Source organism: Chelmon rostratus, chromosome 23 (genome assembly GCF_017976325.1).
Source record: "Chelmon rostratus isolate fCheRos1 chromosome 23, fCheRos1.pri, whole genome shotgun sequence".
NCBI lineage: Eukaryota > Metazoa > Chordata > Actinopteri > Chaetodontiformes > Chaetodontidae > Chelmon > Chelmon rostratus.
The window spans coordinates 6,172,074-6,288,137 of record NC_055680.1 but is presented as its reverse complement, the minus strand read 5'-3'; the positions used below and the strand labels follow the sequence as shown (position 1 = coordinate 6,288,137).

The window sequence follows — 116,064 nt, the reverse complement described above, 5'->3', positions numbered from 1 at the left end:
TGGAGACAGCAAGTTATTGAAGGGCACTCGCTGGAGATATTGGTCCTGTACAATATATTTTGCCTGGCAGTTGGTGTTAAATCCAATCTCATATATCACTATCAGCAGCCTGTGTCACCATTTGGACCAGAATGTCTTTTGTTAGAAAGATGTGATATATCGAAATATATCAAAATGCATACATTCACTTGACCTTTGGGGTTTTAAGTAGGCAGGAAGGTTTTTAGAGTCATCCATGTCAATACAATATACCATGGCAATATATCCAGTGTTGGAAAGGTTACTTTTGAAATGTACAGATTAGTTACAGATTACTAGGAGCCCTGTTAAAAATATAATAAGCACTCATCAAAGTAATGTAACTTCTTAAATTTGATCACTTTTTTTTATTACTTTTCTAACACCTGTTTTAAACTGGACAATAAAGCTGACCTGCAGATGTGTCCTGGGGTTCGAGCATTCGACGCGGCCATCTGCCTTGGCGTGGTTGGCTGGTCGGAGGCATAGTAGTCTCGGGGCGCCTAGAGCAATGCGCATTAAAATGATGGAAATTCAAACAAGGGAACCAAAAACAGCCCAAATTTATACTAATACTATTTATACTTAAGGAATGGAGCCTTTCTAGATATAGAGACAGGTCCTTGTAAGCCATCCATTTGTCCCAATGGCTTATAATATGCCATGAGAGGGCATTCCTGCATGGGGACAGGATGCAAAGCAATGAATGTGATGTTTTAAATATAAACCTCTGACCAAAAAGAATATGTTCAGATAAAACTTCTTTTTAATCACCTACATTTTGATTGATAGTACTGTAGTGGATTATAATAACATAGATTTTGTAATTTAATTACTCTGTGACATGTGAATAGTTACTTTTGGGATATTTCAGTTTCAAAGTCAAAGACATGGGTACAGCGACAGACCAAGCATTACAGTTCCTAGAGTTACGTGGCTCGCATGGCTAAAAATGTTGTCCAGAACCCTAAATATAGTCTGCAGATTTTTATCTTGGTTTTGTGAATTATGTCTGGCTTGTGCAATCTAATTTCCATAAACCCGTGACTAAGCATGACCACTGTGCACACACACAGACACATGCACAGAGAGTGGCTGGTCAACATATCCTTATTTGCATTATTTGCATGCCAGTGCTGGCATAAAAGAAATCTTGAACTCTTTGATTACTGAGACACAGCTTGGACCACGGCAGATTCCTCTCACCCTGTCGTGCAGACATACAGTAGGAGGAGTGAGACGTGGGCTCCAAATCTCTCTCGTCATGCAGGATGAACTCCTTTTTCTTAAAAGGGACGCACAGATCAATAACATACTCTCTAATCTCGTACAGTATTTAAAGAACATATGATTTATTTGCTCTACCCACACTCTGTATCTATATTTTAAGCTCTCAGACAAACTTTCAGTCCTCTCCTCTCCTTCCTCTCCTGCTAATCAGTCAGCAGATGTTTGGGAGGCACAAACGCCACTTTCTTCCTCCTCCCTCCTGTCCTGCTGTCACTCCTTCTCTCCATTTTTAATTACCTCTGAACTTCTTCTTTCTATCCCTGGTCGCAAAAAAGCTTAAAATGAAGGAGCTGTTGTCATGTGAGCAGACACCCAGCTGGATTTATCCCTCCCTCCTTCACTCCACAAACCTGCTCTCCCTCCTGGTGAAACCGCTGATCCATATTCATGTGCTGATTATTGAACCATGTCTTTTATTAATGGGCGTGATGTTAGTGTGTTCACAGTCGTTGCATTTTATCCATGCAAGCACCTTCCCTTTCCGTGGTCCTAACAAGCAGCCAAGGACACATTTACCCGTTCTCTGTATACCTACTCCTTACTCCACCCCCACTCCTTGCCCTCTCCGTCTACCTCTTCCTTCAGTCTCAACCCCCTTCTCTTTACCTCCTTCATCTCATCACAGCCCTCTCTTCTCTGTTTGCTTAAGGAAAGGGCTCGCAGGAACAAAAGAGAAGAGGGGGAATGACAGAGACACTGATGATATAACCAAAGAATGCAATGAAAATACAATGAATGCTTACATAAAGCCAACATTCGTTTCATATCACTGTCTCCACATTCATCACTCCACAGTGTATCTTGTGAATGAAAGATTAGAGGACAACTGGGGTCAGCCAACCCTCATCAAGGCTAGTGCAGCCAAGAATTCATGTGGATTTCATATTTTCGTTTTTGTCGCAAAAGCAGCTTATCATTCATTCCCTTAGTAGGAAGTGCAAGGTTTTTTGGTGAATGTTATTGCGTAAGGCACCCTTGAGCATTGTGTGCCTTGCAGTATTGTGTATCTCGTGGTACTGTGTGACCCAAAGGAGAGCATGAACAGAGATGCTGGGGATTGAACCCAGGACCTCATACATGCGAGCTACATCCACAGGATTAAATTCTAACGTTACCAATAATTAACTTTTTGAGCAGCTGAAATCGACTCCTTTGGTTCTTAAAAGACATTGAATTAAGGATTATCTTATTGAGTAACTCAACATTTATGTAATGACATTACAATTTAGTAGGATTGCTGCTTTGCATGAGACCAAGGTACACAAGAAGCGGAGATGGTGGGTACTGATTCCAGGAACTCATACATGAAAAGCATGCACTCTACCACTGAGCTACATCCCCTCTGCCATTTTGAGTTGGATATAAAATTTCACTTTTATTTGAATAAGCATGAAGGGTGCAGCATCATTACCCTTTTTTTTCTATCTATTAGTTCCTGTAGTAATCAGTGGAATTGCACAAAACATGCAGAAGGTGTACAGTGGCACAAGCCCTTTGCATATATAATAATAAAACAATAATACAAACAAAACAATGACCCACACATAACAAAACTGCTTCAACATGTGGTCAAAAACTCCACAGCGGTCCTTGAACTTTCTGGCAGGTTAATGTCTGTGTCTTATAAAAAATAACATGCTCAACATTACATCTTTCAACTCAAGGTTTCAAAGCCTTTTCATATTTTAATTAGTAGTAATTTACATCTTTCATTTGTGTAACTGCGGGTCCTGACAGAACATGTCGCAGAGCTTCTTCTGTTTGGTCCCAACACAAAAGCTATGAATACATTTTAATGAGCATGTATGTTACAGTAAATAGGGCAAGGCACAGTCTCATGCAAACAGCATGAAAGAGTCCACTTACACTGTGTATAGTTTGTCTGTGTCAGTCAAAATAATGATATTCATGTTTATATTAAACAAGACAAACACTTAATTAATTTATGTTCACGAAATGACTGCGGGTATAAATAATATGTACAGTACTGGACAGCATTCTAACATATCAGCTTCAACATGTCAAACTGAGGATTATTATTACTGCAGACAGCCATACACATGCACAGAGAATCATTTAATCAGTGATCTATAGTGCAGTATAATCTGTGTAATCAACCACTGAATCAGCTGAATGTAATAATCAGTGTCTTCCATATAATGATAATCTCTTACCCTTTCAACACTGGCTGCTGTGTAATTATTCCAATGCGATGTTACACAGTTGGCTGCGATGTAATTTCTTCTCTAAATGAGTGTGCAAGGCTTAAAAGGCACTCGTTTTTCTTCTTATTATAACTGCTGATTTAAAACGGTGCACAGTTTTAAACTATGTATTTGAATGGAAAGGTTTGCGCTCATTGATATGGTCTATATATGTATTGATACAGATGCATTTCTTTGGAATAAATCAAGTCAGCTCCAAAAACACATGAAGTGAAGCTCAATTTTGGAATGGCAGTTGTCATATTTTAGGGGAAAAGACGAAAAAAAAAAATCTTGAGGCCTCGTCTCTGTCTCGTGCCACAAATCGACCAAAAAGGTGGCGAGGAGCTGGCTGTATTTTACAGTGGTGCTTTGAGCTTACAAACATGCTCACAGTGACAATGCCAACACTCTGGTGCCAAACAGGCGTAGAGTTCACCATGTTAACCAGTTTAGCTTGTTAGCATGCTAACATTCGCTTATGAGCACTCAATGCAAAGTACGCCTACAGCTGAGGCTAATGGGAGAGTCATTATGCATAGGCACGCTGCTAGCATGTCTAAAAACTCAGGTTCATCTTTATGATGGACGCGACTGCAGGGTGGGCCCACTAAAATGTTTTCAGTTCTGGGTAGAAAATTGCTCTTGGTATCAGACTCAGCACTGAAGCTGGGCAGTTTTACAGCTCTGACTCTAGTACAGCCAATGCTTTCTTCTCCCTCAGACAATAAATGCTTTCACACTGAAAGACCTTGAACATTTTCAGCAAACTCTCGCCTCTGAAATGGGAATATTCCACATCTGCTCAGGCCCACATTGCGGCACGGTGATAAAGCAAACAGAGGCAACTCCAGCCGGAGTCAAAAGCTAGTGTGTACTGTGAAGGGTTTAAATCTCTCTGCTATCAGCCACCCACAGCAGTTTATCTTCCAGCTCTGGGGACTGCGCTAACAAGCATGTTTCTGCAATAAAAAAATCTACCGTGAAATCTACCACAGCGGCGCAACTCGACTGTCATTCCTCCCTGAAATGTACATCCATTCTTACTATAAAACCTGCAGACCCTCAGCTGCTGCCATTGATGCCCACTGCCCAGTGCATCCACCCACCTCACCCCTTTTCAGTTACCAATCCCTCTTTTTTCCAGCAGGATGAGGGTCAAAACATGTTGTCAAGAACAGCTTACCACGCAGCAGACCTGTCTTATCCTTTCAGAGGTCAGATCTTATCATCCAAAAACAACGACCTCAATCGCCTCACATGCTTGAAACCCATGAGTAGAGAGCTTATCACCCACCACCCTTTATTCACCCAGACTAACACACATGCACGCACACACACACTAGGTAGTGGTTATTATTATATATAATTATCATGATTAGTTACTTGTAGTGACATAAAGACTGACATTAGATGGAATAGTGTTATAAATAGGAGATGCAGTAGAAAGAGTAGAAATACAAGGAGAATATTAAGTGCCGAATAGGCAGTTTGTCATTGTCTGCCAGAGTAACCAGAACATTTTCTGATCTGCCAGCACTGTGGTCAGAGTTTGATTAGGCTTGCACAACTGAAACTACTACAAAATCATGGTTCGGGTTAAAACAAGACAAGACTCACACAGGAGTCTGCAGCTCACAGCGGTCCTTGAGCTCAAAGCTAATATCGGTATTAGCCGGTTCAATGTGTATGCTAACATTTGCGAATTGGCACCACGTATAATCTGACTAACAGACAGACAGATGGACATTGCATGCTGTAACCATTTTTATTAACATTTTTTTTCCATTGTGGACAAACTAAATGTCTCCAGTATACTGTGAAACAAATGTTAGAAGCTGCCATACATTTCAAATGATGTCTGCACTGAAGCACCTGTGGATCAGATGATGCATTAAGCAGCTGTAAAACTCAACTTAAACATAAGCTGGTGGTTAAATTTGCTTCCTCTTCCTCTGCACCCCCACATTATCAGTCCTGTTTTTCAGATTTATACGCTGCGGATCACGGAGTGTTGTTTTTTTTTTTTACACTAGTCATGTATTAATGTCACAGTGAGCCGGGGAGCTTCACTTTGTACCAAGCACTTGTTTCTTCAATTAGATCTCAGCGGGGTGGAGGGGTACAATGTCATACTTGCCCCAGGCTCTCTCCTACTCTCTCTGCTTCTCCACGCAGCAAGAGTGGGTTAACAGGATTAAGGGGACATTTGCATTGGGTTGGGTGGAACGCTGGGTACGTTGGCAGTGACTCCATCATGGTATGTAGTGGGATAACGTTCAGAGAGCTCAATGTGTAGCGTATTTAGGTCAGATTTGAGAATTGCATACATTAACACACACACAAATACACCCAGAGGATCTTAACAACTTAAGACCAGGAGGAAGAAAGTCTTGATAGATAGATAGATAGATAGATAGATAGATAGATAGATAGATAGATAGATAGATAGATAGATAGATAGATAGAGAAAAAGACTGACACTGCTTAAAAGAGAGCTAGAGAGGCAGTGTTGGGGGGGTGTGCATCTTGATGTTGTATGTTGATCTAAGACACCGAGGCTGTATCATAAGGGAGTTGATGTTAGCATAATCTACTTAATCTGATTGAGGGCACCGTCGTCTTCGCAGGCTCAATAATTGATAGCACCATCTGCTGTGGAATCAATCTACCAGAATGTCACATAAGGAATTAGGTTAGAGCAACACTGGGTAATTACATTTTACCTTTCTTTGCCATAAGAGTGGATCATTGTCTTTAGCGCTTTTCTTTCGTTGTAGGAGGAACGTGCATGTCGTACTTTGGGTTTGCGAGCGTGTCTGCTGCCCTGTGGGAAAACCGTGATTCATCAATGTAATGTGCACACACGTGAAAGTGAGACATGTGACCAAATGAACTCAGCGCATCAACATACGTTAGGTCATTGGTTCCTGACCTTTTCTGTCAGACATGTCCCCACAGCCCTGTCAGATGAACTCAACCTCACTTCATTTGAACTGATTCTAAACTTACCTACATATTATTTAATTACTCATGATATAGAAGTGAATGCATTATTTCATTCGTCTTTTTATCCACCACCTTGTTTCCATTACATTCAGCTATGTATTTCAGCTGTTATGCTATTCTAATCATTTTAAACACGTGTACGCTACTTTCAGCTAACAATTTATGCATTGCTTTTAGCTATCATGCTAACTGTTCATCCATTACTCACAGCTAACTGTTTTTCTTTGTGTCTCTGCTCACTTGCTTACATACTGTGTTGTAGCTGACTCAACATGTGGATTTGCTTTTTAAAAAATAAGGCTACTTGACCTCCCCCCTGGGGTACGAGGACCACTGGTTGGCAATCAATGCGTTAGATGATTAGATTTAGCTGTATTCAAGTGACCAGCCATTACTGAATAGCAGTGTGTGTCTTACACACTCTTGGTTGCTCTTTGAGGAATGAGGCAAATAATTATATCTCAGCTCGCACTAAAGACATAGAGGCTAATTATATCTAAAAAAGGTCCCTTTAATTAGACAGGGTTGTTTAATAGGATATGTTGTATCTATGCGTGAATCTGTGTGCATTTGTGTGTGTGCGTTTGTTGTCTAGTTTGCGCTTGTGTATGTGTGTGTGACATGTAAATAATTGATTGGCTAGCATTGTTTGAACATCTTTAATTCACATCACAGGGATGGATAGCGCACACATTTCCCCCCATGACTGCACGGAAGACGTGCCTGTGAACATGTGCTAATGTTTGACTGATTGAGACACTTATTAACACCAAAAACATGCACAATGATACAAAACGGCTTTGTTTGCTCTTCCAAGCGTTGTGTTGCAACACCTCAGCAGGTGCACAGAGAACGGGAGAAGCCTCTCAACACGTATCTATGTATCTTGGAAGCATCAGTCATGTTGAGTTCATGTCACGTTGGAAAAGTGAACGAACAGGCTGACAGATTAGTTCGACTTCAGAATGCTGGGAGCATTTTTACCCATGACTGTAAAGACACTAGAGGGCACATATGAGGGATTTTTGGGTTGCTCCCAGTTATGCTACATCCAATACATGTGACATACCTGATACAGCCAGGAGGGATTTGTGGGAGGTAAAGGCAAAATGAAGTAAACAATCTCTGTGTTTCTGAGATTAGCCTTTTCTGTATGGAGGCAAAAAATAGAACATGATATCACAATGTTACTGGTCTTACTGCAGAAACCTTGTCTCTTTTTCTTCATGAATGAATGAAGAAAAAATGAGTTTGGGGACAGCTAAGCCTAATGAAGGCCATTGCAACCAAAAAAAAAAGTGTATTTGTCTGTTTAGGCTCTTTCGAATAGATTCACCTTGGGGGGAGTGCACGGCTGTCACTTTGGTGAATGCTTCTCCCTAAAGAACCCTTGAACAGTGCATGCAGAAATAGTCTTGTAATATGGTGTGACCTAAAGGAGAGTTGCCCACTCTGATAGGATTCCTGCTTTGCTCCTCAGTAGATAAGAGGACAATGTGGAATCAAAAGTGGCATATTCTCCAAGTCACCTTGGAGAGAGTGAAAAAAGAATAGATAGATAGATATACTTTATTTATCTCAAGCTGAGAAATTGCAGTGCAGCAGCAGCATTACACACAGTGAAATAAGTGAAAAAATGTGAAATAGGACTATAAAGAACAAACTATACATAATAAAAGATCAAAATAGCAAGCAGTAAAAACTGTATATATAATAATAAAATAGCAAAAATAGCAAACAGTAGCAATAAAACTTCCTTGAGTATGTAGATATTACATATGATGTCATATCATAATAGAGAAGAAATGGAGATGCTGGGGATTGAACCCAGGACCTCATACATGCAAAGCACACACTCTACCACTGAGCTACATATATCATGTCATATTGTGTTTAACATAACCGCACATAACCTTAACAAAATAGTAACTTTAACCCCAAATGTGACATTTCCCTGAACCTGACCAAGTACATAAAGATAAACATAACCAACATCCATATTCATAAGAGCATATATAAGTGTATATGTGAAAATATGAGAGAATAAAGATGGAGGACAGCTAAGCCTGTTGAAGGCTACTACACCAAAAGTTGAAGGAATAACCTTGAACTCTACATTTCTGTTTGCAAGAACAGTTGCTCCCCTTACGACTTCTTAGACATTTCCTTTTGCAGCACCTTGCATGTCATGTCTGTTGTAGTATGCAGAGACCCAAGCTGTAAGAAACAGCTTTTCTCTGTTCCTGCAGTGATCTGTGGAATAGCAGTAAACAAGGTGGAAAGTGTAAGTTTAGCTTATTATTCAGCTTGTGAAATCTTGTATCATTCACTTTGACCTTATAGTAGCAGGTTAATATTTATGCGCATCTTGAGTAAACTGGACAAAAATACTTTCACATTTCACATTTGCGGATAATTTGGGTGGAATGAAGCTAATCAAATGCTTTAACTTGGGCATTGATCCAAATCTCTGGGCTCACCTGGCCTAAACACAACAGTTCAGACCCACCGCTTGAATCCCTTCCATCTCCGCCCTCAATAAAACAGCAGAATCCATTGTTGGAGGATTAGAGGAAAAGGTTTTGGGCTGTTTGTTCCATTTCCTCCTCAGCAGAGGTGAGGGATGGGGGGTAAATCAGTTGGCAACCAGCCAGCTGCGATACAAACCATGTAGTGGTGGGGATTGACCCCACGCTCGCCTTGAAATCTGTTCTAGTCAGACATCCTGGGTGAAATGCTCCCATTCTGCACAGGATTTCTACTGTATGATTTTGGGTGGAGCCTTAGATTGACTGCGATACGTTCAGATTGAGGGAGCGAGGGGGAATGTGCACACAGATGCAGCAGGAGAGGTGCGATGGGAAACAGGGATGTGGGAGCGAGAGAGGTTTGAGAGTGCAGAGAGAGTGAGAGAGACAGGGTGCACTTTATCTGGGCTTTAATTAGGGAACTGAAAGCTGTTAACTACATGAGTGTGTTTGTGTGAGTGCATGTGGCCCCTCTGCTCCTCGGGGCAGCAGTACCTCGCCTTTTGTGATCCCCCCCTCTCCCTCCCTCACACACACACACACACACACACACACACACACACACACACACACTTACTCAGCCTTTTACTGATTAAGTGGGTGAACAGAATTAAATTCCATGACTGCATGCATTACTTACCCAGCACACAGATCGGTCACACGTTTGTTAGATTTAATTCCAGGACTTTAACGACAAACAGTATTTTCACCTTATTGAACAAAGTCACTGCTCCCCGTCTGCCCTGATGTCCAAGGACAATTTCAATGTCACGCGTGGCTGTGTGTGTGTGTGTGTGTGTGTGTGTGTGTGTGTGTGTGTTGCCTGGCCTAAAGCTGATCAGCGATTCTGAACCATATAATTACATTTGCTGGAGGTGGTGGCTCATCTGTCTCTCTCCATTTCTTTCCTCCGTCTGGTTTTTCTTTTCCGTCATCTTCTTCACCCATAACAATCCCTCCAGCTCAACCAGTGGTCCCCAACCATTAGTCACACACACACACACACTTAAGCAGACGCACATGTACACACAGACACATACAAAACCTTTTTTGTCTAACCCAGTGTCTGGTCTCGGCCGACACACATGCTCAAAATTTGCGAACGAAATTAAATAACGTGTGCACACGTGCGTGCAAGCGTGCACGCACATACTTTGCAACCAAAAAGACACATTTACAGACTTATGACAATGCACAGACAAGCGTGCATGCTGCCACACACACATATTAACCAAAGAAGTGCAGGGTCACGGATTGCAGCTTCCTTACATCAGGGACTGAATATTAATGTGCGGTGACAGATAAGCAGCCATGGCAATCCCTTTAAGGCCACACTCCTCTCTGGTTGGTGCTTCTGGTTAATTTATGACAATCTGTAGGCCCAATTTATGCAAATTAGGTGTTTCAATTTGAACCAGTGTGTGTGCAGTGGTTTGAAGGCTTCAATCAATGTGTGTCTGTGCAACCCGACTTGTCTTTGTGTCGTCTTATCACGCCGCCTCATTTACTGATATCTGGTTGAAATCCCCAATTTTTTCTGTGTGTTATGTTGTACCTTTCTGAGCACTTGCTTAACCTGTCCAAAAGGGGGCAGACGTTGAGTTCAGCTCAAAGAAGTTTGCTAAATTTCTCCCAAAGACAGTCATATTTTCTGAACCAAAGTGTCAACGCCCCCCTCATTTGCTTCATTGCAGAGGCACTGCAGTCAGTCTAAACAGTAGCCGACCCAGACGTGGACCTGCACCTCCTCACTGACACTGATAAATATGCTCGCCACCTAGCTGTCATGGGTGAAGGCACAGTGGGGCTTTCTGAAGCGCCGTCATCTCCAACGGCCGCTGCAACCGCCGCTGATGAAGACATTCATTGTGATTCTGAGTGATGTTTAGTCGTTCAAAAGTCATTGGCCGCGTAAAGATGAGACATGCACAGTGTGAGCTTAATCAGGCTCGATTAGAGACGGCGCCGCTCACTTCTTTGCGCCATTTGGCTCTTCTTTATCAACACTCCCTCACCTCTGACCCCTGTCCTCCTCCTCCTTCCCCCTCCTCGTCTACCAAATCCTTTAATCCAGGCTCCTCTGTGACCCCTCGCTTTTGTTTGGGAGTCGGGGTACATGTCTGCACCCCCGCCCTGTGAAATCGGCCAGTCAGCACTGCCAGCCGTCCTGCTCTCCTCCTTGGTGAAAGAGAGAGGGGGCGGCAGGCAGAGTGCTTTCAGTATTGCAGTTATGGCTGCTCCACAATTAATATTCAAATTACAACACAGGCTTGAGCAATTTTTAAACTAAAGAGGGTGTAGTTGATTGTTTTTCACATAACTGTGTGTCACCACCACCTTAAATCAGACTCATTTATATTACAGAAGCACTGAAGAAGTAAATGTCAAGACAAATTAACAGCACGTGGCGGAAAACAACCTCTCTGTGGATCATTGGCGTGGTTAAGGCCTGCAGACCATTGACCTCACATCTACTGTTTAATCATCTTTACTTTAGACGCTCCGCCCCCCCCCCGCCATGATGTCAGATGAGTGACAGGTGGATTAAGGAAACCAGACCACAGGAGCAGAGTCAAAGCAGCAGAGAGAACATTCTGTTCGCTACGCTATAACTGGATATTTTGAATGGGTAACAAATTAATAATGTTGTTAGAACCACGACAGCCTCCAGGACTTGTCTTTCATAATCTAGACTCTGTAGGGAAAAAAAGACCTTTTTAAGCCTCCCCTCACATGGAGTCTTCCAACATTTCAGCAATATTCACAGGAGGGGTCATTCAGTTCACTCTGGGGAAACCTTGCATAAAGTATTTGATCAGACTCAGTGGCTGATCCTACCAGAATGAAGGGGATAGATGAGGTAGCTCATTATATATTATAGCTTTTCCAATACTGGATTTTAAAGACACTCAAGAATATCTTCTTAGTTTCAAAATCTGATGAAATATCAGCCAATAGACATTTTTAACGCAGGGTCATAATACAAACCACACGTTTTAATGAGGATCTTTGTGTGTGTGTGTTTTTTTTTTTAATACATAAATTACCAAAAGCACTCAGGGGGGCATTCTAGTTAATACATAGTATGTCTGCAAAAGGCTTGGCAGATATGTCCTCCTGTAATATATATCAGCTCCATTACATGTTTCACTATTCCTCTGATTCATCAGAATAATATATCCACTACCCTAATTTGTCAACAACCTGCTACTCTGAGTAGGCTGATCTCTGTTTGATCAGAATATGTTGCGTGCCTCCTCCGGGCTTGAGGACGATTGTAATAACAGGTTTCACTTAAACTGCTCCAGGCTTTTATCTCGCTGTAAGACAGCGCAGACACTTCCGCGATAGAATAATTGTGTAGCGGTTATAAAACTAGAATTACTCCCTGACCCCTCTGCCTCTGGTCCCCACGCGTCTGCAAACAACTAATCTATAATTCAAAAGAATTTCCTTTCCTCGAAGTTCGACGTTAGTCACTCGTGGAGTTTCCTAAGGAAATAGGCCTGCACCTGTCATCCGCGACGTCATCCTCTTACCTGTTGTATCCCCTCGCGCTGCCTTTTCCGGGAGGGCGGGGCGCGAGGCGCTTGGCTTCGGCTCTGCCTGCGCTCGAGCGTTAGAGCAGCACATCCTCGAGCCGGTCACTAGCCTCCATATCACCGTGCACCCGTGCCAGCGCTCGAGCCCCGGCGACATAGCGCGCGCTCGCAATTTTGCTTGTCTTCACGGACCTAAACGAGATTTTCTTGCTTTAATTTTCACAGATAATTAAACTGAAGACGAGAGGAGTTTTTTTTGCAGCAGCAGCAGCAGCGGGACAGGCTCAGCGACACCGGGGCACAGAGCGGGGATAAAAGCCTATTATAACCCAGGACACCGGACATTATTTCGGCACGAGAGGACGGTACTTTGGATTACTTTGACATACAGTTTGTGACTGGAATGCACCACAAACATAACTACAATATTTTATCTTCTGGTTCTCAGCATGTCGCTTCCCTTCAGTGGATAATACAAGCCTGACATTACGCTGAGCGGATGCGTGCACTTTCATTGCGCTTTGTGCAGATTACAGCGACGGGAAAAAGCAGTAACCTGTAGCAGAATAAAAGAGTAGAAATATTTAAGGAAGCATTCATTTAATTTAGAAACAACCCCCAACTTATTTATCGTTGTCTTGGACCGAGATCTGCGCCTTTTTCAACTCAGAGAAAACCTGTGACGCCCGGATCTGGATCAGGATGCGTCGCAGCTGAAACCACGAGTCCGGGACTTTGGTGTTGAAATCAGATCGGACGGACCTCGACCTCCCTCCGGGACCAGGGCAGGAATCGAATCATGATGATTCCTGGCGGTGCGACGATGATCCTGTTCCCGGTGTTATGCCTGCTTACGGGAGCCTCCTGGGCAGCGACCCTGGGCGGACTGGGAGGTGAGTGCAACCGGCAAGGCGGAGGAAAACCAAAACTCATGAGGGCGATAATGGTGGTGATCAAACCTGAAGTGATGTTTTCCTTTTTGGGGAACTCTCTTCACTTTGATTGGTTCCACCGTGGATTTGTCACTGTGTTTAATGTCTTTTTGTGAATAAAAAGGTGGTTCAGGTGCCTTCATCATCCACGGCATTCTGGCTGATGATGACGATGACAGCTATCAAAACAATAACATGCACGAGGCTGCAGCAACATCTGCAACTTAAGCACATGTTGCAATGTTCTCTCATTTAATTTAACCACATGCGCAGCCGAAAGAGTATCCCCTAACTGTTCTGTGAACAGCTTTGGCACAAAACACGATTTAAACCAAAGTTAAACCTGCAGTTGTGTCCGCGCCGTCAACCTCAGATCTGCGCTGCTGTTTTACGCACTCGGGGCGCGGTGCCAAGGGGCTGCCTTGTGCCTTTATTGTGGCTTGATAAATGGTGGTGCTGGCGAAGCAAGCAGGTGCCAGACTTGTTCTGCTGAACGCCAACAACAAGTGCACAGGCTGGGCAGAAACACCGGGCTGCTGGTCCATCCAGGCACGTAGCAGCCTCCAAACTTAAAGGGACAGTCCAGTCAAATGCGCCTCCCGCTGGGCGGATTGATGCATGTGAGGAGTTTGTCTTTTCATTTGCCCTCATCCAGAGGAGGCAGAGATCAGGATCAGTGGCTCTGTAAGCTGGCAGTGATTCAGCATATTGCTCAGGGACACTTAAGCAGAGTGGGTGCACGGGCTCGAAAAGGTTCGGACTGTGGCTCTCCAAAACAACCTCAAAATAGCCCTTAGTTTTCCTGAAAAGTAGTTGTGTGCATCGCATTCACAGCCGTATTGAGAAATGTTAAGTGGGAGAATACTGAACGGTGAAAGAGACCCAGACACAGATTGGGGTGGCTATAAGAGTGAATAGAAGACAAGCCCAGCTCTCGAACAAGCTCCCCCTTTGTGCTGTGGCTGTCGGGGTCAGCGGCGCAGGCTCGCCAGCCTTCCTGTTTTCTGAAAACTGACTGACAGTTAAAATGGAAAACATGAAATGAGAGGAGACATCCATCACAACAAAATAATAAGAAGCGCATGGGCAACAGTCATACATAGCTATTTCGTGATCCTTTGGCGATTGGATTTCAGTGTGCGTGAGTGTGTCTGTATCTCTTATTTGTCCATGTTTTGAATGTATTCCCTGTGTGTGCGGGGTAATAACTATCTGTGCTTGCTGTCATCTTACCCTGCTGTTTATTCTCCCTCTATGTTTTGCTTCTTTTATTCCCCTTTCAATATTTTGTACCAGCTTATTTGCTCTTGGTCCTTTCTTTCCCTCTCGACCATGTGATGGTGTTTACACCCAGATGCATCGAGGAGGAAAAGATTTAGAGGTTGCGTCACTGCGTGTCCATTGACCATTAGCCTGTACTCCAGTCACCTGACTGCATTAATGGGCTTTGCTCCACCGCTGCACTCTGCAGCAGATCTTGTGTTTTAACCCCTTGTGTGTTTCCAGTCTCTGTCCAACTCTTATCTTAAATTTTTACTTCAGACAGCCGCTGCTTTTTGTTGGTTCAGGCTCATTTGCTGAATGAATGCAGTGTCTGTAAGTTAGCTCCCAGTCTCTCTGTGTCATTATGCAACTGTGGCCTGTGGCACGCTGGCCCCACAACAAATACAGTTGGAGCGAGTGCCAACAAGCAGAGGGATGAGAGGGACAGAAACAGAGGGATGTATCAGTGCATCAATATTCTGCATTTCCTGCTGCATCACTGGGTTTCTGTTGCTGCAGTTAAATCAGATGCATCAAAGGTTGCCTGCTAAGCGCAAACAAGTCTTATCTTGGATGAAGTTGCAACGTTTCACAGTTGCCATCCTCACCAGGGTGTGTGTCCATGTGCATGCATGGTTCAGTGTTTGCATGTGTGTTATGATAACTGAAGAGAGACGCTTATGTAAGACAGTGGAGTTGTTATGAGCAACTGGTCAGGTGATGCGTGTGTTTGTGTGTATTAAGCTCGGCTTGCATGTACAGAAATATCCAAGTGACAACATGCACAGCTGAGTGTTGAAGGCAATGCACACTGCCTTCAGATGCAGTCCTGCTAAAAACACATGAAAGCATGTAGACACTCTCCGACATTTATGGCCACCAGAGGAGGAATCCTGATGAGTCTGCTGACCCTGTCTTTACAGAGTTAAGTGCCACCAACAGGCCTTGTTAAACACTTCATCTTATGACAGTGGTAGCTCCAGGCTGAGATGTACTTTTAAGTTTCCCGAAGATAAACACTTTTGATTAAGGTAACAACACTGCCTTCCTCTGGCACTATCCTCAGGGCAAAACTTAAGTTAAAAATTTGCCCCGCCATTTTCCAGCCATCACCAAATTCTGTTTTCTGGTGTGTGTGACAATTATACGCTGGTTTTGTTCAAAGATACCTTTTTTTTTTAAAGTTAGTTTGGTCCATATGAGTCATGTGTTTTGCATCACAAAGTTGTTATTTCTCACTGCCTCATTGCTATTATGAGACATCTCTGTCAGTCATGCTTGTAAGATGTAATATTAAATGGAAGGGTGGCTAATTAGGCTGTTGTGGAATTGTTCCAACTCTCTGGTTAAGTGTTTGGGGAAAAGTCGTAAAACTGCTCAGCTGAAAGCACCCACTGCATAATGGAGTTACCATGAGAGTGTGGCATCTTCGTTTTCACAAGCCTATTTAGTTCATCATAATTGTGTTTTTTCAAACTATTTATTATTTGGCTCAGCGATGACAAAATACGGTAATTAAGTTCACATTTTAGAAATGCTAGTAAAGAAATCCTTAATGTTGAGTTTAAAATACACAAGGGCTCTTATGTAATTGCTTTAATGTCCATAGAAACTAAGATTAAATGGCGGTGTATTTGAATACTGAATAAAGCCCACTTGGCTTTACATTCTGTCTGTGTGTGTGTCTGTTGTGAGTGCGATCAGAGCGCTCCTCAGCCAGCTCCAGTCGGTTTCCCTGCTCTGGCAGCCGTTTTAATGCCCCTCACATGAAACTCATTAGGGTGCCGGCACACGGGGAGGGCCTGGCTCCCAGCGGTGCACTGACTGCATGGATCAGGGTCCATTTACAGTGAGGGACAGAGGAGCTATGTCTAATTTGATTAGGTCGGTTAGCCGGAAACTATGCAGGTATATGCTGTAAGCATTATGATGCACATAAGGCCACCCAGCGTCCACCTACTGCACCACCTGCTTGGCTCAGATCAGTTTGCCTGCCTGCTCACCAAAACTATACTTTCCCTTTGTTTGGAGTCAACAGGAGCTTAACAGAATCCCTATTCAAACATTTATCACTCCAGTAGCTTTCAGTGATAGAAGATTTCTTACTCTATTGTAGTTTTCTGTTTTAGTGCCAGCATTTTCACTTGGCTAGCGGTGAACTATGTGTGTGTGTGTGTGTGTGTGTGGGTGGATGGATGGGAGTCCCTCATAACAAAGCCTAATCAAAGCAGGCTGGAAAATACAGTGTGCGCCTGGATTTCACTGTGAGCTGTTGTGTGGTGGGTGGGGCTGGAGGCTCTGTGGTCTCGCCTGGGCTGCGCGTCTGCTTGAATTCTGCTTGCCAGGTAGAACTGTTGATTCACACTAAATGACACCTGGAGGCAAACGAGGAAGCATCACACTGTGATGCTAAACGATGAGTGTGAAAAGTGCAGCTGCTGCCAATGTTTTTCGGCTTTCAAGTTGAAATGAATTCTACAGTTTGGTTGAATTGCTGGAATGGTTCTGCTTTCTGTCCTGAGGTGTAACAGGGAAGTGCAGTGAAGGGCTTTGTGTGTTAAATATTCATCTGACCGCTCCATCACTATTTCAAAAAGTTAGGACATGCATCAGAGTCAAATATTCAGAAAGGAATGGATTTCAGATGAAGTGTTGATCAGGATTCCTGTCAACAAGTAGCTCAGATAGTACGCCTGAAGCATCTCGTCTTGTGATCAGTTCTGCAAGCAGATGACGGCCTAAACAATCGCCTCATTGTTTATGTCATAAAACTCTATTAATCTTTCATGCTGTTACTGGAGGAGTCGCCCACCTCCACCATAGCTTGGTTGATCATGGTGTTAATGGAGTAATTATGTGTTTGTTCCATTCTGAAAGTATAGTTCTTATTACCTTGTGTAACAAGGCAGCTGGTGTCTCGTGTTTATTTAAAATTTCACACAGTCATGGTCTCGGAACCGACTTTTTTTCCATGATGCACACGACAAACAATGTCGTCTTTGTGCACTGAAGACGTGGTGATACGGGGCTGTTACGCTGTTTGCTCAAAGATATGTTGTTAGGAGGGATCAGGCTCATGATATTTCCATATCACAGAAACGCCTTGGGATTAGACCAGGAAGAGTGCAGCCGCTAAACTGTCTGAACCGGGCTTTGCCTGCGAGGATACATGTGGACTACAGCAGATTATGTGTTTGGGTTGAGGATGCATTGTTGTCTCCCACCAGGGAATATGAAGTGGTTTTCCGAAGACAAGAGAGCAGACTTTTTCTCATCCCTGCATTGCATTCCCTCTGTCTGTGTCCTCGCCGGTCTTTTCCAGCCCCCATCCTCTCGTTCTTCTCAGCGTGGTTGATGGGGCCTGGTGGAGTTGAGTGGCACCATGGGAGTGGAGGAAGGCATCAGAAAGGCTCTTAGCACTCCTATCAGTTTTGTCTGATAAGCCCCAGCTCTTTGCCAACCATAGCTGGATTGCATAACGGAAAGCTGCAGCGTTTTAAAACCTGCCTTCCTATCTATATCTCCCCTTGGCTTTGTCAGAAATACCTGAAGTGGTTTAAAAGTTTCCACCATAGCTTGTCTGGCTAGTCGCTGACTCAAAGCTTAGCAGCTGCATCTCTATTTTAGATGCAGCTGCAGTTTTCTTTCATTCTTATCTTTTATGGTATCCTCCAATTCCTCCCTTTTGTCTTTTTCTACGCTAAGCTCAGAGAAACAAATGCTAAGCTAATGCTAAAGCTAAAAACAGTGCTTTCTTACTCTGGGTTAGTATTTGTGACATATTTAGCCAAAAATGAGTTAAACATGAAGGAAACTGAAAAAAGGATGTGAGGACTAAATCCTCTGTAATCAGCCACCTACAGAAAATATTCTCTCACGCCTCACATTCGTCAGCAAAGTTCATAAGTTTCTCATATGCTTTTTCTCATAATGCGCTCTCTATGAAGCCCAGACGTTGTCCCCGACCGTCAGAATTACATTAGCGGCGTACACGTACATAGTTGTCCGTGCGCTCTCCCACGTTGTTTGTGAACGCTCGGCCCACACAGGCACTCCTGTGACTGGAGCCTGTCAGAGTGAAAGGTCAGGCCGAGTCAGATGCCAAAGGCCACACACACACACTCACACACACAGTCGACGCAAGCAGATTCCCTTTGTCGCATTCCCGGGAGGATTTCATAATTGGGATTCATGGTGGCTCTCTTCTAATTCTGCACCTCTTGCTCGGGTACAATCGCCCCCACCTCCTAAGACCGCTGTGAAGGGTTTAAACACAAGGCACGTGAAGGTCAACGACACGGTGGGCTGATATTGCAGGTGGGTTGGTGGGATCCTCCTTCATCCTACATCCATTCATCCCTCCTTCCCGCCTTGTACTCACTGCCTCGTTCACAAAACTGAAATGTGCTGTGTCATGACGTTAAGCGCAGCCTTTTTTAAGGCTGTTTCTGGAGTTATAAGTCTTTAGTAGAGTGTGTGTGTGTGAGTGTGTCTAGCATTGAGTGTGTAGTGTGTAGAGCTTTAGAAGAAATGATTATAGTGCACAGCTCAGGCATATATCATCAGCTCATTGGGATTCTCTCCTGCTTTCTGGCCCTATCTCCTTCCCCTCTAGCCCCCCGTCGTGTGAAAATCCCATCAGATAGAAAGTAAGTTGAAACCAATTATAATGCACAGAGAACAGCTTTCAGCATTTAGACACAGAGGATACACTTAAGTTGAAGATTTTTTTTCATTTTTTGCCCCTTGTTCTATTTAATTTCAAGCTAAAGTGATTTTTTTGTATTTTAATCAAACCTGGACAATCCCAGAGGCATTTTGAATTAAAAAGCTCTACTCCGTGTGATGAAATCTGGAGTGAGCCTCCTGTCTGAGGGGCCCTGCGGTTCAGTGTTGCTGCCTGTTGTCTGGGACCATCGTCAATCATATCAATTGATCCTATTATTCACCAACTCATGGTGAAGCGAAGGAGAACGAGAGGGGGCAGAAATAAGACGCCGACTCGTTAACGGTCCTCTAACATGCTTGAATTTTGATGTTGGGATGTAATGAAACAAGAAAAAAGGGTTGAAAAGGCTAAAGTGTGTGAAATTAAAAGGAGAAGAAAAAGTGAAAAAAAAAATTAAAACAAATCTTTGGAAAAGAGACAGAGACTAATAACTGTTGATGAGAGTAGAAATGATCCATCTCGCTCAGGACAAACCCAACCGGACAGACAGGAGGTGATGGGCGTCGCAGGTTTAAGACAAGGTCAGAGGTCACAAAGGGTCACCTTGTTCACACTGAGGCACTGACAGCATCCACTTAACCTGTTAGCTTTTTCAAGGTCACACACACATGCAGTCACAAAGAGGAGCTCCTCAGAGAGTTGGTGGCTGTTTATCCAGACTGATTGGAAGTCTCGAATCAACAAAAGCAATCAATGGATCGATCTGTCTGTCTGTCTGCTGAATTTCTGTGCATCGGGATGCGTGTGTGTGTCTTCAGGTCAGTCAGTGCGTCCTTTAATTGAATGACTGGAATGTGAAGGCACGCTCCATCCATGTACCTCTCTTTGGGTCTATGTAATAGGTAGAACTATTATGGATTTAACTAATAAGTGATTAATAATGGAAGGAGTTGTGATTGTAAGGTGATTTGTATACATTTGTAAGGCTAATGTTTCAAGTGTGTGTGCTGCTCCTGACACAGGACCTATGTCAGGAAAAGGGAGGAGTGTGGCGGGGGGCACACACACACACACACAGCGCCTTTTCCCTCTCTCCTCCCGTGAGTAGAATGCTTGACTTCCTTTGGCTCTTTCCTCCCAGACACACACACACACAGCTCTGCACACACTTCATCTCGCCACACTTCTTTTTGATCATTGATCTCACAGCAGCCACAATCAAATAGAGCGCTGCATGAACAGTCTGTTGTCGTCTCAGTGTTTGTGTCAGAGGCTGTTTAAAAGCCAGACACCATGTTTTGTGGTGAAACCCCTCGCACTAGCGCTGCACTGGCAGTGGCGAGCAGTCAGCTTATTCCAGATTTGTGCCTGTTGGCGTTTTTTTACCCTCGGTGACAGTTGGAAGCTGGAAGAAGCCACCGTGTGCAGACTGCTGAGTTTGAGTGCAGAGGGGATGTCTTGTAAATTCCAGTTTTACTACTTTCCTACAGCAACGATATTTCTGCTTGTGTGCAAAGTCAACAGGTATTTCACCAGTGAAGGTATACAGTGATGTGACTGGAGCAAAGCCCTGCAGAGTATTAACCACAATTTACACAAGTGTTGAAAACAGAAAATTCTGTGATACTGATGAACTTGCACTTAAATTCAGCAATTACATTCTGCTTTCATTACCATGGAGGTGCCATGGCCAATGGCATAGTAAGCAATAAATATACTGAAACATATTTTGCACATTCAGCTACAGCAAAATACTTTCTTAAAAACTCAAAATGTATTGTTGTAAAATTCTTGTAAATGCTTGAATGACAGGCTTAAATGAGCACTGCAAGAGCTGTGATTGGTCGGCGTGGGCTGCTTGTGTGGCCTGCTTTCTCCGTCAGGTCTCTAATGCCGGTGGAGATTGTTGATAGTGGATACAGCATTAAGGAAGTTGAAGAAAGGCTCATCTGCCGCTTTCTCACTAACAACAAACAGCTACTGCACTTTGCAAACACGCCGATTGCACGGCAGTCATCTCAAAATAGAAGCTACCTGACTGCATCTCTTCCTGTGCGTATGTGCGCAGCCCACCGTCACTTGATATCACAACTTGAATGCAATAACGTAAACAGATTTACTGTGGGGAGTATTATTACAGCAGGATCAGGCCTGATCACGTATGATACATCCATCTGGTGTTGTGGTGGTGTCAAGCATGGAGTGAGCTTAACTCTGACACACTTAGGTGCATGAAATTGCTTTGCACCACCTCATGGTGGTCTAAAGATGGGCTTACCAGCTGGGCAGAATGAGCAATTACCCATGGGGATCTCCTGAGATCCCAAAAGCTCCAGGCTTTGTGTGTTCATGTTTTGGAATATGCACCTTTAAACCACAATATCAACTGATGTGATAAAGGGATTAAGGTGGGTTCTGCTTCATTATCTCATCTGGGTCTCTTGTCTTCAGGAGGATCCTTGTGTCAAAATCTAGCTTTATTTCAATAATATGTTCCATTTTCCTAAATTCATTTGTGTTTAATCAGATTGCCGGCAGTTTAGTGTGGCCATGATTTCATTTAAAGGTCAGAATAATGTTCTATACATGTGTGAAGCACCACATTTAGTATTGTTTATACTTTCTGTGACAATTAGGATACAGTGCCTCCTCCGCCCTCCATATCTTTATAGCTGTCTTATTAGGCAGGTGATAACAGAGTAAATATACGCGACTCGCAGATAATCACACACACTCAGCTCCTCTGAAATTTCACCCATCAGCTGAACTGAACCATCAGGCTGAACTGGCTTACAGTTGTAAACATGAACCACGTCAGTTCAACCGGTTTCCAGAGAAAACACAAGCACGCCATAGATGGTATTTCATGAATTTACAGTTCATTGAAGCTGGGAGAGCGAATGTGTGTGCGTGCGTGTGTGTGTATTCATGCACACAAGCACACACACACACACACACCACAGGGTGTTTGGTGTGTCGTGCAGAGCAAGTTACCGCTCCTGCTATGATCAAGGTAACACACATGGCCATAAAATCAGCACTGCAACTGCAGTCTGGAACACACAAGCATGCACACACACGCACACACACACACACACACACATACATGTATCTGTTATTTTGTGAGGACCACGTTGTTTGAGTTCTTTGTGAGGGCCACCACTTCTACTGTAGCTAGAATGATGCAAAAAACAGACCTGTCACTGGGTGGGAGTAGAGAGTCAGAATGTCACTTCAAATTGCAGAAAACTCAAAGTAAAAAAAATATTTTTCTTGCATAATTGTGAGGACCGGCCCCTGTTGCTAGGTAGATTTGATGACATAAGCTTTTTTTTTTTCTCTGAGCGAGAAACGTTAAAAGCAAATAGCAGACACTATATTGCTAGCATTTTGCAGACTCAACTCAGCAATGTACAGTGCTGTTAAACTGAGCATTTGGTGTTAATTTCTTTAGATTAAAATCAGTATTAAATTATTCCTCATCATTACAAAATTATCCTACTATATTACATATATACACAAAGTATATTCTAATATAAATATTTCAGTACATTTATCAAAAATAATAAATTGTTCAATGAAGATTGCATAATTAGTTTAATATAGGTGACATCTGGAATGCAATTTCCGATTATTTTTATTATTGATAAATCTGCACAATATATATTTTTAATTGATTTGGTTTTGTCTATTAAGAGTTGGAAAGTAGTGAAAATGCGCTGTGTAATTTCCCACAGTCCACTGTAATGTCTTCAATGTCTTGTTTTGTCTTGCCAAGACTCCAAAACCAAGAGATTTTTTTCAAAGCAGTAGCTGACTAATCAATTCATTAATTGTAGCAGCTTTGACATTCATGCTTTAAAGTTACTGTCCTAACTGTACTCAAGTGCAGCTTTCAGGCTTTTTCAGTTATGCATATCATTATCAATAGTGCATATCAATATCATATCATCAGTACTGATCTACTCTAACACTGAAAATAAATTACATATTACTTTGACACCTAATACCATTGTTTGATATAGCTATTTCAAAAAGCTGAATAGTTATATCCACTCTGGTAAGAACCCATCTTCTCCAGCCTCTTGACTCCATTTATTGTAAATTAATAAAGATTTTCCTATATTTTCAAATCCATGTAAGTATTTAGTGTAATATTGTAAAACTTAATGAAAGATTTAACACGAGATGATAGCAGAATTGCTTTATTTTAATGGAACATTACTGAACCACAACCACAATTCAGCAACTGTGTAGTGTATCAGCTCCAGCTTAGTATGAAAAAAAAACTACTGAAAAGCTGGGCAAACACTTTTGAACAGTATCTCAATACAAATCAAGCAGCTGTTAACTCTGTCAGTCCCAGTTTATCCTGAAAAAAATATTGGAAAGCTGAGTAGAGGACTTCCTTGAACACTTTTAAAGTGTTTAAACAGTATCTTAATACAAATCCAGTTGTGTGTGTGTGTGTCAACTGTCAGTCCCAGTTTATCCTGACAAAAACTACTGGAAAGTTGGGTAAAGAACATCCTTAAGATTTTACAGTGTTTTAATACAGATCCAGTTACTATTAACTGACAGTTCGTGCTTATTCTGAAAAAAAAAAAAAATACAAGAAAGCTGGGCAAATGCCCTCCATGAAGTTTTGAAAAAAAAAAAAATAAAAAATACTGGGAAGCTTGATAAACGACTGGACACCGAACAGTTTTAAACAGTATCCTCATACAGATCCAGCTGCTTAATAACATGAAAAAAAACTACCGTTCCATTTTTTGGGATGTGATGGAATTGTAGACTTGATTCTTAACATCTCTCCAGTCGCGATGGCAGAGTATCGGTTCTGCATCAAGAGCCTTGAGACAAAGTTCCTTACCAGGAACTCTGTTCAGAGTGCTGTACTGTCCTAGCTGTCGCCATACTGCTGCCTTTTCTTCAGAACCCCAAGGCCTGCGATGGCATTTCTTTTGGGACAGAAATTGTGGATCCATACCTGAAACAGAAATTAGAAACTGTACTGGCATCCTCACTGTTGAAAATCATGCAGTCCTGCATATGGGACTGATGGCTTTGTTTTTCTACTCTGAATTTATGCTCATGGACATTTTGAAGACAAACTATCACAGAACTGCTCAGAAACTACTGAAATATTTTGGTGACAGTATTATCATTATTATTAAAATGGATTATGCCGTTTTTATACCTGCAGTACCTTGGGAAGGACAGGAGATAAACTATGCAGTCGTTCTCTCTGGTTAATACTTGGTTACTGTCTTTCATGTGAGCAGCATTGGAGCAAAATATCCATCAGTTCATGGAGGTTACCTCTTTTCTCAGTCCTTTTCAGCTTGTCTGATGGTCTTGGAGTTGAGGTCTTCTGAGTCAGAATGTGTTGTTCTTCTGCAAGAAAAGAACATATCACCTATGCATTAACTCGAGTTCATCCCACGCAATTATTAATTAATCTTAAATTATGTTCATACCATCTGAATCTTGAACTGGCTCAGTAATCTTCCTTGACTTCTTTCCTTTGGGGAATGCTTCAAGAGAAGACAAACAGCAAGATAACATTATTATTGCAGTGTGAAATTACATAGTCTAAGTTACTATTAACTTAGAGTATTAAAAATATATAACACAGAAGGACACATCAGTGGAAGGAAACAAACATAAGTTGACAGAATTTACCTGTTTTCTCAGTCCTCTGAGTCAGAATGTCTGGTTCTCCTTTAAGAAAAGATCAATAAGCATTAATTGCAATTCATTCTGTCATCTCACTGACACATACACTATTATACCATATCACAGTGTTCCACTGAATCTAATGTTCATACCATCTGAATCTTGAACTGGCTTTGAAATCCTCCTTGACCTCCTTGCTTTGGAGGATGCTTCAAGAGAAGAACACTGCAAGCTAATAGTATCACTGTGGTGTGGATTTATACCTGTTTTGTCAGTCCTATACAGCTTGCGTGATGGTCTTGGAGTTGGGGTCTTTTGAGCCAGAATGTCTGGTTCTTCTGCAAGAGAAGGACAAGAGGCATTAACTTCAGTTCATCCTACTGGCAGGTACACTAATATACCATATCACAAAACCACTGCAATTAAATAAGTTCATACCATCTGAATCTTGAACAGGCTCAGAAATCCTCCTTGTCCTCTTTTCTTTGGAAGATGCTTCAAGAGAAGACAAAAGGCAAAAGAACATTTAAGTTACAAGCAGAGATGGACGGGCCCTCACAGCCTTCACATGTTACCATGGGCGTTTGCTGCTTGGGCCCTAATGATCATTGCAGTGTGAAAATTACACAGTCTAATTTACTTTTAAGGTAATTTAGAGTGTATTAAGAATATATAACATGATTGGACTGGATTGTTACTACCAATGAGTGGGAGGAAAAAAAATAAGCTGACAGAAGAAGAGTTTACCTGTTTTCTCAGTCCTATACAGCTTGCGTGATGGTCTTGGAGTTGGGGTCTTTTCAGTCAGAATGTCTGGTTCTTCTGCAAGAAAAGGAAAAGAGGCATTAAATGCAGTTCATCGTACTGGCTAGATACTACTACTATATACATTCATACAAAATGACGAAAAGGCTACACAACTATTTTGTTATTTTCTATCATTTAGAGACAACAACCATTGAATAAAAAAACAAAAATAAAAAATCTGTACAATAATTAATCAATTGCAACCAAACTAACTTCATACCATCTGAGTCTTGAGCCTCACTTCCACTGACTTGTGACTCCTGCCCAGCCCCAACTTTTGAAGATGAAGGCCATGTTTGGATAAAACACACAGACACATAACATTCTGTCAAAAAACAAACAAAAAAAAACACATAATTTAACTGGAATACTTTCATACTCACTCTCTAAGCCTAAATCAATCTCATCAAGAGATTTGCCTTTGTAGACCTCAGTTCCAAGTTCTATGGCCATGAGCAGCTTGCTAATCTTTGCAAGCTGAAGTGTGTTCTCTGTTAGCCGGTAATATTCACGATGAACACGAATATCATGTCCCATGAATTTAGCAAGTTGGTCTAACTCATTTTCTTTCAAGTTCATTATCTGACTCATTGTAGCCACATGTTTCCTCAGGTGGGTTGATGTGAGTGTTTCAGGCATCCTTGCACCACATGCAGCTGCATATTTCCTCAGACAGTCTGAACCTCGAAGATGGGATGCTGAATTCTGTCTAGCAAAGACATACGTATTACTGTCCAAAATGTCATTGTCCTCACTCCTTTGCTTAATGAGAAAATCAAGTGATTTGGTCATCTCTCTGGTTAGAAGCACTGGCACTTTCTTACTCCTCTTCCCTCTGACCACCAACCTGGTAAACTCATGACTCAAATCTTGCTCCAGTTTTGAGAGGCCCTTCATGATATCTTCATTAGGGTCATCTGCGGCTCTGTTCATGTAGGTTGACAGAGTTATTTTTCCTGCCTCACCTTGCCGTCTTCGGTTGAAAAGAATGATTTGTGAAAGAAGGCACTCACTGAGAGTCCTGTATGCTTTAGCATTTGGCCCATCCAAGAGTTCCTGTTTTGCTGCCTCCTCTGTGGCCTTCAGGACTTTATTAAGTTTCATTACGTCCTCTGTGACAGGGAGCATTTCTTTTTTGTTCCACCTGTCCTCTTCTAAGTTCGTCCATGCACGGCGTGACATAAAGAGGTCCCACTCTGCAGATATCAAGCCTAAGAAGCTCCTTACTCTGGCTGCAGCTGCTTCATCTTCAGCTTTTACATGCTGTCCTATCACAATGTCACACACCGCCTTAAGTGAGTGTCCTAACTTTAAAGCAAGAGATGGTGTGTCGTATCTGTACTTAGACTTGGTGAATCCAGATGCTTTTTTTGCTGCCTCTACAGCTAACTGAAAATTAGGTGGCACCAAGACATCTTGTAACAGCTTCACTCTACTATCAATGGACTTGGCAGCAAGTACAAATCTTCCCAACTCCCTCATCTTTTGTCTGACATGACCATCTTTTGATTGATCACTCCCGTGTTTCTCAAGGAGTCTGTCACCAAATTCACAAATGAGTGGATCATTTTTAACCTCCTGAGACACCTTATCAATTATCATTCTATTAACAATGTTTGAGCACCTTTGTGATGCCTGCCCTCTGTACGGAACAAGAGATGAAGCAGAAGCCTGAACTCTATGCCTTTTCTTGGACTGAACTTCTGGCACACCCATTGTTTTGCGACATAGTTTTTCATGTCGCCATAGTTTAGTTTTTATGAAAAATGCAAAACATATGTTGCATGGTAAGTATTCCTCTGGATCTGTATGTTCTGATGGCTGTCTGTATGTTACTATTTCACCTTGTCCCTTTTGCAATACCTCAATGTTATGATAATAATTGCCTTTCCTGCGGAGTCCCTCTAACATCTGACAACGTTTTTTGGAGGTTGGTGGAAGGCATATTGCTAGGGCCACTTCTTTTTCATCACTGTGTTTCCGCTTTAAATGCCGCGCCATTTTACTCTGTGGTTTTTTGCAGTATACACAGTAATGTCTCTTGTCCCGCTTACGTTTTCCTCCCTTGATGCAAAATTTCACAGTGATTTGTGACCTCTCCTCCTCCTCCTCCTCCTCCTCCTCATTGTCGGCGCTGTAATCTGTGTCTTGGTCATCTGCGTCTTTGTCATTGTCATCTGTGCTGCTGATTTTTTCATATAAGTTAGTTAATTCTTGTGCTGTAGTTGTATCAGCTTCTCTGAGTTTTTTGCGGTTTTTCTTGAGAGTCAACTTCATGTTAACATCGTGGCAACTGGAATTGTCTGAAGAATCTGACTCTGATGGCACGTAGTCAATTTCCAGATCATGGCTGGATTCAGATAAAGAACCATGTGTGACACAGTCCATCTGAAAGAAGTAGATCAAAAAAACTGATGAAAAGCTGACTAAACAGCAGCATCATCTACCAAAACATCTAATATCTATTATCCATAAAAGAAATTACACTTTCTCAATGCTAAATCAGTGGGCAAAGATATCCAAATATTATTATGACTAATTTCCGTTAGAACTGGGATTTGTGCTATAGTAAATGTGCTGGCGAAACAAATATGCTACTTAAGTATTTCAGTACTGAGTCAAAAATGATTTTTATCAACTTCCATGTATCAACTTCTCAGAGTCTTTTTGTAAATATCAGGGACTGACTGAAAACCATGTGAATAGATTACTAAAATATCATAACCACTAAATAACAGGCAACTCTTCAGTCACTCTGTACTGTCTCATTTCCCTATAGATGAGAATGGGACACAACCATAAATAATGCTTACATGGTGCTTTGATCACTATAACAACATGCAATGAGCGGTTATAACTATGGTTGGATGATATGTTAAGATATATGGAATGGAATGGAATGTATGTCGTTATTCTCATAAATAAAACAAACAAAAACTTGAAATATCTCAAAAAAAGGAAATATCCATATTTTCCTTATTAAACAGAAAAATACAACTACACACCATCTGAATTCAAGTGTCTCTGTTTCTCTGAACTAACACAGAATTGACTGTCTTATTATCTCATCATAAAACACACTTCATTCAAAGGAAACAGAGACAAAATAAAACTGACTCAAACCATCTTGGTTAGTCTGTCCCACTAATCAGCAACTGTGGTTAAATGTAAACTGACCCTAAATTTGCAAAGACAGAACAAAAAAGACAGAACTGTATATTTACTTATACTATATTTTTGCATTTAATTTAGACCATTAAATTGTGGAAATATATAAAAAAGAAACATCCCAGGGCAAAGCACCACAAAGCCCAATTGAAGCTTTGAATACTTGCTATTCATCATTGTGGGAACTCCTGAGCTCAAAAACAGGCATTTCAGACTGAGACAAGTTCACTAGTCAGACAGCAGCATTCACTTGCCACTGGCAAAGGACAAGTGCTCATGTTGCATCCTGGACAAACTGACTCAGAGCAAATTTTGTGAATAAATACTAAATGAAAGACTACATGGATAGATGTGTGCAGTAAATACAGTGAATACTTTTATCCAATGCCAGCAGATTATTTTGCTATGCTAGCCCACAACACAATGAGAAACGAGTCATAATGAATACATACCTCCTTCTCCTCTTCTTCCTCCGTCTTTTGTCCTTTCATCATCTGTCAAGTAAAATGGTAAAAAAATATGCAAATTTTACAGACCATCAACCAATCACATACAACTATAGCACAGGTACATTCAGTGTCCACTTTATCGGGTCTTTAAGAAGCTTACAAAGTTTTGGTGACTGTGTCAAACATGTAAATTCAATGACATTGAAGCCACAACAAGCCAAAGGTGGTGTTGCACTGGACTAAATTATACTAAACAGGATTTGCCTTACTATTATAAAGCTTGGGTGCAGCACCCAATCCATTTTTAAAAAATGATGCTGAAATCAAAGTAGAATACATGGAGGGGCATTTATACATAGCACTAAGGATTGAAACAGGATTTTCTTCATTACAATCAGTAATAACAGGGAAGAATAAGACAAATAAGTAGCTTGTGATCCTACGATTATGTAGATTAAGGTGGTAGTAATTACATGTAGCTAGATATAAATATAACAAGTGAGAAACATATCACTTAAGTTTGGGTCAGGTGAGATAAGGTGGCTGCTGATTTGTATTCAGATATATCAGCGTGGTTTCTCTTGAAAACGCACACTTTAAATCACATGCTATGTACCCATTAGTTCGCAGTAACATGAAAAAGGAAAAACCCTGTCAGATATGGCTTACATTTAGTTGCTATAAGTCCATTCAACTTCCCAGGAAAACAGCAGAGACTCAGACAAAACACTGTCCTTTAACTCTGGCCTTGTTAGCTACATTGGCATTATGGTGTTACAGCTGTACAGCCGCTGGACTCACACTGTTACACACACCAATATTAAACGCTTCAGAAAATATTAACAACCAAGAATAAAGCTAAGATATGCATCCTTACAGAAACACTTGATGCTGAGGTTTATTCACATACTGAAATCTCTGTGGACTGACGATAAATTTGTCTTTTTTCAAAGCATCCAAATATTGATGTCAGACACATTTAAACCTTCAAAACTTCTTTAACTGCCTCACACATCAGAAATACTTTTAATTCTGTTAAATAGCATCACTTCAACAATAAATGAGACTTCTCTGTGATGTTGAGTTTCATTCACCTTATTTTGTTTTGTTCTTAAAAAAAGTCATTTAAAATTGCTGTCTGAGACTGACACACGTTACTGAATTTCACTCCCTTACAAACTACGTTAGCCTGCACTCCGTCCATTACGTTAAAGTTAGCTAACATTAGCTTAAAAGTTTCACTCGAGCTGAAAAATGCAACGGACAGATAGAAAACACTTCGAGTTTGACAGAATATGAAATAGGTCTTACCTTGATTAGCTGTAAGTTTTTGTCGTGGTCTCTTTGGTTTTTCTCTATTATTTCCTCTTCATATCGCTTTGCACAGTGTTCGTGATGCTGTCTAAGCCTCTGTAGCCTCTCTACCTGTCGTTGTCGGAGCATGTTTCTGGTGACGCATTCACTTCCACAAGGAGAATCAGAACTTTGACACTTCATGTTGTAGGGAAGTTTTACAAAACTTGTAAATGCTATTCGTGAAATTCAAAACTCTTCAGTAACCCAGAAAGAATTTCTGTTTAACTCTTGGTCATGAAATACTTACCCAACATTAGAAACTTGAACAGTCCGCCGTTTTAGCATAAACAAGGTCAGTAAGGAGTAAAACTGCAAATTCCATATCCGTTAAATGCAGCATTGGCTGCAAGTGTAAAGTGCTTGATTGCTGTCACCCCTCCCCCACACTGAGTGTTGCCTGAACTGACCTGTCTGTGAACTTGTGAAGAGCGGCACAGGACTCAGCAATATGGCATGAACTCAGTTTGAGCAATTTACCCTTACAACTCTACACTGTTTTAAGTGTTAAACACAGTAATGAATCAATAATTATAACAAAAATATACTACATTGCATTTGATGCATATACATTTGTATCTCACTTAAGATTAATTTCTAATTAAGGATTTTAATTTAACCACTGTGGTTTTATTACTTGTACTGATAAATGTGATTCATGCTTTATTTTCAACATTCAAGCCTTTAATCAGGCCTTGTGTCCAAGTTGAGAAGTGGAGAATATTGTTTGGTCCTCTGCTGCCTTCAGCTCAGCCTTAATTAATGGCCCATCAAGGGGAGGGGCACTCCACCCCCTCTGTACCTGTACTGCTGCTGCTGCCTGTTAACTTACTCTTCCTTCAGAGGATAATACTTCTGCTGCTGCTTCAGCTCAACTTCACCCCTAGAATACATATACATGAACTTTCATGTATATTAAATTAGTGGCATATTGGTATTATTAGAGTATCTGAAATATTAATAAAATCTCTGACAACAAATCCTTTTTGTTAATTTACTGGTTTTTATCCCCATGACATATGCTTCTTTAACATGTTAACAGAACATACAGGCCCAAACTGTTCTAGCTCAGAATTCCACACTGCAATAACAGCATTACATTGACAGGTTGGTGACAATCCTGTATAAATGCTTAAAAGTCTGTGTAAACTTTGTCCTGACAGCTTCCATCTGCCATCAATTCCTGAACAATTGATCAAATTAGTTTCAAGTGTACATACACTCTTGTGATGGACATACCAAGATAAACCTTTGAATCTGTAGCTCCTACTCCACTTAACAGGTGCTGTGGAGCATGCTGAAAGAGGTAGATTTACTGAGTTGTCTAGATAAATTTGCTGAGTAAAACTTGGTATAGCTTTCATGTCATGAATTTGGAGGGTCCTGAATATACAATGTAAAGGAATGCAAGTAAACATAGTTCTTGGAACCTGCAACTGAACTAGTGGAAAAGAAAAAGAAAGTTTGAAGTTTTGAAGCTCTATACACCTTTCACTCTACAGATGTGGCCATGATGGAAAACAGCACAGGATAACTGCACCAGTATTACAGTCAGATACATGCAAAAATTGATTATAGAAGGCAGGGAGGTCATGAACACAGATCAAAAAGCAGGCTAGAAAAGGCTGGGGAGTCTGTGGGAAGGATGTCAGTGAGCAGAAGACTGATTGTGATGGGCTAGGGAGGAAAAAATAGGGTCTGGAATTACTAGAGATTAAGATGGCATAGTGACTGGAATGACCATGAGAAAAGGAGTAAGAAGCAGATAAATTACTCAGGAATGTTAATGAATGATTATGAAATGCACTCTAGTGAAGTAGCCTTGAAATCAATGCCACCTTTGTGAAAAATCTGCTTCCTGTTTCCTAATACTGTGAGACAAGTTTTATTTAACTTTGTTTACTTTATCTATGTACAGTTAAAAGTGGTGTTGAAATTCAGTACATTTTACAGATGTGTGTACTGTGAGCACAGTAATACATTAATGATTATAATCCACTGATAAATGATAAAATCACACTGCATTGTTCTACATCATTTAAGTTTATTTTGATGCTTATACATTTGTATGTCACTTAAGTTTCATTTTTAATGAAGGACTTTAACTATTGCGAACTATTTATATTGATAAATGTGATCCATGCTTGTTTTCAACATTCTAGCCTTTAATCAGGCACTCCATGCCCCCTGCACCTGTACTGCTGCTGCTGCTTGTTAACTTGGTCTTCCTTTGCCTTTCAGAGAATCCTTCTGCTGCTGCTTCAGATCAGCTTTATCCCTCGAATACATTGACATATAGATTCATGTATGTCAAGTTGTTAATGACTAACATCTTACTGTTGTACTAACCTGGCAAGACAGAATCAGGTCATATGAACATTTATTAGTATCTGTCCCCATCAAATATGCTTCCATGATCCAAACACAGAATGGCCCAAGTTGTCCTGGCTCGGTATAATACAATACAGTAACAGCAGTTTCATATGGTGACAACCCCTAAATAAATTCTAAAAAGTGTGTGTAAAAGTGCACATCCATCATTCAATTCTAAAGGTTTTTATCTGCACTGTTCACATACACACCCAAGTCTATAAACATAGAGCCCAGGTTGAAATAGCAAAGTAAATGATAAAATGTCACTTAAGCCAGCAGTAAAATAATTAATTCCCTGTCTGACTCAGTTTGAAGAAGAAGTAGTTCAATTAAATTTCATCATCAAATGAATACTGGTACATGTCCTAGCATTAGCTGGCCTGGCCTCCTAGTTTGTGTTTGTTTGTGTTGTTTATATACACCTTTCGCTACACAGCTGTTACCATGATGGATAATTGCTGCAGTGACATTACTGGTGATGCATGCAATCAGACGCATACAAAAATGGGCTATGGAAGGCAGGGAGATCTCAAACAGGAAAGAGGTCATGCACACAGACAGGTCAATCAAAAAGGGAACTAGAGAATGTTTTGGAATCTCTAGGGAGCAGATTAGTTGGCACAAACTGATTAGGCGATGGGTTATGGTGGGAAAATCTCCATAGCTGGTAGGCAGGTGAGAAATAGGGTCTGAAATAACAAGAGAGATTAGTAAAGCATGATAACTGGAATGAGCATGACACATGAAGTAAGAAGAAGATAAATTTGATGAAACAATGACACTGAACAACAATTGGACACTATCACATCCAAATGATATTTTGCAAATATTCAAAGTAATACTAATAATATAGACTGTATGGAAGGCCTCTTTGAGAAAGCTGTCAGCAGGTTGTTTTATCAGGTGACATTTGTAGTTTTCCTTAACTTACAAGTTTGCTCAACTTGGTTATAGACATAATAATGACACATTCATTTTATTTGTTAAATATTACATATTATATAAGTTTTTATTTAAATTAAAACCCCTTTATAATAAAATACAATCTAATACAATAACCTTGAAATAAATACCATCTTTCCGAAAGGTTATTGTGTCCTGATACTGTGTGAGACAAGTTTGATTTAGCATTGTAGTATTTGTGTGGCTACTCTGATGGAGGGGAGAAAGTTATTTTATAACATAAGTTTAGTTCCCTGGCAGATAAAGACTGCCTGACAGCTAGGTTAACAAGTGAAAATATTCTCAAAAAAGTGTACACTCAGACCAACATTGATTTTTTGTTTCTAGATGAGCCTTTTTTTAGTGTGTCCTTACTACATTTTAGTTGCTGAGCCCATTCACAGCAGTACATAGATTAGCTTCTAAACTGGTACACCGCCTCTCCAAACTGGGGACAGGCAGACTACCATCTACTGCAGGTAATACACTAACTACATATAGTACCTCATACAACCCCAATTCAAACAAACCCACTTCAAAAAACCTGGACTGTATAAATATGGTTAAAAAGAGCATATGAATGGTAAAAATGCATAAAAAGAGTCATAGTTTATGGTCAAAAATACCTTGGAAAGAATCAACTGTTTAAAAAGAGCGCTAATCTGTACAGTTCATAGGTCAAAGTTAAGAGTTCATGCAAATGAGCATAGTTGATGTGATGAACATGAGCAAGCATGTGTTGTCTGCTTAACAGCCTAACCTGCTAACAGCATAATGTGTCAATCTTTGTTTCTCTTTATTTTAATTGGAATGTTCTGAAGCCTACAGCCAATTGAAAACCATTCTCAGGTAGAGGGGGTGGGGCTTAGTGTGAGATGCAAGGTCCCCTGTTGTGGAGAAAGGCAGAAGCGAATTATCATCATCGAGTGAGCCTTGGATATTGTACGACAGCAATTAAGTCTATAACTCTGTGGCTGACAACTAGTTATCCTCTGGTTTTGGGCTATTGTGATCTACAGGAGGTAAATATGAGTTGTTATAGATAGATAGATAGATAGATAGATAGATATTTTATTTATCTCCAAAGAGAAATTTGCAATTTGTTGTAATGTTTTCTGTGCAGTAACTATATGTTATGGTGTAAAAAACTAGCTCTGTTGCTAATCGCGAGTAGCTGTTAGTGGTTATTGGCTAAGACAAGCTATCACTAGTTCGCCATGAAATAGTGGACTTAGCTGATTTAATGTGATTCAGGAGACGGACATTTGTGACTGTATGAGAGGAGCGGGCATACTCCTGTGGACCACTGTGGAGAACTGTTTCCCTCCTGCTGGTGTGCTGTTGTTGACAGTCGCTATTCCCTGGATTTGTGAGTAATGACAAACTTGCACATTCCTTTTGTTTTCATTGCTTGTGGAAACAAGTAAAGCGGCTATTACAGTTTTTGGGCCACGACTCAGGCCTGCAACAGTTGTCTCACTTTTGGTTTAGGTTGTGGAGTGAGAGTGTGTATGAGTGAGTAGGCCCACATTATATTTTGAGTGATTACAAGTTTAAAGGTGTTATGTTCTTGTGATATTATAGGTAAAAGTTAGCTTTAAGAGACTTGAAAGCAATAAGAAGAGTGACAATTGACTGTTTTGTGTTTACTTCTTTTGGGTATTATTTTTATTCCCATTTACGTTCATGAGTGATGTGAAGCATTATTGTTTTGCGAATTTGGACTGAAAGAACTAACTAAATTTGGTCTTATTGCATTTAAAGTATACTTGCTGTGTCATATTTCTTCATAGTACTTCATATTTCGTTGGTAAAAGAAACACTAATAGAAGGCGTATACATTTACTATACTTCCTAAATCATATCGGAGGCACCGCCAGTTATTTGTCAATTTAAAAAAAGAACATTAAGGTTGTAAGATTGCTGGTAATAGCACCACTAGATTTTAAACAGAACCCAGGCCCCGCCCAGAGTACTACTACACCTAGCAGAATCATCTAATATTATATAGCCACATGGGACGGCCATGGGAAGGCCTTTTACGTAAAAATAAAGAGCTCACTTTAAAAACTCTAATAACCCACTGTTATCATTTCCTGGCCTGGAACTGTAATTCATGTATGTCAGCCTAATCAGGAAAATGTACCTAAAAACATCTGAAAATAGTGAGGACTGCTGTTAAAATTACCTGCAAGAGTCCAAAGTGACATCCATTTAACAGTCCAAAATCATTTAAGTTATTAAATGAAAACAAGCACATCCTCACACTTCTGAAGCTGAATACATATATATACATATATATACATATATATATACATATATATATATGTAGTAGTAGTAGTAGTAGTATTTGTAGTACTTGCAGTAGCAATGGAGAAAGCATCAAGACTTCCAATAGTGGTACTATTAAATTTGTTTTTTTAATTTTATTTTTTTATTTCTTCTTTATCATTCTAATTTCATATTTCAGTGCACTTTATAATAAAATAAAATAGTTAGATTTGTCAAAATGCTTTATTTGCTGTTTTTCTTATTTAAATGTATTGCCTGCCTAAGGTTTTCATTTTGTTCCTGTGTAGCCCCACAGTCATGTTCTCACATGACCCAAAATGGCCAATCACAAAATTCCCCATCCTTAGCCAATCAGAAAATTAGATTGGTTCTTCAACCCCTAAATCAAAATTTGACTGCACTAAACGAGTGTGTCCACTAGGGGAGCCCAAGAGCACTGGCGAACACACACTTTTCTGAGTTTACTGAGTCAATGAGGACTTTTTCTGAAACTTACACAGATCATTCATTATGACCAAAGGGGTTCATCCAAGCATTTTCTTTGTGTGGACCAGCCAAAATGTCCTCACAAGGAAAAATGTCCTCACAATAAAGGTTGTTTGCCAAGGGTTGGTCCACACAAGCATAGAAAGACAAACACACACACACACACACACACTTACACACACAGACACAAACACACACACTAGCAGACTTCAAAGAAAGGCTGAGTAATGGATCTTCTAAATAAAAAGGATAAACTGATAAGGCTGTCTGAGGCAACTGTGTGCTTTTGTGTGTGTGTGTGTGTGTGTGTGTGTGTGTGTGCGCGCGTGTGTGTGTGTGTGTGTGTGTGTGTGAGTGTGTGTGTGTGTGTGTGTGTATAATGAACCAAGATATCTATTTCCTCTCTGTATATTGTGCTCGTTCTCTCTTTGGCAGCCTAGTAAATCAAACCACCTCTCTGCACTCTTCCTCTCTCACTCTTTGTGTGTGTGTGTTTTTTGGCAGCCTTGGTTGGCACACAACCATGAGGCCTATTTCTTCCTTACACACACACAGACACACACACACACACTTGACAGTAAGGGCTACCCTGCTGTTCCCGCTTTGCGTTTATTGATTGTTAGTGTCTTCCACCGCTGCACAGAGTTTTTGTGGTAATATTTGGTGTGTGTATGTCTGTGCATGTGTGTCCGTGTGTGTGTGTGTGTCTGTATTGTTCAGTTTAACAAGCAGATATTGACTTGTGTTGTTTTTTTTCTCTCCATGTTGTCTCCATGACTTGTTGATCTCCAGTTCTCCTCTCTGCACATTGACCTTCTGTCTGTTTTTTTCAATTTGGTGTGTGTTTGTGTGTGTGTGTACGGTGCTGTCGATGCTGGTGTGTGTGCGTGTGCTGTTAAGGAAAGCAGAGTAACACCGGGAACCTTAATGGCAGGAAACAGGCTGGGGTCGAACACAAAGGAAAAACTGTCAGCAGTCCCCCTCACTCACACACGCACGCACACACACACACACACACACACACACACACACACACACACACACACACACACACACACAAACACAAATGCACATGTATATAGTCATGTGTGCATACAGATGTGCACACACGCACACACACACACACACACACCTCCTGTTCTTTTTCTCTTTTGCTAGTTTAAAAAATGTGAGTTTCTGAAACGTTGGATCACCTGCATATGTTGCTAGTTTTGGAGTGTATGAATTTACATACAGTGTGTGTGTTTGTGTTTATGTGTGTGTGTGTGAGGACAAACCTCTCATTAAATTCCCCCCTCTGTCTCTCTCTCCGCCGTCCCCTCTCTCTTTCCCTTACCGCCCCTTGTTCTCCCTCCTCTGTTCTCTTTATTGTGGTTTCTTTTAATTGGAGTCTGAGGTGGTAAGTACAGGGAGGGAGGGAGTCTGGGAGTGGGGGAGGAAGGAGGCGGGTCGGGTGGGGGTGCAGAGGGAAGACAAGGAGGCAAAGGAGGAGGAAGAAACAGCAGGGTTATGGTGAGGGAGTTGCAGAGGAGATACGAGGTGGAGCAGTTTCTGAGAAGTGACTGAAAGATGCTATCTCCAGTGATCCTTGTGTACTTCTGCTGCTGCACCACCTGCAGTCCATAAGGACGTTGGTGCACATGGTGCAGACAAATGCTTAGACTTTATACTTTTTTATTCAAGGATGTGTGTAAAATGCATTCATGGTGTACATTTCTGAACAACGTACTCTTCCCAGGACCGCTGGGTTAGTGGGGCCCTCTTTCACTGCTGCATACTCTTTGTGAATAATGATCTATTCTGAATGTTTCTACATTGTTTAGATTGTATAATCTGAGTTTCTTCTACCCAAATTCAAGGCCATCTGGACTGTTGAAGCTGGCTGACGCTCGGTTTCACACAGGCAGAAAAACACACAGTCGGTTCATCTCCCTGAGGCCTGCGTGCTTTCGAAATAAAGCACTAGAATCCTTGTTGTTTTCCTGTTTCTGTTTATTTCAATGTTTTTCTCTCATTTTGTCCCTTTCTTTGTCACACTTGATCTTTCTCTCAGCAGACACCGTCTTCAGCATTTCCCTGAATCTTCTTATCTTTCCGTTTGTCCTTATTTCCCCTTGTTGCATTCGTGAGACTCTCTCATATTAACAGTATGCATAAGTCTGGGTGTGTACGTTTGTGCATGTTTGTCACCGTGTGTGGAAGAAGGTAGAAATGCTGAGGGCCTCAGCATTTTGCTTTCCTGGAGGGAGTAACCTGTGTTAAATGAGATACAGTAGCTGCCCCTCCTCTCCTCCTGTCTGGGACACACACACACACACGCACACACACAAGCAGCATTGTTGAAAGCCAGCCGTGCTGTAAGGATACATTAATGCTGATCCACATTATCATAATTGAGGTGTCTGCTGAGCCTGTATGTGTATTTTGTGCGTGTGTGAGTGTGTTTGCGTCCAGGGGGAATACAGAAAGAGAGAGAGAGGGTCTTTAGAGCCAGACAGACACCATACTTTCATCTTTTAGCTCAACATCACAATGGAAGACAGGCCGCCTAAAATGTGTGGTTGTGTGTGTGTGTCCATGTGTGTGTGTGTGACATCAGCGAGGCAGGAAAAACCTCCTAAAAGCATTACCACACTGATCTAGAAAGCATGTCGACATTACAAAGCACTACACGGGCGCTTCATAGACAGAAACAGCGGCAGCGCAGTAAGAACACATTAACTGAGCCTTTGTTTGAAGGAGAGTGCTGATCAAAGCTGAAACAAAATATCATGAAAAAAAACAGAAAACATAGTACTTTAGTTTGGTTCTGTGACTTAAAGTTTTAATACAGTATGTGGCCTGTGAAGTCAGTCACAATGTGAAACAATTCCATTATTAAACTGCAGGACACTGATCCAATTATGATTTAAAGTGATAAGTTTCCGATGTGACATCATTCCACAGAGTGTCCAGTCAGATGGCATCATGACATCACAGGGTCCAGCGTTTTATAAGCCATCTCATCAGCTTAAGTGCTTTTATATAACGGCCCCCTTGTCCACATGGGACAGAATGACAATGAGCTCCCAGCGGTCCAGATTAGATTAATATCATGCCGCCTGATATGTTCCGAGGGCACCGAGGTATCCTGTGCAAAGGCACACAGCATGCATGCATGCATATGGAAACTGCTTGCAATAAGTCAAGCATGTGTACTGAAAAAAAACATTTCATGCTGTGCGATGTATGTGAAGGAAGCTTTATGCTTCGTGTGTGCGAGCGAACAATGAAAACCACGTATCTCTACAATTGGCTAGTTTGCATTTTTCAGCTAAACTGAAGGATAAAGTGTTCCTTTGTGGATTGACAAAAATCTGATGCTTCAAATTAACCATTTGAAAACTATATTATTCCAAAAAAAATGCATTGTCACACCGCATAAGGCTGTGAATTAAACCAAGAACCAAATCAATTTTTAGCCAGTTTCCATGACATCACTGTAGAAATACTTCTTCAGTCTGCCTGTACAGCTTGAACAAATGCCTGCATCCATTTAAAAGTAGTTCATGAAGGCCTACAGCCACTGAACTAACAGGTATTGAATGGACAGCAGTCTGTTAATGGGATTGTTTGTGTGTGTGTGTGTGTGTGTTGTTGTTGTGTAGAGCCTGGCTATTGCGCTAATAGGGTATTGAAAGAAAGGACTTAATGCATTAAAGATGCTAAGAGGTGACATGGACTTATCCCACCCAAACATATGGGTTAGGTCAAACTGTGTGTGTGTGTGCTTAAGTGGGAAGAGGGAATAAGCTTGTGGTTTGGAACCTAAAGCGAATTACTTTGATAATGAGTTTGGGAGTTTGTATGTGTGTGTGTGTGTGTGTGTGTGTGCCTTGATGATGTTATGCACTTGGTAGGTGACTACTTTAAGAGCCTCTGACAGGGTGTTAATGTGCGTTCTTTTGATTGTCTGAGTCCATGTGTGTCTTATTCTTACGGTAGCACCTGCACACATTCAGCTTTGCACTGGCAGGAACTGCTGTGTGTTTATGAACAGAGGAAGTGTGTGTGTGTATGTTAGAATAGGAAGTCGGTCTTAGTCAGGTGACCTAGTTACACACATGTCATAAAGCACACAACAGTAGGCAGAGGTGTTAGCCTGGTAGACACGCTTGGTTTTGATAAGGCTGGTTGTGTTATTTGCCCAAAGTTTTGGGTGTTGATGAATGATTAACGGTATTAATGGCTTATTCATGGAGTCCAGGGAGCTGTTATTTACCTACCTGAGCAAATAATCTCCCCAACACACAATAGTGAGCAACACCGTGTACTGTACTGTGCTGTAATTGCAAAACATCCCCATACAAAGTGCTACACTTTGCATGCCCCACTGCTACTCATTTACTGTAGTTTTAAAGGCACAGTTCCATTACTAGCCTCTATAAATGCAATTTACAACGGTATTTATAATGGAACGCCTTAGAGAGAAGAGGCTATCATGCTAACTGAAGGTTAACCAAGATTGGAGCTGACAAATTAGCCGTTCATAAGAAGCATGTTATACAGTTAACGATGAGAACAAAATTCAGTCTTTTTAAATCTACTTAAAGTTGATCATTGTTGATTTCAGTATACATGAAAGTACAAAAATGGCCGTGCAACATCCCTGGTTTCAACAGACACTGGGTTCATGTGCAATGAACGTTCCAGCCGAACAACTCAACCATGCAGATCACATAAAGTTACACTATTTGTATTTTAGCTGAAGCTGTAAGAGACCGCAAACTACAGGGAGAAAGAAATGTAGACCAAAACATGTTTGGTAAGGAGTGAAGGACACAGAGAGAGAGCTAATGGACTAGTCAATTATTCACTCCTAACCTTTTTACCATCTGTTATTTTAATGGATTGCTTTAGACAAGCTTGATTTGTGTGCTGAAGTGTGTGTGTGTGTGTGTGTGTGTGTGTGTGTGTGTGTGCGCCCTCACAAGAGCCATGCATGCTGTTTGATGTGTATGTGATGTGTACATGCTGCTGGGCTCCTATGGAGTGTATGAAGAGTCCTTATGAAGGATACGTGAATGAGCCACAAGCCCACACTCAGGACTGACCTTTGTGAAGTGTGATGTTTTACACTGTAAACACATCATAGTGCGTGTTCATGTGTGTTTTCTTTCTGTGTTTTTGTGCCTTTGCTTATCTGTGTCTGTGTGTGGGGGTGTGTGTGTGCTAGCTGATGGCTTGTCAGCAGGCCAACTCCAGCCATTGTGAAGCAGTCACTGCTGTTAGATTGGCCTCGCTGCCATCAGCCACTGATAAAGACGTCAAATAACATGCACGGCTAATGCTATGAAAATAACTCGGTAGACGAGGGAGGAAACTGAGCTACACAGACATTTTATTTTAGCCAGACTGAATTCTAAGATACTTCCTTAAAGGAGCAGTATATTTCTATTGTCAAAGATCTTCAAAGATGCAGATTAAATGCTGATTTACATACAGTAGTTCTTCCCAGTCAATAACATGCATACAAAAGCCGATCAGCAGGTTGAGGTTCAGCTAAAAGCCAGTACACAGACAAAGCCTTCCTTGTTAGGGCAACCACACACACACACACACACACACACACACACACACACACAGGGCACACAAAGAGAGATTTTAGTATTTGCCAGGAATGAGCTAAGGGTCATTAATCTTGCTTTGCTTGGAGCAAACTGACCAAACTCACCCTCATCTTGGTCATGTACATACACACTCATGTGCACACATGCACGCGGACACGCACGCAAGCTGGCAGGCACGAGAAATAAGCTATCTGGAGGTTTCTCTCCATCTTTTAAAATCCCTCCATCTTGTTTTCCACTTGAAAACGGGACCTGTGAAGCTCCTCCCTCCAGGTGTGGTCCCACGTACAGGTGCAACCTCGTGCGTGTGTGTTGTAATGCATGAATAAATAGACCCAGACAGGGTGGTGCAGCTCTGCTGGAATTCCACTGGTTTTGTTTTGGGTCACCCGTCTTTTGAATGTGAGTATTGGCTCATCTTTACGCGTTATGTGTGTTATGCAAGTGTCTTCCACGCAAACACACAACAACAAATCAGACCTGCCAGAGGATCGTTCGGCCGGTGAACAGGGATTTTATGCTGTGGAGCCGCTGCAGTGAACAAGAGGATTTGAGGCCTTTTAGTGATTATGAAGGCAGGGGGTACAGAAGATTAACATAGCTGCCTCTTGTTCTTACTGCTGAACAGAAGCTGTTCCTTTAGCCACGCACCACTGTTGTTTTTAGTAACATTTCATTCAAAGGGGTATGACATGACAGTGTAATAACCATTAACATGTATGACTGTTGCCATTAAGTGTCATTGGGTCAAATGATGTGGGACCTTTTTTTTTTAATTATTGAGACTCTTAGAGTCTGATATACTGGTATGGCTGACATTATTAGCTAATGTTAGCTTAGCACTGATATATTTTCTTGGCATATATACTGTATGTCAGCCAACTAGCAGTGAAAGATAAAGTAAAAAAATCAGGTAAAAGTTCTGCCTTAAAAGAATTACTTCAGTAAAATATAAAAATCTTAGCAACCAAATGTAGTTACAGTATTAAAAGTAAATGTTTCTTATTCTACAGAACGGCCCCTATAGTATTGATTTTATATAAATGGTAGTGTAATGTTGTAGTTGGTACAGCTGGAGCTCATTTTAACTGCTTCATATACTGTTGGCTAGTTTAATCTAATAATGCACCGTGTGTTATTGCCTAAAAGCCTTGTATGAACAATCTTAATCTGAAAAGCAGATATAGCTGATATAATATATATATTATATAAATATATAAATATAAATAAATATAAATGTGCTGCAGTATTTATAGAGAGAGAGACCACTGACACAGAAAAAACTCCATAACCTATTGATATCATATAATTTACATGGTCTTTCAATATGCTGGAGTACACCAGGACATACAAACCATCATTGTGGGATGATTAGATGATGGTGCCATGAAAAGAATGAGTTGAGGTGTTTAATAGTGGGTGTGAGTGGATAAGAGGGGGACCCCGGACGAGGATGAGAGAACAGGAGATGGAAAGAAGAAAAGGATAGAGGGAATAGTTCGTTGTCTGTTTTCACTGGTGGAAATTTGTGGCCGTGTTCATGGATAGAGGGATCAGAGTGGGAGGAAAAAGAAGGAAGAGAGAGAAAGAGAGATGCTAGGAGGACTTTTTCTCATCATCACCGGGAGGAAATGAAAGTAAAGGATAAAAGTGGAAAGTAAAGGAAGAGAGGAGAAAGATGAGAGGCGAGGGCAGGAAGTCAAGATGAGCTGTCATGTCCTGTAGACCGATGGCAGCCTGAGAGGACGAGAGATGAAAAGAGGAGCTCTTTCCCTCCTCTATCTGTCTCTCCCTCCCTCGCTCCCTTGCTGTGTGACCCGCTCTGCCTCTCCCTTTGGGTTTAATCAAGCAGACAGTTGGTTCGACCCGTTCCGGGGGGGGATTTATCATCAGCAGGCATTAATCTGTGTGACAGGGGCTTATTAGATGAGAGCGACCACCCCTGCTGGCTTACACAGTGGATGGAGCCGGCACTGACAGAGAGAGGTGGCTGAGGGGAAAGTCACACTGCAGGGACGGCAGAAGAGAGAGAGAGGGATAGTGGTTTAACTTTAAGGAACTACCTATTTCCTCAGAGGAAGATGAAAGTGACAGAAAGAAAGAAGGGAGGAATTCCTTTTTGTTTAGCTGGACAGCAGAGATCTGCTGTCGTTGTTTGGAAGGTCAGCATCAATTAGATGTGCAGTGGGAGGTGGTGCTATCCATGTCAATGTCCTTAAACTGCACTGTCCTGTGTGTGTGTGTGTGTGTGCGAGCCACGCACTTTGCACACATCTATTGCAAAGTACACATTTTGTTGTGTGTGTGTGTTTCTGCTCCCCCACCCTGACACACACTGTCCTCACACATGAATGACTGATCTTTAGTGCTGATTACGTAACGGCACAGGAGCTCTGCAGAGTTTTTGTTCCAGCGCAGCGTCTCCTCAGGCTGAGGGAGGATGTAATGAGACTCATCCTTTCAATACTTTATAAAGTCCTGGCTGCAGCTTCGCTTTTTTTTTTTTTTGCTTCCACCCAGCCCCAGTTTAGCGAGTTCCTTTCACTCACGCGGAGTTACGGGTTGTAGTTTTGCTGCAGAAAGGAAGCTGAAGGGAACGTAAATCTTCTGTGTTGTGATGCTGCACTGTGCTGACTCGCGCTTCTGTGTGCCAACGAAGCAGCGCACGCATCGGGCCAATCAGAGGAAGAGGAACAGAGTGATCTTTGGCATCATGGTGATTCCATTTAAAACAGATTAATGAGAAGTGCAACGTGCTGGTCAGCACAGCTACTTTGCAGCATGCTTATATTCAGCTAGTTAGACAAATGTACTCCTCCTTTTGTAGATTTACTCTCCTGAATCTCTTTAAACTGTGTCATCTTACTCCAGCTGCCATTATTCAAATGAAAGTTGATAAAAATGCTGATACGTTCATCTGGTTGCCTTCTACTGTCACGGTGCGCTGAGAGCAGTAAGATTTACAAGCCGTAGCGGGCGCTTTCTGAATTTTGTTTATGCCTGTAAATCAAAAATGTTATGTCATGATTTCTTTCCTTAAGAAGGGGAGGTTGCCAGAAGGTTTCCTTCCTGCAGCTGTGTCTGCACCGTTCTTCTCAGGTCCCATCAAGCTCCAGCAGAAGATGCTGTATGTCCAGATCCATATGCAAACTACATACTAATTCTGAGCAGGTTTTTAGTATGTTGTCTGTTTACACTGGCAACACGACTAAAGAAAGTACACTTGAAACAGTTAGTGTGCTTACTAAACACTGAATTTTTGAGTGTGCTGATGATGATTCTCCCACAGTGCAATGCACAAAGGAGTTTGGAGGGGTCTTTCACAGCTGGAAAAAAATTTGAAGTGTAAAAATAACTGAAACAGCTCCAGGAACACAAAAAATAACTGCAGAAATTTTTAGACGTATCACATGATTTCCTGTTAGTATAAAACAATGTGTTGATTTCTTGTATACTAACTGCTAAAAACAGTGTACTATAAAAATTAATGTATAGCGCATACTGTATACAGCTTGAATGGTGTATGGGACAAAGCCTCAGACTGACTACAGACAATATTTAGATAGAAAGAAATCATTTCATCAATTTTATTTCCAGGGCACAATATAATATTCTCCTAACATTAATTTATCCAAGAAAATGTGCAAATATAACATTGTGCATTAGAAAATATCAGGTCTTTATCAGTGAAACTGATTGTGCATATTAATACATTGAGCGAAAATATGGAAAAGAAGTCAGTGATCTCACTTTCTTGCTGAACTTGAAGGTGAGTTCATGAGGGTGATGCATCCAAAGAGAAGGTCAAGTCCAACAGCAGAATGTTGGTCAGCGGGCAGTCACGAGGAAACACATGGAGGATGTCGCCCCCGTAAAAGTTGCATTCCAGGAAAAGACTCGAGCTAATGCAATTAGCTACCTTATTCAGTACAGCTGCACAACCACAGCCGTAAGCCACCAGCCCCCCCCCCCTCCTCTTCCTTATCTTGTTTCTGGGCACTCCAACAAGCTGGCAGGTTGTGGCTGATGACTGACCCCCCGAGCCCACCCAATTTTTGGTGTTTCACAACACACAGACACACATTCCCACGCATGCATGAATCAGTTGTAGAGCAGGTCCTGCAGGTGTGCGTGATTGGCAGGAAAGAGTGAGGGGGTGGATAGTACCTGGGGATACGGGTTCTCCATAACAGCCTAAAGGCAAGTGTACCATATGTATGTAGGAGAATGTGTCTCCTCATGCCGTGTTAACGCTGAATCTTCTCTCTGTCTTTGTGTTTATGAGCATTATACCAAGGGTTGTTTAAAATATTCAGGGATTTTCCAAATGTTTATTCTGACTATTAAAATAGGCTGAAACTTGTTTAAAAATGAACTAAATCTGGGTGAAGTTCTGATTTTAAAATACAATTTGCAGTGCAACCATTTTGCTTTTTTACTTATTTAGAGGGACTCATATGTGTTTTCACATTTTCTTCTGTCCTCTCTTTCCTTCGTCTTATTGCTGGAAGATTATGGGAGCTGTGCTCATCCCAAGAGGACCTACTTTCCTACTTTAATCTTGTGAAGTAGTGGCCAGTGTCTTCTTGCAGCAGGAAACGCAACATGTTTTGGATGCTTTGGGACGCTGACATTTAAACGACGTTTTGACGTTTAAACCAGTGCGCTTCTTTCCACAAAACAAACAGGGCATTCTCTCGTGGCAATCCGTGAAATCAAACACCGCCGAGGCTCAATACGTTTCCTTTGTGTGTTTGAATGCGTGACCTCGCACACGCTGGCACTGCTGCGCTACGATGAAGTTTCTCAGAAGAGAGATCAAATGAGGTAGAAGAGCAGCCAAACTTGTTTCCTTCTGTTAATCTAAGAAGATCAGTTTACTGGAAGTCCGCAGGTTGTTTCCACTAAACTTGCTGGCAGTGATTCCTTTCAAAAAAGCTGTGAATTTCTTAATCTGTGCCAATTCCTATGTCTCTGTCCTTGCTGCTAAATCATCCTTTCCTGCGATTTCCTTTTAACTTGCTTTACCTCGTCTGTCAGTCAGACAGTGGAGTCAGTACAGCAAACAAACTTTTTTGTTCCGGAACACTTTCATATACGGTGATAATAAATTGAACTTTCCGACCTGTTTCTGCAGCCACAAAGACACCTGTAAGTCACATTTAGGACTACTTCCTGTTGCATGTGACTTATTCAAAGTTTTACTCTTGAATGACTCACATCACAAGCAGCAGTGTGGAGTTCATAAACATCGAAGACAAACACACATTTACATACACACAGATTTTGCATAAACCCATGTGAGCTTTTCCTGCACTACCCAAAACACTGTGTGTGTCTCCATTGTACTGGAGATGGGGTCAGGAAGGAAAGCCCCGCCTCCTCATTTCCCCTCGTCGCCCAGAGTGACGATGACGTCACAGAGGAGCCAGGAGATGCAGGGCATCGTGGGAAATGACCTTAAGACCTCGGCGCTCGAAGATGCGTTAGTTTGTACGCGTGAGTGTGACCCGAGAGGTTTAGAAAAAGAGAGGGAGATGTATGAAATCAGGTTAGGGAGCCAGACACGGGGGAATGGGAATCTCATCTCCAGACACAGGAATATTCTACCCATGTCAGCAATTTGCCACTGTGTGTGCGTGTGTGTGAGTTTGTGTGTGTGTGTGTGTGTGTGTTCAAGAGAGAGAGAGATTGGGAGAGAGGATAGATAAATGGATTGAGGCAACCCCTCTGACATGATTAACGGCTACACATAGTGTGTTCAAGTGTTCCTTCCTGTGTGTGTGTGTGTGTTGATCCTAACCTCACTCTGTACATGTCACTGTTGTATTAACATGAATCGAATCCCATGGAAATAAACTCTGCTGCTGTGCACAGTAAGCAACATCTAGTGTGTGTGTGCTGTAACTGAGCTTCTTAGTGTGTAGCTACATCCACATGATAAATACACACTGAGCAGAAAAGTGTATGAAAAATAGATCCCATTGTCTCGAACACTTGCAATCTGTAACGATCATAGTTAATCATAGTATTGACACTGCATTACAAAGATTACAGATTGCAGTGATGATGATAATGATGATTCTTGCAGCTGGTTTTCCTGGTTTGGGTCAGTCTTGAACAGAACTGAGTCTTTGAGAGAGTCAGTTTTGAAAAGAGTTGCTCATAGTCGAAGGTCGTTGCTCTGCAGCCCAGTGATTTCATCTTGTAGGTTGTCAGACTCATCAGCTGGTTCCACATTAAACAGCTTGTAGCAAATATGTTCAGTTCCTTTTGTTTCCTTTTCATGTCCTCAAACCTCTCACGAAGTGCCTGAAGGAGTTCTCACGCTCAGCAGCAGATTCAGATGTCACAGTAGGCTTTTGTTCTTGCACAGAAGTAAAAAGCAGCGTTTCCTCTTTCCAGTTGCCACAGCTTTAATTCCACTTCAGATGATTTCACATTTGAAAGCAGAGAGATGAGCAGCTGAGAGGTTCTTGTGAGTGTCCACCATTAAGGTCAAATCACTCAAACACCTGCTGTCAGTGAGTTTCCACGTCAGGTTTTCCTTCATCTCTATGAATTATTCCAGACAAACTGACACTTTGGAACAGTTTTACTTTGTCTGCTGCTCGCAGCTCCACATCAGCAACGAGGCTTTCCTTCACACACCCTCCCTCTGAGTGAGGGTTTAGCTTCTTAGCTATTAGCTCGCTGACCACTAAACTCTCCTGTGTAAGAGCGTCTCTGTCACAATGTGGTCTTGATAGCTGCTTGTTGGGCCCCCAAATTCCACTGAAGACACTAAACGTTATCTCAGCGCATCTGTCCTCGCAGCTCATCCAGTTTAGCATGTTTGTAGCCGTAATGACCGTTGAGATTATCCTTCTTCATCTCTGCAACCACATTCGCACAAACTAACTTAGACACAGTAACTTCCTCTTACTTCAGCAAATAAAAAACAACGTTTGTCCATTTTTGTCAGAAAGCGTAACACTCTGCATCCTCCTTACTTTTGGTTCAGTATTTTTTTTGTCCTGGGACACTTTCACAGTAAATATAAACCAAACCAAAACTGTGAACTTCTGCTTTCTCACCTGTTTCTGGAGCCACAAGACCACCTGTACTGATTACTACAGTCCCTTCAAGTTCCCTGGATATTTTCTCCATATTCACACACTGTCCTTATAAATTCATCATAATATTTCCACAGCTCAAATTTCATATGCATAACTGTCACATCTTCCAGAGTTCCCATTAATTGTAGTAATGCAAAAAATCAGCAGGAAGTGTATAGTTTCACTGATTGTAGCTTAGCATTAGGAAAAAAGACTGGAATTAATTAGCCCATTAAACTAGTATTTCATTTAAAAAGATGATCTGAAAGTAGCAGAGGGTAATAAAGTGACGTGTATTTGAGTGAGGGGAAGCGCTCTTTAATGTACAATATTTTGAAATGGCTCATTCCATCAAAGAGGCAAGTATTCAGTGGTAGATATGAGCATATATTTATCAGGCTGTATACAGGGTCTAAGTGTGGGGGAGGGAAATGGCTTATGGGTAATGCAGGCTTTCAGGATGCAACATGACTGCTCCGGGGGTGAAACCCACTGTCCATCAAACACATGATTGTGTATGTGAACATATAAGTGTGCGGTGTATGTGTAGCTGTATCGTCTTTACTTTCCCTCAACAACTGATATTTTCTAAATGTCAAATCTACATTATCTTTTTCCTGCAGGCAAATAGGATTTCTTTAGTCTAATGTGTGTGTGTGTGTGTGTGTGTGTGTGTGTGTGTGTGTGTGTGTGTGGCATAGCAGAGAAGGTGGAAGCAGACGTTTTCTAAAGGACAAACAGCCAAGTGTTGGCGGTGTTTTCCAGCTCTCACTGTCAGGCTGTTCTCTTGAACTTACAAACATTTATCCAGTGGTGCACACAGATGCATGTGCAGAGCACGCAAGCGGTAAATGAAGAACCCCTTACTCTCTTCATCCCACATGTGGGAGTGGAGAGTATTGATTTTGGGTCAGGCAGTAATCATATTAGCGCAAGAGAGGGAGCGAGAGGTTTGAGCTTTGTAGCTTGAGTATTATCTTTGCATCTTGAGCATGTATGATGTTTGTATGAAGTTTCAGTTCATTTTTTGCTGAAATAACACACGACTGATAGCTGCAGCCTTTGGTTTCAGTCCAAAACCCAAAGATATTAAATTTACAATCACATTAAAAAAGACAGCAGCAAATCCACACATCAGAGAAGCTGGAAAGAGACAATTCTTGGAAGCTTTGCTTAAAAAAACTGACTTAGACAATACACTTAAAAAGCAGTGGCCTGTCAGTGGACTGGCTGATGAATTGAATCGTTGTTTCAGCTCAGTTAACAGCCAATAATTGTTGAGGGAATCTTCTTAACGAATAAAAAAGGAAGCTTATCTCAAGGTGGCCAGAAACCAACTGGAAGAAAAATGGAAGGACTTAATTAAGACTCAAAACAGTGAAGTTGAAGGACTCACATGAGTCAGATTTAAACAGAAGGGTGGAAATCAAAGCAGACGCTCAGCCAATGCTATGGATCAAGCTACAAAAAACATATTTCCCATAATGCAACCAAAGACATCTCTTTGATGACTCTACACTTGCAGATTGGAACATAGTTCGTAAAGCAGCTTCTTGATATGAATTTGTAGTTGTTGTCAACACACTGTCCTTTTCCGCAGCACCACCTGACATGGCTTTAGGGATCCTGGTTTCCTGTTCCACGCTGGCGGCAATTTCAGGTTGACATCGAATCAAGATGAGTGACAAGTGTTTCGAGCAGGAAACTGACGAGGGTGCAACTCACAGCGCGCTTCTGTTTGCAGAGCAAAAAACTGCCCTTTGAAGCTCCAGCTGTATCTCCATGTTTGAGGCTGCTTTCCCCCGCAGGGAAGTGTACAATACGAACTCAACTTAAGACTTACAGCGCATGCAAGCATTCCATGTAACTCAATCCTCCATTTGGTTCCTGTTGTCTGTGAGTTTACAAAAGATCGTGCGACATTTCCTAAGTATGGCTCTTGTTTTGTAAATTAATTAAAAGGAAAACATTGACCAGCAGTGGCCCACAGCCACTCGTCACCTACTGACGCCCCAGCAGGCCTGAGAGCTGCAGAGCAGTGGCTGCTAGCTGGCTGAACTTCATCTCAACCCTCATCCTGCCTCACTTTAAATCTTTCATATAAACAATCTGCCTTGACTTCTGCCTCACCCTTTAACTCCCGCACTCCCCCTCTATGTCGAAGCGCTCTAACTGCCTCTAACATCGGAGATTTGAGTTCAGAAAAACACCAAGCGTCATGTTTAATGTTTCAGCTCTGTGGGACTTAATGGTGTGTGCACGCAGAATCTGTGTGTGTGTGTGTTTACTCATATGTTTGAGATATCTGCTGTGTGTGACACTGGCAGTGAATCAGCACAGGAGCTTCAGCCATCCGGAAATAAAACCCATCATTTATTTAGCTTGGACTGTCCCTGTGTATGTGTGTGTATGTGTGTGTATGGTTGGACTATGAGGTACTACAAGGCCCAAAAGCACACACAAATTGTATTTGTGGTGTGTTTGTGTGTGTGTTTGTGTGTGTGCGTGTGTGTGTGTGTGTGTTTGTCTGTGCATGTGTGTTACGTAAGAACAAGCTACTTTCTCACCTGTCTAAGATTACTCTCTTTAGAAGCTAATGCCTTGACAAAGATACTGGTTACTGTCACATACCAGAATTTCCAGCTATACACAGATGCTCATTTTTTACATCCAAATGTGTTCAGCTATCTCAAATTACTCTATTTCGTAAACATTTTGCGTAATTTGTTGGAATGAAATAAGACAGCGTTGTTGCAAACCTGAAACCGTCACTGCTTTGATTGGTTTGCTGACGTAGAGGGCGTGTCCCATTTATGAGCCCATTAAAGTCTATGCAAATAGTTGCATAGACTTTAATGAAATGGATGAACAAATTCTTGGTCATAAAATAAGCTATTTTCACGGTACGAAGGATGAATTGAGGAGTCTCGCAGCCTGAGGAAAGAAGCTGCTCTGTAGTCTGGAGCTGCAGCAGCAGATACTTCTGTACTGCTTGCCAGACGGCAGCAGGGTGAACAGGCTGTGGCTGAGGTTTTCAAAGTCTGACACTCTGGGCCCCCCCAGACTAAATCTAGACAATCCCCTCAAGACACACACACACACACACACACACGTCACTCCTACGCTCTTATTATTCCTTGTATTACTTCCATGGATAGTTGTGCTTGTCGCTGAGCTACCAGGTTGTAAACAGGTATAGTAGAGTACAGTGCCCCTTTTGCCTGTAGCTGTTTACATTAAAAGCATGAAACTGACACAGAAGGAAACTGGATAACGTAATGATTCAGGGAGGTTCTGGAGTTATAATGAGTATCTTTTTTTCAATGATTTCAAAGAGGACTTTTGGACAAGCAATTGGATACGAACTTAATTGCTTCCATGAGCTGTTTGTCAGTGCCAACTGCTGAGCGGGCCGGTGAGCGGCCTCAATCAGCCAAACAACAATATCCACCTTTTTTCAGAACGTCAGCATGCACCTGTCCCCGCAACACTCAGTGTCAGTGCCTCACACCTCTGCGACCCGCTCCAGGTGCATCAGGAGTGCCTCACAGTTTGAAAACCTTTGCTTTATTCGATCAGACGTCAGAAAATAGTGACAGATGAGAAGAATTTGTTCCCAAATGTTAAAGGTGGCATCTTTGAATGTGTTGAAGTTGGTCAAACAGCTTCCTGTAGAATCTCATAGAAGCCAAATCAGTGTTCTTCAAAAAAATATATATTTGTTTTGCTTTGATTTCTTTTGATTTTTTCCTTTTTAGCTTTTTGTTTCTGCACTTAATTCTGCTTTTTTTAGTCTCTTCTTTCTCCCTCTACCCCATTTTCTTCTGCTCTGTAAATTTGCTTTGCCCAAAACCAGTCAAAAACCTAAATTTGTTTGATTTTCAGGGATGGTAAAAGCAGCAAATCCTCACATTTTTCTTAAGAAATTACTTGGACTTAATTGCCAAAGTAGTTGAGGATTTAATTTCCTAATTAATAAATCTCTTAAATGTTTTAGCTAAAACATTTGATAAACACCAAGTTATCCATCTGTAAAAATGGATGCCTCCTCTGAAGCCTGCCATGTCATAGTGCTGCAGGAGCCTTTGACCATGGCACACAATGAATAAATAAAGCCGACTGTATGTGACAGACACATTTGTGGGCGTTCATCCCCTGTGACTCTGCTGTGATCTATTGTTTGTGACACATAATCACATACACATACACACACCCTGATCTCTTATAACAAATGTTTTATTCATGCAAGACTGTGTGTGTGTAAGAGGTGTGGCTCTTCGGTCATTCAACTCAACAACAGAGCCAAAGCAGACAATGACTTGAGTTCAGAGATTCATAACTTAGCATACACGCACACACACACACACACGAACACACAGACACGCACACACACATACACACTGATTCTCAGGGGATAGATGTTTTCGGCTCTGACATGAAAGTTTATTTGTTTTGCATCTTTTTCTCTCTCGGCTATCTTTAATCTCCAAAATGCCTCCTGGCTGATGAGTTTTTAATTGATGTTTTTGCTTTAGCCAGGGGATTACATGAGAAGGTCTATGTTGAATAACCTTTGGGGTCATGAAAATCCACTAAAAATTACATTTCAAAAGAGCATCCAAATTAAAGGCTGCATTTCATTAATTTCCTGGAAAGCTGACATTTTGGAAACGCCACGTTTTCATCCAACAGCACATTTTTCATCCAGGCTATTAACTGTTGAGCATTTACAGTTCATCACCAAACAATCTGAATTACATCTGTCACCAGTGACATCTTTCATCAGGGGGGTGGTTATTCATTATCGGTAATTATTTCCCCAGATGAATCCTGCTTCTGGATTGGAGTGTGTTTTAGTCAACTTGCCCTGATGAATAAGACTGAAAAAGGCTGAATCAGATATGGGTGATGCACGGTGCTCCATCTGCTCTTTCAGTTTGGTCTCTACATCCTGAGAGTTGCCTGCAGGACAGATAAAGCTATCAGCTCTGCAGACGCACAGAGGACCTCAGCACCCATTTCACAAGAACAGAGCACTTAACCCATCGACCTTTACTGCTATATATCACCTAAGACATGCACACAGACCACTGCAGCCCTCGCTATAGGAGAGGGCTCAGAAAATAGCCCCACTTTCACTGCAAGGCTGTATCTGTCCAGCTTGCACTTTCCATCTCTCTCAGGTCAGAGAGTTCATGTCTTATTGCAAAGGGACAGAGGATTGCTGTCAAAGCAAGAATATTGATTCAGTCCTTATTGGTTTCAAACAAGTTTTCATCTTGATCAATAAGGACATGCGTAATCATAGAAAAGCCTGTTTGCCATTCATTTTGCGTGCATAATTATAAACTGCAAAAAGCTTTCAAAGCAGCTTTTGATATGATCATTTGAATACAGTGAGTAGTAATTGATTGATTTATGTAATAATTTCTTTCTGGCAAGATGCAGCAAGACTAAAACAACTGGAATTTCCTATTTTAGGTAGAATAATACAAGAGATGAGCGAGCAACTAATTCGTCTGTTCCTGCTGTTTGTGCTGCTTAACATCAGCCTGACGCCTGGATAGCAGCTACAATAGAATCCAATGGCTTTACCTCCTGTAACCAGAGATTAACTCAAGCAGGGTTCAGATCAGTGTGCAGTGCCTTTATTTCATTCTGTCCCTCTCATAGATGCCATCTTTGGATTCACGACAAGATAGCACTTATCGTCTGTGTTACAGTTTGAGTGAAACTAAGCTAATTGTGCAGGCTGTACTAACTCTACCTTGACTTTTTTCACGTTGTGCGAAAACAGAAATTCAAGCATCTGCACATCGTCAACTGCCAACACTTGTGCTACTTGTGGTAATTACATTGCTGTCAGAACTTTAATGTTTTTTTACTGCTCCCCATTGTGGAAAATCCTGCATTTGTCAAAATACTGGTTATTATCATGAAAATAAATGTTACTGCAGCCCTTGTGCTTTGTATGATTGTCCTGTCTATGATTATTTGATTAAAGTCTTCAGCACTGATGCACATTGATCAATGCTGATCTTTTAACACATACATATACAGTATTCTCTCAACAATACATGATGTTACAGTAATAATAGTAGTGCATTGCAGTTTTGTTTCATTGCATTGCTCTATGTTGTCAGTTGCTCATATTCTGGCACAATCCCTAGAGTTTTTCAGTTTGAGGTGCAGATGGCTTTTTTGTGTTTGCTCCTCACTACCTGGACTCACTCTTCATCTCTCCATCTCCTCCATTTCCTGCCCATCGCTCTTTCTCTCTCTCTCGCTCACTCACTCTCTGTGGTGCCTTTATTTATTCAGAATCCCCAGTGCCTCTTCCTCTCTTTCCCTCTCCCTCTCTCTCTCTTGCTCTCTCCCCCCTGTGGAGCTCCTCTTGTGTAATTCGGTGCTATGCTAAATAGCTTCTAAAAGTGCACACACACACATATGCACGCACTCAGAGAGAGTGAGGTAGTGAACTGCTAACAAATGCAATTTGAGGGAGAATCAAAACAAACTATGATCCAGCTGACCTTGATAAAGCAGCCAAGTATGGAAGGAAGGAAGGATAGCAGCCAAAAAGACAATGAAAGAGGAGAGGAAGTGCTGGATTTTTGTATATCTACGAGGAAGCGTCTACACTTCTCTGTCTCATTCATGGTCTTAGCTGTTTTGGAAACTCTTCATGTTTTCATCGTGTTGTCTGGTAGGACTGGTTTCTGTGCAGCTGCAAGGTCATCGTCCTGCCTCCAACTCCACACACACACACACAAACACACACAGTGACACAGATTCCAAAGTGTTATCGGTTGCTGTGGCGCGAAAAGTGTGTGAAAGGCTCAGACTGCATGGAGAGAGGGGTCACAGGTCAAAGAGGGTGTCGTGTTTGTGTCAGTGTCTGGTGAGGACTACTCGAGTGGAACCTCCAATATAAATACACTGACAGCCACATGGTGAGGTGTGTGTTTGTATGATTTTGGCCCTGACATGTAGTAGTAGACTTTGTGGCTTGGACTCTATCGTGCAGAGAGAGGCAGTTATTTGATAATGCGACACTGAGAGACACACAGACAGACACAGAGAGCGTTTAGAGTCGCTTGTGTCTCGCTGACAATGCGTCCATTATTCTTTACACGGAATGAAACTGAGAAGAGAGAGAACCAGGGTGAAGAAGGAGGTGCTGAGAGCATCTCTCCACACTCGGGATGAACCATTATGGGACACAGAGTTCCAGCAAAGCCTCCTGGATCTATGATGAGCACCAGGTACTGTACCTGGAGCAGTCCAGGGACTGAAGAAGAAAGAGGAAATAATTGACTTTTGGGGGTTATTAAAACTGCATTTCATTCAAACTTAAACACTGGCTTGGGCACTTGTTCAGATGGCAGCAGTGAAGGCTGTAAGCATTTTGGCGTACACACAGCTCCCCTCACAAACACACATGCACGTCCCCTCAGGGTTCGTCAATGGCCGGTGGTTAAATGTTGGCTGCTTTGATCTGTGGTCTCTGTCAGTGGCCAAACTCAGTTCAACACACTGGCCACTTTGTCCCGCTGTCAAGTATAGACCCAGATCCGGACATCATGAACACAAAGGGTGTTTTGGAGGAAACACAGAGCTTTTAAATCATCAGCTTTTAAAGAGAGGTTTGGTGTGATTTTTAGTGCTCAGTACCCTGAGGAGTCATGTCCATATTGGATGATTCTGCACCTCACAATTGATATCCAATTGTATATTTATTTTCTCCCTTTGCCACCATTGCTAGTGCACAACAAAGTATTTCATTTGCCAAGTTATGCGCTTCCATGCATTGTTTTCCTAATGCCCAAGTCCTAATACCTCATTAAAATTAGATCATATTGCCACATTTATTTATTTATTATTATTTTATTTACATAGTTGCATTGGATCCAACAGCTCAGCTGCTAAAAGCCTCTTTCCCTAACCTTAACCATAGTATCTTTTCCAGAACCACAATTTTTCGCGAACCCTGCCGTAGTTGCCATGTGTGGATATTATAGGAAGCAGAGTTAACTGGAGTTTATCAGCATTCTTCTTTGGTAGTAATACTGCGTTTCTAAGATGAGGAATGGTGGAAACGATGGAAACAAATGTGGTGTGTGGAAGCAGACGCTGATGAGAGCGTTCAGCAGCGTGATTAGGGGGTTCCGCTGTGGTATCTAGGATGTGGGGTCACCTGGTATGTGAGTGTGTGTTTCTGTGGCTGTCTTGGTGGCCTCTCCAGCTGGCTGTGTGGATGGAAGATATTTTTTTACCAGATGGGATGTAGACCTCTATGGTTTCTGCTAATGTCAGCAAGACATGTGCAGGACTGGTGTGTGCCCCCTGGATTTTTTTCTCTTGTTTTCATGTCATGTAAGTCGTTCCGGGTAGGCTTTCTGTCTTAAGTGACACTTAAGTGCTCGACTCATCTTTCACACACTTATTTATCGTTTAGTTTTTACCATTCATCAGTGGTGTTGATGCTGAAACAAACCTTTCCACTTGCTATTGACACAGCCGCACCCCCCTCCTTTCCCTCATGTCTGTCTGAGACGCAGTCAAATCACTATTAACGACGTGACCTTTAACCTCTGATTCGTGCCTCAAGTGCATGGGGGCGCACATCATGAGGAGGACAGACATGGAGAGGGGTGGGTGGATGAGGGACAGAGCTAACGTGGGAGGAGAGGACAGAAAAGGACATAATGGCAAATGTCGCAAGAGGTCAGAAAGCTGTTATACTAATGCATTTTTGGCTAAATCAGTATCCCAAATCCGTCTCCTTTCCTCTCCTCTCCTTTTCCCCCCTTCTCCTCTCAGCCATCCAGGCCAGCAGGCTGCTAATTGACGTATCTATTATTGATTAGCTCGGACTCCCTTCCCTATTAGCCTCTATTACTATCTGGTCCAAGCTGCTAGCTTGGTGCTAAAACCTGTCCTCTGAGTGTCCATTCACCCCCTCTTCTTCATCTTCCAGTATATCTCCTTTGCCTTGAATGCACAGTGTGTCCTTATAGACTGTAGGTGTGTGCAAAATTTCTGAAAGCATGCTGATCTGCCTCAACAGGAAGGAAAAAATTTGCGAATCATCTGTGCGTGTGTGGGTGACGGGAAGGGAGTAGAAACACACAGGAAGCCTTTGTGGTGGACAGCTGTGTACGTGTATCCACACTGCCATTTTCAGCAATGGACAGGAAATTGGCTTTGTTAATTATTAAACCTTTGAGTGTACATTTAAGACCAGTCATGGGATCCACTCACACCCACTGCTTCTTAGTCAGCATTTGACTTGAGTGTCAGTCAGATACCACTCATCGGCGTGATCACAATGACACTTTCTTTCTGGGCTTTATGAAACTCTGTGGTACGTTGCGTAGTTTGGTTTCTGGGAAGAGCCTTTACTCAGAACCTTTGGCTTTTAATACCAACATGACCAACCTTTCATGAAAAGGAGAGCAGTGTTTCAGAATATTGATCAGCTTCCCAAGAATGATGCAGCTTGCCACTAAAAGACAGTCCAGTTTAGATAAAAAAAAAAAAATGTGAAAAGTGAACTGTGTGTGTGTGTTGGTCTGTGCGCATATGGCTTTACGTCCTATTGATCTCCCGGCCCCCGAGCAGCACGCAAACTCTGACCTTTTGGCTTGCGACCTAAGGGGTCATCAGAGACACAGTGACACTGGCCAGCTGTTGCATGTGGCGTCAGTCCTTTATGTGTGCGTGAGTTTGCCACCACATGCAGATGTTCGTGGAACTGTGTGGTTTCTTGCTGCTTTCATGAGAAATGTGTGGGGTCTCTGTGTGGTTGTGTGCACAGCGGATAAAGACATGCAGTTAAGTTTTAAGGCAAAAAGAACTGCAGAGGAACTGAAAGCTGTCATGGATTTCCCAATCACACTGAAATTTTGAGTTGTGAATAGTGTGTGGTGGCATACACAGACACACGTAGATGCACACACACTCATATGTAGTTGTGACAAAGCAGCCTGTATCAATGTGTGTTTGTATCTTGACCACAGCGTGTACTGCCCTGAATCTAATATGAGCACATTGCTACCCGCCAAACACATCAGGTGAAAAACATCTGTGTGTGTGTGTGTGTGTGTGCATGGATGCATATCTGTTAGTGTGTGTGTGTGTTTGTGTGCTTAAAGGTCCCTGTGGTTTTAGCACAAGTGGGTTAATCTCACGCCATTTGGTTTTTGCCCAGATAGCTCTCTCTCATGCTGTTTCTGCCCGTTTAACTCGTTTTTTTCCTCTTTTTTGCTCCGTCTCCTGTTGTTTGCACCGTTCCCAAGAGAAAATATCTGCAGCAACACTATTACACACATGTGAGCACATAGTGCAAGCTGTGTGGTCATTCAATCAGAAAGGATAAAATCCTTCCTCCTCTCGTACATCCTCTGGAGAAGTGAGTTTGATGCAGCTTAGGGTGACGTTGATAGTTGTGCACGCCTTTTTAAGCTCTCAGTACTTTAAACACTACCTACATGACTGATCCCTGTGGAGAGGTTCTGTTGCATCCCTCCACAGGGAGGTCAAAGGTCAGCTACAGAATAGCAGCCCTAGAGCTGATTACAGAACAGTGTCTTGCACTTCAGCACAGTGGATGCTGCTGACAATGGGGTGTTTAAACTCCATTCTCCCAGCTGAATTACAATCTCACCAACCACTTGGACACACTGTCATCACCAGAACACAGGAAACTTACAGAAATAGATTCATGGCTGATTCAAAGTGTTGTAGGTAGAGGGGAACTGTAGCGCTGACTTCTTTACTAAAATGATTCATTAGGCTAGCGTTAAACTACAAGTAATTTGAATCCTGCATTGGCAGATAGTTCATATTTTCACACACTTGTTGCTTTCTGCAGGTTTGCAGGAAATATTAAGATGCAATTTTTGTGAAAGCCTTTTATTTCTTTGAGCCTGTAACAGTTCAACGTCTGAAAAGTTGAAAGGGTAAATACAGATTTGGTGGAACTGCTAATAACTCTGAAATGTGACTAATTTAGTAGAGCTAAGTATGAAGTATAATAAAAGGAAACCACTCGGGTAAAGCATAAACACCTCAGAGCTGAAGCAGAAAAGGAAGAGGTACGGAACAGCTGTCCTTTTGTCACAGATGTTATGGCTGCTCCAGCTCAGTTTGGCTTTTAAAGAGACACAGATTGTCTCACTGTTTGGTCTGCATCCACCAGCCAGAACCTAAACACTGCCGGGCAGGTGAGCGGGCAGAGATTTCAGGGTTATACCAGACGATCCTGGATATGCTCAGTATATACAGATGTACTGTCTTTTAAGTCCATCCTGCCTCTTCCTCCCTCTCTTCCCTTATACAGCAAAGGCTTTCTTAAGGCCTGATATTCCTTCATATTTAAAGATTCATGATTACGTAGGATAATATGCTGAGATATTTATATTATGCAACAGGATGGCTTTATTATATCTAGCAGTACAGTCTTACTTACAGTAAGATAAAAATAACAGGATTGTGTTGATTCAGTGACTCATTCATACAGAAACTCTCCCGCACATACACACTGGGCTTTATGTACACACACATGAAGTGTGTGAGGGCTGGTGAACGCTGCAGGCGCCAGCTTTTAAGCCAACACACACACACATGCACGCACACACACACACACTGCTCCCACACTCACACATGCACATGCTAATCCTGCTGGGCATGGGCGAATTTAGGGCAAGCCTGATTAGTAGTGCTACCGCTTATCACCCAGAGCCAGAGAGAGAGAGAGAGAGAGAGAGAGAGGGGGGGGGGGGAGAGAGAGTTTAAAGGTGGGAGGGAAATTGGGGAAGTGGAAGAGGTTGTGGGAGGTTGGAAACTGGGTGAAGGGGGTGAGAGAATTGAAGGTAGAGCAATGCAGATTCACACAAAGGAATTTGTCCTTCAGTATCATTTTTAATACTATTTTATTCATCTAAATATAAACGCACGCCTGAAGAGGAAACAGGAAATAATAAAGAGATGCAGAAGATGAAGAGAAAAAGAGTCGCGGAGAATTAAAGTGGGCGACCAACCGCTGGACTGTGGACCTCCTCCTCTTCCTCCGCCCCGCAAATGTACTTTGTCTTTATTTCTCTCCTATCATTTACCTTCTGATGCCTTATTTCCTTCCTCCTACATCTTCTTCTCAGACTTCTTCTTCCCTTTTCTGCTCTCTCAACCTGTTTTCTCTATACTTGGTAATCCTCCACTTCCCTTAGGACTTTCACAGTGTGGGTGTGGGTGGGTGTGTGTTGCTGCTCCCTGTGAAGCAGAACCTCAAAGGAGAGGCCAGCGTTGTGTGTCAGGGTCATTTGGTGTTTTTGATGTCTTCACCTCTGACTGGGGAGGAGGAAGGCCAGATTTGCTCTACAAAGTAGGTACCACTTTCTAAGACGACACTTTTAGGCTCTTTGAGTTGTAACTAAAGGCTTCATTAATGCTTAATAAATCATTTATTAATGTGTTACAGATACAGAATAGGTTTAGCTTGTATTTGTTGTCCCCCATACTGTGTTTGTCTTTTTAGCTCCTTGATTTCATCAGGAGGACCACTCCAATGGACCAAATATAAACACTTTAGAAAGGATGTCCAGCTAGAAAGGGGTTCCCCTTAAATGTATCATAGCTTCTGTTGCCGCTGCCGAGGAGTTTTTACATTAGATAAAACTTTTCCACCAGCATCTCTACACATCCTCAAACACTCCTAAAATAACTGCCATTGAAGTGCTTAAATTAAAAGCCATCGTCAGTGCTTTTGAACAAAACTCTTACGTCTCTTCACTTGTAATGGTCCAAACAATTGCGTGCTCTCTCACTCGTCTGCTTTTCCAATGAGAAGTCAGCTCGGTCACGCACACACTCACACTCTACTCTGACAGGACTGTGTTTTCATTTAGACACTCATTTCACGGGCGACGTTGGTTTTGTATTTTATTAAAGCAGCCATAAAAAGGTTTTACAAACTACTACACTGACTTGATGAAATTTGCAGACACACTGGCTCTCAGGGAATCCTTTACTGTGGCTCTTATGAATCTAAATTGAAGGAAAAATAAGATATTAGAAGGACCTTACTACAAGACTCTATAAACAGCATGTGTACTCAGCTGTGAGTTTAGAGTGACCTTGTCGTCCTTTGTGGAAGGTTTGTTTTGTACACTATGCATTCATGGGGGCCTCTCACACATGCTGTCTCTCCCTGAAATGTTCAGCAGCATTTCCTGCATGGGGTCATGCGTGAATGGGACCAGGTATCGATATTCAGGGAAATCTGTGCCGTCAATCTCCCCCCTCAAGGCCGAGTAACATTTCAGGAAGTGCCGGTTTGACTGTGTGTGAATGAAAGCAGAAACATTGCAGGGACAAGCACATAAAGGAGCTTCTCGTCTGCAATGTTCCTGAAAATAATAAGAAATGCACGCGTACACCCGCCTCGCCCCATCTTCTTCTTCTGCTCAGTTTGCGTCTGATAGTGTTGCATTACCGCAATCTGCTGGACTGTTCCTTGCCCCATCTTCTCTCAACTTGGCTATGACATTGGTGTCTAATGATGCTCCTATTGAGACATGATTGCTCTTACTGATAACGCAGTTTAGATTTCAGAAAGATTGGCTACTGCTAATTCTGCCTACAGTATGTCTCGCTGGATATTGCTCACCGATGCATGATTACACCTAAGTGCATCAAGCCACAGCTGCAAACACTTCAGTGAAATTAGCTTTTCAGAAGTGTCACACAGATGCTATGTTGTAGCCGCTGTAGCATTCAGCCGCATTGGTATGTAGAGACTGACGCTAACAGGAGCTAAATGATCACCAGCCTCTGTGTAGATCTAAAGAGCGCGCAGCTTTGATGCTTTGAGGCTTTTGAGAGGCCTGTTTAGCGGCTCAAAAAAGGCTGAAATTGACTGGGGCCACGACAAGAGGGGGCCTGTCTCTCTCACTCACATGCACACAAATATGATAAATGAGACTATGTGACGTCTTGTCAAACCAAGGAACAAGAAGTCTAGAGGAAGCTATGTCATCTAAACAACAGATGCGGGCCAGTAAATTTACATTTATATTTATTTTTGTACTTTCAATTGACGTTCTGCAACACGCTCTGGCTGAACACTCAGCCTCCTTTCCTCTCGTACTTCAGCACACTCTAGAAACAGCTCTTGAGACAGGATATGCCTGAATAGCTGACTTCTGTCATCAATCAAAGCAAAGACAATGAGCCACTTAGGTACAACAAGAAGGGGTTAACCGAACATTACACACACACACACACACACTCAGTAACCATTTTTATTGTCTGGATGCTAGAACATTGTATTTTTCTCGTAGTAAATCTTATTCAAATGAAGCTACTGTTTACGATAAACTTCTGCTGCGCAGACAGGAAACATTCAGTGGAAGTTAACTTCATTTTCTAAACTGGGCCTTTATTTTCAGTGATGAGGCCTGTGATGTGCTTGTTTTTCCTGTGACTATCCATTAACATTCCCATGATGGCCCTCTTTCAGGGCATTGCTCGTGTGCATCCTCAAAAGATGCAGTTAAGCCCATGAACAGTGGGGGCAGTGTGTCAGGATGTCAAGTCAGCTTTTTTTCAAGACCTCAACATAAACAATATTGTAGCCCCCCTTGTTCTGCTGTGTTTATGTTGTGCAAAATTGGGAATTCTTAAGAAAGATATTCTGGGGTTGGCCAGGGATGACTCAGCCCTCATCTGCAAGCTACTGCTTTTATTTAATTCTCCATGTACACACAAAGCACACAAGAAACTGATGCCATGTTTGGGTGTACTAAAAGTCATGACTGTTATTTTTTTTTCATAATTTATCTTGTATTTTAAACACCACAGTTAAGCTTTACACCTGTGCATAAACGACAGGGGGGTTGGATGCTACGTGTCTGCTATCACTCAGCATAATGCGTGCTGAAGTGTGAGGGGAGCCTGCTAATGGGTTTGCAGTCTAATGGGACAATCTGCCAAAAGTTGGTGCATTCTTTTAACCTGTGGAGTACATCTATCTGACGGCCGCTGAACAATTCAGAGGAAACCGCAGCTGGAAAATGGCATTGAGCTCGGTGGGTGATAGTGCTATAAATGTGTGTTTCTGCAGAGTGTGGGACTGTGTTGATCATGCAGCTGTGTCCTGTCTCACCGTAGGGGCTGTGTTTGTGTGTGTGTGTGTGTGCGTGTGTGTGTGTGTGTGTGTGTGTGTGTGTGTTAGGAGACTGTGGGGGCTGGAGCATGTGTATGCCTCTCTGCATCTCTTCTCTCCATCCCGTCAATTTTGATTGACAGATGAAGGAGGGAAGTGTATAATTTATCACTTCCTGGTTGGTCCAATCCCACAATGCCCTGCAGTCAGAGAGCAGGCCTGGTCCCCCAGAGCAAAAGCCAGTTTATTAAACCCTTAATGGACACCCCACACACAGACACACACACACACACACACACACACACACACTGTTGGTCTCTCTCCCTGGCTGCCTCTCAGTCATGTTTAATGTATAATGAATGAATGATTCATGGCAGGGGAGAGGATTTTGTATTTTAGGACTACTTATTCATTTATACTCACACCAGTCGCTTTTTAAAATATACCCTGGGTATGATTTTTTTTTAGCAGCATGTTTAAGGTCACCAGGCTTTCTAGACACATCATCCCAATCATTCGTAATGTGAAGTTTCTTATTTTTTTTAAGTCCTGCATTTTGTACATCATCTCATTTACATCCATATTATCTCACAGCATTTATAAAGCACTTTAATAACCACTAGTCTGTTTTTATTTTGTACTGTTCCAGGGATTACAGCATGTGGGATGCCTGTTTTTTTACATAGCAGCACCGTGCTTCAGATTCCTCCTTAAATTTGCATTTGCATCATTTTTTATATTAAAAAGTGATTAATTTAATATGTTTAATGTGAAAACTTAATGAATGAGAAGAATTATCACCCAACCTGCAGTTCTCCTCAGCTTTATGGGGCTTTTTAGCATCTTTCAGCTCTTTGTCTTGGTTTTCCGTCGGGTAACTTCAGCCTTTTTTATTAACCTTTTTTTCAGCCAGAGCCGGCAGCTGCTGCCCCCAAGTGGCCATTCAGTCCAATTAATGCAGGTTTACACAGAGAGTGTGTTTGACTTTTCAAGGAAAGCAAAAAAACGAGAAATGGCAAGAAAATATACTGAACATGGTTTGACCCTTGCCGAAACATTAAATTGTTAATGTGGTAGAAAGCACTTACTGTAATCAGCAGCGACACAGTGGTCGGGCATAAATCCCACTCAGTCTTTGATAATTCACTGCACAGAGGTGCTGTCGTGCTTACTTTATTTTATTTTTTTCTACACAAAAAACTGGCCTGCTGTTCTTTGTTTCAACATGTGTCTTCTTGATAATGTTACCACCGCACATCACCACGAACACACATCACGCACACGAATGGGCACAGTGCGAGCACGCCACGAAGACACACGGGCAGAAGGTGATATTTGATCTGTGGTGCGCTGCAGGCTCCCGCTGTCAAAGAGGAGGCATTTACCCTCTCTCCCTGTGTGACACACGTACAATCAAACATGTTCACAAAGCGCTTCTGACAAACAGCTACTTATACCATCATAACGGTAAAAGACGAGCTGGAGACTCATGTCTTTCTGAAGCCTTTCTTTGACGTGCGCCTGGATGTGTAGGGTTGGAGGTGTGTGTGCGGCTGTGTGTGTGTGTGTGAAGGGCAGATGGTGTCGCTCTAGGAATCATCTCTCTACATTAGGGTGCACAGCAGGTGGTGGCCCCGTGTGCACGTGTGTGTGCATGTATGTGTGTGTGTGCCACCATGTCCTATACTGCCAGCGAGGACCAGCGTACAAGGACATCTCTCCAGACCTTGCCTTTGGCCTGTGTCACTAACACTTATGTCTGCTTTGGTGTCTGCGTGTGTCTGTGTGTTTATGCGTGTGGGTGTATCGGACCGGCAGAAGGACACAGGCTGTGAAGTGAGTTTGCAGAAGTGGAGCCTTTTGGCGATGCGAGGCTGCAGGGTGATGAAAGGATGGATGCATGACAGAATAGACGAAGAGAAGCGACAAAAGGAGCACGAGTACGAAAAGAAGCCGTCTCTGAAGGGGAGAGAATGAGACTGAGAGGTCTCTAATGTGTTTGTTGTCTCGCTTTTTATCTCCCACGGCTTTCAGTTGAAGTCAGCTTTGACTGACAGATTGAGGAAGGAAGTGTTTATTTTATTAGCTTAGGGTGTAAAAGAAGAACAAGAAGAAGCTACAAAAAGTTTTAATCAAGAGAACAACAAGAGAAACTTTGAGAAATTATATCAGCTTTGTTGCACTTGAGGAACAGTTAAACAAATGTGTGTGTGCGTGTGTGTGTGTCTACTTCGGCCTGGCATGCGCATCTGCTTTGACAGACTGCAATCTCCCTCCTCACATTTGCTGATTTCCAGGAAGTGCGGGCCCTCTGCGAGCAAATCAGAGCGCGGCGTGCTATTTGACTGCCTGGAGGCTTTTAGCTGAACAGATGGCTTCTTAGTGAATGAGAAATGACATTCATGGGAAATGTTACGGGAAGCAGACACAGACGGACTGCATGAGGGAGTCTGGACGGAGGCAGGGCCAGAGAAAATGTCTGTGATTCAGTTACGGGCAGATGTCAGTGTGTTAGGGCGGGCTGTAAGTGGAAAACCATGTCAACGCAGAGTGTTGTTTATCAGAATATCCCGACACGAGTCCCATCCACCCTAACAGGAGATGAGGATGACGGCGGCGCTCGTTTAAATCTTTTAGTCGACAGCTGCCAAATGCATGGTCACGTTCCTCAAAGGATTTTCCTCAAACTGCATCCTCTTTCATTTCATTCTTTTAGCTGTTATCTTGATGAAGGTGAATAAATACGTGTTGCTTTCATTGTGATCGTGCTCGATCGTACTTCAAACTTCTGCTCCTTTCTGCTTTGCTTTTGAATGCGCTCCCCTGTTCATGCGTGACATCGTCACCTCCTCGCCTCAGCGGCAGAATAATACAGGGCGTGTGCGTGAATGCTTTTGTTCTCTCCTTTCTTCTTCTCCTTGCTCCGATTCCCCATAATTATCAGGTGAGCTAGAACAGCCCAGTACAGGGGACAATGCTGTTTGTTTCTCCTGTTAATGGGCTTATTATTCTATATGAAGCCTGCACATTACGTAGACGAGTGTGTGAGAGAGTTTATAGAGGATGATATTAAAGAGATCAATGCTGAACCATCATAAGCAAAACTGTGTAGCCCTTTAAATGAAAACTAACACAGCGCCCGTAGAATTCATGAGTAGCAAAACATGACGTTTAAAGTTCACTGATTTCTGAAGTGCACGTTGTACCTGTTGGTATATACAAAATACTGATCAGTTCAAATAAGATTAACTGGGTAGCGTTTCCACATGTGTGTCGATGATGACTAACACGTCATCTTATATTACATAAGTTGTGAGTTTGCACAAACAAAGGCGTATGTTTGTCACTCATGTTTCATTAGTGTGTGATTGTGCAAATGCACTGCGCAACATGTAATGAGCAATGTATTCTTTTCCTCTTGTTGGCTTGCTCGAGGTTGAATTAACATCACAGGCTTTATTCATTAGCGTTAGTCTTTAATCTATCCCCTGATGAGTTAATCTGTGGCACAATGAGTTCCTGTCTTTGTAGTGTGTTTGTTTGATTGGCTGTGCGGTACGACTCGGAAACAAACCACTGCTTCCACCTTTGGAAATGAGGCTGTCTCTGTGAGTCTTCTGTCCTCTCTGAACATCTCTGGCCTTTATCATGACGGCCAACAAAGGTCGGCGTTGTCGGACCTGTGAAATCCTTCACAAGCACACACGCACACGCAGAGGTCCTGTGAGTAGAATAGGAGGGAGAGTGACCGAGAAAGCAAACAAGAGCTGGAACACAATTCAAAAGCCTTTGGGATTTGATTCATACATAGTTTTAAGAATAAAGAGACAAATATAGCTGAAATTACACACATATAAAAGATGAATGCATTATTTATTATATTTAATGACTATACATAATTTAGTTTATTGTATTTCTTCTGAACAGTGGATTTGACTCTGAATGAAACATGAAAATGGAGGCAATAGTAAAAGCAGGATGTTTGAAGGATAATTTCCATGGAAAACAAGACAGAGTCGGACTGATGCTGTGTGTGTGTGACTGCTAAGTGAGGAAAAGAGAAAAAAAAGTCCCAAAAACAGAGTGAAAAAGAGTGATGAAGACTGTGAGGGATTAAAGGAGTTAATCTGAAGCTCTGATTGTGTGAGAGGGCAGGGTGAAACGAGGGTTAGTCTGATCTCCCGCCCTCCTCTTCTCATCCCCCATCTCTTTATCTCTTTAAATCTCTTGCTGGGAATTTGGAGTTTGATATTATCTCACCCTGTCAACCATTTATTCTTATATTTACACCAGGGGTGGGGAACACTGTCCTATCGAGGGCCCTGTCAGTTTTTATGACATCTTTCCCTCCAGGAATTTTGCATAGTGGTGGATGGGGGGCTTGTCATTGGTGATTGGACAGCACCTAATAAGAAGCTTATTATGCATATGCTTACTTTGGGGGGAATTGGCCCCTGGCCATACTAAATTATTGATCACTCTAACCTCACTAGCTTCTGCGATGGCTGAAACTGCTTCTCTTTTTGCGAAGCGTCTGACGTCAGATGATAGTGATGAGGATGATGATGATGCTACTCGCAGCTGGAGCAGAACCGAGTCTTTGCAAGAGTTTTGAAAAGGACCATGATGTGCTGACCTGATATCTGCTGCTCTGTGCGTGTTGCATTCAGGGGCCGCTGGGTCTTTATTGCTGAGAAAAGTAATTGCTTTTTTGTATTTATGATTTTTATGATGAAGGAGGTACTCAACAGATTCATCTTTGGACCTTGCAGCACAGTTTCCTGTAAACCTCAGTTACCTCCATCTCTCTTAGTGCATCTTTCAGAATAATTGTTGGCTGACACCAGCACCCACTTCTCTTAAATTTTGAAAATCTCATCCCTTCTCTCCCCTGTTTCTCCACAGACACCGTTCTCGGTCCAGATAAGTTCAGGGGCATGGCCAACTTCAGCACCTTCCTCCTGGACCGTTCATCGGGCATGTTGTTCCTGGGTGGCAGGGATGCTATACTGGCTGTGGACACCAACAAACTGAACCAACCACCACGGACGGTAGGAACGATGTGTGTGTGTGTGTGTGTGTGTGTGTGTGTGTGTGTGTGTGTGTGTACACTGAATATGAAGGCTGCAGGTGATTATTACTAATATATTGGGAAAAAGAACAGGAACTTGGGGTGAGCGCTGGGGTGAGTATAAACACTGACCACTAAGTGACAAACACTTCTCCACTCTCTCTTTTCCTCTTGTTCCAGATTGTTTGGGATGTGCCGGAGGAGAAGAGGAGGTCTTGTGTGGCAAAGGGAAAGACAGAGGTGAGGGTTGTGCATGTGTGTCTCCATAAACCTAAATCGATTTCATATGGAGCTGGAATGAAAAGCCATCAAATCCCAGCCTGGTATGGTCATGTCCCGTCTTATTTCGAGTGTAATTTATTGGATTCAAGTGGTGTCAGACTTTTAAAATGTGTGATGGAGCCTATATTCTGAGCTGCAGCATGGACATGTATTAGCGTGTGTGTCGCAACCCCGTGCTGTTAGGCATTGGATGGTAAATTCTGGGATTTATGCCAAGACCTCATCAGGGGTGTCTGTGTGTGTGTGTGTGTGTGTGTAGAGACAGAAAGACAGTAAGAGTAAGAGAGGGTGTATGTGAAGTCGCAGATGTCCAGTAGCTGTTATGGAAACTGATTAAATAGAGCGTACTGTACACTCAAGCTGTACATCTCATTATGCTTCAAGCTACAATAGGACATTGACCAAACTGCTCACAGTAAACTGACTGTGCACTGGGACTGTATCTGTGGAGTAACGTCTCACCGACTCGTTAGTTTTGACAGTTTACCGAGCAGCACCAGCCTCAGCATCATAGCTGAGATTTCTTGCCTGATAATGTTCAAAAACACCTGACAAATGCCTCGAGTCCAGCGAAATGAGGTCAAATCAAAAGATAAACAAAGCCACTGGAAGGTCAGTGTATTAACTGAAGGGAAGTGCAATTAGTGTTGACCCACTTGGAACATTCAGCACAGTTTTCAGCTTTCCGCCATAAGGAGCTGGAGAGGTGAAAGACTGATGACGGCATGAGAGAAGGCTTGAGTCTTTCCTGAGAAAACATTGATTACAAGATTATATGTGAGTCAGGATGATTAAGAAGAAGAAGGAGAAAGGGAAGGAAACAGGAAGGGGGAGAATGATGGGGGGGCAGGGAGGATGAGGAGTATTGTTAAACTGAGAGAGAGAGAAATGGAGTGCAGGGGAGAAGAAAAGGATGAAGATTAGAGAGACAAGACAATAGACTCAACAAGAAACTACTGTGAAGTTTACTCAGTGTGTGTGTGTGTGTGTTCGTGTGAATCATACGAAAACTACAGACTCAGAGGGACAAATCTGGGCAAGTCAGTAGGTTTGCACAATGTTCGGCTGTTATCAGCAGGATGTCACCAAACACAGGAAATCAGAGATGTCAACATTGCATTGATCATGAGCCAGAACAACACATTGTAAACGCACGGTCTTTTGTGAGACGACAAAGGTAGGTTAACACCGTTCTGCTGAGCTCAAGTCTGCTGACTATCCGCCAAATCCCATCCTGCAGGAGAAATCTAATATTAAATACCCTGAAGTGAATTCACACGTAAACAAATGTTGACTCATCAGTGATTATTATTTAGTGTTGACTGGAGAGTTGTTTACCTGAGCACACACAGGTTTGGGTCGCCTTTCAACAGGTGCGACAGGTGAGGTCTGGACACACAGGCCACGATTTGTTTTTGCACCATTCATGCAGTGAAGTGAATGCTGAGAATTTCACGGTGCTATCAGAAACAGTGAAAGCAAACACACGGGAAAAAAAATTAATCCCTAACCTATGGTCGTTCATTTTATGGCCACTAGGGGGCACAGCGACATTGACACATATCGCCTTGGAAATGTGTGGTGGCTAACGTGCTAGCAAGCAGTTGCCCAATGACACAGCGTAGCATCTGCATTCATTTAGAGCTGTTTTTCTGGCCTCTCCATGAGGTAATATGAAAACGGTGATTATAGAAGCTTTAAGAAAAAAGCAGCAATTTGTCTGGATACGGAACTTCCTGTAGTAGATGGTTCAGCATCAAAAAGCGAACCCAGGTGGAGTGTAGAAGACAGGGAGTGAAGGAAGTGCAGAATGGAAGGAGACAATGAAGGTGCAAAGGGGAGCATGAGGTGAAGAGAGGAACATTTCGCCATGTACACACACGCGCACACACACACACACACACACACTTGTAATTGTCTGCAATGATTGCAAAACTGCTTTTAGTAAGTCAGTGTCACTTAGCATGAAAGCTTTTTGGTGGGAGGAATATTTAATTTCCGCAGCGAGCTCTAAAATAATGGAAGCTTTTAGCATAAGGAAGCATAATGACAATTATTATCTCCAACACACTCACACAGAATAGAATAAAATAGAATCAAATTGAGCAGAATAGAGCCATTCTATTCACCCCATGCCAGATAGTGAATGAAGCTATATTATGAATGAGGTTAATTTGGACCAATGAAAAAGCTAATCCCAAGCTGATCCCATTGTTACCAGCCTGTGCTCTCTTCCTCTCTCCCTCTGGCTCTCTGTCCGGCTCATGTGGAGCTGTACCAGTGTTGGGCCTGGTGGTGCGGTGGTGGGGGCAGAGTTGGGTGACGTGATCTGGGCATCAGAGAGGATCAGGTCCCAGGGGCGAAGGTGACTCAGGCCTGGAGCTCATCCAGGGTGGCACGCAAAGTCACATACACACACAAACTGGCTAGAACAATTTGCCTGCATCATGGTGTCATGGGAACTGGGGAGCGACAGTCGGGGTGTTTTTCCATAACAGCTGTGGACTGCATGTCCATGTGTGCAGAGAGGAGAGATTAAAAAAGAGAGGGGAGCTCAACAAAAGCATCATGTATGTTGTTTATTTATGAGACAGACAAAGAAGCCGATGTGTATCATTCATGCATGAAAGTGAGAGGTCTTAAGTTGCCGTTTGCATGCTTGTGTCAGTCTGACTTAGTGTGGATGATCTCTGCTGGTAGCAATGGGGGTCTCAAGTGTCTGCCCCAGCAGTGGGGGTCTCCAGTTTCCAATCAGAATCATTGATACCCCAGCTGTTCTCAGAATCCACTCCAACCTTTCTCCAAAAGCTCAGTGGGGTCAATACGGGACCACTTCTGGCCATGGACTACTATGTTGGTTTGTTAGACCAATCATGGTCAAAACAGACATGGTTTTGGTTCTAAAACTAAATATCTTCTTTATAAAATGTGTGTAATCTAATAAAGTGGTTGCAGCACTGGCACTGTCATGAAGTCATTACAGATGAACACTGAAGTATATATCTATTTATGTATTTGACTGAATATCAATTTGGATAAGTAATGCAGTTATGTATTTAAGACACTGCGTTTTATATCACGTGTCAAGATCAAGTTAATCATATTTATGGTAACTGAAAGTGAACCTTCTTTCACATATTTCAAATGTTTCATGACGCTGAAACTGAGCTAGGCTGTTTAATAACCTAATGCAAAAATGTAATAAATACATATGCAGTAAATTGTGAACATTTTTCCCTAATTTGTTGAACTTCAATTGTAAAAGTTTGTCTTTATTTCTGGGTGTTTGTCTCCCCCTGCAGGTCGACTGCAACAACTACATCCGTCTGCTGGAGTTTCTGGGAGATGGACGCATCTATGTGTGTGGCACCTACGCCTTCGACCCGCAGTGTGCCTTCCTGGTTAGTGTGTGTGTGTATGTGAGAGAGAGAGAGGGAGAGAGAGGCCCCCCTCCTGTTCATCCATGCCTGCATGTGTGAATTTACATTTGAGTGAGACACTATAGGGCAGATCTATGCCTGAGGATCTTATGATCTGTCACATCACTGCAAACACAAACACACACACACACACACACACACACACACACACACACACACACACACACACACACACACACACACACAGCCGCAGATCTCTATAATTCCATTGGTGTGAGTTTGCTTGCATGTGTGTCCCTGTGCATGATTATCTGTGTGTGTGTGTTTGCACCTAAAGTATGTGCACTAAGAGCTGCGAATGAATCTCTGTGACAAGTTCCCACACTCATTCACACCCTAGTCCTTCGCCAAACGGACAGGCAAAAGAGCACACACACACTTACACACACACATGCTGTTATCCTACCCTGCAGTAAATGCATTCATGTTTAAACTTTTTTTTTCCTGTTTCAGACTCCACTCACACACTTTTCCTCAGTGATTTTTAGACAAATGTTTGGTGCCAGTCAAGCAACAAAAGCTTTTAGATGTTTTGTTGCCAGGGACATTTTCTAAAAGATACTTTGAGCGCTAAAGTCACCAAAGCTTTTAGCATAAAAGAGCATAATTACACTCAATTATGGTGGCATCTTAAGTAGACAACCTGTAGAGATCAAGTTGAAACCAAATATTTTTTAATTAATTTAGAGGATGATAAAACACGAGACAGCTGTGAAAAAAGAGTAATCTACATAATTACCATTATTCACATGGCAGTTCAGCGTTGCCTTTGTAGATCTAACTCCTCTTCTGCTGTCATCCCCTAGGAGCTCCCCTCCTTCACCCTGGAGAGAGCCGAGGATGGAGGGGTGAAGATGGAGACGGGGAAGGGCAAGTGTCCCTTTGAGCCCAGTCAGCACTACACAGCTGTTATGGCAGGTGGGACGGTACTGCTGAATGTTTGACCAATTGATTGTCTGCATTTGTTTGTTGGTCTGCATATCAGTCTAAGATAAGGTTTATTTTTTGTGTTTCACTGTGAATGATTTTAATGAAACTGACTTAATTCTCTCTCTCTTTTATCTAGGTGGTACCCTATACACAGCAGCCACCAGTAACTTCCTGGGAACGCTGTTCGACATCTCCCGGGCAACGGGCCCCGAGCAGGAGCGCATCCGAACTGAACGATCCATCAACTGGCTGAGTGGTGAGACACGCTTGCACACGCTCACACGCTTGTAAACCCTCATATTTGCTGTGCATGTGCTGACATGCACAGACGGTCGGTCATGCTTTCCCACAGGAAAATGTCTAATTGTGTGTGTTCTGTTCTCAGACCCAGAGTTTGTGAGCTCAGCCTTCATAGAGCAGTCGGCAGACAGCAACCCGACAGGAGACGATGACAAAATCTACTTCTTCTTCACTGAGGTGGCCAAAGAGTATGACCTCTACACCAAAGTCAAAGTGCCCAGGGTGGCACGAGTCTGCAAGGTAACCCTACGTCTTGATTGGCTGGCTGACCGGTCGCCTCGTGCGAATTCACCGCTGGGCTTAATCTCTCTCTCCCTGTCTGCTCAGTCTGACGTGGGTGGGATGAAGACTCTGCAGCGACGTTGGACCACCTTCCTCAAGGCTGAGCTGGTGTGTGAGGACAAACCCAGCGGTCAGCGCTACAACATCCTAACTGATGTTTTCACCACGCAACACACACCAGGCGACCCCAGCAGCACACACTTCTACGGACTGTTCACGTCACAGTGGTAGGTTAAGGAAGCATGGGTGAAACCAGAGTTTCTCACTGTAGGGTATATTAAAAGAAAAGCATGAAACTCAACTCTTACAGCAGTAGTAAAGAATTCATCCTGCGTATTGAAGTGAAACTGGAAGGATAGTTTGACATTTAGCTTTTTCAAAAAGTACTAATATCTCTAATGGTGCCTAATTAACATGTTTTATCTTGTTTAATCCATCTTTATGCAAAGCTAAGATAACATCTCCTGGCTGTAGCTTTATATCTACAGTGTCGATTCATCTAATTTTCATCAAGAAAGAGAATAAGCATGTTTTCCAAAATGCCAAACTATTCTTTTGATATATTGAAGATCCTCAGAAGTGCCCTTTTTCCCTCACAAAGCACCAACATTGTGCCTTAATGCCAACCATTCTTTCTCTTAGGGAGCGTGAGGAATTATCAGCAGTGTGTGTTTTCAGCCTGTCCGACATTAGCAAAGTGATGGACGGCCCCTTTAAAGAGCTGAAGAAGACCTGCGAGAACTGGATCAACCCTGAACCTGTCCCCACACCAAGGCCTGGCCAGGTACTGAACTGTTCAACCACATAACTACTGCATACGCACTGTCATCGCCCCTACCTTAAACAGTGACATTACTTTTTTGTCCTCACCTCCACATTTTGTAGTGTTTGAACAATGCTTTGAAGGCTGAGGGGTTTGAGTCCTCCCTGAAACTTCCCGACAAAGTGTTGACATTTGTGAGGGACCACCCCCTGATGGAGAACAGTGTTACTGCAGCGCCCCTGCTGGTCCGGAAGGGAATCACATACACCAAGCTGGCCGTAACGCAGACGGGCAGCGGAGAGCAGTTGAGAGGAGCAGTGCTGCACCTTGGAACAGGTGAGGGCAGAAGGAGGCAGGGATGAGAAAGGAGAGGATATGAAGGAGAGAATATGGAAAAAGATTAACTCAAACTGGCTGTACAAATGAATGCAGTGACTTTTTTGATAAAAGATGAGATTTATTGTTTCTGTGTGTTGCAGATCGTGGGGAGCTCCACCGGGTGGCAGTAGTGGGCCAGAATGCCACCTTACTGCACGAGATTCCTCTGTTCACCTCACAGGAGCCTGTCAACAACATATTGCTGCACCAGGTAGAGCATTTACACATGCATATATGAATCTGCAGTGCCCGGAAACACCTGCTATAATGCTCAGCGTTCATGTCATGCGTCCCTGTGTTTCCAGGGCCGCGCTCTGGTGGGCAGCCCTCTGTCTCTGGCTCGTGTCCAGGCCGAAGGCTGCGCTCCATATCTCAGCTGTGAGGTGTGTGCCAGAGCCAGAGGCCTGGGCTGTGTGTGGAGCACAACGGAAGAAGCCTGCAGGCCCACAACAGCAGAGTGAGTGCTACAGGAATATCACAGTGAACTGGAAGACTTCCAGAAACGAGAAGTAAAAGCAGACAGCAGCAGTGTTGGGCTAGAAAATGGTTTAGTTCTGAACACTGACCCACTTGACCAGGATTCTGCTTACACCTACGCACAATTTTAGTCAAAGTATTAAAGTAACGTAAGCAATATAGTCATGTAGGAAACACATCAGTGTAACCTTTCATACACAAATTGGAACTGTTTACTGATCTGTTGATAGATTAATCATTTATTTAAAGAAGTCTTTAGATGAGCAGACACCAAGTAAAGATTGATGTTCCTATTGACACTTTGATGAAGTGTGACTCCATTTTGTGTGTGTGGTGTGTCCAGGCCTGGTCCAGGTGATATGGTCGATGATGCCTTGAGAAAGTGTGATAAAGAAGATGGTAAGTGTCTCATTTTTCCACTTTCATTTGGAGATGGCACACCGTGTAAATGTCAAGTTCTTGCTGTGGAATACCTCCATGTCTGTTTCCCTAAAGCTCCCTCCTGTCCCTGCTTTTTGTCTCCTCCAGGGCGTTGCAGCCCGTCCATCAGGGAGCTGAGAGTTTCTATGGGTCTGCGCCTCCTGTTGCCATGCGTCCAGCTGTCTCCCAGGCCCTGTAGCTGGGAGCATCCTCCCCACAGATACACCAGGCAGCACCACTCTGACCTGGAGGTGACTGTCACAGAGGAAAGCCTGGGAAAATACATCTGCACATGCCAGGTACAAAGGCAAAACATATCAAAACTAAAAGGAGCCAGTGTACCCTACCTACACTTTTTCCTGCTAATAGCAAGTAATAATAAATGGCAGCTAGTGTGCTAGCTGCAAACCTTTTACCAGCAAACACGGCTGATATGCAAATTTTAGACACTCCTACTACTAACTGCAAAGTTTTTCCCCATATGTCTTCAATTCTGTTTTATTTTAATTATAAAATAAATCTTGTTCTTGTTAAGCTACTTACATGATTTAAGGAGAAAACTGGATCATAGCTTAATTTCATTCAACAGACAGGTCACTTAACAGTAGAGCAAGGTGAACACAAGCAAATCAAACCTCTTCTTCTCTGTCATGTCCAGGAGGCAGGACCAGGTATCAGAGACCCCACCCCCTGCCGCAGAGCATCCTATCAGCTGACGCTAGAAGGCCCCAGTGCTGGAGGAGCAGTGGCGGCAGCAGGGGGTCGTCACGTCCTGGCCATCTACATCCTGTTCTTCTGTGGGGGTACAGTGTTTGGTATATTTCTCATCTACTTCATGACCCGTCGGCGCAGCATTGGCCGCCAGGGCCACCACCTGCCAGATAATTCGCTGTCGTCAGAGAAGGGGCGGGACTTGCTGGGCTCCTCGGCCACGCCCCAGTCTCCGAGCAGCGCCAGCCTGCTGTCCGAGGGATTCAGACTGACAGAAAAACGGAACGGGACGGCGACCACAACCACGTCTACAACGCTCCTCAGCAACCAGGGTAATGGGGGTCACCATGGCAACAGCTACAGTGGCACCCTGATCCACAGCAACCCCAGCAATGGCCATGGGAACTCCCTGTATACCAACTGCAACACAAGTAGCAGCGGGCTGAAGTTTGCCTCTGAAATTTTAGCTGCAGACATGCTGGATGGAAGGACGGGGGAGAGGGAGAGCGGGAGGCCAAAGGGGGTGGAGAGGGATTCAGGGGAGGGGGACGAGGTGGATGAGGGGCTGGGGGACGGGGTAGGGGAAGGGATGAAAGGACTGGAGGAGGAGTTGGCCAGCTTTCCCATGTTTAAAGCACCAGCACCACTGGCTCAGTGTGAAGAAAGTTCGATATGAAAAACATACTATTGATTGCACCATTTTTGTATTCTCCAAATAAACTGAATACTACTGGCAGACATGCAAAACGGCTACTGCCAAATGCCTTTGAAGGGGAGCAGTGGCATGAAGAGAGACTACAGAGCTATTTGAGAAATATATGATAAGTTTATGTCTGAGCATGTGAGCGAGACGCGTGGACAGACAGAAAACATGTTCCAGTGTTGTAAGTCACTCAGGACGAGAACCACAGCGAGATAAATATGTCAGATTGTAAATAGAAAATGTAAATATAAGCAGTCTGAATTTGACTGTGTACACGGAGCTGAGCGTGATGTCACGCATTTTAAATGTTACAAAGAATCAAAGATGAAATGTCTACATGTGTAGGCACGGAAAAGCCATATTGTCTTTCTCCTTAACTTCTGTTGTTGTTTGCTCTCTCGTTCTCTTCTCCTGATGGCACTGCGAAAGAAAAGTGCACTTTGAGTGTCTCAGCACCTCTTTCTCTCTCTGTTTCTATTATACACCACTCACATCCCAGACCCTGATGGGTCCAAAGGCACCAAAGGACTCCTGAGCCATAGACTGAACCGAGTCAGACTGTACCAGTCCTGTCAGAGACTAAAGAACCGTGAACTCACGGCGGAGCCCTCAGAGGGGTTCCAGCAACGGCGACGGGGCTGTTCCTGCCCACGCTGCAGCAGAGGTCGAGGGGATGATAGGCTGGAAGGTCACCTGTCAGATCTGTGTCGGCGCAGAAAGCTCAAGACGCACAGCAGATTGAAGTAACTGACGGCTACCCAGGTGTGCCACAGTTCAGTCAGTTACTGAGACAGGAGGCAAATGATTTTCACAAGAACGTGAAACTGTGGACCTTGCCAGACACAGAGCCACTGTCACCTTGTTTTGTGAGTGTGGATTTCCACATAACAGTGTATTGTTTTGTCATGTTGTTTTGTAATAAAGCCTAAAAGCGTTGCTGTTAACCTGGTATCACTGTTGCCATCCTGTGTGGTGTAAATCTACATGTGAGAAAGCTGAAAGATTTGACACAAATGGTACAGTGTGATTGCCTCCCCTTCCCGGAAATGGGCCGAACCTGTGAGTGAATTCTGAAAGTGTGTGTGAAGTTGTCTGTGGCTGTGAATGAGTGTGTGTGTGTGTGTGCCCACTGAGATACAGCCTATTAATAAACACACTCATTATATCTTCATTTTGACCACACAGGCTTGTAGTTTAATCTTTGACGATACAGCAGCCACAGGGATAACTAATTCTAACATCATCCCATCCTAAGAGGCAAACGGCACTGGCAGATATTAAAATAGAAAGGTAGTGAAATGATCTTTAGTCCTACAGCAGGCCATTCTGCACTAAACACGTTTGAGAACTCCCTCCACTCAGCTGACGTCAGGCATGAACAACCGCTGGTCTGTGCTCACTTTGCGCTCTCGCAAGGTTGCGTCCTCCATCTTTGCTCCAGCCACTCAAAGGTAAGACAAAGGAGCAATCCGTTTCGTCATTCTTACTTTCTGTTGTACTTGAAACCTTCTCTCTCTCTAAAACATTGAAATTGTGAGAGATCACAGTTCACTGGGTCCACCACAGTCTTGCAATAGCTCCTACCTCCATGAGGGTTAATAATATTCAGCTATTGTTGAGACAGCTTTAGAGGTGTTGATTCAACATAATTTTGATGCTGTACAGATTGTGCTTTCCACATTATATTGATATGCTGTTGTTCATTCCGCTCCATTTATTTCAGTGAGAGAAGGCTAAATATTTTAACACCTCCACAGCACACCGTGCAGATCAGCATCACAGACTACAGCCTCCAAAATGAACAGAAAGTTAAACTAACACCCCTGTAAAGCATGTTAGTATTATGCTGGTAGGACATATTGCAGTGCTGTTGTGTACATGCATTAGCTCTAGCCAGGTAAACCTAATAACCTGCCAGCTGTCTACAGCACAGCTGCTGCATGTTACACATCAGAACTTTACAAACTTGTGTTGCGTGTATTCTGCTTTTTTAATGAAAAACAAGAAGAAAAATCTAGGGGGCAAACATCTGCACAGAAATGAGCCTCTGTGTTACTCTGGACTTTATTCAGAATGTGAACATTAACAATAAACTGCACTGAAAAATTCAATCCCTTTTAACTCCAGTGTTGTCCTGATCTGGCAGTGAATCCTTATGAAGTAAATGTAAAGATCTGAGGTAAAACATATTTAGATTGTATTAATATTGTTGTCTTAGCATGTTGCTGACTAATGAACCATTACAAAGTCTGCAATTGGTGCAAGAAAGAAAAGGCGATGAAAACGTCTCAAAACAAACTTGTGGTGGCTGTGTTGGAAAAAAAAAATTCTCATTAACATTCTGCCAACATTCTGGCCTCTAAATGACCTCTAAAACGTCACAAGATGGCTCAATTGTGCAAACTTAAGTACTATTTGATAACAAGCAACACTGGTGTATTTTCCTGAGCCTGTGTTAAGTGATGGGATTAAAATAACAAGATTATTAATGTTAATTAGCCAAATGAGCCTTTTCCCATGGTGTGTGGTGTTGGCTTCCCAGCCTGTGCAGATTGCACTTCACCAGCTGTGGTTAAGTTAGCTATCTTGAAGCTCAAACAAAAACAACCCCAAGCCTTTAAACATCAACATGTGTCAGTTTTAATATATATGGAAATATGTGGTGCAACCTACATTTGTTACTGTCAAAATTAAGAAGCAAAACACTGATTCTCGTACCTTTGTAGTGTTACAACTTACACTACAGAAGCTCAGTGCCAATTTGCAACAGTTATTAGCTGTTCCAAATATAACAAAGCGAACATTATACTCACCATGTCACATTGTCTTAAATGGTATTCTCTGCAAACACAGGTTCTTCCCCTCCCCTCTCCTGTGGCAAGTGCAGTCTGGCAGCGAGACAAATCCAGACTGATTCAGCTTTGTAGTCATATTTTAACCCCTTAATGTATTTTTTAAGTTATTGTGACACTAATAACAACAATCAAAAACAATTTTACATACCCCCCAGTTTTTTAAAATATGGGACTATTCCAAATGGCTGAGTTGGCGTTAATGGTAAAACTCTAATACATGCTAATAAATGTCTTTTAAAATAATATGATAAATTAATACCTAAAAAACAAAAGGGAAGTATATCAAAGTAACAAAATTACATAATTCTGTTTAGTAACATCTTAGATGACATCTTGGAAAAACTAAGCTCAACTTTGATTCAGGGAGAGATTTCTCCACTTCAGCAGCAAACTATATGAAAGAGCTCACTGCTAAAAAGAGTGACATCTGGTGGATTTTGTTGGCATTGAATACCTAAAACGAGTGGGAGAGATGGCTCAGTAAGGTTGAGTTGAGTTCGTCTCCATTTTTTAATACGATACAGTGACTCAAAGTGAGATCAGATAAGCTATATTAATTCCCAGCTGGAGAAATTCTGTGATACAGGCAGCAGCAATAAAAATAGCAATATCAAGGCAATGGAAAATAAAAAGTGGCTGCAATTCCACTGTTTGACAAAGCCAGGTTGTCAAAAATATGTCATTTGAATGTCATGATTTGTCTGCATGAAATCTGTCCAGAAAGCTGACCGAATCATGACTTCATCTCACTCATCAAGCAATCCTGCTGGCCTTTGGTAGCCAAAAAGCCTGAAGTCCCTCTCATAGATCTTGAACAGCTTCCTCCTGTCCTCTTGGGGCACTGTTCTGAACCAGTCCTCCACAGAACCAGAGGAAGTCATGTTTTCATAGGAAGGAGGGACCTTAATGTCATCCTCAAGCTGTAAGATCTTGAACAGCTGCTCAGCATCCTCTTGAAGAGTCTCTTGATGGCCGACAAAATCATACCTGACAAGCAAAACAAACCAATGTCAAACGCCATGTGAGAATTAAATGGTTAGTTGTGGCTATTAAAGGGCCATTCCAACAATTTTACACATCAAGTTCAGAATACTCATGAGAAGTACTATTCAGTGTGCTATACAGTTGTACAGTTTACATTACAGGAAGTCCACTTTTTTTAGGAGCTTGACTCATTCTAGAGTCTAAAAGTCAGGATATTTTTGTTATGTCTCATCGTGTTTGTTGAGGTGTTGTTCACTGTTGTCTGGTCTGTCTTGCACTTCCTGTCTTATTGTGAAAACTAATTCTCCTCTCTTCAGGCCCTTGACTTCCTGGTGTTTCCCGCGTGTCTGATTGTCTGCCCCGCCCTGATTGTCTCCACCTGTTCCTTGTTACCTCATGTATATAATGTCTGCGTTTCCCCTGTCCTGTGCCAGATTGTCTCGTGCCAACCCTGTGTTAGACGTCAGTCCAGCGTTTGTCCTCGTGAATATCCCTAGTAGTAAAGGAGTCTTGTGAGAATATCCTTAGCGCTTTTTGTTGTTCTACTTTGCATTTTTAACACCTTTTGTTCTAGTTTGTAATACCTCTTTGAGGTTTGTAATAAATAGGCTTGAAGCCTTTTGTTTTTGTAAGAATTGTCTGAGTTGTGCAATTGAGTCCAGTACTTTGAGCCTTGCCAGCATCACCATTTTGACCTCTGCTGCATCAATTTTGGGCATAAAAGCTGTTTTCTCCTTTATGAACATGCATTTCTAGAGTAAAAAAAACAAAACAAAACAAAAAACCATCTAGGTTGAGCTAAGTTAGTTTCACATTTAGCCAATTCAGGCATGAAATTCTTGAAGGCCTGACATTAAAGTAACTTCAATAACTTACAATGGATCTTGGCCTTAGTAAATGGGTCTGTAGCTGGGATTTCAGAAATGTTGAGCTCATGAAAAAAACTATTGCTTTGTTGTTTAAAGATTTTGATTGGGGAAATATTAGAATCATAAAATTTTATTAGCTTGTGTATATTTGCTCGAGGGCTATTCCTCGTCAGGTCAATAAACCCTCTTAATTTCCAGAATAAACACAGACATCTACAGCTACAAACCTACTGCCAAAACAAGGTCTTACTGTATGAGGCAGGGGTGGCACAGGCGGTACATCTGCCTCCAGTGAGGTTCAAATGGCTTGGTCCTCTCTGTCCGTGGGTCTACCAGGTACTGAATAAAGTTGTAAAATGTGGGTTGTGCCTGGGGTGCCACTGCCTTCCTCTTGCCCTTCACATAAAATCGACTACGCTTGTTGCCATAGAGGTTCAGAATGGTCCTGGCATAGCTTTGATGGAACGTAGTGTTACCCTGGAACTTGTCTCTATAGGCAGAGATGAGACGAACAAATGGGTCCCGGACAAACATGAACTTGGTGTAGTGCATCAGCTTTGCCTGTAGCCAAAAAATAAGCATACGTCAACCCATGTCACAGTACTTTATGGCCTTTGTGATGTCACTGCAGGAACTGACCTTTATCTCTGAATTCGGTAAGGTGCTTAACAGAGTCAGGTTTCTCCAGCTGTGGATCGTGTGTCCAGGTATGGACATGATCTCATCATATGACATGTTGTGTTTCAAGAAGAGCATAACCCGTTTCCAGTTGGTGCACGCCACCTGTAGATAAAAACAAGACAAAGAGTCTAAGGCCATGCAAGCAGATCTATGCACTTAGGCACAGCAGCACTTTCAGCGAAATTTTCACATGCTCATAATAATAATGCCAACATGCTCGCTGGTCATACTTTTACTCGTGTGCAATTCAAAACCACTGTGAAATTGAACCAGTCAATATTTTTCAACACTCTTTTGTATTAAAAATGGCAATTCAATATGAAATGTGGCAATGCAAACCTCAGTCAACTGCATTACATATTGTTGGTGTTTTGATCTCTCTATTCAAATGGAAATGCATTTCACAATTGTCCAGTTCGCCGTGCCAGCGAGACAGCGGCATCAGTGTATTGCCTTTTTTTCGTTACTTGTCACCACGCTCTTGTCACGTCCAAAATATAGATTGCATGAAATTCAAAGGAAATTCAATCTGTCAGTCCTCTCATCGAGACGGGTCTTCAGCTTCATAGTTCAGTGACTGACAAACTGGCTGACAGCCGGCACTTCACTTCCACCACAGCTGTAGAGAGAGAGAAGTGCGACGCTCTCTTGGACTTTGTTGGCAAACTAAGTTTATCTTCACTTATTAGATGTGTTGTTAAAGTAGGCAACGCTCAGTGTCAGCACACCTGATTAAAGTACAGTGAATGGCAGCTAGCTCAACTAGATAACACGGCCAGCTTGCATCTAGCAATGTTATTCCTCGTCAATTCAGCCATTACACACATTGTATGTTGGACAGTGCATCAGTTACGGCTGATAAGGTCACACCATAATTGTGAATGATCACAGTAAAAGAAAGTATAACTGCAGATTGCTAATGAATATATACTTTATATTGAAGAGCTGACGTGAGACCATGAGAGGCTAACTGATGATGATGACCTCACAAGCCAGTTATCTACAAAGGATCTAGAAAGGAACAAGGTGTGCAACTGTCAGAAACAACTCTCTGTATCCTCCAGAATAATTACAGTGTTGAATCAAAGCCTCAAAACAACAAAGGCCGAACGTTATAATTATTACCTACCTTCTCCTGTGGTGAACTTGGTCTGACAGCAAGACAAGTCCTGGCTGATGCAGCTTTGTACTGTTTTAAAAAGGATGCTCACAAGATATCCAAGTTTCATTAACTTAGTACGTGTCTATAAAAACATGTACATGTACAAACCTTTGTTTTAAAATGAGAAAAAAGCTTGTACTCACTAACCCCTTGAATCATTTCCTGCAGCGCTGTATGGGCGTTTTTACTGCAGCTATTCTTCCGATCAAAGAGATGGGTCAGTAGTTCCTGTGGATAAGGTCTCCCTCAGTGTCTTTTTTGTAATGGGACATTGTTAGGAGACGTAGCGCTGACAGCTTGACACCAAGATATCAGATATTACCTGTTGTTATTGTGAAATGTAAATTATATATACAGAAAGTATGGACATGCACAGTGTCTGGAAAAATGCAAGGGTTGAAAAAATCCAGCATGAAACAAAAAACGTTTGGCCATTTCTCATTTATTTGATGCCCTTAGCCAACTGATTTCCATTGTTTTGAGTAGAAAATCTAGAGATGTATGAAGTTAGTCGACTTTAGACTTATTAGTAGAAATTAGTGAAAGAGCCTTTTGTCAAAGCCAATTTGTCAAAATTAGTCATTTCTCTGTCATGATTTGTCCACATAAAATCTTGGTGTTTGCTCAGTGGTAAATGTTGCGGGTTCAACGCCGAGTGGCTGCAGACGGCAGATTGAAGCTGTCCAAATCATGTCTTTGTCTCACTCATCAAGCAATTCTGCTGGCCTTTGGTAGCCAAAAAGCCTGAAGTCCCTCTCATAGATCTTGTACAGCTTCCTCCTGTCCTCTAGGGGCACTGTTCTGAACCAGTCCTCCACAGAACCAGAGGAGGTCACGTTTTCATAGGAAGGAGGGACCTTAATGTCATCCTCAAGCTGTAACATCTTAAACAGCTGCTCAGCATCCTCTTGAAGAGTCTCTTGATGGCCGACAAAATCATACCTGACAAGCAAAACAAACCAATGTCAATCTCCACGTGAGATGAGCCATGTTTTCTATCAATATGGAGTTAATTGGTCAGCTGTGGATATTAAAGGGTCATACCAACAACTTTACATTTATTATTTATAAATGTGTTATTTATATTTTAATCTATTGTTTTGCTGTTTAAAGATATTGATTGAAAAAATATTAGAACCTCCCTGTAAAAATCCACCATGTGTAATTTGTGTATATTTGCATGATGGCAATTCCTCCTCAGGTCAATAAACCCTCTAATTTTCCAGGAACAACACAGAGCACAACACAGCTACAGCTACAGACATTTACAGCTTTACAGACATCTACAGCTACAGCCCTCCTGACAAAAAAACAGGTCTTACTTTATGAGGCAGGGGTGGCACAGGCGGTACATCTGCCTCCAGTGGGGATCATAGGCCTGCGTCCTCTCTGTCCGTGGGTCTACCAGGTACTGAATAAAGTTGTAAAATGTGGGTTGCGGCTTGGATGCCACTGCCTTCCTCTTGCCCTTCGCATAAAATCGACCACGCTTGTTGCCATAGAGGCTCCAAACCTTCTGGACATAGGTTTGATAGTACTTATTGGGATGCAGGAACTTGTCTCTATAGGCAGAGATGAGACGAACAAATGGGTCCCGGACAAACATGAACTTGGTGTACTTCTTCAGCTTTGCCTGTAGCCAAAAAATAAGCATACATCAACCCATGTCACAGTAATACTGCTCTGACTGAATAACTTCTAACGAGACTAACCGAGTCTTTCATAGCTGTTGGTCTGTCTATTCCAGTGACAAATGTGCATATGCTTTCTATTTGTACTTTATGGACATTTGTGATGTCGCTGCATGAACTGACCTTTATCTTTGAAGGGGGATAGCTCTTTAACAAAGTCAGGTTTTTGCCGGTGTGGATCTTGGGTCCAGGTATGGATATGATCTCATCATACGTCATGTTCTCTTTCAGGAAGAGCATAACCCGTTTCCAGTTGGTACATGCCACCTGTAGATGAAAACAAGCGAAAGAGTCCAATACTATCTATATAATGTACATATCATGTTCAGTTGATTTGATTTTCTATCTGTGTAATTAGACCATCTTTGTTTAGTGTGTTAGCATGCTAACACTTGCTAATTATCACTAAATTGATCACTAAATTGAGCTGTAAGCGTGTTGTGTCTGTTTTTGTCTATATTATGCAAGTTTTTTGGCCATATATTCCAATAGCAATGTGCTTGGCCAATGTCAATTCAATATGAATGTCAATTCAATTAAATGCATTTTGCAGTTGTCCAGTTCAACGTGCCAGTGTATTGCATTTTAATTTACTTGTCACCACTCTCTTGTCGTGTCTTTATCGTAGATTGCATAAAATTCAAATGGAATTTCAGTCTCTTCCACATTACACAACATGTAAATGAAGCCACTTATGGTAACATCCTGCACTACAACAGGGTTAAACATTGACAATGGTTCAGAGGCGATTCCTTGATGGCAAGTAGTGTTGTGACGTTCACGAACGAACTGGTTCTTTTGAACTGCTCGTTAACATGAACGAAGGGAACCGAGTCGCCCCCCTACCCCAGTTACATGGGCAGGAGCGCTGCTCAGCTGTGCGGTGCTTATCATGCCACGTTGTGCTCGTTGCCTTCACGTGAGTGCGCCAGTAACAAAACAAACAGACAAACAAACAAAAAACAACAACACAGAAACACGTGAATGCCCCCTGCCTTGAAGAGCCACAGCAGCGGGCGGTCTAAATGAGGAGGAGCCAAAATGAGCCAATTAAGGAAAGGAAGCGGCATTTGGATGCACTTTTCTCTCGTGGCAGACAGTAAGGCTAAATGCAGTATTTGTCAAAAAAATATATCTTTTAAGTCAGGCTCCACAAATAATTTGCACAGAAATTCATTGTAGCCTGCTTTGTTTTTTAATGTTTATGCGTGTTCAAGTCATGGTTTACATACATACACAGAATTTGTACAAAGGGTAATTCACGTCACTCTCAAAGCAGAGTGATATGGCGCCACCCTGTGGAATATTTACAATTAATCCAGATCAGACTTTAAAATCTAATCCACACATGTCAAATAAGGTTATAATCAATATTTCTGAATAATTCAAACTCATATTGGTGGGATATCTAAATTAATTCCTCCCAGTGATTATTTCCAAGATAAAACGAGTTAAGGCCAGACTGCCTTCTTAAAACATAATAAATATAAAAATGAGCCTAATGAGCCAGTTTGTAATATTGTGAAGTCATTTGAGCCACACAGCTATGGCTGCTCTTTAAATGACGTGGTTGAACATGTCAACAATACCGTCATCTGCTTTAAATACTGTTGCTCCACTGAAGATTAGAAGAGGTCGACTGACAGAATCCCCCATGGTTTAACAACAGCAGTGATAATGAGAGCAAGAGAATTTGTCAAGCAGCCGGAAGAAAATGGAGGAAAACTGGCTCACAGTTCAATGTATTATATACAAAGAAGCCAAGACCGTCCATAACAAAGCAATACATTTAGCAAGAAAGGATTACTTTTCCAAGATTACAGAGAATGCTGGGAACTTGGTGCTAACCAGGACCAGGAGTGCATCATCATGTGCTACACAAAGACGTGGCTGAATGAGCTCACTCCAGACACGCACGTTGCTTTGGATGGGTTTCAACTTCTGAGAGCAGACAGGAGAGCAACAGAGGGTGGTAAAAGGAAGCGTGAGAACATATCAATGTTTGTGTTCATATATTGAGTCTGGTTTTCTGGCTTGTCTCATAGGTGCAGTATGTGTCAAACATGCTGAACCACTAAACATTTAATTGAAGTCTCTTGTTACATTTAACAAGGCATGTGTGGTATGTGGCAAATCTGGAAAACCAGTTTAAGAGCAGTCAGTAGTATCTCGCAAATGTTCTCACTTCTGTTGAATCTTTATATTTTAAATTACTCAACCGGATGACAAAGTGCATTCGCACTGGCTCATATTTGTGGCATTATTCAACTATGCTATGCTTCTTTGAATACAGCTATTAAAACCCAGCTTCAATGTGCTGACAGTGGTTTCTCCTTGAATTAATAAATGTTTTGTGGTGGTTGAATGGTGAGTGGTTGAATTATATTTTAGCTGTCACATGGACATATCTTACTCGCCTCAGGGTCAGGTGCTCAGGATCCAGCGCCTTACAGTGGCATCGTCAGAGCACCCTGCTTTACTTGTTCCAGACATGGTGGAGGAGAGCAACTCACAGTTCCTGAAAAGACATGTTTGTTTGCTTTTAGAAATGATAATCCCACACTGAAAGCACAGCAGTTTATTCAAAAACAAGATTACACTCTGGTTTCTCAGCTAAAACTGCTATCAATTAAATAATAATGTGCTTACCCATGAGTGGTGAGATCTGTGCACAGGCATCCATGCACACCTTCATCTCTGTGAGGAGCTGGGTCGTGGTGTCAGCAGTCACTGACTCTCTTCATACAGGATGGAGGCACACTTCCTCACATTCCACCTTAAGTGGTGGACTCTTCCATCAACACCGGTGACAGGCAAAACCTGCCCTGTAAGTGCATAAAAGAAAACATGACAATACATTTATAATTTCTGTGAAAAACTGATCCTCGTCACAACACTGAAGCAAGTGCTACAGTCAGTTGGGGTGAGCAGTAATCACTATATGTAAGCTATATAATCATTTAACTTCTAGACTGCTTTGAGGGCCAATACAAAGCAGGATTCACTTCAAAACTGAAGCTCAAGAATAGATCGTTATCCACTTCAAACTCTGACCCTGTAAATTTTGCCATTGTTCTGTTGCTGCATAGTTTATTTTGCTGGTTGGCCTGTTGAATTTGGTGTTAGCAAGTTCCATGGCTAATGTGGCTACTTGAAATCTCAAAATACTGCCATTGTACAGAGTGACAGCCCGTAAACATTCCACGTCTGTCAATTTGCATTAACAAATAATTATCAATGACCTATTTCCTTAATTATTCAGAATTCAAGGTTGTTATTTCAATAGCTTGTTCATATATGAATACAGTATATTGACATCAAACCACCTCTCATGGGTCTTAGACACCCCCTCACAATTCACAGCTGTTCAGTTTGTGAAAAGGTCCTTAGGAGATCCCTTAACACAGATATCAGTAGCCCATTGCCCAAAATATCTACTTTCAAGGTTGTAATATCCGTTGAAAATTTTGAGATGGGGTCCAAGACACGTGAGAGGTGGTGTGATGTAAGTATATTCATACATGACCATGGTATTGAAATGACAACCTTGAAAAGTGCATCTTTTTGGCAATAGGTTAAGGTCTAGCAGAATTCCTCCCTCATCCATGGCGTTTCTGCTCTTTTTCCCTCCCTTTGGGACCTGTTTGTGTCTCTTTGTTTCAGTGTACGGGTGTGTCCATTTCAATTAGGGTGTCGCCACCCTAATTTCCACCTCTCCTCTTCTCCAATTTCCTCTTGCTGTGTTTTAATCTGCCTAAGCCTGTTTTACCTGTGACTCAAGTTCATTGTGTCCTGCCTTCCTAATTTGGCAACTATGCCCTGATCCTCGTCAGGCTCCAGTGTTGTTCTTGAAAATCCGGGCCCCTGCCTGATCTGCTCTGTTTACCTCTGATTCACAATACACAATCCAGCCAGCCCTGCTCCATCGCTACAGATTTCTACCACTATCTAATCTTGAAATAAATAAGTTGCTCTTGGACAAACTTTTACATAGTCTCTGAGCTTGAGTTTAAATTTCGGGCCCCGGGCAATAGCTGAAAACTTAACAACTGTTAATGATGTTAAGGGAACTGCAAAGGGCATTTTCACATATTGATGTCAATATCCTCATAAAGGAGCAACCTATTGACAATACAATCTTGACATGTGCATATTTAAGGTTGGTCACTGTTACAGAATTTGCTAAGGGCTTTATCACAATCATGAGAAGTGGTTTGATGTCAGCATATTAATAAATTAACAAGCTATTGAAATCACACTGTATAATGGCAGAGGTTTGAGATTCCTATGTTGAAAAAACAAAGTTATTGAAGATTGAAACGATCTCTAACTACGCTTGTATTGACAGGCACATGAGACAGACAATCCATTCTTTGCACTCCCAACTTCATTGTCATCTTTGGTGATTCGGAGTTGATCAAAACTGTGAAACGTCTGCCTAAATTCTCAGCTCTCCATCATATCCCAAAAGTGGGAGGCTTTGAAACCAGGCTTTGAAACAGAACTATTGTAGGTAATGCCTGCAAAAGTCCAGAAAATGTCAAATATCAAACTAACTTCTTGTTAGACATGCCCCATGGTACGCTAACTATTGTACTTCAGTAATGTACTTTGAGTTTTCCTCCAAATAAATGCACATGTGCCTACTGAGATATTGTAGTGTAGTATTGCATAATTAACATGCTGTTTAGTTATTAAACTACCAGTAGTTTTGGTACTGCCTGTGGGCATATATGATGGAACTTGTTTACATGTTGTGAGCAATAAATACACATCAGCATCACGGAAGTGTATCACCTATTGTCTTTGACAGCACTACATTACAGGCTACAGGCTTCCGACTAGCTACTGGCTTATGTTGTTGATCGGGGATTAAAATGCTTCACCCAAAGAAATGTTAGCCGTATAAACTATTCTGCCATGGCAGAAAACTTACTGCTAATGCTAAATTACTTGCCTAGTGTTAGTTGTCAGCAGTTGGCGTGTAATGCCTTTGCAGATGTAGCTCAACACAGCATGCTAACAAGGGCCCCCACTGCAATAAACAGACGGTAAACTATAGGTTGAAGAATAGGTTGCAGAAAGCAACTCACCTTTCAAGGAGAGCCGGATGTTACCCCGTTTTGAACGAGGAAGCGACGTCTTCGTTAAAGAACCGGCTTGTTCATCTTCTTTGAGGTTTTACGGCAGCTGTCATCCGTGATGTTCCTTCACCCCCTCCTTCAGGTTTTTATTCTCCCTCATTACCAATTTTAAGGGTTGACACTACACTGTCCCCTTAGAGCCGTCTCTCCCATCCAGTTGTCAATAGACGACGAAGCAACCATTTCCTCCCTTGCACGTTATACCCACATTCTAACACACTTTTAACACACTACCCTCCCTGTTCTCCGTGTGTCATCATTTCTTGTCTGTCATGTGTAAATGTCCTGCATGAAATGCTCAAATCTCCCAGCCTCATGACACTGTTTGCAAAGACCTGCTGGACGTTGTCCTATGATGAAACGTGTACTGTTCTCAGCCTGCTTAATATGACTTGCTCTTTCCTCTTATTTCCTCTTCTTCTTAATATACCCACTCTGTTTTGGCTTGAATGTAAATGTCTGACTTTTATTGCATTATCCCCCTGCTGCTCCCACTGTTGACTCATTTTTCTCCACTTGATACCTTTCCTCTCTAATTGTCATCATTCAGTATTAACTTCAACCATTCCCTTTTTTGACTGCTTCTTTTGCCAGTTTGTCCGCTCTCTTGTTTCCCAGGACACTCGAAAGTGCTGGGACCCAGGCTGACAGACTGATTTTTCATTTGAATCTTGACATGAGAAGAACGTGGTGACAAGTGACAAGTAAATGAAAATGTGGTCGATTGATCACGCTTTCGGTGGCACATTGAATTGCCAACTGCAAAATGGCTTTCCATTTGAAAAAAGAGCCCAGAAAACTTCCATACTATATCACCTTGGGAATGTAGCAGTAGATGACGCCATTTTTGTCATCCACGATGAGGTTCCCCAGGTCTTTCCTATTTAAGTCACCCAAAGTGTACTTCTGCTTAGGAAATGCACCTTTGTCAATGGCACATACGTCTCTTAGCAGCTGCTTTCTGTCTTCCTGCAGCTGACGGATCCTCCCTGTTGTGATAAGAAGAAGAAGAATATGTGTTGTAAGTGTCCAAAGTTGTTAGTGCTCAGTTAATGTTGTTTTGGAGTTGCTTTTCTCTTGGGGAGATGACAGGCTGCATGAAAGCCATAGGTCAAACATTTACCTTATTCAAAGCCCCACTAAAAAGCAATTAGGGCTAAGCCCAGAGAACCACTTGTGAATCCACTTATTGATTCCCAAACCATTTTGCATGCAGTGGAGTTAATCATCTGAACCCCAAGTAGTGTCTGGGTGTTGGAATCTCTACATATGTTACCAGCAGAGGCAGAAAAACTGGGGACTCCACATGCTTGAAATATTTACTCTCTCTTGTCCCGTCCCCTTGACTGCTGCCTCCTCCTCCTGCAGTTCAGCCGACTTTTCCTTGAACTGTTGTCACTTGAGTGGATGTCTGTGAGTAGTTGCCCACAGACATGAGGAGTGCAGAATTTAATGTGTTTTACTGGTGTGTCAAGTGCAAACGAGCTATTTCAGCCAAAATTTCAAATGAGACTGTAAAATTGTTTTAATCCTCTGTTGGGTTCAGAGGATTAAACAAACCTAATCTGTTCACAACCAAGAGCACACTCGAGCGCATACACACACATACAGCCACACAGGAACACAGACGCAGACAAACAAGTCACACGCATACACGTACAGACACGTGTTGTACCTTGCTTTTTTTGTGACACATCCCATTGGTAAAAACACATGAGGAGTAGCATGGATCCCACAAGACCGAGGAGCCACTGCAGTTCTCGGGGTGCTGCCATGGCAGCTGGTCGAACAATGTGTCCGCCTTAGTCACTGAACGAGGAACAAACAGGAAAAGCAAACTGAAAGTTTGAAATTTTTAGTACACTTGGGTGATTAAGGGCAAAAGCCATGACACCTTATTGATTTTCTCAATGAAATATGTATATTAGAGTTAAAAAAAATGCACATACACACTCCACCAAACTGTGCTGTAAAGCATATTTGACTGTGTACAAAGTATTTTGCACTAGTTTTTAACAACAGTGTTAAATAAAAGTTGATTGAAGGTCGTTGAAAGCATACACAAATGTTTCAGCGTTCTTCAAATTAGGTAATGATAACTAAATCAAACAAAACCGATTAGTAGAGAAACAACAAGCATTGTTTCGATGCTCCTGCAGTCGTTTTCCAGCAACATAAATATTACTCATTATCAATCATCACAGCACTCGCCTCGCTGCAAAGTTCTTTGATAGATGATTTGATTCTGTGAGAGAAAACCACTTGTCAGTACTGCAGACTACAGAAACATGTTTTTTAGTAAAGCAAACAAAACTTTGAGTCAAGTCAGCTCACCTGACAAATTCATAAGACAGACATATGACAAGTTGCTTTGAAAACCATGATATAAGTGGTCTCCTCACTACGTGACAATGCAAGGGTGAAGCGAAAGGGTGGAAGAGCAGGTGCAATAGTGAGAGTGTCTCTAATCAGTTGAGCGAATAATAACAAGAAGAAGCTTGTGTTCCAACACAAGTATATCCCTCCCTTTAGAGAACGATGCTCACAGTGGTTCCAGCCCTAGCAGTCCTAATGCTATTCCCTCACTTGAGAGAAATAAACTGGCATATATAACATTTAGAGAACTGTTAAAAACACAAGGGCCCTTACCTCAAAGTTGCTGAATAGCCTTGGATGAGTGAGTGGATAGGACCAAAAAGAGGAAGGAGATCTTCTGTCTTTCAATAGATCCAAATGGAAATCTTTGTATTTTTATGATCTACTTAGTTTTATTCAGCACTGTCAGCTGATGAAATACCAGAATATCAGAAAAACTATTCATGAAGCGCGAAAGGTTACCTAAATTTCCCTAAAACCTAAAAAATGAAAAAGTAATGTAGAAAGTAAAAAAAGGGTTACAAATAGGGGTCGGGAGGGAAAGTAAAAGAGACCGTAAAGTCTCTGCTGAGCCTCTGAAGCGCCTCCATCCTCATTGCTACGTCTGTTATTAAGCAAACGCTGAAGGAGGGTTCAAGGTTGTCATCCTATCAGTGATGTACACATGGTGAACATTTCAAACTGGAGCTACTTTCAGAAGCATGTCATTGGTTACACAAAACATTCCTAAACCTTAAATCACATAGGTGGAAGAAGAAAATGTGTTCACCTTGAGTTACGTGACACACAGATACTGCTCTCACAGCAACCTGCAACCCCACGGTGCTATTGTTAGTTACAGGCTTAATTAGCTAGCAGGTGCAGGTGTGGAATGTCCCAGTAAGTGGAATGCCTCCAGCTAATTATTCTTTAGACATAACTCAGCACACTATCACAGAGACTTGAAAGACCTGAACACATCAGGCAACGTTTGAGAAGTTTAAGTTAAAATTTGCTGTTATTACTCATGTACCAAAATCACAAGCACTTGGTTTCCTTCAAAAGCTGCTCAAATCTGATGGTTAGTGATGGCCACGCAGCAAAAACAAACAGGAAGGTAGAGAAAGTAGTTCAGTAGTTATTCCTCATGAGCCCACAATACATCCCCCAAAATGAAGTCAAAGTCAAAGTCAACATCACCGAGATGAAGCTCATCAAAGTCAGGTGGTGCTTTCAAGGGTCTCCTCAGTAACGCTCTCTGTGGATTCATGGAGCTCATGGACTCACTAAGGAGCTCTGAAGTGGTGGCCTTGCCTAACAGACTTTATGTCATGTCACCAACTCAGTTTGCTAAGTTGTCACATTAGTATTCCATCACTAAAGTTACTCAATTCACTTCAATTAAAAATTTTGACATGAATGTCAGGTGAACAAAGTAGCCAAAGCATCAAGCGTAATGCAATTCAGTGATGCTTCCAGAGAAAACAGAAAAAATATAACTCATAAAATGCAATAATGTTTAGTAATTGTCTATTTAAGATCAGCATTCACGGAGCTTAGAGCAGATGGACAGCGGAGAGGAGCTGAGAGGAGCAGTGCTGCACCTTGGACCAGGGGGGGACCAGAGGAGAAGGGGGAGGGGTATCGGGACAGGAGAGGAAATGAAGGATGTGAAATACGTAAAGCGATTACTCAAAATGGCTGTGAAATGCTGTGACTCACACAGATGAAAGTGAGGAACTCTTTGATTAAAGATGAGATTTATAGTTCACCAAGTGTTTGTGAGTGTTGCAGACAATGGGGAGCTCCACCAGGTGGCAGTAGTGGGCCAGGTCGCCACCTTACTGCGTGAGAGTCCTCTGTTCACCTCACAGGAGCCTGTTAACAACATATTGCTGCATCAGGTAGAGCATTTACACATACACCTGCTATAATGCTCAGTGTTCGTGTAATGGCTGTGCTCTGCATGTGCTGTTTGGCCTCTGGCGGCAGTATTCATCTCATTTCATAATTAAATAGGTAACAGGAAGAGAAATACAGGAAGTATGGACACGCAGAGTGTCTGGAAACATGCAAATGTTGAAAACCACCAGCATCCTGGTGATGGGCGACAAAATCATACCTGACAAGCAAAACAAACCAGTGAGATGAGCATTGTTTTGTATCAACATTGCATTAATTGGTCATTTGTGGATATTAAAGGGCCATTCCAACAATTTTACACATCAAGATCAGTTTACTCATGAGAAGTACTATTCGGTGTACTATACAGTTGTACATTCAATGTATTTTGGAATGCAATTGCACAATGTGAAGGGTTTTTGGAGCTGAAAACCTTGTGTGCTTAGTTCTATGTGTTTGTTGTGTCATCAAGGGAGTGAAGTAGTCTTACATCTCTTTGTAATCCCTCCCCTCTTCATCATAGAGAGTGGCAAACAAAGTTTCTTGATGAAGATGACACAATTGCAGCACGGATTGTCTCGATTGTTTCCCGATTGAATTTAAAATCTGTTATTCCATATATCAAAATCACAAGCACTTGGTTTCCTTCAAGAGCCGATCAGATCTGATGGTTGTTGATGGCCACAAAGCAAAAAAGTAGAAAAGTAAAATTTATTTCTCATAATATCATGTTCAGCCACAGTCTCTGGCATTTGCTTAGTAGCCATTGTAAAAAAAAAAAAAAGAGGAAAATTCACTTGAACACACATTATCTCAATTATAACACACTAAAAATAGTCAAATCATTGCACATACAGCATACTAATTATTTGAAAACACTTTAGATGCGACTATTTTTTAAAACACAAATGACACCAGCTCATACACAAGGACTCTCTCAGTTAAGTTTATGATACACACCAACTGAGACAAAAAAACACCACGTACAAGAGCAGGTTAAGAGTTACTCTCTGCAGCTAGTAAAGGTGTAGATCATAAAAACAAACCTCTGCCTCCTCCTGGTCTACAAACACCCCAACCTTCTTAGGTGTACCGGGGTGATTAACCTCCTCTGGGGGCTGGGCACAACTTTTCCATGTCTTCCTTGTCAGGACAATAGAGCTTTGTTCCAGACACACTCAGTTTGATGTTTTCTGTTGAGTTTTTCCAAGGCAACCCCAATGCCTTCCATGGCACCTTTGGACAAACAGAAAATGCTTTTGTAATAAAGTGTCTTCCTATACAAAAACTGGTCCTTGTATTTAAAGAGTAAACCAGAGGCAGACAGGGCTGTTTTCTGTCTCACTGTTGCTGAATCTTACCAATAATGTCATCTATTTGGGTCTGCCACTAAACAGGACAAGAACAGACTGCAACGGACTGTAAGGACTGATGAGGAAATCATTGTTGGACACACCTCCGGACTGAGGAAACGGGCAGGAAGCACCATTGCAGGTCCTTCACCCCCTGGACACGGCCTGTTCCAACTTCTCCTCTCTGGTAGGTGCTACAGACCACTGAACGCCAAAACAACCACACACAAAAACAGCTTCTTCCCACAAGTTAGCAGTCACACAATGTCCCTAACCCTCTGACACCAGAACATCCACTGACTGGCCACTAAATAATCCATGAATGCAGTTTTTATGTACATTCATCACTCACTGTCAACATAAATCCCTACACAGTGAAAACTGTATTGTATATATTATTTATTGCCTTTTTTATTAGAACTCTGGGCTTCATATTTTAGGATTGCAAAGGAAGAAGTCATCAGACAGCGACAGTTCCCATACACTGAATTTATTTGGATTACCCACATATCCTGAATTTCATGTACGTTATTTGAATTATAACATTACAAGTAATGTATGTAGGAATGTAGACTGAACAGTTATACATCTTGATACCTGAGACAACTAGGAGTAACAGTAGTTAAATCTGTTCATTTTGCACAAGCATGGCTTCCTTTTTCTGCATTGCAGTGTTTGAGAAACTTGACAGAAGCAACAGATGCAGCATCAGAGACGGAGGCATTGATTGGCATGGAAGTCAATATTCAGCTTGATACTTCTCGAGTAATTTGATTATTTCCTTAAATCTTCCCAGCTCCCATTCAAAGTTCTCTATTTGTGCACCAAACTCCTCAATCTGTCTATTTAAGTTAGTCCTGCGTATCTCCATGAAGACCATGATGCTCTGCGCAAATCCCTCCAGAAGTAGAAAGTCAGGTGATGCTTCTGAGACGTTCTTCACCAGTGCTATCATTGGGGCCACAAAGCTCATAGAGTCACTCACGAGCTCTGGAGTAGAGGCCATTTCTGACTTGTACTTTTTGTACTCTGCCTAATGGGAGAAAATAAAACCTCTTAATGACATGTCACCAACTCAGTCTGCTATGATGTTACATTATGTCGTGTGCACTGCAGCACATGAAGCCACTTGTAAATGAGTTTCAGTCATCCCATCAGAGTATTCCATCACTAAAAGAATTAGAAACTTAACTGACTGACTCACCGTCAGATTGTTTTTACTGTCTTCAACTTTCTGAATCTTTACTTTGAGCTTTTCCTGCAAATTCAGAGTGAGAATAAACATGCAGTTACATGTCGAGGCAGCTCTAACACAGCACATACAAGTGCAGATCCAAAACAGACAAATAACAGTGAAATTGTTGTCTACAACAAATGGAGGTTAAACAACGATATATTTACCAGTCGTTCTTTGTCAATCAGTGAACTTGTGAGGCAAACCAGACACAGCAGAGAGAAGGTGAAGAGCAGGCCTTTGGTGCTTCTGACACCAGCCACTCCTCTGCTCCTGGACACAGCTGCTGCTGCCATTGCTGTTCAGGTGAAAGGATAAAGTGTAAAGTTAAGAATAAAGAACGTAAATACTCCCACTGCAAGTTTTGAAATTGTGAGTTTTAATATTTAAATGTCTGCAGGATAAACCATCTCTAAGGGCTACAGACTGTGCTCTTACCTGCTGGGTGAATGGAAGGAGAGCTGCTGTACAGGCGATGAAGGAAACAATCATGAGACATCACACCAGAAAACGCTTTAAATACTCCAGATGAGCCTCCCCCCACTGCTCACCTGTGTGTCTGTGTGTATTACCCATGTTGTGAGGACATAAATCAGTTTATCCCATCACATTGTAGGAACTTCTTTATGGGGACAACACACAAGTCCAAATAATGTAAATCACTAAGTTTTAGGGTGAATACTTGGGTTAAGATAAGCTTAGGTTAAGGTTAAAGTTATGGTTAGGGTTGGGGTAAGTCTGACTGTAAAGTCTGTGTAATGTCCTCTGAACTGATGGAAACCTGACTGTGAGTGTGTGTGTGTGAGTTTCTTAATTGTTTATAAGAATGTGTGTACACACAGGACAGGTTATTCCTTTCTGACTGACGCTGCCTGTCCAGTTGCACTTTCAAAAAGGAGTTTTTGGCAGTTTCACGTGGAAGGAACGTACCAACATCAGTCAGTGCGGGTGGACACTGTGAGACACGAAACAAACTCAACACTGGCAAAACAGTGCAAAAGCATGGAGTAAAAACTGTGCATCACCACAGAAAGGAGCAAATTACAAATGTGAAACTGAATCTGAAACTGATTGAGTCTGGACTGGACACAGCTGTTCACCTCTTTTACTGTTTGATCACAGGGGATGTGAGAGTAGGAGCAGTTGTTGATCTGTTTTGACCCGATCAATTGTTGTGTAATGTCAGTGCTGTCAAGTTTAATATGAAAAAAAGAAAATGAAACATTGAAACAAACACCAGTGAGCTCAGCAAGTTGAAGGGATGAACAAGTGTAGTTCAAAGCATTTGGGTCTTTGAACTGTATGTTCATCATTTCAGACGTGTGATCTGCCGTCACGCCCCCGTGACCACGGCTACTGGAGGAGAGAGCCCAGCAGGACCTAGAGGAGCGCCAGCAGCAGCAGGGCTAAATCACGAAAAAGTTTTTTAAACTGGCATTTGCTGTTGCTAGGAGACTAACCACATTTAAACCTGACCTGAAGCGTCCCTGTAATGCCAGACTGAAGTTGTGGCGGTGTGTTCATGTCCCCTCTAGCTTAACGTGAAATGTGAGCCGCTTGTTTTATTTTTTCATTTAAACATTGTGTAAAATATAGTATTTACAGGGCAAGTAATGCATTAAGTTACTCCACTTTCTACCTAAAAAGAGTGACTAAAAGGTGTTCATCCTTTACTTTACCACTTTATAGTGAAGCAGAATCCACTGATGTTATAGCAGCAGTCTGAAAAGACTCTAACTGACCTAGTTTGACCTTATCTTTTGCTTTCTCCCTCTGTTCATCTCTCTAACAGGCTGCTGGATGCAGGAGGAGACGGAGGGAGTAGGAGAGCAGCGCAGAGGAGAGTCTGGGACTGCAGCCTTCCACCTCTGCCCCACGGTTCTCGATCTCTGGTCATGAGAGGACAGCAGGAGAAAACCAGCAGGGGATCCAGCTCAGAGCCCTCCAGGAGCCTGTCTGACCTGGCCTCAGCTTGGTGGGCTCTCAGTCTCTGTTTTTAATGCAGTGGTGGAGATGCTAATGGCACACACACACACACACACACACACACACACACACACACACACACACACACACACACACACACACACACTCCAAACCTTAGCATGTAGTAACATTAATTTAAGAATCTCACAGCCTGCACTTATTTGAGCGATGTTAAAGCCAGGCTTTCATATCTCCTGAGCTCTCCAGGCTCCATTTTCAGTCAGCTGTCTTGTCCCTGGAAATCTTTCATGGGCATGTAAGTATAGAAAAGATAAACAAATAATGCAACAATTAAGAAATTCACAGTTTTTAAGGCAGAATATTGGTATATGAGCAATATGAAATGTATATTTGGATGGAACATTGTCAAAGGGTTTGGGTTTGGGAGTGTTAGACCCTCCTACAGATCCATGATATTATTAAGTGTTCAGTACAGGTGAGCTTGCAATAAAACAGCACAAGAAGTTTCATTGGAATATTTCATTTATTCATGAGTAGCTGTAGTAGAATTATTTGTAGCAGCTTTAATAATACTGTGGTTATTGCAAAAACAACAGCAGCACTAACACAGCATTTGAAAGCGAAACCCTGAACGGAATTCGAAAAGTCACGATGGACGCGTTCAAGGGACACACCCTGTGCTTACCCTGATGCTACATGGTGAAGTGCTATGTGTTGGTGTTTATTTGGAATGTATCTGATACACGAACCAGCCTGTATTTTAGTGAGACATCTTCATTTTTGAAAAGCCTCGCCTCTCATTGAGTGGTAGTTCTGTTATTTCCTGTTTTATGTTGAAAGTTTGTATGTGTCATCTTTTGCTTTACTTCCTGTCTATATGCCACCTTTTTTCACATGTTTCTAGAGTAATGTGAATGTACAGACTTGTTAATGTGTCATATGTCTTAGGGAGAGTTTGCTGTAATATTTTCCTCGGTGAGTGGAGGGAGCTTCCTTTTAATTCAAATACTGTGTGTATATTTTTTAACAGTTTGTCACCACCACACTAACACTCGGCAACTGCTATGACATGATAAGGCTGTCTCATTGATTGACTGCGGTTAATTATTGGGTTGATTAATGGTTACTCCCCAAGTCCAGATAAACTGCATTCCCTACAGTGTGCCAGCTTTCCTGCATTAAACCCAACAGTGAAACCATTTTTCATCCTCACTGATGGGTGGGAGTGGGATTATGGTATATGAACAGAATATGAGGAGAGAATTTACTCTCTTCTTCCCCCAACAGCCTCTTTGATTTGACACGCTCACGTTCCACAGTGGCATCCAGTGGTCCAGCTCGTTAGTAATTTGATGCCTGTGAGATAATTATTTCCCAAAATGCCCGACAGCTTTCGATGAAGCAGTTCTCTTTGTGCCACCCAGAGTCCCTCATCACCTCCAGAACCCCAGTTCTCCCCATCCTCACCTTCCTCAGTTGTGGAGGGGGTCAAAAAGACAGCATTGCGTTCACATACAGATCCACACTAGAAGGGATTATGTAATTTACACAAAGTGGAAGTAAGGGGGTTATGGAAGGAAGTCTTGTGGGAATAAGCAAATATTTTGAGTTCAGTAAAAACTAAAGTAAATGTCACCACTTTACAAACAGACAGAAGTTAAAAATGTACTCTCCTTCAATAATAATGTGTGATGTGATACTGTTTTAACATTGAAGCTGAGGCTCTCATTACATTACAATGACAATGACATTACAACATTACACACTTGGCCTACTCTAACCTGTAATTCAGGACATTTCTGCTCTAATAATGCCACTGGTGAGCCACATAGTTAAGGTCATGGTCATAAGGTCATAGTCACTAAAGCTCCTCTGAACAGGTAATTTTAAACCAACCTTGTGTTAACTAATGCATCAACACCAGCCCAAAGAAGGCATGTGGTTTTACAAGTCTGTCAGTAGTGTGCAGCAGGCAGGTGAGCTGCTTGTTCAGTCAACTTAAGCTGTACAGAAATCACACAAACATAATAAAAAGTGGAACTGTAATTACAATTTCCAAGACACTTTTATCATTATTTTATGCAATCACTTGAGAATAGACCTAAATACTCAGATGACTCAACTTGATATAAACAGGTCTTCTTGGAGTGATAAACACACAAAACATTATCACCTGACTCTGCCGAAGTATCACAAGTCACAGCTGTTAAATGTGTTTGTGTCATTTTGCATAGACATCTTATCCACTTTCTAAATTCTAATAATAATATCAATTTGTACATGTATTCATCAAACGCTGCAGCTGTAAGTCAAAGTCAGTCCAAATGAAGCTGTGCAATAAGAAAAGGAAACCTCACAGAAACAACAGACGTAGTATCAGAGATGGAGGCACTGGCTTACATGAAAGTTCAAATTCAGCTTGATACTCCTGAAGGAATTTGATTATTTTCTTAGATTTTTTTCCAGTTCCTGTGCTGCTTTCTCAATGCTTGCACCAAACTCTTCATTCTGTCTGACTACTTAAGTTCTGATTTTCTCCACAATGCTCTGGCCAAATCCCTCCAGTGGTGGAAAGTCAGGTCTTCTGAAGCTTTCTTCACTAATTCTTTCATTGGGTCCCTGAAGCTCATACATTTATTTACGAGCTCTGTAGTCGAAGAGAATTTCAACAGGTGAAGAGCAGGCCTTTGGTGGATCTGACACCAGCCACTCCTCTGCTCCAGGACAAAGCTGCTGCTGCCATCGCTGTTCAAATGAAACGGAAATAAGGAAATATACAGTGAGTTATACTAAAAGCTTTACAGAACAACCATTTTTTAGAGCTACAGACTCTGATCTTACCTGCAGGGTGAATGTAAGTAGACCTGCTATCCAGGTGATGAAAGAAAAAAATCACGAGGTGACACATCACAAAATGTGTGTGTGTGTGCGTGCGCAGGCATGCGTGCATGTGTCTTAATTGCTTATAAGAATGTGTGTACATGCAGGACAGGTTATTCCTTTCTAACTGACGCTGCCTGTGCAGTCAGTGTGGGTGGTAGAGGAGCTTACACAATACATATGTAGGAGTCATAAAAAGTAATGAAACTTTCTTTCTCTACATGATAAATAACAAATTATATCTATACACTGATAGTTCCACTTTGATATAAACAAGTTGCATCATGAAACCCTGCCCCAACATCATTTCAACTGCAAGAGACAAGTGAATGAATAAAGATAACTGTTTGTTATGACATACATGTGCTAATTAGTCAGATCAGAAAATCGCCCTGAGCAGCAGCAAGATCAACAGTAGTGAGATCATCACAACGGAGGTGTGTGATAGACGTGAAGAGAACTAGCATGCGTGAGAGGAGCGACTGCAGGATGTTGTGAGACGGGAGCTCCAGGCCTAAGCCTGCAATGAACCTGCATGCACTGCATGAACATTTATAAAGACGATGTTCTATCTGGCAACATGGTGTCTTAGAGGGGTTCCAGGAATTCCTCTTTTAAATCTAAGTCAGAGGAAGGTTGGCAGGGAGTTTTTGGTTTAAAACAATATAAATTTAGTGCAGAGATGACATGTGGGAGTGTTAAGTAATGTATTAAATTCAGTCAGGCTGCATTCTTCTGTTAATTTCTATACTGATGTGCAATACTTCAGTAGCACCATTTGTTACCAGAAAAAGAATGATCTATTATTTCTTGGTGTGCACATGCAGGACAGGTTTCACCTGTTTGTATCCTACTTGAGGCAGACAACCAAGTCATTACAAAGTGGAGAAAAACATACGATGTACAACTCCACACTGAGCCGCACCATACGATTCAGTTTTAATGCAACACAAGCTGAACTACACCAGCTCTACACAGCTATATACAGTATACTACAGCTCAATCAACTAAACTTATGCAAATGTAGCTGTGCAAAGAGAAGAAGTGGAGTGTGAAGCTGAAATTTGTGAAAAAAGCTGTCTCACAAGAAGACCCATGAAGGAAAAGTGAGCCGAAATAACATATATAATGAATGCAAGATAGTGGAGGCTGACAAGCCCGGAGGCACAGGATTTGAGGACTCAGAAATGCAGACCACAGACAGCTCAGCAGAGTTTCAAAATAAAAGGGTTTATTGAACTTAAAGCGCTCAGGATAAATGCAACTGAAGGAGATACAAAGTACAACAGAAAACGCTAAGGATAACCTGGAAAACTAGAAATGAAAACTCAAAGCACGAAGGCTGAGGAGAATACAAAGTAACAAACAAAGATACCAAACTAGACTAGATGCAAAAGTAACAAACAAAAGATCTTAAGGCAATACTGACAACTAGACTTACACAGACAAGGATCAAGGACGCTAGAGAGCAAGGCGAGTACGAGACAAGGCACATGACAATCTGGCACAGGACAAAGGGAGACGCGGACTATATATACACGAGGTAACAATGAACAGGTGGAGACAATTAGGGCGGGGTAGACAATCAGACAGGCGGGAAACACACCGGGAAGTCAAGGGCCTGAAACGAGAGGAGAGTTAGGTTTCACAATAAAACAGGAAGTGTATGACAAGACATGACGCTAGTGAACAAAAACACTTAACAGATTTGACGAGACATGACAGTACCCCCCCCTCTAGGGCCGGCACCTGACGGCCCAGGAACATCAGGGTGTTGTCTGTTAAAGTCCTCTATGAGCGTTTTATCTATAATAAAGCTTGTGGGGACCCAGGATCTCTCCTCAGGACCATACCCCTCCCAGTCCACAAGGTACTGGAATCCTCGTCCCCGACGGCGCACAGCGAGCAGCTTTTTCACCGTGTAGACGGGACTTCCGTCTACCAGGCGAGGAGGTGGGGGTGGGTTGGTGGGTGGTACCAGGTTGCTTTCACGGACAGGTTTGAGTTTTGACACATGGAAAGTGGGGTGGACTTTCATGGACCTGGGGAGTTTCAATCGGACAGACACGGGATTAATGACTTTGGACACTGCAAAGGGACCCACAAACCTGGGCGCCAGCTTTCGGGAATGCACATGGAGGGGGAGATCCTTAGTGGATAGCCAAACCTTCTGGCCCTGAACATACTGTGGTGCCGTTTTACGGTGTCGATCAGCCGCTGCCTTCACCCGTGTCTGGTTACGGGACAGCATGCTCCGTGCTGCTGCCCAAATGCGTCGGCATCTTCTTACCAGTGCGTGGGCTGAAGGGACGGTCACCTCACGGTCGTTTATCTCAAACAGAGGGGGTTGATATCCATACACTACATGAAAAGGGGACATTCCTGTGGCTGCTGTGGGGAGAGTGTTATGCGCATATTCCACCCAAGTCAGGTGGTCGCTCCAGGAAGTTTGATTCTGGGAGACAAGGCATCGGAGGCAAGTTTCTAGGTCCTGATTCATTCTTTCGCTCTGGCCATTGGATTGTGGGTGGTACCCGGATGTCAGGCTGACGGTAGCACCCAGCATCTGACAGAACTCTTTCCAGAAATTGGAGATGAATTGTGGGCCTCGGTCTGAAACAATGTCTTTAGGTAGTCCGTGTATGCGAATTATTTCCCTGATCAAAACAGTAGCTGTGTCTTTGGCTGACGGTAGTTTGGGCAATGCGATAAAGTGGGCCATTTTAGAAAATCTATCCACCACCGTGAGTATGGTTGTGTTACCTCTAGACATGGGCAGTCCTGTGACAAAGTCCAGAGCGAGGTGTGTCCATGGTCTCTGGGGAATGGGCAGGGGTTGAAGGAGTCCGGTCGGGTTTTGTCGGAGAGTCTTGTTCCTGGAACAGATTTCACAAGCCTGCACATATTCCAGTATGTCTTTATTCATGGTGGGCCACCAGAACCTTTGCTTGACCACATACTCAGTCCTTTTTACACCCGGATGGCATGTAAGCAAGGATGTGTGTGCCCAATGGATCACCTGTGACCTCAGACGAACCGGTACAAACAACCGGTCGCTGGGACAGCCTGCAGGGATTTCATCACCCTCAATAGCTTGTTGCACATCCTTTTCTATCTGCCAGGAGACCCCTCCGACCACACAGTTCAGTGGTAGGATGGTTTCGGGCTCCTTGGCGACCGGTTCCGGCTCGTACAGCCGTGACAAGGCGTCCGGTTTAGTGTTCTGAGACCCGGGCCTGTACGACAAGGTGAACCGGAACCGGCTGAAAAACAGTGCCCAACGGGCCTGTCTGGCGTTCAGTCTTTTAGCAGTCTTAATGTATTCCAAATTTTTGTGGTCAGTCCACACTAGGAATGGCTGTTCTGCTCCCTCCAGCCAGTGCCGCCACTCTTCAAGCGCGGTCTTAACTGCTAATAGCTCCCTGTTGCCCACATCATATTTCCTCTCTGCCTGGTTTAGCTTGCGTGACAAGTAAGCGCATGGGTGAATCTTATTATCTTTAGCAGATCGTTGAGATAAAACTGCTCCTACCCCTTCGTTGGATGCGTCTACCTCAACCACGAACTGCCGTTGCGGGTCAGGTACCGTGAGGACAGGAGCGGAGACGAAGGCTGTCTTCAGACGCTGGAAGGCGGCCTCAGCACCGGAAGACCACTGAAACACTGATTTGGCAGATGTGAGAGCATGGAGAGGAGCAGCAACAGAGCTAAAGTTTCTGATGAATTTTCTGTAGAAATTAGCAAAGCCCAAAAATTGTTGTAATTTTTTGCGGTTTGTCGGAACCGGCCAGTTAGCCACCGCGCTCACTTTTTCGGGATCCATCTCGATCTGGTTCTTGGTTATAACATAACCTAAGAATGAAACCTGGTTAGTGTGAAACTCACATTTTTCAGCTTTTACGTACAAATGGTGTGCAAGTAGGCGAGAGAGGATTTGGCGTACATGACGCTGATGAGATTCCAAGTCAGGCGAGAAAATCAGAATATCATCCAAATACACGAAAACAAAGTCATTCAGGTATTCTCTCAGAACATCATTCACGTACCCTTGAAACACAGCTGGGGCATTAGTCAGTCCAAACGGCATCACCAAATATTCATAGTGTCCGCTGGGGGTATTGAACCCGGTTTTCCATTCGTCCCCTTCCCTGATGCGGATCAGGTGATAGGCGTTGCGAAGGTCCAGCTTTGTGAACCACTGGGCCTGTTGTAGGAGCTCAAAAGCAGAGGACATTAATGGCAATGGGTAGCGGTTCTTGACAGTGATATCATTAAGCGGACTGTAGTCTATGCATGGCCTGAGGGACCCATCTTTTTTACCCACGAAAAAGAATCCTGCCCCCGCGGGGGAGGATGAGGGTCGGATTATCCCGGACCTAAGTGAGGCTTGGATGTAATCATCCATCGCTCTACGCTCAGGCACCGAGAGTGAATAGAGTCTCCCCTTGGGGATGGGAGCTCCGGAGAGCAGCTCGATGGCACAGTCTGAGGATCTGTGGGGAGGTAACGATGTAGCTTTGTCCTTATTGAAGACCTCCTTGAGGTCCCAATAACACCGCGGCACCCGGGCCAAGTCCGGATACTGCTCACTCTCTTCCTTTGAGATGTCGATGGCTGCAGTGCTCTGGGTTTCTATGCTGTGGACAGATAAGCATGGAGAGTTTGTCATGTATTCCCTTCCCCACCCCAGGATTTTCCCAGTTTCCCAGTCTAAGTGGGGGTTATTTTTGCGGAGCCACGGAAAACCTAGAATGAGCGAGTGTTGAGCTGAATCGAATAAATGAAAACTGACAGTTTCTCGGTGTGCATTGTCTATGGTCAGCTCACATGGCTCGGTGCAGTGTGTGATCTGAAACAGGAAACGCCCGTTCAAGGCACTGGCATTTATGGGCTGTGATAACTTCTTTACGGCTACCTGGAAATCCCGGGCTAATTGCCAGTCCAAGAAGTTTTCGTCAGCACCGGAGTCAATCAGTGCCTCTAAGTCACACAGTTTCTGATTCATTCTCAACGTTACCTTAGTCAAAGCGCGAGGAGGATTCAGTCCAGGCAGACGGCTCACCAGCGACCTCCCTTCAGTTGGTGAGCCTGCTCTTTTACCTGGCAGGTTGCTAAGAGGTGGCCCTGCTCACCGCAGTAGAAGCAGGCGTTTTCCCTACGGCGGCGGTTCCTCTCTTCCGCCGTCAACCTGGTATGCCCAACTTGCATGGGCTCCTCCATTCCAGGAGGCGGCGGTGTGGGCGTGAACGGCGGAGGCGCCGACTGCAGCCCTAAGCGGCGGTTCTCCTCCCTCGGAGGTTGTCTCCAGCCGTCTCCTCGGCGCGCGCTGTCCCCCCGGCGATTCCTCTCCCGATCGCGTAGTCGAGAGTCGATCCGGATGGCCGTCGAGATGATGGCTTCCAGGTCCGAGGGCAGGTCCAGCGGAGCCAGCTGATCCTTCAGCGCGTCGGACAGGCCGTGGACGAAGGCATCGTTTAATGCCGGGCTGTTCCACCCACTGTCGGCGGCTAGCCTGCGAAAGTCTATGGCATAGTCAACAACTCTTCGCTGGCCCTGCCTCAGGCGCAGCAGCGCCCGAGAGGCGTCGTGGGCTGGCGACTCATGATCAAAGACTTGAGACAGCATTCTGGAAAATGTTTTAACATCTTGGCACACCATAGATTCTCTGGACCATTCGGCCGTGGCCCAGGCTGAAGCTCGCCCCGACAGGTGGGAGATCATGAATGCCACTTTGGATTGTTCGTTCGGATACGCACCGGGATACTGCTTGAAGTGCAGATCGCATTGCACCAGGAAGGATCTGCATCCACCGGCGTCTCCCGAGAATCTTTCCGGGGCAGCGAGGCGTGGAGCGGCCCAGGTTTGGTCGCGGACCGGCGGAATGGCGGTCGGCTCAGCGTGAGGTTCTCCGGCAGGTGAAGCAGCGTTAGCGAGGTGGATGTTCATCCGGTGGAATTGTTCTGTGAGTAAACTAATTTGTGCCATGGCTGATCTCTGTAACTCGCTCTGTCTATCTGAGAGATCCTTTACTCCCTGCTGAATACTGCGCAGCTGGTCCTCATGCTGGTGGAGGAGGCTGCCCTGAGCTGTAAGAGCTGTTCTTAACTGGCTAGGGTCTGCTGAGTCCATGTTTGGCCAGATTGTACTGACAAGCCCGGAGGCACAGGATTTGAGGACTCAGAAATGCAGACCACAGACAGCTCAGCAGAGTTTCAAAATAAAAGGGTTTATTGAACTTAAAGCGCTCAGGATAAATGCAACTGAAGGAGATACAAAGTACAACAGAAAACGCTAAGGATAACCTGGAAAACTAGAAATGAAAACTCAAAGCACGAAGGCTGAGGAGAATACAAAGTAACAAACAAAGATACCAAACTAGACTAGATGCAAAAGTAACAAACAAAAGATCTTAAGGCAATACTGACAACTAGACTTACACAGACAAGGATCAAGGACGCTAGAGAGCAAGGCGAGTACGAGACAAGGCACATGACAATCTGGCACAGGACAAAGGGAGACGCGGACTATATATACACGAGGTAACAATGAACAGGTGGAGACAATTAGGGCGGGGTAGACAATCAGACAGGCGGGAAACACACCGGGAAGTCAAGGGCCTGAAACGAGAGGAGAGTTAGGTTTCACAATAAAACAGGAAGTGTATGACAAGACATGACGCTAGTGAACAAAAACACTTAACAGATTTGACGAGACATGACAGAGGCCCAGTAATAAAAAGTAGTGGACTTCAGTGCCACCCATTGGTTGACAAACAACCTCAATCAAAGATAGGTGAATAATTTACTTTTACTTTTTGGGCTTAATTTAAATTATGTTTGACATAGACTTTTAAAAAGTGTACTTCTAGCTGAGACTCATGTTATTGAGTTCTACCTAAATGTATTCAAGATGAATATACTAATTCTGCAATACTTAAAGTGATATTTCAAAAAGTGAATTGTAATAAACTCTGTGTAAGTGTACTTTTAAAAAGTGTACTAAATTACAAATACCTTTAATAGTAACAGTGTACTTATGAAAAGTGCTTTAATTTTCAAGTTCTTTGTAATACACTATCAGCATGCTTAATTAAAGTGTACTTTAATATCACTTCTTTTTCAGTATATTTAAGTACATTGGCCAGTATACATTGACCAGAGTGTTTGGTTGTGAGCATGTACACTTTTGCAGTCTACACTCTTTTGCCTTTTGCCAGTTTTTTCCCAAACGTTTCACTTTTTCAGAAAAAAATGCATTCTTTACTATGAACACCAGGGGTCAGTATTTGATTACACCAAATGTTAAACCTGTTGGCAATACTGAACACATTGACTTGACGCTATGATTTTGCAACTATTTATTTATGTGCTTTTTATTTTATTTATAGTACACATTACAAAAGTGGCATGGTGATGCAATGAAAAAAGGTAGAGCAAATTCTAAAGTTCAGTGCCAATTAGTCTGTTGACCCTCACACAACTTAAAAGCTACAAAGCATGTTCCACTGAAAAGTCTTTTCTGCTCCTTGTGTTTTAGTTGTGTTCAAGGACTGGTCAGTATATTACAAACACTGTGCGCTATCTAATATAATACTGTATAAGCATTTTATTAAAAACCGAAAGAGCTCTAACTTTTTCTGAACTGTGAAATTCACATAGGATTTAGTATCTAATTCACACAAAACTGTGAAATTTGGGATTCAGTGATTTGCATCATGTCAGTTGTCCTCCTTTAACTTCCTTGGCAGATGAGTCTCTGTGCACATACAGTCAGTTGATGATTTATTAATTCTTAATAGGGGGGTGGCCCAATGGGAACATCCGCAGCCTCCATACAACCAGCCAACACACACACCCATGTACATCTCCCAGGCTTGGTCTGAGGGTGTATTTTCAGCAGCACAGACTTTACTGAATGATCATAGGAATATTATAGGAATGCTACAGCACTAGTGTGTCTCCTCTCACTCTTTCACAGAGTATACAGGCTACTATACAGTATAAAATTGAGTATTTAAAGTTCATAGTTTAGAGAATATTGTACATCCAAGACTAACTGGCAGAGGGGTGGCACAGTTACAGTCTACTTCAACAGCATGGACAGCGCCATGGATTCATCTGTCCCTGGGGCTGGGAGAGCTCTGAGAGGGACAGAAAGAGACTTAATAAACTGGTCAGGAGAGCTGGCTCTGTCCTGGACTGCCCTCTGGACACCACTGAGGATGTAGGTGAAAGGAGGATGTTAGCCAAGCTGACATCGATCATGGACAACCCCTCCCACCCCCTGCATGACACACTGTGGGGGCCCTTAGCAGCTCCTTTAGTAAGAGACTGTTGCATCCGGTGTGTAAGAAGGAACGCTACCGCAGGTCCTTCATTCCACCAGCTGTCAGATTATTCAGCTCCAGCATCACTTAACATAAGTTGATGTTGTTTGACAAATAATCTGTTGTTTTTTTCTCATCATTTATGCCAGCATAAGCTCGTGTCCTTACATTTTGTGCAATATTACATATTTTTTTGCTTTTTTGTATATTTTATTCTTCTGTGCAATAGTATAGTATCTGTGTTGTATTAATCTGAAGGCAGCATACATCATTTTTTCCCACAGATATTGGGTAACACATGTTTTTTTAATATATTTTTTCTAATTTTTTTCTTTTTTATTGTCAAAAAATTCATTTTGGTCATATAATATGTACATATATATATTCTACTTTTTTATTTTGTATTTTCTTTTTCTGAATCTCTGTTGATATTTTTTTTCCCCACTGCTTTCTCGTGCTGCTGTAATGCCCAAATTTACCCGGCTGGGGATAAATAAAGTTTTATCTTATCTTATCAATACAGCACAGTTAGCCATGGTTGAGGCCATAGATTCTAACTTGCACAACCCTCAGTCAGATAAAGGATCAACAAGTCAGGCTAACTAACTCTCTGGTACAAGGGGATGGAGGGAGGCGGTGGCAGGTTATCAAGGCGGATGGTGTGCCCATTCAAATTGCAGACAGTACATTACAATTTGTATAAAGCAGAGGGTTGTACTTCATTGACATGTGAGTCTAATACTGTTGATTTGCAGTATATTGGAAGGTTTATAACAAAGTGTACTATAGAGTGTATATTATATAAAATACACTGGAGACTATTATATGGATTGGTTACAGTAAACTGATCTGTTATTCCAATTACCACCAATCTGTATCAGAGGAAAGCATCGCGGCATCCAAAACTATCAGCTAAAAACCCACTTACTTTAAGGAATGATGGGACTACAGTGTAACACATGCTTTCAGCAGTGTTATCGAAGAAGGCACGCGCACACACACACACACACACACACACACACACACAGAGAGAGAGAGAGAGAGAGAGAGACGAAGAAGACGGATGCAGACTAAAACCATTCATTCCCTAACAATCCATCGGGGAAATTGGCAGCTCTGTTGTGCTGCTACACCGGGGGTACTGATTTCACAGACAGCCTCCGTCACCACTGCGTCAGCACTGATGAGCTCAGCCTTACCGGCAGGGAGGGAGTGCGGGGGGAGGAGCTGATGAACGGAGGATGTGAGAGAGGGACCCAGAAAACAAGTAGAGAGAGAGAGAGAGGGGAAAGTGAGAGAAGAAACGGGGTGTTGCCGCCTCTGAGACACACTCACGCATCACAGAGTAACAGCAGCAGGGCGAGGACGGAGCATCCCTCCATCGTGTCTCTGGGAAAACAAGGCTGCCTCCTCCATTATTGAAGCCCAACACAGCCCGGTGCATTATTAAACACAATCAAAGCCGAGACGCCGCGGAGCCTGGACAGCAGGAACTCGCCGTAGAGGAGAGAGAGAGCTCGGTGTGAAAGCAGGAGGACCGTTTCAGCACCTCGGACAGCGACCATGGCTCCAATGATGGAGGACGGAGCTCAGCTCGGTGAGTCGGTCAGAGGGAGGCGCGTGATATATGAAAATCATTAGCGCGATTAGCCGCTAATAATTAGCAGCTAATTTGTTGCTGTGTGATTTGAATTTTGGCTTCTGGTTGCTATAAATAAATACGCTACAGTAGGTTATTTTATGAAGAAATACTTCATGAAAGTGAAAGGCTAAGTCCAGTGTGTCGCCGAACCTTTCAACTCCATCAAACAACGTGTTTGGGGGACTTCCAGCCTCCATTTTGCAGCTAGCTTTGCAGCTAATTATGTTGAGAACTAACCGGAAGGGTGGAGCTGACAATTAAAGACGATATCAATATTCACAAAGTTTATTTAAAATTACAATGTGGAATTGCGCAGGTGTTACTATATCACAGGTGAAGCTGTGGAAAGCATCTGTTTGTTTTCTTTATGTCCTCTCGGGTCGGCTGCTCCCTCACCGCCCTCCCGTCGCCACATCCATCTGTCTGCTGTCCACCCGGCGCGCTCGCCTGAAATATTAATGAAAACGGAGAAAACAGTGTGGAGCTGTGATCTGCAGCTGAAATGAGCTTACTCACTACCTCACTCTGAATGGGAAGCAGTCCTCTCAGATTAGTATACATAATAAGCCTACAGCCATCACAGCAAAACTAGCTTACTGTAAATTACTGCTTGAAATTGATATACAGGGATAATAACCTCTGGAATAATACCACAGGAAATACTTATTACTCACTCATTACTCAATTACTCATTACTCTGATCAGGCCTACATGATCAGAAATTGCAAGTGAAACTGTTATGAAATGCCAGCGTTCACCTATAAAGTCCTGTAAATGTCAATTGTAGGAAAAGAAGTAGGAAAATACTGTTTTTACATGCGTTGTTTGCTGTTTCATTTCAGCACCAGAATCGTGCAGGCAACAAGGCTGCTATGTGAGATATGGAAATAAATGATTGAAAATGTTGCAGATGATGATCTAATACATATCAACTACAGCAGATTTGATCAGATGAAAGAGTTATCGCCCCACACCCCCACCTCTCTCTCTCTCTCTCTCCCTCCCTCTCCCTCTCTCTGTATGGGTGTTAACCCGAGTGCTTTTCCACTGGGCCGCCCGCATAACTGCAGGAAATGGTCTGTGTTTCCTCCATTAAAATAGACCTATTAACTCTGACTGCATGAGAAGGCAGTCTGATTGCTGTTGAGTCACAGTTCAACACCACGAAACAAAGAGCTTAAGCGTTCAGTTGCAAATATCCCCATAATATGTCTCCATAGTAACGCTTTAGTGATACTATGGAAGACCAAAGTACCATCAAAAGGCATTAGGTCCCGTAAGTACTACTGCTGTTGAAAAGATAACACGACTAAAACATGCTGGTTTGGAGCAAATCTTCATCATATAAATGAGTTTAACATAGACACTATCACACATTTCTGGGCTATTCTTGTTGATGGGATATCAGAGGGAGCCACCCTGCCTTTCAGTGGTGAGGGATGCTTTGCACGAAACAAATCTACAAGGATCTGTTCTGCCAAGGTGGTGTTTGTCCTCGGTATCGGCCAGAATGATCCTGATGTTCCCATTTGACAGGCTGGTCGTTAGTCAGAAAATATTAAATGGTTTACAGCGTAGGTCTGTCATCATCGACTGACACTGTCATCATAATGATGTTTATGATACCAGACAACAAAAAAGTCCATTTTTTTTCATTTGTGCTGTTCCCGAGGTCACTTTTCTGTGTTCTGCCTCTGAGTTCAGCCATTTTTATACACCTGCCATCAAGCAATCAACCAGCCGCTTAGTGACACTGTGTAGTTTTCTCAGCAGTTCATCACTTACACCAGCTATTTCCTGTTGATTTACCGAAGCCATGTTTGGTATATGAACACAGTGCTGATAGTGCTTCATGAGGGTTGAGCAGATTGGCTTGTTTTTATCTCTGTCTGAGTCAAGACTGCAGCCTGCGTCAGACAGACACACAAAATGGCTTCAATTGCTTCAGTGCAGCAATTAAATCTGTTGAGTTTGTGCAAGCTGCACACTTGTTTTATGTGTGATTGTTTTACTGTCGTTTGTTCCACAGTGTTGGTTGGGGCGTGTAGTCAGACATCTTAATTTAATTTATTTTCTCCACTCTCTCTGTCCTCCTCCATAGTGGCAGTGCCAGTGGGTGTTGCTGTGGTGAGTGTCTTTGGCCTTGTCTTCACTGTATCAGCCTTTGCGTGGATCTGTTGCCAGCGTAAAAACACCAAATCCCAGAAGACACCTCCCTACAAGTTTGTGCACATGCTCAAAGGGGTTGACATCTACCCGGAGAGCCTCAGCGGTAAGAAGAAGTTTGCTGCGCCTGCCACTACGACAACTAACGACACCAGTAAAACTGACGTTAACGGAAACTGCCACACAACGTCGCTAATGAGTCCGACCGGCACTGGTAAACTGACGTCAAGCCCAAATGACG

General features: G+C 42.5%; 4 protein-coding genes across 4 annotated transcripts in view; 2 read left to right on the top strand and 2 right to left on the bottom strand.

Annotated features, from left to right (window-relative positions):
- Positions 1 to 12,685: 12,685 nt before the first annotated feature.
- sema4f (sema domain, immunoglobulin domain (Ig), transmembrane domain (TM) and short cytoplasmic domain, (semaphorin) 4F) lies at positions 12,686 to 79,577 on the top strand. The gene is made up of 15 exons (XM_041964598.1): positions 12,686 to 13,484; positions 69,782 to 69,927; positions 70,128 to 70,187; positions 73,532 to 73,630; positions 74,476 to 74,587; positions 74,736 to 74,855; positions 74,985 to 75,139; positions 75,227 to 75,408; positions 75,824 to 75,965; positions 76,067 to 76,280; positions 76,424 to 76,533; positions 76,628 to 76,779; positions 77,143 to 77,198; positions 77,328 to 77,518; positions 77,878 to 79,577. Exons 1-15 carry the CDS (start codon positions 13,391 to 13,393, stop codon positions 78,604 to 78,606), a joined length of 2,562 nt encoding a protein of 853 aa, XP_041820532.1. The 5' UTR covers positions 12,686 to 13,390; the 3' UTR covers positions 78,607 to 79,577.
- A 2,657-nt stretch (positions 79,578 to 82,234) lies between these two features.
- On the bottom strand, positions 82,235 to 84,250 carry LOC121626939 (carbohydrate sulfotransferase 12-like). Its single transcript, XM_041965693.1, has 4 exons — positions 84,236 to 84,250; positions 83,981 to 84,124; positions 83,592 to 83,902; positions 82,235 to 82,475 (listed from the first exon to the last, which is right to left on the bottom strand). Exons 1-4 carry the CDS (start codon positions 84,248 to 84,250, stop codon positions 82,235 to 82,237), a joined length of 711 nt encoding a protein of 236 aa, XP_041821627.1.
- Positions 84,251 to 85,885: 1,635 nt separating this feature from the next.
- Positions 85,886 to 93,794, bottom strand: LOC121626938 (carbohydrate sulfotransferase 12-like). Its single transcript, XM_041965692.1, has 5 exons — positions 93,695 to 93,794; positions 92,836 to 93,008; positions 86,999 to 87,142; positions 86,507 to 86,817; positions 85,886 to 86,126 (listed from the first exon to the last, which is right to left on the bottom strand). Exons 1-5 carry the CDS (start codon positions 93,792 to 93,794, stop codon positions 85,886 to 85,888), a joined length of 969 nt encoding a protein of 322 aa, XP_041821626.1.
- A 19,529-nt stretch (positions 93,795 to 113,323) lies between these two features.
- Positions 113,324 to 116,064, top strand: part of syt4 (synaptotagmin IV) — an 8,988-nt gene continuing 6,247 nt past the window's right edge. The window contains exons 1-2 of the mRNA XM_041965415.1: positions 113,324 to 113,612; positions 115,759 to 116,064. The exon at positions 115,759 to 116,064 is cut by the window's right edge and continues 314 nt beyond it. Of these exons, the coding sequence (XP_041821349.1) occupies positions 113,579 to 113,612; positions 115,759 to 116,064 (340 nt within the window). The 5' untranslated portion in view covers positions 113,324 to 113,578. The remainder of the gene's footprint in view (positions 113,613 to 115,758) is intronic.

Bases quoted from the DNA above. Each gene is read 5' to 3' on its own strand.
- LOC121626939 (XM_041965693.1), bottom strand. The intron at 83,903-83,980 runs GTCAGTTCCTGC...TTTTGGCTACAG, and splicing joins TACCGAATTCAGAGATAAAG to GCAAAGCTGATGCACTACAC. The intron at 82,476-83,591 runs GTAAGACCTTGT...TTTGCTTGTCAG, and splicing joins TGCCACCCCTGCCTCATACA to GTATGATTTTGTCGGCCATC.
- LOC121626938 (XM_041965692.1), bottom strand. From the start codon at position 93,794: ATGGCAGCACCCCGAGAACTGCAGTGGCTCCTCGGTCTTGTGGGATCC. The intron at 86,818-86,998 runs GTCAGTTCATGC...TTTTGGCTACAG, and splicing joins ATCCCCCTTCAAAGATAAAG to GCAAAGCTGAAGAAGTACAC. The intron at 86,127-86,506 runs GTAAGACCTGTT...TTTGCTTGTCAG, and splicing joins TGCCACCCCTGCCTCATAAA to GTATGATTTTGTCGGCCATC.
- sema4f (XM_041964598.1), top strand. From the start codon at position 13,391: ATGATGATTCCTGGCGGTGCGACGATGATCCTGTTCCCGGTGTTATGC. The intron at 74,588-74,735 runs GTGGGACGGTAC...TCTTTTATCTAG, and splicing joins CTACACAGCTGTTATGGCAG to GTGGTACCCTATACACAGCA. The intron at 76,281-76,423 runs GTGAGGGCAGAA...TGTGTGTTGCAG, and splicing joins AGTGCTGCACCTTGGAACAG to ATCGTGGGGAGCTCCACCGG.